Below are 122,040 nucleotides of genomic sequence, written 5' to 3'. Positions count from 1 at the left end.
TTCGAACTAATTATTGGAACTTAAATTGGCTTGGTAAGCTCAGTGACCCCTGACCTACATACACAGGTGAATCCAATTATGAGAGAGTATTTAAGGGGTCAATTGTAAGTTTCCCTCCTATTTTTTTAATTTTCTCTGAAGAGTAGCAACATGGGGGTCTCAAAACAACTCCCAAATGACCTGAAGACCAAGATTGTTCACCATCATGGTTTAGGGGAAGGATACAGAAAGCTGTCTCAGAGATTTCAGCTGTCTGTTTCCACAGTTAGAAACATATTGAGGAAATGGAAGACCACAGGCTCAGTTCAAGTTAAGGCTCGAAGTGGCAGACTAAGAAAAATCTCGGATAGACAGAAGCGACGAATGGTGAGAACAGTCAGAGTCAACCCACAGACCAGCACCTAAGACCTACAACATCATCTTGCTGCAGATGGAGTCACTGTGCATCGTTCAACCATTCGGCGCACTTTACACAAGGAGATGCTGTATGCAAGAGTGATCCAGAGGAAGCCTTTTCTCCACCCACAGGACAAAAACTGCCGCTTGAGGTGGGCTAAAGCACATTTGGATAAGCCAGCTTCATTTTGGAATAAGGTGCTGTGGACTGATGAAACTAAAATTGAGTTATTTGGCCATAACAAGGGGCGTTATGCATGGAGGAAAAAGAACACAGCATTTCAAGAAAAACACCTGCTAGCTACAGTAAAATATGGTGGTGGTTCCATCATGCTGTGGGGCTGTGTGGCCAGTGCAGGGACTGGGAATCTTGTCAAAGTTGAGGGACGCATGGATTCCACTCAGTATCAGCAGATTCTGGAGACCAATGTCCAGGAATCGTGACAAAGCTGAAGCTGCGCCGGGGCTGGATCTTTCGACAAGACAACGACCCTAAACACTGCTCAAAATCCACTAAGGCATTTATGCAGAGGAACAAGTACAACGTTCTGGAATGGCCATCTCAGTCCCCAGACCTGAATATAATTGAAAATCTGTGGTGTGACTTAAAGGGACACTGACAGGCACAATAAGCATATTTAGGTATATATATCACAGTACAGGTCTTCTAAAGTGTATTAAAATCATCTAAGTATCCCCCCTGTCCACCTTATAAATACAGTAAACCAAAGTTTTATAACCTGGGTGAAGCGTCTTCAATCTGCCCAAGGAGCAGCGTTTCATCTCCACTTGCGCCCAGCCAGCCGCCCCCAACTGCTTCAAAACGGCAGTTGGGGGCGGCTGGCTGCAAGTGGAGATGAAACGCCGCCCCTTGGGCAGATTGAAGACGCTTCACTCAGGTTATAAAACTTCGGTTTACTGTATTTATAAGGTGGACAGGGGGGATACTGATTTTAATACACTTTAGAAGACCTGTACTGTGATATATATATACCTAAATATGCTTATTGTGCCTGTCAGTGTCCCTTTAAAGAGAGCTGTCCATGCTCGGAAGCCATCAAACCTGAATGAACTAAAGATGTTTTGTAAAGAGGAATGGTCCAAAATACCTTCAACCAGAATCCAGACTCTCATTGGAACCTACAGGAAGCGTTTAGAGGCAGCAATTTCTGCAAAAGGAGGATCTACTAAATATTGATTTAATTTCTTTTTTGTGGTGCCCAAATTTATGCACCTGACAAATTTTGTTTAAACAATTATAGCACACTTTCTGTAAATCCAATAAACTTAATTTAACTTCTCAAATATCACTGTGTGTGTCTCCTATATGATATATTTAACTGACATTTTTTATCGTAACAACCAACGATTTATACAGGAAAATCATGACGATTAACAAGCTTGCCCAAACTTTCGCATCCCACTGTATTTCACAAAGCCTGGGAGAAAGGTTCTCCCAAAACTTGGAAATATATTTTTTCTATTTTACTCTTTCTTTTAAGCAGTGTGAAGCTACATCCCACAGAAAACACTGGAGAGTCAGTACAGATAGTACAGACAGGCAATGTGAGCCAGGAGGTTTATATAACTGTAGCTAATCACTGTATACACTGTATCTACTACACATCTGCACTTCCGGTATTTTATATAGAGGAGACATTAAATCTTCAATAGAATACAGGAAGTCGGCCACAGGGAGAGACGGAGTTCCTGTTTACACATTACAGCAAGCTCTGGACTGCAATATACCGTTGTGTTCAAAATAATAGCAGTCAGACATCACTAACCTGATCAGTCACTGTTTTTGGTAGAAATGATATTTCTACATGGAAAATACTCTACTACACCTGCTAGTAAATTAATAGAAATCCAACAGACCCAACAGTCATGACATGCATGCTGCTGATTTTGTGTAATTGATTCACTAATTGAAAGGGGCATGTTCAAAATAATAGCAGTGTGGAGTTTAATTAGTGAGGTCATTCATTCTTTGAAAAACAGGTGGCAATTATTGTCCTTATTTAAGGAAGGAAGGCAGCAAATATTGTACATGCTGATTACAGTGCATTTCTCTCTGAAATTCTGTGGAAAATGAGTCATTCCAGACATTGTTCAGAAGAACAGTGTACCTTGATTAAAAAGTTGATTGGAGAGGGAAAAACATATAAAGAAGTGCAGAAAATGACAGGCTGCTCAGCTAAAATGATCGCAAATGCTTTAAAATGGCAACCAAAACCTGAAAGACCGGTAAAAAAGCGAAAAACGACCAAATGGATACAAGAAAAGCCAAAATGGCAAGGACTCGCCAACAATCAGCTCCAGGAAGATCAAAGAGGGTCTAAAGTTACCTGTGAGTACTGTTACAATTAGAAGATGCCTATGTGAAGCCAAGCTATCTGCAACAAACCCCGCAAAGTCCCACTGTTAAAAAAAAAAAGACATGTGCTGAAGAGGTTGAAGAGCACATTGACTGGCCTAAAGAGACATTTTGTGGACTGATGAAATTAAGATTGTTCTTTTGGGTCTAGTGGCCGGAGACAGTTTGTCAAGACGACAAACACTGAATTCAAGCCACAGTACACTCTGAAGACAGTGAAACATGGTGGCTCAAGCATCATGATATGGGGATGCTTCTAATACTAAGGTGTTGGGCCTATTTATCTCATACCAGGGCTCATGGATCAGTTTGAATACATCAGAATACTTGAAGAGGTCCTGCTGCATTATGCTGAATAGGAATTGCCCTTGAAATGGGTGTTCCAACAAGACAACGACCCCAAACACACCAGTAAACGTGCAACATCTTGGTTCCAGACCAACAAGATTGACGTTATGGAGTGGCCAGCTCAATCCCCGGATCTTAATCCAAAAGAAAACTTGTGGGGGTGACATCAAAAATGCAGTTTGAGGCAAAACCAAGAAATAGAGAAGAATTGTGGAATGTCGTCCAATCATCCTGGGCTGGAATACCTGTTCACAGGTAGTGGTGAGCGGCATAGGAAATATTTGAATTTGCAATATTTTGCAAATTTTTGGCCGAATATTCGCCATAAATTTGAGAATTTGTGATCTCCAGTCATTATTTACTTGATTGCGAAAATCGGCAATGTAATATATTTGCGATAAAAATTCCCGATTAGAATATTTGCGATCAACACTAAGGCGTAAGCAACTTTCCTATTGGTTGCTAGGGATGTTACTAAGTGCCGATATTCGCAATAAATTCGGGATAAATTCTCGATTAGAATATTCGCAATCAACACTATTCACAGGTGCCAGAAAACGTACTTTTATAATATGCTAATTACCTGTCTACCAGCAAGTAGGGCGTCTACTTGCTGGTAGCAGCCGCAGAAAACCGCCCCCTCCTGTTTACTTACAGGGCCAGCCGCGATCTCCTCCTCCGGCTGACCCTGTCAGCATTTAAAAAAATCGCGCGCCTGTGTTGATTCGGCGCAGGCGCTCTAAGGTAAGGAGGCTCGCCCCTCAGCACTCCCTCAGTGCGCCTGCGCCGATGACTTCTTCTCTTTCGGTGACGTCATCGGCGCAGGCGCACTGAGGGAGTGCTGAGGAGGCTCGCCTCCTTATCTCAGAGCGCACGATTTTTGAAATGCTGACAGGGCCAGCCGGAGGAGGAGATTGCGGCTGGCCCTGTCAATCAACAGGAGGAGGGGGTGGTTTTTTGCAGCTGCTACCAGCAAGTAGATGCCCTACTTGCTGGTAGACAGGTAATTAGCATATCATAAAAGTATGTTTTTTTACATATCTACAGAACGAAAATGATTAATAACATAATTTATAGCTATATCGCAGGATAGGGATTATAAGTGCCCCAAAAAAAAAAAATTAGTTTAGTGGGGTGACAGAAGCCCCTTTAAGTGATTCAAAGAAAAGCAAAACATTTTTCAGTTTATATAATTAATGTTTGAGTTTGTAAAGCAGAATAGAAACACAGCTACTTTTTTTTTTTTAACAGTCTAATATTATTTTTTTTTTAGAGGAACAACACACATTTAATATATTTTTCTTCATGTTTTGATTTGGAATAGAATGTGTAGTGTTCCCAATGCATTTGTGTGTATGGAAATAAAAGCTATTAGAAGGATTTTGAGCTTTGTTCATTTTTTTTTTAACACACTGCTATTATTTTGAACACAACTGTACATGAAAAGGTTCAAAATGTATGGCCATTCACACATCCACAACTGTTTTGCGGATCTGCAAAACACGGACACTGGCCATGTGCATTCCGCATTTTGCAGACCGCACATGGCCGGCCCTGTGATGGAAATGGCTGTTCTTGTCCGTAGCTGCGGAAAAAAATAGGACATGCTCTATTTTTTTGCAGGGCCATGGAACGAAAGTGAGGATGCGGACAGCATTGAAATAAATGCGAACCCATTATGCGGACGTGTGAATGGACCTTTAGGATGTAAGAAATTTTACTGCTAAAATATTCATGGCGAGTTAGCATTATATGTAAAAAAAGAGTGCTTCTTCAAACCCCAACTGTTACATACCAGTAGTTGCGAGTCTTCAGCTAGAATTTCCTGAAGAAGACCTGCCACTTCTCCCATAAAATTATAATTCTGAAGTATCTTTTCTTATAACACCACTTAGTGAAATTACTCTGTTATTCCTCATACAAATCTATGAATAAATTGACAACTGAATGTTACAAGTTTGGGGTTGTTTCCATACACAGTCCAACCAGTGCTGAAATTCTCAAACTGTGTAGGAACAAGCCCCTTTGACAAGTAGTTTAGTGCTCTTGTTAAGAGAAACAAAATATAAGTCTTGCAGGTATGATACCAGATAATGGTTATGACGGATCAAAATGGAATGCTTCTAACGGAAAGCAATAACAAAATTCATAAGGTTGACGTGAGCCCACTCTTTTAGAAAAACGTGTGACGGCTTCATGCTAGGTCATGTAGGCCCATAGAGATGACATTTTCTGGTATGTTTCAGTGACAAGCAGTGCGACTGACAGCTATGCCAGGAAACCTCCTCAAGCTGCACATCCTATAGTTGGTGAATAAAACTTGCTGCCGAGGTCCAGGAACCATTTGTCTTATACCAATCACAGAACACAACAGGCAACATTATCTCATATAGTAGAAGAACCTTCACTTGTGCCAATTACATCATATGACAGTGGACAAAGTGCTTTACCATATATTCCCAAAAATCTTGAGGTGGCTTCACCCCAAGCGTCTTCACTCTCTCCAGCTCCATGATGATGGCTTTCCGGTGACTGGTGCTCTCTATACTGTATGGCTCTTTGGAAAACTCATCCTCAGCCAGTGTCAGTAGAAGCCTGTTCATAGAAGTAGAACTTAGCAATTCGTTAAAGCCAAAAGTACAAGCTGTATCTACCCTCAAAAAGTTATAGCAATGATAACACAAGTGCACAAACTCCATGTAGGTTTCCCTATACAGCTTTAAATGTACAGTACACCTTAAAGGGAGTCTTTCACCTAATCTGAGCGTTTTAGACCGCTCAGATCAGGTTATAGACTCTTTAACCCTCATTACGATCATACCTGTCTCTTATGCGTCCCTCGCCCAGATAATGAAAATTCTTACTGTGCGATGTGCCCAGAAAAACACACCTCCAGCCGGCGGACGTCACAAGCGGCACCAGAGGACGGCGGGCCGGGAACTGGCCCGCGCCTGCGCACTGCTCTGCCCATTATGGGCAGAGGAACATCCTTTCATATTGCGCATGCGCCGGCCGGCTGTCTTTAGTTGGCCGGCGCATGCGCAATATGAAAAGCTGTTCATCTGCCCATAATGGGCAGAGCAGTGCGCAGGTGCGGGCCAGTTCCCAGCCCGCCGTCCTCTGGTGCCGCTCGTGACGTCCGCCGGCTGGAGGTGTGTTTTTCTGGGCACATCGCACAGTAATGCCGCCCCTGGGCACCTTCAGAAGGTAATTTGCATAAGTTTAAAAAGTGTTATTTTCATTATCTGGGCGAGGGACACATAAGAGAAGGGTATGATCGTAATGAGGGTTAAAGAGTCTATAACCTGATCTGAGCGGTCTAAAACGCTCAGATTAGGTGAAAGACTCCCTTTAAGAGGCAATTTTTTAGCAAGGCAGATTTTCTTTCACGGTAATCGCTAACGAGCGTTCGTAGTAACGCTTGTTAGCAATCATCTGGCAGTCTGAGGCCTCATGCACATGGCTGTTGTGTGCCTGTGGCCATATTGCGACCCACATACTGCCTGTTCGCAATACACTGCCACCGGCCCGTGTGCACTACGCATCACGAATGCAGACCCGTTCACTTAAATGGGTCCGGAATCACAGAGATGAGGAACGGAAGCATGGATAGAAGTGCTTCCGTGGTGTTTCTGGCCGTGCCTCCGCACCGCAAAAAATAGAACTTGTTCTATTTTTTTGCGGTGCGGACAGATCATGGACCCATTCAAGTTGAATGGGTCTCGAATCGATTCGTCCCGGCCGCCGCACGGACATTGCCCGTGCATTGGGGACCGCAAATTGCGGTTCCCAATGCACGGTACAGACGCACAACGGTCGTGTGCCTGAAGCCTAATACTGCCTCCAACTGCTCGTTCATTGGGCAATTTAGATCGTTCAGCATGCTGAAGATCTGGAGTTGCTGGCAGCAGATTGTGCTGTGTAATCATGATCTGCAGCCGGCACACGGCTGTCCTGCATGGTGACGAGCGCTGGCATAGCAAACACTCCTCCCCATGCTGCAGAGGACATCTCTGCATGTAATAACAGCAGTGTCCTCTGCTAGCTATCTGGCGACTGCCAACTTGCAGCATCGGGGTGTCTAATTCTATGATAACTTTCCCTTTGTGCTGGTCATCTAATAACCCTTATCTCTAATTTACTAAAAGGTCATAAACACTTATTTAAGCCACATTCTTATCTGTAAGATAATGATTGAGCTATAGTAGTATTTATAATGTCAGAGATCAGAGAGAATCCCCTCAGATTAGCTGGGTGACAGAGCAGAGAGAAAATTAATATCCCTCTATTAGAACATCTCAGCCCTGTACAGAAAAAGGGCTCCATATTTGTAATAAAGACCAATTTAAAAAAATATTTTTAGCTCACAATCAGATCTGGCCACATAAATCGTATCAAGTGGCCACATGTGGATTAGCCACATCGAATAGACCTAAATTTGTGTGCAGATCTGCGACATATGAAACTGTAAATCTGCAGCTGATTTTTTTTAGATGTAAATATCCACTGTGTGAACAAACCCTAAGGGAATCTGTCACCAGGCCGCAAGGAAAATAATCCAACAAGTGTACTAGTACTACCAGTGAGTGGAACCACAACATTTATTTCCAGTAATCTATACCAATATTCTCACCTTCCATTTACCCTTCCAGATAAAAATCTGTCTTTGTAATGGGACGTCCATGGACCCAACTGTTCAAGCCAAAGGACTACCTCTTCAGGGGTCCACTTGATCACTGGTTTGTGGACCAAGAAGTCATGTTCAGATTCGCGGTAGCACCAGTGATACAGCAGTAACATAATCTGAGACACAATCAATGAAAAACCATTAACAGAATACAGAATAACCTTTCCTTGGCAACATTGGCTTCACACAATGTGCTCCTTCCATATAAAATGGCAGGTTGAGTTAATAGTGTTATAAATATAAGAGACAACCCCTTTGAGAAAGCGGATGACTCAGGGCCTAGTCCCAGCACCATGACAAGTGGAATACTTCTTAGTGGCCAGTCTGATAACTGGCCGTCCTTATAATCTGAGGCCCAAGTCTGCCAGAATAGGAGATTGAGATTTGTGCTCACCAGGATAACAACCAGTTTTACAGAGGAGCCATCTGTTCTGGTTCAAAGAGATGTCCATATGGCCAACGCATTTAAGAGAGATGGTTCTAGGCAAGTAACATAGCCCTCTTTACTGCTGTGTATGAGCCCCTGAGGAGCTGGTGCAGAGGATGGGAGTGGTAGTGATCACTGGAGATCGGTGCAGTGGAAATGTAGTACTGAAAAGTAAATGAATAAAAGTCTCTTTTTACGTAGTGCAAAATGTAACTCGTGTCACTTGTAGTCACTTGTGGACAAAGGTGTCCAATCTGTGATACAGGATTGAAGTTAATATGGCCTGGTGGTTATTCTAGGTGATGAGTGTCTGACCTGTTTTCCCTCACCCAGCAACAGGGACTGTGAAGCTGTTGATCATTCTGCTGCTTTTGGGAAAGCTGTATCTTGACTATGGAAATCTTCCTGGAGTAAGGGTCTCACAGGAGAACTGGTTATGGTCCCTTGGAGAAGGAGCTCTGGCATGTGCTTCCTTTCTCCTTGCTCATTATTTTAAATCCCGCTCCTGGAAGTAGGATCAGCTCACTCCTACCAAGAGCAGAGGGACAGAGTGGTTACCCCTGTATCTTCCAACTTTTGCTGACCATACGTCTTTTTGTCCTAGGAGCAGGAGTAATTAGACATGCTTCCTCACTCCTCACTGTCCTAGCTAACACGTTCCTCTACTGGTAAGAAATAGGACCGGCCCACTTCTACCAAGAAGGGGGGAATAGGGTTGTTATTCCTATTCCTGATGCCAACCATACCTCACCTGCTGGTGTACAGTTCAAACATTACATAACATTATATAACAAACCAAACTTTGCAAATACACCCAGATCTGGGGTACTGCATACGCACAATACCAGATGGGATGTATATAAAGGCATTACAAACGACTGTTATACCGGAGGGTTACTTACTGCTACTTTACCAAATATAAATAGCACTATGAAGAAGAAACCATAGTGCCTCTGGTGGTTAGCCTGCTTTTCCCTGGAACACAACTGATTCTGTTCATTCCCATACTGATTGAAGACCTGCAGGGCTCTGACAATGTCAATGTTCTGCTCAACGGCCTCATATTTTTCTTTTATGGTATCAGGAAACAGTTTTTCAATGACGTCCCTGAAAAACAAAATATCAACCAAGAGTTTGTTACAAGATTCACAAAGAAAACGTAGCATTGTGCATTACAGTAGTCATTAAATAATCTGGTCTGTATTATATTTGAATATAAGACAAATTTTAACCTCTGGGTTCCAATATTATCCATACCTAGGTTCTGTCTCACAGAGATTTGCTGGAGTCCAAGTAATATTTTGTCATTTGTACTAATTGCCCCCTTAGCATTGGACTCCAACTATGTACATGTTAAAATGTTTAAGGCGACCCTCCGTTCACAATCCTGCTGGTCCAGCCCTGCATTTGATTGGCCAGAGTGCGCATGTAAGTAGTGCTGGCAAGTCTGAGGGCAGTAGAAAGTCAGACTAACTAATGCACAGCATACACCTGGCCAATGGCCTCATCCCACGTCTGTTTTTGACTGAGAAAAGTCACAAATCCACAAGATTTTTAACTTTTCAATGCATTTGTGACTTCTCTAGTCGCAATTCGCATTTTACTGTGCTCTTGCCAAGTCTACGGTGGCGAGGGCATGCAAAGGGCAGGGCCATTAATCATTACCAAAAACTGTGTAAATAACGACTGAAAACTACAGCAACTCCGAGCTGCCATATATTTTACTCCGACACATGGAGAGCCGGAGGAGGCAGGTAATTTATTAAGATGCCTGCCATTAGTTATAAATTACCTGCCTCCTCTTCTAGCAGGCTCCGGCCTTTATAAATCGAGGCCTAAATGTATTTGGCATCGCTGTAATTGTGTAGACCCAAAGAGTAAAAGTTATTTAAAGGTTTCTGTCATCAGAAAAATCGTTATGTATCTGGCTGACATTAGCGATGTGCTAATGTCAGCAGAACATAACTGTATGATTTTTACCTCCCTGCCTGCCGCCGTTTCCTCAAAATAAAGACTTTTATAATATGCTGATGAGCCTCTAGGTGCTACTGGGGCGTTGCTGCAGCACCTAGAGGCTCCGTCTGCTCAGCCTTTGGCACGCCCATGTCCAGTTGATTGACGTCCTAGTAATGCTCAGTGCTCTGTAAACCTTGCGCCGTCCCATTTTATATTCGGCGCAGGCGCAGTGAGTGAAGCCGGCAGCAGGAGAGCGTCCTTCACTCACTGCACCGAATACTGAATGGGACGGCGTGAAATTTACAGGGCACTGAGGAGAACTAGGACGTCAATCAACTGGACATGGGCGTGAGAAAATGGAGCCTCTAGGTGCTGTAGCAACGCCCCAGTAGCACCTAGAGGCTCATAAGCATATTATAAACGTCTTTATTTTGAGGGAACGGCGGCAGGCAGGTAAAAATCATACAGTTATGTTCTGCTGACATTAGCACATCGCTAATGTCAGCCAGATGCATTAAGATTTGGACAGAAATCCTTTAATGTTACTTAAGCTGAAAAATGAACACCGCAAAACTCAGTAGCATTGTTGCTGTTTTTTCCCCTCCCTTTTATACCCACAAAAAGAGCTAATAAAAGTTTATCAGTAAGTTATATCTACAGTTTTTGGAATGTGAAAATGAAAAAATGAAAAAAGAATTGCTTGGTGCAAAACAGGCTGGTCAGTAAGGGGTTAACCAGTCACGGCTAACCTCTGGCACTCCAGCTGTGGCAAAACTAGGACTCCCAAGCAAGTGTACATCTTAAAAGTTGTAGTTTTACCACAGCTGGAGTGCCGGAGGTTAGCCATAACTGGGATATACCCTTTTCATACCAGCACCATACATGTAGGGAAAACAGGTCAGACATCCATCACCTAGAATAACAGTCAGGCCATATTAACTATAAGCTTGTATCACACAGTGGACACCTACTGTATGTCCACAAGTGCCTACAAGTGACACAAGTTGTATTTTGCACTATGTAAAGATAGACTTTTGGCCTCGTTCTTCAATACATTTCCACTGCACTGATCTCCAGTGAGCAATGTCCTGAGGGAGTACACCGTGACACTACCACTCCCATCTTCTGCACCAGCTTCTCAGGGGCTGGCTGCAATTAAACACTGGCATCTTTAGAAGAATAACTACATCATATATTACAATATGGTAGCAATTAATAGTGCTGTAACCTAAAAAACAAGACTGGTGACGCGATGACGTAATCACTAGTGTTGGGCGAGCATGCTCGGCCGAACAGCAGTTTGGCTCGAGCATCACTATGCTTGGCACATTGCAGTGTTCAGCCGAACACAGTGTGTGCTCGAGCATCACTATGCTTGGCACATTGCAGTGTTCAGCCGAACACAGTGTGTGCTCGAGCGTGATGTCAGAGTCTCCTCCCCGCACGTTTGTTGGCTGGTACGCAGCCAATAAACGTGCGGGTAAGTACTGCCATTCACTGTAATACCATAGCCAGTGATTGGCTGGCCGGAACGAGTCATTGGGTGCTATATAGCACCCGATGACACGTGTTCGGCTTAGTCTTAGTCAAGGAGAGCTGTGCTGAAGAAGGGACAGATAGTGTAGGGAGTGCAATACTAATATTTTTGTTAGAGACCCAAAAGTCCTTTTAAGGAATATAGTTGTATCTGGCAGCACAATATATTTTTAGCGCAACCTGCGGTAAATAGCTTGCAATTGTTTGTCCGCTGCAGACAGAGACATTATCTGCGCTACATCTCCTGTGTAACGTGTGCGCAGCCTAAAAATATCTGTGACATCCAGTCTACTTTTTCTATAGATGATGTCCGCTAAGTCTCCTGTATAACGTTTGCGCTAAAATATCTGAAATATCAGTGACATTCAGTCAAATTTTTTTGCTGCTGGTGGCAGCGACATTACCTGCACTACATCTCCAGTATAACGTTTGCCCATCCTAAATATCAGTGACATCAATTCAGTGTAATTTTTTTATTAGCCGCTGGTGACAGTGACATTACCTGCGCTATACCTCCTGTATAACATTTGTGCAACCTAAATATCAGTGACATTCATTCAGTGTAATTTTTTACTAGGCGGTGGTGACAGCGACATTACTTGTGCTATGCCTCCTGTATAATGTTTGCCCATCCTAAATATCAGTGACATTCAGTGCAAATTTTTTATTAGCAAAGAAATCCCAGCGGGTGCTGATTCTTCAATTCATGTATCCTTTACTTCATCTTGGTAACAATGTAACAATGGAAGCGTTTCGGCCCGTTCAGCCTTCGTCAGCTCAAATTAATACAATGGTTTACCATTATAGCAGTAGAATCAATCACCTGTGGTGACGTCAGACGCCCACAAAAGTGGGCGGCATCCGAATCAATACTATCCAGTTCTCTTATACAATAGAACTATAAACAAATAATTAAAACAATAAAACAGTGAGATAATGCTGATGTAATTCAACTTGCAGCATTATCATTAAAGATTTGATATCATTTATTTAATTTGATATAATTTATTGATACAAATATATAATAAATAATATAATGGATACAATTAAAGACCGTGAAGGTGGGATGCTAAAGTTTGGGCAACCTTGTTAATCGTCATGATTTTCCTGTATAAGTCGTTGGTTGTTAGGATAAAAAATGTCAGTTAAATACAGTACAGACCAAAAGTTTGGACACACCTTCTCATTCAAAGAGTTTTCTTCATTTTCATGACTATGAAAATTGTAGATTCACACTGAAGGCATCAAAACTATGAATTATATATATACACGTAATTATATATTTTTATATATATTTATTTATGTATATATATATATATATATGTATATATATATATATAATTATATACACGTGGAATTATATGCAAAACAAAAAAGTGTGAAACAACTGAAAATATATCATATTCTAGGTTCTTCAAAGTAGCCACCTTTTGCTTTAATTACTGCTTTGCACACTCTTGGCATTCTCTTGATGAGCTTCAGAGAGGTAGTCACCTGAAATGGTTTTCACTTCACAGGTGTGCCCTGTCAGGTTTAATAAGTGGGATTTATTGCCTTATAAATGGGGTTGGGACCATCAGTTGCGTTGTGGAGAAGTCAGGTGGATACACAGCTGATAGTCCTACTGAAATAGACTGTTAGAATTTGTATTATGGCAAGAAAAAAAAAAAAGCAAAGAAGTAAAGTAAAGAAAAATGAGTGGCCATCATTACTTTAAGAAATGAAGGTCATTCAGTCCGAAAAATTGGGAAAACTTTGAAAGTGTCCAAGTGCAGTCACAAAAACCATCAAGCGCTACAAAGAAACTGGCTCACATGCGGACCGCCCCAGGAAAGGAAGACCAAGAGTCACCTCTGCTGTGGAGGATAAGTTCATCTGAGTCACCAGCCTCAGAAATAGCAGGTTAACAGCAGTTCAGATTAGAGACCAGGTCAATGCCACACAGAGTTCTAGCAGCAGACATCTCTAGAACAACTGTTAAGAGGAGACTGTGTGAATCAAGCCTTCATGGTAGAATATCTGCTAGGAAACCACTGCTAAGGACAGGCAACAAGCAGAAGAGACTTGTTTGGGCGAAAGAACACAAGGAATGAACATTAGACCAGTGGAAATCTGTGCTTTGGTCTGAGGAGTCCAAATTTGAGATCTTTGATTCCAACCACCGTGTCTTTGGGCGATGCAGAAAAGGTGAACGGATGGTGGTTCCCACCGTGAAGCATGGAGGAGGAGGTGTGATGGTGCTTTGCTGGTGACACTGTTGGGGATTTATTCAAAATTGAAGGCATACTGAACCAGCATGGCTACCACAGCATCTTGCAGCGGCATGCTATTCCATCCAGTTTGCGTTTAGTTGGACCATCATTTATTTTTCAACAGGACAATGACCCCAAACACACCTCCAGGCTGCGTAAGAGCCACTTGAGCATGAAGGAGAGTGATAGGGTGCTGCGCCAGATGACCTGGTTCCCACCGTGAAGCATGGAGGAGGAGGTGTGATGGTGCTTTGCTGGTGACACTGTTGGGGATTTATTCAAAATTGAAGGCATACTGAACCAGCATGGCTACCACAGCATCTTGCAGCGGCATGCTATTCCATCCAGTTTGCGTTTAGTTGGACCATCATTTATTTTTCAACAGGACAATGACCCCAAACACACCTCCAGGCTGCGTAAGAGCCACTTGAGCATGAAGGAGAGTGATAGGGTGCTGCGCCAGATGACCTGGCCTCCACAGTCACCGGACCTGAACCCAATCGAGATGGTTTGGGGTGAGCTGGACCGCAGAGTGAAGACAAAAGGGTCAACAAGTGCTAAGCATCTCTGGGAACTCCTTCAAGACTGTTGGAAGACCATTTCAGGTGACTACCTCTTGAAGCTCATCAAGAGAATGCCAAGACTGTGCAAAGCAGTAATCAAAGCAAAAAGGTGGCCACTTTGAAGAACCTAGAATATGACATTTTCAGTAGTTTCACACTTTTTTGTTATGTATATAATTCCACATGTGTTAATTCATAGTTGTGATGCCTTCAGTGTGAATATACACTTTTCATAGTCATGAAAATAAAGAAAACTCTTTGAATGAGATGGTGTGTCCAAAATGTTGGTCTGTACTGTATATCATATAGGAGACACACACAGTGATATTTGAGAAGTGAAATGAAGTTTATTGGATTTACAGAAAGTGTGCAATAATTGTTGAAACAAAATTAGGCAGGTGCATACATTTGGGCACTGTTGTCATTTTATTGATTCCAAAACCTTTAAAACTAATTATTGGAACTCAAATTGGCTTGGTAAGCTCAGCGACCCCTGACCGACATACACAGGTGAATCCAATTATGAGAAAGAGTATTCAAGGGGGTCAATTGTAAGTTTCCCTACTCTTTTAATTTTCTCTGAAGAGTAGCAACATGGGGGTCTCAAAACAACTCTCAAATGACTTGAAGACTAAGATTGTTCACCATCATGGTTTAGGGGAAGGATACAGAAAGCTGTCTCAGAGATTTCAGCTGTCTGTTTCCACAGTTAGGAACATATTGGGGAAATGGAAGACCACAGGCTCAGTTCAAGTTAAGGCTCGAAGTGGCAGACCAAGAAAAATCTCTGATAGACAGAAGCGTTGAATGGTGAGAACAGTCAGAGTCAACCCACAGACCAGCACCAAAGACCTACATCATCTTGCTGCAGATGGAGTCACTGTGCATCGTTCAACCATTCGGCGCACTTTACACAAGGAAATGCTGTATGCGAGAGTGATGCAGAGGAAGCCTTTTCTCTGCCCACAGCACAAAAAGTGCCGCTTGAGGTGGGCTAAAGCACATTTGGACAAGCCAGCTTCATTTTGGAATATAGTGATGTGGACTGATAAATCTAAAATTGAGTTATTTGGCCATAACAAGGGGCGTTATGCATGGAGGAAAAAGAAACACAGCATTCCAAGAAAAACACCTACTACCTACAGTAAAATATGGTAGTGGTTCCATGCTGTGAGACTGTGTGGCCAGTGCAGGGACTGGGAATCTTGTCAAAGTTGAGAGACGCATGGATTCCACTCGGTATCAGCAGATTCTGGAGACCAATGTCCAGGAATCGGTGACAAAGCTGAAGCTGCGCCGGGGCTGGATTTTTCAACAAGACAACGACCCTGAACACTGCTCAAAATCCACTAAGGCATTTATGCAGAGGAACAAGTACAATGTTCTGGAATGGCCATCTCCGTTCCCAGACCTGAATATAATTGAAAATCTGTGATGTGACTTAAAGAGAGCTGTCCATGCTCGGAAGCCAATAAACCTGAATGAACTAAAGATGTTTTGTAAAGAGGAATGGTCCAAAATACCTTCAACCAGAATCCAGACTCATTGGAACCTACAGGAAGCGTTTAGAGGCTGTAATTTCTGCAAAAGGAGGATCTACTAAATATTGATTTCATTTCTTTCTTGTGGTGCCCAAATTCATGCACCTGCCTAATTTTGTTTAAACAATTATAGCACACTTTTTGTAAATCCAATAAACTTCATTTCACTTCTCAAATATCACTGTGTCTCCTATATGATATATTTAACTGACTTTCGCACTGTATGTTCAATTTCAAGAGTACGCAAAACTGAAGCAATCCTATATTGTAAAATCCTCCAATGGTCATGAAAAGAGATCCTTATAAACCATACAGTGTATCTGTAAGTGCAAAGGTTGTATGTCTTATACTAAAAAACATCCAAAAGTAGTCCTCAAAAGGTAAAAGTACACCAATTTTTCATATGCGGCCATACATACAGATGCAGTTCATGTTAGACCCGTATAGTTTGTTGATATAATAAAAAATGCTGGAAATAAGTCAGCGGTGTCCCACTACACTGAATATACAAGCGGTGTCCCGCTTCACAGAAACTTACTGAATGGAGCTCCTATTGCTGGTCTTATCCTCATACAGCATAAGGTATAGTCTTTGCCAGAATGTCATGCAATATCTATTATTTCGTGAGACATGTTACACCTTGATATGACTGTTACAACTCACGAATTGGCGTCCTCACCGCTTCTCTCTCCCACCTTGGCTAGCACCGCACTCTGACCTCTATCTGTGTTCCGGTGCCGGTTCATGATGCGACCGATACCGTCTTACAAACAGGTAAATCTGTGTTAAGCGGTTGGGATGGCTCTCGATATCTTTAATTTGCAGATGATTCTTTTATGCAGTAGTGATGGACCAACAGTATTTAGTAATAAGGGTCTTCTTAGTCTTTCATGAGAGGTTGTACCAGACGCGTTTCGGGACTACTAATGTTCCCTTCCTCAGTGGTTACTTTTCTCCCATTATGCCCCCTTATTTATAGTGGGTTCGGTACTCTTCAAACTTTGACATGGATTTGATTGGTAATGTAATATTGATTAGAAAACTATTAAAGCAATCTTAAAATCAATCAAAAAGACATACAATTATGTGATGAGAGATATAATGTCCAAAGGAACATAAAACGCATCAGGTGTCAAGGTGCAGTTCTGGTGCGTTTATAGCATGTTTGTAATGCGATTTTGATAAAATCTTATATATAAAGTTTCTCAAATGTGATGAGAGATATAATGTCCAAAGGAACATAAAACGCATCAGGTGTCAAGGTGCAGTTCTGGTGCGTTTATAGCGTGTTTGTAATGCGATTTTGATAAAATCTTATATATAAAGTTTCTCAAATGTTTCCATTCACTAATAAGGAGTATTCTTTTCAATAAAATGTTAACAACAAGTACAGGAGACATAAATTGCAAAAAATATATATTTTTTAGTATAAAAAAATTGTATAGAAATATATATAAAATGTCCATAAAAGTTATTGTATATAAGAGAAAAATCAAAAAGTATATGAGGTATATAAAAAATGATATAAAAATAATATAAAAATCATATAATAGGTATAAAAAAAATGGCAGAGAGAAGTTTTCTCTCTCCGCTTTCTTCTTTTTCTTTATCAATATAGGGCAATTATCAGAACTGGATTGGAGGTATCATAGGTGGGGGCCTATTGTCAAGAGAGGATCGGTCATAATAAATGTGACACGGTCCACAGTCGGCAAATGGCGCCCACCTACTATCTACAGGAAACCAAAAAGTTCAAATTCCGCTTTTAATCCGGTGGGTAAGAGTATTTAACTCAAATATTCTTTTTGTTTCTAATCTTGACATTTTCCCTATGTAGTCTCCTTCTCTCCAATCCCTATGTATTTTATCAATCGCAGCAAATTTTAATCCCAATGGGTCTTGATTAGAGTTGAGCGAACACCTGGATGTTCGGGTTCGAGAAGTTCGGCCGAACATCCCGGAAATGTTCGGGTTCGGGATCCGAACCCGATCCGAACTTCGTCCCGAACCCGAACCCCATTGAAGTCAATGGGGACCCGAACTTTTCGGCACTAAAAAGGCTGTAAAACAGCCCAGGAAAGAGCTAGAGGGCTGCAAAAGGCAGCAACATGTAGGTAAATCCCCTGCAAACAAATGTGGATAGGGAAATGAATTAAAATAAAAATTAAATAAATAAAAATTAACCAAAATCAATTGGAGAGAGGTTCCATAGCAGAGAATCTGGCTTCCCGTCACCCACCACTGGAACAGTCCATTCTCAGATATTTAGGCCCCGGCACCCAGGCAGAGGAGAGAGGTCCCGTAACAGAGAATCTGTCTTCATGTCAGCAGAGAATTAGTCTGCATGTCATAGCAGAGAATGAGGCTTCACGTCAGCCACCACTGCAACAGTCCATTGGCATATATTTAGGCCCAGCACCCAGGCAGAGGAGGGAGGTCCCGTAACAGAGAATCTGTCTTCATGTCAGCAGAGAATTAGTCTGCATGTCATAGCAGAGAATGAGGCTTCACGTCAGCCACCACTGCAACAGTCCATTGGCATATATTTAGGCCCAGCACACACACAGGCAGAGGAGAGAGGTCCCGTAACAGAGAATCTGGCTTCATGTCAGCAGAGAATCAGTCTGCATGTCATAGCAGAGAATGAGGCTTCACGTCAGCCACCACTGCAACAGTCCATTGGCATATATTTAGGCCCAGCACACACACAGGCAGAGGAGAGAGGTCCCGTAACAGAGAATCTGGCTTCATGTCAGCAGAGAATCAGTCTGCATGTCATAGCAGAGAATGAGGCTTCACGTCAGCCACCACTGCAACAGTCCATTGGCATATATTTAGGCCCAGCACCCAGGCAGAGGAGGGAGGTCCCGTAACAGAGAATCTGGCTTCATGTCAGCAGAGAATCAGTCTTCATATCATAGCAGAGAATCAGGCTTCACGTCACCCACCACTGTAAGAGTCAATTTTCATAAATTTAGGCCCAGAACCCAGGCAGAGGAGAAAGGTCCCGTAACAGACAATCTGGCTTCATGTCAGCAGAGAATCAGTCTTCATATCATAGCAGAGAATCAGGCTTCACGTCACCCACCACTGTAAGAGTCAATTTTCAAAAATTTAGGCCCAGAACCCAGGCAGAGGAGAAAGGTCCCGTAACAGACAATCTGGCTTCATGTCAGCAGAGAATCAGTCTTCATATCATAGCAGAGAATCAGGCTTCACGTCACCCACCACTGTAAGAGTCAATTTTCATAAATTTAGGCCCAGAACCCAGGCAGAGGAGAAAGGTCCCGTAACAGACAATCTGGCTTCATGTCAGCAGAGAATCAGTCTTCATATCATAGCAGAGAATCAGGCTTCACGTCACCCACCACTGCAACAGTCCATTGGCATATATTTAGGCCTAGCACACAGGCAGAGCAGAGAGGTCCCGTAACAGACAATCTGGCTTCATGACAGCAGAGAATCAGTCTGCATGTCATAGCAGAGAATGAGGCTTCACGTCAGCCACCACTGCAACAGTCCATTGGCATATATTTAGGCCCAGCACCCAGGCAGAGGAGGGAGGTCCCGTAACAGAGAATCTGTCTTCATGTCAGCAGAGAATTAGTCTGCATGTCATAGCAGAGAATGAGGCTTCACGTCAGCCACCACTGCAACAGTCCATTGGCATATATTTAGGCCCAGCACCCAGGCAGAGGAGGGAGGTCCCGTAACAGAGAATCTGTCTTCATGTCAGCAGAGAATTAGTCTGCATGTCATAGCAGAGAATCAGGCTTCACGTCACCCACCACTGTAAGAGTCAATTTTCAAAAATTTAGGCCCAGAACCCAGGCAGAGGAGAAAGGTCCCGTAACAGACAATCTGGCTTCATGTCAGCAGAGAATCAGTCTTCATATCATAGCAGAGAATCAGGCTTCACGTCACCCACCACTGTAAGAGTCAATTTTCATAAATTTAGGCCCAGAACCCAGGCAGAGGAGAAAGGTCCCGTAACAGACAATCTGGCTTCATGTCAGCAGAGAATCAGTCTTCATATCATAGCAGAGAATCAGGCTTCACGTCACCCACCACTGCAACAGTCCATTGGCATATATTTAGGCCTAGCACACAGGCAGAGCAGAGAGGTCCCGTAACAGACAATCTGGCTTCATGACAGCAGAGAATCAGTCTGCATGTCATAGCAGAGAATGAGGCTTCACGTCAGCCACCACTGCAACAGTCCATTGGCATATATTTAGGCCCAGCACCCAGGCAGAGGAGGGAGGTCCCGTAACAGAGAATCTGTCTTCATGTCAGCAGAGAATTAGTCTGCATGTCATAGCAGAGAATGAGGCTTCACGTCAGCCACCACTGCAACAGTCCATTGGCATATATTTAGGCCCAGCACCCAGGCAGAGGAGGGAGGTCCCGTAAAAGAGAATCTGTCTTCATGTCAGCAGAGAATTAGTCTGCATGTCATAGCAGAGAATGAGGCTTCACGTCAGCCACCACTGCAACAGTCCATTGGCATATATTTAGGCCCAGCACCCAGGCAGAGGAGGGAGGTCCCGTAACAGACAATCTGGCTTCATGTCAGCAGAGAATCAGTCTTCATATCATAGCAGAGAATCAGGCTTCACGTCACCCACCACTGTAAGAGTCAATTTTCATAAATTTAGGCCCAGAACCCAGGCAGAGGAGAAAGGTCCCGTAACAGACAATCTGGCTTTATGTCAGCAGAGAATCAGTCTTCATATCATAGCAGAGAATCAGGCTTCACGTCACCCACCACTGCAACAGTCCATTGGCATATATTTAGGCCTAGCACACAGGCAGAGCAGAGAGGTCCCGTAACAGACAATCTGGCTTCATGACAGCAGAGAATCAGTCTGCATGTCATAGCAGAGAATGAGGCTTCACGTCAGCCACCACTGCAACAGTCCATTGGCATATATTTAGGCCCAGCACCCAGGCAGAGGAGGGAGGTCCCGTAACAGAGAATCTGTCTTCATGTCAGCAGAGAATTAGTCTGCATGTCATAGCAGAGAATGAGGCTTCACGTCAGCCACCACTGCAACAGTCCATTGGCATATATTTAGGCCCAGCACCCAGGCAGAGGAGGGAGGTCCCGTAACAGAGAATCTGTCTTCATGTCAGCAGAGAATTAGTCTGCATGTCATAGCAGAGAATGAGGCTTCACGTCAGCCACCACTGCAACAGTCCATTGGCATATATTTAGGCCCAGCACCCAGGCAGAGGAGGGAGGTCCCGTAACAGACAATCTGGCTTCATGTCAGCAGAGAATCAGTCTTCATATCATAGCAGAGAATCAGGCTTCACGTCACCCACCACTGCAACAGTCCATTGGCATATATTTAGGCCTAGCACACAGGCAGAGCAGAGAGGTCCCGTAACAGACAATCTGGCTTCATGACAGCAGAGAATCAGTCTGCATGTCATAGCAGAGAATGAGGCTTCACGTCAGCCACCACTGCAACAGTCCATTGGCATATATTTAGGCCCAGCACCCAGGCAGAGGAGGGAGGTCCCGTAACAGAGAATCTGTCTTCATGTCAGCAGAGAATTAGTCTGCATGTCATAGCAGAGAATGAGGCTTCACGTCAGCCACCACTGCAACAGTCCATTGGCATATATTTAGGCCCAGCACCCAGGCAGAGGAGGGAGGTCCCGTAACAGAGAATCTGTCTTCATGTCAGCAGAGAATTAGTCTGCATGTCATAGCAGAGAATGAGGCTTCACGTCAGCCACCACTGCAACAGTCCATTGGCATATATTTAGGCCCAGCACCCAGGCAGAGGAGGGAGGTCCCGTAACAGACAATCTGGCTTCATGTCAGCAGAGAATCAGTCTTCATATCATAGCAGAGAATCAGGCTTCACGTCACCCACCACTGCAACAGTCCATTGGCATATATTTAGGCCTAGCACACAGGCAGAGCAGAGAGGTCCCGTAACAGACAATCTGGCTTCATGACAGCAGAGAATCAGTCTTCATATCATAGCAGAGAATCAGGCTTCACGTCACCCACCACTGTAAGAGTCAATTTTCATAAATTTAGGCCCAGAACCCAGGCAGAGGAGAAAGGTCCCGTAACAGACAATCTGGCTTCATGTCAGCAGAGAATTAGTCTGCATGTCATAGCAGAGAATCAGGCTTCATGTCAGCCACCACTGCAACAGTCCATTGGCATATATTTAGGCCTAGCACACAGGCAGAGGAGAGGTTCATTCAACTTTGGGTAGCATCGCAATATAATGGTAAAATGAAAATAAAAATAGGATTGAATGAGGAAGTGCCCTGGAGTCCAATAATATATGGTTATGGGGAGGTAGTTAATGTCTAATCTGGACAAGGGACGGACAGGTCCTGTGGGATCCATGCCTGGTTCATTTTTATGAACGTCAGCTTGTCCACATTGGCTGTAGACAGGCGGCTGCGTTTGTCTGTAATGACGCCCCCTGCCGTGCTGAATACACGTTCAGACAAAACGCTGGCTGCCGGGCAGGCCAGCACCTCCAAGGCATAAAAGGCTAGCTCTGGCCACGTGGACAATTTAGAGACCCAGAAGTTGAATGGGGCCGAACCATCAGTCAGTACGTGGAGGGGTGTGCACACGTACTGTTCCACCATGTTAGTGAAATGTTGCCTCCTGCTAACACGTTGCGTATCAGGTGGTGGTGCAGTTAGCTGTGGCGTGTTGACAAAAGTTTTCCACATCTCTGCCATGCTAACCCTGCCCTCAGAGGAGCTGGCCGTGACACAGCTGCCTTGGCGACCTCTTGCTCCTCCTCTGCCTTGGCCTTGGGCTTCCACTTGTTCCCCTGTGACATTTGGGAATGCTCTCAGTAGCGCGTCTACCAACGTGCGCTTGTACTCGCGCATCTTCCTATCACGCTCCAGTGCAGGAAGTAAGGTGGGCACATTGTCTTTGTAGCGTGGATCCAGCAGGGTGGCAACCCAGTAGTCCGCACAGGTTAAAATGTGGGCAACTCTGCTGTCGTTGCGCAGGCACTGCAGCATGTAGTCGCTCATGTGTGCCAGGCTGCCCAGGGATAAGGACAAGCTGTCCTCTGTGGGAGGCGTATCGTCATCGTCCTGCCTTTCCCCCCAGCCACGCACCAGTGATGGACCCGAGCTGCGTTGGGTGCCACCCCGCTGTGACCATGCTTCATCCTCATCCTCCTCCACCTCCTCCTCATCCTCGTCCTCCTCGTCCTCCAGTAGTGGGCCCTGGCTGGCCACATTTGTACCTGGCCTCTGCTGTTGCAAAAAACCTCCCTCTGAGTCACTTCGAAGAGACTGGCCTGAAAGTGCTAAAAATGACCCCTCTTCCTCATCCTCCTCCTCCTCCTCCTGGGCCACCTCCTGTTCCATCATCGCCCTAAGTGTTTTCTCAAGGAGACATAGAAGTGGTATTGTAACGCTGATAACGGTGTCATCGCCACTGGCCATGTTGGTGGAGTACTCGAAACAGCGCAACAGGGCACACAGGTCTCGCATGGAGGCCCAGTCATTGGTGGTGAAGTGGTGCTGTTCTGTAGTGCGACTGACCCGTGCGTGCTGCAGCTGAAACTCCACTATGGCCTGCTGCTGCTCGCACAGTCTGTCCAGCATGTGCAAGGTGGAGTTCCACCTGGTGGGCACGTCGCATATGAGGCGGTGAGCGGGAAGGCCGAAGTTACGCTGTAGCGCAGACAGGCGAGCAGCGGCAGGATGTGAACGCCGGAAGCGCGAACAGACGGCCCGCACTTTATGCAGCAGCTCTGACATGTCGGGGTAGTTGTGAATGAACTTCTGCACCACCAAATTCAGCACATGCGCCAAGCAAGGGATGTGCGTCAAACTGGCTAGTCCCAGAGCTGCAACGAGATTTCGCCCATTATCACACACCACCAGGCCGGGCTTGAGGCTCACCGGCAGCAACCACTCGTCGGTCTGTTGTTCAATACCCCGCCACAACTCCTGTGCGGTGTGGGGCCTGTCCCCCAAACATATGAGTTTCAGAATGGCCTGCTGACGTTTACCCCGGGCTGTGCTGAAGTTGGTGGTGAAGGTGTGTGGCTGACTGGATGAGCAGGTGGAAGAAGAGGAGGAGGAAGCCGAGAAGGAGGAGGTGGCAACAGGAGGCAAAGAATGTTGCCCTGCGATCCTTGGCGGCGGCAGGACGTGCGCCAAACAGCTCTCCGCCTGGGGCCCAGCTGCCACTACATTTACCCAGTGTGCAGTTAGGGAGATATAGCGTCCCTGGCCGTGCTTACTGGTCCACGTATCTGTGGTTAGGTGGACCTTGCTACAGATGGCGTTGCGCAGTGCACACTTGATTTTATCGGATACTTGGTTGTGCAGGGAAGGCACGGCTCTCTTGGAGAAGTAGTGGCGGCTGGGAACAACATACTGTGGGACAGCAAGCGACATGAGCTGTTTGAAGCTGTCTGTGTCCACCAGCCTAAATGACAGCATTTCATAGGCCAGTAGTTTAGAAATGCTGGCATTCAGGGCCAGGGATCGAGGGTGGCTAGGTGGGAATTTACGCTTTCTATCAAATGTTTGTGAGATGGAGAGCTGAACGCTGGCGTGTGACATGGTTGAGACGCTTGGTGACGGAGGTGGTGGTGGTGGTGTTGGTGGTACATCCCCTGTTTGCTGGGCGGCAGGTGCCAACGTTCCTCCAGAGGCGGAGGAAGAGGCCGAGGCGGCAGCAGCAGAATAGGCCGAGGCGGCAGCAGCAGAAGAGGTAGCAGGGGGAGCCTGAGTGACTTCCTTGGTTTTAAGGTGTTTCCTCCACTGCAGTTCATGCTTTGCATGCAGGTGCCTGGTCATGCAGGTTGTGCTCAGGTTCAGAACGTTAATGCCTCGCTTCAGGCTCTGATGGCACAGCGTGCAAACCACTCGGGTCTTGTCGTCAGCACATTGTTTGAAGAAGTGCCATGCCAGGGAACTCCTTGAAGCTGCCTTTGGGGTGCTCGGTCCCAGATGGCGGCGGTCAGTAGCAGGCGGAGTCTCTTGGCGGCGGGTGTTCTGCTTTTGCCCACTGCTCCCTCTTTTGCTACGCTGTTGGCTCGGTCTCACCACTGCCTCTTCCTCCGAACTGTGAAAGTCAGTGGCACGACCTTCATTCCATGTGGGGTCTAGGACCTCATCGTCCCCTGCATCGTCTTCCACCCAGTCTTGATCCCTGACCTCCTGTTCAGTCTGCACACTGCAGAAAGACGCAGCAGTTGGCACCTGTGTTTCGTCATCATCAGAGACATGCTGAGGTGGTATTCCCATGTCCTCATCATCAGGAAACATAAGTGGTTGTGCGTCAGTGCATTCTATGTCTTTCACCGCTGGGGAAGGGCTAGGTGGATGCCCTTGGGAAACCCTGCCAGCGGAGTCTTCAAACAGCATAAGAGACTGCTGCATAACTTGAGGCTGAGACAGTTTCCCTGGTATGCATGGGGGTGATGTGACAGACTGATGGGGTTGGTTTTCAGGCGCCATCTGTGCGCTTTCTGCAGAAGACTGGGTGGGAGATAATGTGAACGTGCTGGATCCACTGTCGGCCACCCAATTGACTAATGCCTGTACCTGCTCAGGCCTTACCATCCTTAGAACGGCATTGGGCCCCACCATATATCGCTGTAAATTCTGGCGGCTACTGGGACCTGAGGTAGTTGGTACACTAGGACGTGTGGATGTGGCAGAACGGCCACGTCCTCTCCCAGCACCAGAGGGTCCACTAACACCACCACGACCATGTCCACGTCCGCGTCCCTTACTAGATGTTTTTCTCATTGTTATGGTTCACCACAACAACAAATATATTATTTGGCCCAATGTATTGTATTCAAATTCAGCGGGATATAAATTTGAGGCCTAGTATTTAGGCGCTGGGTGACCGGTATGGATTTAGTGACAGAATTAGACTTGGAAATGCACAGAAGCGTGTGTGTGAAGTTATTCTGAATGACCCAATGTGCACCTTGAATATTATATACCCTTTTAGGGATAGATTTCAAATAGCTCTGATATAGCAGAAACCACTAAATTATGAAATTGCTAAATTGGGAATTGTACTTCAACCCAGAACAAAAAATGTGCTTTGACGGGCACTAAATAACTTTCCCAGCTACAACAGGACAACGGTAACGAGAGATTTAGAGGGATTTAAATTTGAGGCCTAGTATTTAGGCGCTGGGTGACAGGTATGGGTTTAGTGACAGAATTAGACTTGGAAATACACAGTAGCGGGTGTGTGTGAAGTTATTCTGAATGACCCTATGTGCACCTTCAATATTATATACCCTTTTAGGGATAGATTTCAAATAGCTCTGATATAGCAGGAAACCACTAAATTATGAAATTGCTAAATTGGGAATTGTACTTCAACCCAGAACAAAAAATGTGCTTTGACGGGCACTAAATAACTTTCCCAGCTACAACAGGACAACGGTAACGAGAGATTTAGAGGGATTTAAATTTGAGGCCTAGTATTTAGGCGCTGGGTGACAGGTATGGGTTTAGTGACAGAATTAGACTTGGAAATACACAGTAGCGGGTGTGTGTGAAGTTATTCTGAATGACCCTATGTGCACCTTCAATATTATATACCCTTTTATGGATAGATTTCAAATAGCTCTGATATAGCAGGAACCACTAAATTATGAAATTGCTAAATTGGGAATTGTACTTCAACCCAGAACAAAAAATGTGCTTTGACGGGCACTAAATAACTTTCCCAGCTACAACAGGACAACGGTAACGAGAGATTTAGAGGGATTTAAATTTGAGGCCTAGTATTTAGGCGCTGGGTGACAGGTATGGGTTTAGTGACAGAATTAGACTTGGAAATACACAGTAGCGGGTGTGTGTGAAGTTATTCTGAATGACCCTATGTGCACCTTCAATATTATATACCCTTTTAGGGATAGATTTCAAATAGCTCTGATATAGCAGAAACCACTAAATTATGAAATTGCTAAATTGGGAATTGTACTTCAACCCAGAACAAAAAATGTGCTTTGACGGGCACTAAATAACTTTCCCAGCTACAACAGGACAACGGTAACGAGAGATTTAGAGGGATTTAAATTTGAGGCCTAGTATTTAGGCGCTGGGTGACAGGTATGGGTTTAGTGACAGAATTAGACTTGGAAATACACAGTAGCGGGTGTGTGTGAAGTTATTCTGAATGACCCTATGTGCACCTTCAATATTATATACCCTTTTATGGATAGATTTCAAATAGCTCTGATATAGCAGAAACCACTAAATTATGAAATTGCTAAATTGGGAATTGTACTTCAACCCAGAACAAAAAATGTGCTTTGACGGGCACTAAATAACTTTCCCAGCTACAACAGGACAACGGTAACGAGAGATTTAGAGGGATTTAAATTTGAGGCCTAGTATTTAGGCGCTGGGTGACAGGTATGGGTTTAGTGACAGAATTAGACTTGGAAATACACAGTAGCGGGTGTGTGTGAAGTTATTCTGAATGACCCTATGTGCACCTTCAATATTATATACCCTTTTAGGGATAGATTTCAAATAGCTCTGATATAGCAGAAACCACTAAATTATGAAATTGCTAAATTGGGAATTGTACTTCAACCCAGAACAAAAAATGTGCTTTGACGGACACTAAATATCTTGCCCAGCAACAACAGTACAGCGGTGGGTAACGAGAGATTTAGAGGGAATTAAATTTGAGGCCTAGTATTTAGGCGCTGGGTCACCGGTATGGATTTAGTGACAGAATTAGACTTGGAAATACACAGTAGCGGGTGTGTGTGAAGTTATTCTGAATGACCCTATGTGCACCTTCAATATTATATACCCTTTTTGGGATAGATTTCAAATAGCTCTGATATAGCAGGAACCACTAAATTATGAAATTGCTAAATTGGGAATTGTACTTCAACCCAGAACAAAAAATGTGCTTTGACGGGCACTAAATAACTTTCCCAGCTACAACAGGACAACGGTAACGAGAGATTTAGAGGGATTTAAATTTGAGGCCTAGTATTTAGGCGCTGGGTGACAGGTATGGGTTTAGTGACAGAATTAGACTTGGAAATACACAGTAGCGGGTGTGTGTGAAGTTATTCTGAATGACCCTATGTGCACCTTCAATATTATATACCCTTTTAGGGATAGATTTCAAATAGCTCTGATATAGCAGAAACCACTAAATTATGAAATTGCTAAATTGGGAATTGTACTTCAACCCAGAACAAAAAATGTGCTTTGACGGGCACTAAATAACTTTCCCAGCTACAACAGGACAACGGTAACGAGAGATTTAGAGGGATTAAATTTGAGGCCTAGTATTTAGGCGCTGGGTGACAGGTATGGGTTTAGTGACAGAATTAGACTTGGAAATACACAGTAGCGGGTGTGTGTGAAGTTATTCTGAATGACCCTATGTGCACCTTCAATATTATATACCCTTTTAGGGATAGATTTCAAATAGCTCTGATATAGCAGAAACCACTAAATTATGAAATTGCTAAATTGGGAATTGTACTTCAACCCAGAACAAAAAATGTGCTTTGACGGGCACTAAATAACTTTCCCAGCTACAACAGGACAACGGTAACGAGAGATTTAGAGGGATTTAAATTTGAGGCCTAGTATTTAGGCGCTGGGTGACAGGTATGGGTTTAGTGACAGAATTAGACTTGGAAATACACAGTAGCGGGTGTGTGTGAAGTTATTCTGAATGACCCTATGTGCACCTTCAATATTATATACCCTTTTAGGGATAGATTTCAAATAGCTCTGATATAGCAGAAACCACTAAATTATGAAATTGCTAAATTGGGAATTGTACTTCAACCCAGAACAAAAAATGTGCTTTGACGGGCACTAAATAACTTTCCCAGCTACAACAGGACAACGGTAACGAGAGATTTAGAGGGATTTAAATTTGAGGCCTAGTATTTAGGCGCTGGGTGACAGGTATGGGTTTAGTGACAGAATTAGACTTGGAAATACACAGTAGCGGGTGTGTGTGAAGTTATTCTGAATGACCCTATGTGCACCTTCAATATTATATACCCTTTTAGGGATAGATTTCAAATAGCTCTGATATAGCAGAAACCACTAAATTATGAAATTGCTAAATTGGGAATTGTACTTCAACCCAGAACAAAAAATGTGCTTTGACGGACACTAAATATCTTGCCCAGCAACAACAGTACAGCGGTGGGTAACGAGAGATTTAGAGGGAATTAAATTTGAGGCCTAGTATTTAGGCGCTGGGTGACAGGTATGGGTTTAGTGACAGAATTAGACTTGGAAATACACAGTAGCGGGTGTGTGTGAAGTTATTCTGAATGACCCTATGTGCACCTTCAATATTATATACCCTTTTAGGGATAGATTTCAAATAGCTCTGATATAGCAGAAACCACTAAATTATGAAATTGCTAAATTGGGAATTGTACTTCAACCCAGAACAAAAAATGTGCTTTGACGGGCACTAAATAACTTTCCCAGCTACAACAGGACAACGGTAACGAGAGATTTAGAGGGATTTAAATTTGAGGCCTAGTATTTAGGCGCTGGGTGACAGGTATGGGTTTAGTGACAGAATTAGACTTGGAAATACACAGTAGCGGGTGTGTGTGAAGTTATTCTGAATGACCCTATGTGCACCTTCAATATTATATACCCTTTTTGGGATAGATTTCAAATAGCTCTGATATAGCAGGAACCACTAAATTATGAAATTGCTAAATTGGGAATTGTATTTCAACCCAGAACAAGAAATGTGCTTGAACGGACACTAAATAACTCGCCCAGCTACAGCACTAGGGACAGATTTAGCTGGATATAAATTTGAGGCCTAGTATTTAGGCGCTGGGTGACCGGTATGGATTTAGTGACAGAATTAGACTGGGATATGGCCAAAAAATGAACAGACTATTGCTGGTTAAATGCACTTGGTGTGACAGCTTCACCCTGATGTAGGCTTTAGCCAAAAAACAACCACACCATTGAGGGTTAAATGCACTTGGTCGCAGCTTGTGCTGGCGCACCACAAGACACAAAATGGCCGCCGATCACCCCAGAAAAATGAGACTGACAAACGGTCTGTGCAGCCTAAAAACAGTGAGCAATTGAGGATCAGCAGCTCAATGGTCCACAGCTGCAGATCGATCAGTTAATCAAGTCCTTTGGAGGAGTTAATCTGCCTAATCTCGCCCTACTGTCGCAGCCGCAACCTCTCCCTACGCTAATCAGAGCAGAGTGACGGGCGGCGCTATGTGACTCCAGCTTAAATAGAGGCTGGGTCACATGGTGCTCTGGCCAATCACAGCCATGCCAATAGTAGGCATGGCTGTGATGGCCTCTTGGGGCAAGTAGTATGACGCTTGTTGATTGGCTGCTTTGCAGCCTTTCAAAAAGCGCCAAGAAAGCGTCACAAAAGCGCGAAGAAAGCGACGAACACCGAACCCGAACCCGGACTTTTACGAAAATGTCCGGGTTCGGGTCCGTGTCACGGACACCCCAAAATTCGGTACGAACCCGAACTATACAGTTCGAGTTCGCTCATCCCTAGTCTTGATTATGTACTAATCTAAAATGGTTAGATAAAGAATGATTTTCAAAGCCCTTCTTTATATTAGACACATGTTCAGCAATACGTATTTTGAGGATCTTTTCGTCCTACTAATATACTGATGTTTGCATGGACATTCAATAACATATATAACATCAATTGAACTACAGGTGAGGAATTAATTTATAATATGTTTGTGTTTGTTTGATATTAAAAACATTTCTATGTTTTTTTTGTGGAAAGAGGTCATTTTGCAGTTTTTACATTTTCCACACCTAAAGAAGCCTGTTATTTTTGCCCAATTTTGAACAGTGACCCATCTAATTTCTTAGGTATTTCTTGGAGTTTTTTTTTTTAAAACATACTATGTGTGTATTCCTGTTTTTAATGTCTTTGCTAATCGGATTTTTTGAACTCCTTTGAATAACCCAAAACACCATACGAAAAAAAAAACTTTATTGTAGTACATATATCAAGACAATAAATATGATAAAAAGCATATATAAGACGTGCAAGAATAGGAAAAAAACATATGTTCCCAGCAACCCCGGGACTAAATGCAATAAAATACCACAACTATACAGCTTATGTGTAGGGATGAGCGAACTCGAACTGTATAGTTCGGGTTCGTACCGAATTTTGGGGTGTCCGTGACACGGACCCGAACCCGGACATTTTCGTAAAAGTCCGGGTTCGGGTTCGGTGTTCGTCGCTTTCTTCGCGCTTTTGTGACGCTTTCTTGGCGCTTTTTGAAAGGCTGCAAAGCAGCCAATCAACAAGCGTCATACTACTTGCCCCAAGAGGCCATCACAGCCATGCCTACTATTGGCATGGCTGTGATTGGCCAGAGCACCATGTGACCCAGCCTCTATTTAAGCTGGAGTCACATAGCGCCGCCCGTCACTCTGCTCTGATTAGCGTAGGGAGAGGTTGCGGCTGCGACAGTAGGGCGAGATTAGGCAGATTAACTCCTCCAAAGGACTTGATTAACTGATCGATCTGCAGCTGTGGATCATTGAGCTGCTGATCCTCAATTGCTCACTGTTTTTAGGCTGCCCAGACCGTTTGTCAGTCACATTTTTCTGGGGTGATCGGCGGCCATTTTGTGTCTTGTGGTGCGCCAGCACAAGCTGCGACCAAGTGCATTTAACCCTCAATGGTGTGGTTGTTTTTTGGCTAAAGCCTACATCAGGGTGAAGCTGTCACACCAAGTGCATTTAACCAGCAATAGTCTGTTTATTTTTTGGCCATATACTACATCAGGGGCAAGCTGCGCCTGTCACCAAGTGCATTTAACCCTCAATGGTGCGTTTGTTTTTTGGCTAAAGCCTACATCAGGGTGAAGCTGTCACACCAAGTGCATTTAACCAGCAATAGTCTGTTTATTTTTTGGCCATATACTACATCAGGGGCAAGCTGCGCCCGTCACCAAGTGCATTTAACCCTCAGTAGTGTGGTTGGTCAAGCTATCACACCAAGTGCATTTAACCAGCAATAGTCTGTTCATTTTTTGGCCATATACTAAATCAGGGGCAAGCTGCGCCCGTCACCAAGTGCATTTAACCAGCAATAGTCTGTTCATTTTTTGGCCATATACTACATCAGGGGCAAGCTGCGCCCGTCACCAAGTGCATTTAACCCTCAGTAGTGTGGTTGGTCAAGCTGTGACACCAAGTGCATTTAACCAGCAATAGTCTGTTCATTTTTTGGCCATATACTACATCAGGGGCAAGCTGCGCCCATCACCAAGTGCATTTAACCAGCAATAGTGTGGTTATTTTTTGGCCATATCCCAGTCTAATTCTGTCACTAAATCCATACCGGTCACCCAGCGCCTAAATACTAGGCCTCAAATTTATATCCCGCTAAATCTCTCGTTACCGCTGTCCTGTTGTGGCTGGGAAAGTTATTTAGTGTCCGTCAAAGCACATTTTTTGTTCTGGGTTGAAATACAATTCCCAATTTAGCAATTTAAAAATGTTGTGGTTTCTGCTGTATCAGAGCTATTTGAAATCTATCCCTAAAAGGGTATATAATATTCAAGGTGCACATAGGGTCATTCAGAATAACTTCACACACCCGCTACTGTGCATTTCCAAGTCTAATTCTGTCACTAAACCCATACCTGTCACCCAGCGCCTAAATACTAGGCCTCAAATTCATATCCAGCTAAATCTGTCGTTAGTGCTGTAGCTGGGCGAGTTATTTAGTGTCCGTTCAAGCACATTTCTTGTTCTGGGTTGAAATACAATTCCCAATTTAGCAATTTAAAAATGTAGTGGTTTCTGCTATATCAGAGCTATTTGAAATCTATCCCTAAAAGGGTATATAATATTCAAGGTGCACATTGGGTCATTCAGAATAACTTCACACACACCCGCTACTGTGTATTTCCAAGTCTAATTCTGTCACTAAACCCATACCTGTCACCCAGCGCCTAAATACTAGGCCTCAAATTTATATCCAGCTAAATCTGTCCTTAGTGCTGTAGCTGGGCGAGTTATTTAGTGTCCGTTCAAGCACATTTCTTGTTCTGGGTTGAAATACAATTCCCAATTTAGCAATTTCATAATTTAGTGGTTTCTGCTATATCAGAGCTATTTGAAATCTATCCCTAAAAGGGTAGATCATATTGAAGGTGCACATAGGGACATTCAGAATAACTTCACACACCCGCTACTGTGCATTTCCAAGTCTAATTCTGTCACTAAACCCATACCTGTCACCCAGCGCCTAAATACTAGGCCTCAAATTTATATCCAGCTAAATCTGTCCTTAGTGCTGTAGCTGGGCGAGTTATTTAGTGTCCGTTCAAGCACATTTCTTGTTCTGGGTTGAAATACAATTCCCAATTTAGCAATTTCATAATTTAGTGGTTTCTGCTATATCAGAGCTATTTGAAATCTATCCCTAAAAGGGTAGATCATATTGAAGGTGCACATAGGGACATTCAGAATAACTTCACACACCCGCTACTGTGCATTTCCAAGTCTAATTCTGTCACTAAACCCATACCTGTCACCCAGCGCCTAAATACTAGGCCTCAAATTTATATCCAGCTAAATCTGTCCTTAGTGCTGTAGCTGGGCGAGTTATTTAGTGTCCGTTCAAGCACATTTCTTGTTCTGGGTTGAAATACAATTCCCAATTTAGCAATTTCATAATTTAGTGGTTTCTGCTATATCAGAGCTATTTGAAATCTATCCCTAAAAGGGTATATAATATTCAAGGTGCACATAGGGTCATTCAGAATAACTTCACACACACCCGCTACTGTGTATTTCCAAGTCTAATTCTGTCACTAAACCCATACCTGTCACCCAGCGCCTAAATACTAGGCCTCAAATTTATATCCAGCTAAATCTGTCCTTAGTGCTGTAGCTGGGCGAGTTATTTAGTGTCCGTTCAAGCACATTTCTTGTTCTGGGTTGAAATACAATTCCCAATTTAGCAATTTAAAAATGTAGTGGTTTCTGCTGTATCAGAGCTATTTGAAATCTATCCCTAAAAGGGTAGATCATATTGAAGGTGCACATAGGGACATTCAGAATAACTTCACACACCCGCTACTGTGCATTTCCAAGTCTAATTCTGTCACTAAACCCATACCTGTCACCCAGCGCCTAAATACTAGGCCTCAAATTTATATCCAGCTAAATCTGTCCTTAGTGCTGTAGCTGGGCGAGTTATTTAGTGTCCGTTCAAGCACATTTCTTGTTCTGGGTTGAAATACAATTCCCAATTTAGCAATTTCATAATTTAGTGGTTTCTGCTATATCAGAGCTATTTGAAATCTATCCCTAAAAGGGTATATAATATTCAAGGTGCACATAGGGTCATTCAGAATAACTTCACACACACGCTTCTGTGCATTTCCAAGTCTAATTCTGTCACTAAATCCATACCGGTCACCCAGCGCCTAAATACTAGGCCTCAAATTTATATCCCGCTGAATTTGAATACAATACATTGGGCCAAATAATATATTTGTTGTTGTGGTGAACCATAACAATGAGAAAAACATCTAGTAAGGGACGCGGACGTGGACATGGTCGTGGTGGTGTTAGTGGACCCTCTGGTGCTGGGAGAGGACGTGGCCGTTCTGCCACATCCACACGTCCTAGTGTACCAACTACCTCAGGTCCCAGTAGCCGCCAGAATTTACAGCGATATATGGTGGGGCCCAATGCCGTTCTAAGGATGGTAAGGCCTGAGCAGGTACAGGCATTAGTCAATTGGGTGGCCGACAGTGGATCCAGCACGTTCACATTATCTCCCACCCAGTCTTCTGCAGAAAGCGCACAGATGGCTCCTGAAAACCAACCCCATCAGTCTGTCACATCACCCCCATGCATACCAGGGAAACTGTCTCAGCCTCAAGTTATGCAGCAGTCTCTTATGCTGTTTGAAGACTCCGCTGGCAGGGTTTCCCAAGGGCATCCACCTAGCCCTTCCCCAGCGGTGAAAGACATAGAATGCACTGACGCACAACCACTTATGTTTCCTGATGATGAGGACATGGGAATACCACCTCAGCATGTCTCTGATGATGACGAAACACAGGTGCCAACTGCTGCGTCTTTCTGCAGTGTGCAGACTGAACAGGAGGTCAGGGATCAAGACTGGGTGGAAGACGATGCAGGGGACGATGAGGTCCTAGACCCCACATGGAATGAAGGTCGTGCCACTGACTTTCACAGTTCGGAGGAAGAGGCAGTGGTGAGACCGAGCCAACAGCGTAGCAAAAGAGGGAGCAGTGGGCAAAAGCAGAACACCCGCCGCCAAGAGACTCCGCCTGCTACTGACCGCCGCCATCTGGGACCGAGCACCCCAAAGGCAGCTTCAAGGAGTTCCCTGGCATGGCACTTCTTCAAACAATGTGCTGACGACAAGACCCGAGTGGTTTGCACGCTGTGCCATCAGAGCCTGAAGCGAGGCATTAACGTTCTGAACCTGAGCACAACCTGCATGACCAGGCACCTGCATGCAAAGCATGAACTGCAGTGGAGTAAACACCTTAAAACCAAGGAAGTCACTCAGGCTCCCCCTGCTACCTCTTCTGCTGCTGCCGCCTCGGCCTATTCTGCTGCTGCCGCCTCGGCCTCTTCCTCCGCCTCTGGAGGAACGTTGGCACCTGCCGCCCAGCAAACAGGGGATGTACCACCAACACCACCACCACCACCTCCGTCACCAAGCGTCTCAACCATGTCACACGCCAGCGTTCAGCTCTCCATCTCACAAACATTTGATAGAAAGCGTAAATTCCCACCTAGCCACCCTCGATCCCTGGCCCTGAATGCCAGCATTTCTAAACTACTGGCCTATGAAATGCTGTCATTTAGGCTGGTGGACACAGACAGCTTCAAACAGCTCATGTCGCTTGCTGTCCCACAGTATGTTGTTCCCAGCCGGCACTACTTCTCCAAGAGAGCCGTGCCTTCCCTGCACAACCAAGTATCCGATAAAATCAAGTGTGCACTGCGCAACGCCATCTGTAGCAAGGTCCACCTAACCACAGATACGTGGACCAGTAAGCACGGCCAGGGACGCTATATCTCCCTAACTGCACACTGGGTAAATGTAGTGGCAGCTGGGCCCCAGGCGGAGAGCTGTTTGGCGCACGTCCTTCCGCCGCCAAGGATCGCAGGGCAACATTCTTTGCCTCCTGTTGCCACCTCCTCCTTCTCGGCTTCCTCCTCCTCTTCTTCCACCTGCTCATCCAGTCAGCCACACACCTTCACCACCAACTTCAGCACAGCCCGGGGTAAACGTCAGCAGGCCATTCTGAAACTCATATGTTTGGGGGACAGGCCCCACACCGCACAGGAGTTGTGGCGGGGTATAGAACAACAGACCGACGAGTGGTTGCTGCCGGTGAGCCTCAAGCCCGGCCTGGTGGTGTGTGATAATGGGCGAAATCTCGTTGCAGCTCTGGGACTAGCCAATTTGACGCACATCCCTTGCTTGGCGCATGTGCTGAATTTGGTGGTGCAGAAGTTCATTCACAACTACCCCGACATGTCAGAGCTGCTGCATAAAGTGCGGGCCGTCTGTTCGCGCTTCCGGCGTTCACATCCTGCTGCTGCTCGCCTGTCTGCGCTACAGCGTAACTTCGGCCTTCCCGCTCACCGCCTCATATGCGACGTGCCCACCAGGTGGAACTCCACCTTGCACATGCTGGACAGACTGTGCGAGCAGCAGCAGGCCATAGTGGAGTTTCAGCTGCAGCACGCACGGGTCAGTCGCACTACAGAACAGCACCACTTCACCACCAATGACTGGGCCTCCATGCGAGACCTGTGTGCCCTGTTGCGCTGTTTCGAGTACTCCACCAACATGGCCAGTGGCGATGACACCGTTATCAGCGTTACAATACCACTTCTATGTCTCCTTGAGAAAACACTTAGGGCGATGATGGAAGAGGAGGTGGCCCAGGAGGAGGAGGAGGAGGAGGAGGAAGAGGGGTCATTTTTAGCACTTTCAGGCCAGTCTCTTCGAAGTGACTCAGAGGGAGGTTTTTGGCAACAGCAGAGGCCAGGTACAAATGTGGCCAGCCAGGGCCCACTACTGGAGGACGAGGAGGACGAGGATGAGGAGGAGGTGGAGGAGGATGAGGATGAAGCATGGTCACAGCGGGGTGGCACCCAACGCAGCTCGGGTCCATCACTGGTGCGTGGCTGGGGGGAAAGGCAGGACGATGACGATACGCCTCCCACAGAGGACAGCTTGTCCTTACCCCTGGGCAGCCTGGCACACATGAGCGACTACATGCTGCAGTGCCTGCGCAACGACAGCAGAGTTGCCCACATTTTAACCTGTGCGGACTACTGGGTTGCCACCCTGCTGGATCCACGCTACAAAGACAATGTGCCCACCTTACTTCCTGCACTGGAGCGTGATAGGAAGATGCGCGAGTACAAGCGCACGTTGGTAGACGCGCTACTGAGAGCATTCCCAAATGTCACAGGGGAACAAGTGGAAGCCCAAGGCCAAGGCAGAGGAGGAGCAAGAGGTCGCCAAGGCAGCTGTGTCACGGCCAGCTCCTCTGAGGGCAGGGTTAGCATGGCAGAGATGTGGAAAACTTTTGTCAACACGCCACAGCTAACTGCACCACCACCTGATACGCAACGTGTTAGCAGGAGGCAACATTTCACTAACATGGTGGAACAGTACGTGTGCACACCCCTCCACGTACTGACTGATGGTTCGGCCCCATTCAACTTCTGGGTCTCTAAATTGTCCACGTGGCCAGAGCTAGCCTTTTATGCCTTGGAGGTGCTGGCCTGCCCGGCAGCCAGCGTTTTGTCTGAACGTGTATTCAGCACGGCAGGGGGCGTCATTACAGACAAACGCAGCCGCCTGTCTACAGCCAATGTGGACAAGCTGACGTTCATAAAAATGAACCAGGCATGGATCCCACAGGACCTGTCCGTCCCTTGTCCAGATTAGACATTAACTACCTCCCCATAACCATATATTATTGGACTCCAGGGCACTTCCTCATTCAATCCTATTTTTATTTTCATTTTACCATTATATTGCGAGGCTTCCCAAAGTTGAATGAACCTCTCCTCTGCCTGTGTGCTAGGCCTAAATATATGCCAATGGACTGTTGCAGTGGTGGCTGACATGAAGCCTGATTCTCTGCTATGACATGCAGACTAATTCTCTGCTGACATGAAGCCAGATTGTCTGTTACGGGACCTCTCTCCTCTGCCTGGGTGCTGGGCCTAAATTTATGACAATGGACTGTTGCAGTGGTGGCTGACGTGAAGCCTGATTCTCTGCTATGACATGCAGACTGATTCTCTGCTGACATGAAGCCAGATCCTCTGTTACGGGACCTCTCTCCTCTGCCTGTGTGTGTGCTGGGCCTAAATATATGCCAATGGACTGTTGCAGTGGTGGCTGACGTGAAGCCTCATTCTCTGCTATGACATGCAGACTGATTCTCTGCTGACATGAAGCCAGATTCTCTGTTACGGGACCTCCCTCCTCTGCCTGGGTGCTGGGCCTAAATATATGCCAATGGACTGTTGCAGTGGTGGCTGACGTGAAGCCTCATTCTCTGCTATGACATGCAGACTAATTCTCTGCTGACATGAAGACAGATTCTCTGTTACGGGACCTCTCTCCTCTGCCTGTGTGTGTGCTGGGCCTAAATATATGCCAATGGACTGTTGCAGTGGTGGCTGACGTGAAGCCTCATTCTCTGCTATGACATGCAGACTGATTCTCTGCTGACATGAAGCCAGATTCTCTGTTACGGGACCTCTCTCCTCTGCCTGTGTGTGTGCTGGGCCTAAATATATGCCAATGGACTGTTGCAGTGGTGGCTGACGTGAAGCCTCATTCTCTGCTATGACATGCAGACTGATTCTCTGCTGACATGAAGCCAGATTCTCTGTTACGGGACCTCTCTCCTCTGCCTGTGTGTGTGCTGGGCCTAAATATATGCCAATGGACTGTTGCAGTGGTGGCTGACGTGAAGCCTCATTCTCTGCTATGACATGCAGACTGATTCTCTGCTGACATGAAGCCAGATTCTCTGTTACGGGACCTCTCTCCTCTGCCTGTGTGTGTGCTGGGCCTAAATATATGCCAATGGACTGTTGCAGTGGTGGCTGACGTGAAGCCTCATTCTCTGCTATGACATGCAGACTGATTCTCTGCTGACATGAAGCCAGATTCTCTGTTACGGGACCTCTCTCCTCTGCCTGTGTGTGTGCTGGGCCTAAATATATGCCAATGGACTGTTGCAGTGGTGGCTGACGTGAAGCCTCATTCTCTGCTATGACATGCAGACTGATTCTCTGCTGACATGAAGCCAGATTCTCTGTTACGGGACCTCTCTCCTCTGCCTGTGTGTGTGCTGGGCCTAAATATATGCCAATGGACTGTTGCAGTGGTGGCTGACGTGAAGCCTCATTCTCTGCTATGACATGCAGACTGATTCTCTGCTGACATGAAGCCAGATTCTCTGTTACGGGACCTCTCTCCTCTGCCTGTGTGTGTGCTGGGCCTAAATATATGCCAATGGACTGTTGCAGTGGTGGCTGACGTGAAGCCTCATTCTCTGCTATGACATGCAGACTAATTCTCTGCTGACATGAAGACAGATTCTCTGTTACGGGACCTCCCTCCTCTGCCTGGGTGCTGGGCCTAAATATATGCCAATGGACTGTTGCAGTGGTGGCTGACGTGAAGCCTCATTCTCTGCTATGACATGCAGACTAATTCTCTGCTGACATGAAGACAGATTCTCTGTTACGGGACCTCTCTCCTCTGCCTGTGTGTGTGCTGGGCCTAAATATATGCCAATGGACTGTTGCAGTGGTGGCTGACGTGAAGCCTCATTCTCTGCTATGACATGCAGACTGATTCTCTGCTGACATGAAGCCAGATTCTCTGTTACGGGACCTCTCTCCTCTGCCTGTGTGTGTGCTGGGCCTAAATATATGCCAATGGACTGTTGCAGTGGTGGCTGACGTGAAGCCTCATTCTCTGCTATGACATGCAGACTGATTCTCTGCTGACATGAAGCCAGATTCTCTGTTACGGGACCTCTCTCCTCTGCCTGTGTGTGTGCTGGGCCTAAATATATGCCAATGGACTGTTGCAGTGGTGGCTGACGTGAAGCCTCATTCTCTGCTATGACATGCAGACTGATTCTCTGCTGACATGAAGCCAGATTCTCGGTTACGGGACCTCTCTCCTCTGCCTGTGTGTGTGCTGGGCCTAAATATATGCCAATGGACTGTTGCAGTGGTGGCTGACGTGAAGCCTCATTCTCTGCTATGACATGCAGACTGATTCTCTGCTGACATGAAGCCAGATTCTCTGTTACGGGACCTCTCTCCTCTGCCTGTGTGTGTGCTGGGCCTAAATATATGCCAATGGACTGTTGCAGTGGTGGCTGACGTGAAGCCTCATTCTCTGCTATGACATGCAGACTAATTCTCTGCTGACATGAAGACAGATTCTCTGTTACGGGACCTCTCTCCTCTGCCTGGGTGCCGGGGCCTAAATATCTGATAATGGACTGTTCCAGTGGTGGGTGACGGGAAGCCAGATTCTCTGCTATGGAACCTCTCTCCAATTGATTTTGGTTAATTTTTATTTATTTAATTTTTATTTTAATTCATTTCCCTATCCACATTTGTTTGCAGGGGATTTACCTACATGTTGCTGCCTTTTGCAGCCCTCTAGCTCTTTCCTGGGCTGTTTTACAGCCTTTTTAGTGCCGAAAAGTTCGGGTCCCCATTGACTTCAATGGGGTTCGGGACGAAGTTCGGATCGGGTTCGGATCCCGAACCCGAACATTTCCGGGATGTTCGGCCGAACTTCTCGAACCCGAACATCCAGGTGTTCGCTCAACTCTACTTATGTGGACTAATGCCACCTCCCCATAATGTTGTAATAAATCGGTAGCCATTATGTTATATGGATGCCTGCTGGTACAGATTTATTACAACATTATGGGCAGGTGGCATTAGTCCACATAAGCTGTATAGCGGTGTTATTTTATTGCATTTAGTCCTGGGGTTGCTGGGTCATATGTTTTTTTTTTTTCTCTATTCTTGCACTTCTTATATATTTATTATCTTGAGATATGTACTACAATAAAGTTTTTCATGGTAATTTTCCATACGTGACATTGTGTTTTTTTACCTTAGATTTTTTATAAAAATATTTCTTAAGGCACAGACGTCTTATAAATTTCTCGACTCCTATAAAAGTGTCAAATTTAAGTTTCACTGTCGGGGCAAATTTTAGACCTATATTATATAAGCGGCTTTGTGTATCTGTAAGTGTGATTGAACTTAAATTAATAATTGAGTCATCCTTTATCTCATATGTACTTATCTGTGAAATTCTCTTCTTCTTCCTCCCTCCTCTACGTGTCTTTCTCTTCCTTCCTCGAATTTTATTGTTCTGGTTCGGTGTTCCTGTGAATTGTGGTAATTCTGATGTGAAAATTTCCTCTCTGATTTGTGATAGTGCTGTATCCTGAATTCTTGTTGTGGAATCTGGTGTCTGTTCCTTAAATTGTACTGGTGACTTATAGGGTAATGGGTATTGTGTGTCCGTGTTTCTAATTGTGGGGACCTGGGTGTTATGCGTGCTCTGTGGTGTGAGGGTGAGGGGGTTCTGTCAAAAAAATATTCCCGTTCTTCTAGTACTTCAAATTTATTTTGCACTGGCATGTGAAAACTAGTATTATTTATATGTGTGTCAATTTTATTAGTGTCATTAGTTTGTGTATTGTTACTAGTATTTGTATTCGTCATCTTTGTCTTATGTGCATTTCCATTTTTATAGCTACATTTTTTTTTTTATCGATAATATCTTGTTCAACTTTGTCTAAGTTCTTGCACAATCTTGATTGCCACATATCGAATTCGTCATTTTTAAGTAATTTATCTATAGTGCCCTTCATCTCATTGATTCTACTTGTGATTTCCTCTAATATTTCAGACCTTCTTCTAATTAAATTAATTAGAGTAATTGAATGTTGGTGTAGCAGTTGGTTCCATTCTTCATTAAAATTTGGCTCACAAAGATCTTGGGCAGGTGTTTTCATCAGTGTTAAACCCTTTGGGATTTTATAACACTATATATCTCCTCAAGGTTTGAATTTCCCATCTCTGTCTCAATTGTAGGATTAAACAAGTTTCCAAGTCTTTGAATATATCCTTCATGAGCGGCTCACTATCAATTGGACTATTATCCAATTAATTAAAAGTGAAGTTATCAACTTTGACGTTTGGTCTCAATATGACTCCAAATATCCATGGTATCTAGACACAGTGTGCTTGCTTCGCCGGGTGAAAAGATCAATAGGTAAAAAAATATATTGTGTAAAGCTGCACCAGTGTGTCAGATAACCAAATGTGTAGTGCTCACAGTTGAATAGTTTCACCCACTCTACCTAAAACTTGCATATAAAAGTAACATCTGGGCACTCACTGACATGTGTGTCAATTGAAAGCAATTTATTGATACAAATAGATAAATAATATAATAGATACAATTAAAAACTGAAGACTAGAAAAGCTACAATTTCTGGGGAAATTGTGTGAAGTGTTCTTGCCTCCACCAGTAGCTTACAACTGGAGTGGGCAGAGTAACTGGGTGGAGTGTAGACTCCGCCCACTTTTATACATTTTGACCTTTGTCTCACACTGACCCACCCTGCCGAGTTTGGGTGTTGTGGCTTAAATACTGTGAGAATTACAGCTGTTTAAAGGTTTCTGATTGAAGTCAATAGGGAAAATCTGATTGGTTGCTTGTGGCTCCGCCCACTTTTTAGCGTCCTTAAAATGAGATATACATTGGCACAGTCCTCCAGTGACCAACTGTGCCAAGTTTCAGAACCCTGCCATTAACAGTCTAAGAGCAGCGGCAGTTAGAATTTTTCACATTTAAATAAATGGCTGAAATTTGATAGGCCGTTGTAGACCCCGCCCACTTTTTATTTATTTTTTACCCCAGTCACCCAATGACCTACGGTGCCAAGTTTGGGTATTCTGGCTTAAATATTGTGAGAATGACAGCAATTTAAAGGTTTCTCATTGAAGTCAATAGGAAAAATCTGATTTGTCGTTGTTGACTCCGCCCACTTTTTTAATTTTTGAAGCTGAAGTAATCTATGACCTGATTTCTGAGATTTGAAGCCCCTGACATAAATAATGGCAGCATTTTTCAATTTTCTGCATTTTTCAATTTTCCCATTGAAATCAATCAAAGAAATCTGATTGGTTGATTTTGGCCCCGCCCACTTTTCTGAATTTTAATCCTAATCCTAAATTGTCCAACTGTACCAAGTTTGGGGATCCTGCCATTAACAGTCTAAGAGCAGCGGCAGTTTAAAATTTTCTCATTAAAACATATAACTGAAATATGATTGGCCGTTGTAGACTCCGCCCACTTTAAAACATTTGAATTCTAGTCACCTATTAACTGAATATATTAAGTTTAACAACCCTGCCATTAACAATGTTGAAATGGCAGCAATTTGAAATTTTCTCATTGAAGTCAATAGGAAAAATCTGATTGGTTGTTTGTAGCTCCGCACACTTTTTAATGTCCCCAAAATGTGACAGAAATTTTCAGGTTGACCCCATGACTAAGTGACCCAAGTTTGGTGAGTTTCACTCCGAAGCTGTATGAGTGACAAACGTTTGCATTTTTCCAATAAAACTCTACGGGAGAAAAAAAATAGGTTTTCCGTGGCCCGCCCCCGGAGGGTGGGATCGGTTAACAAAGCACAAGCAAGATCCTCGGGTATGTGCCGACCAAGAGTGCAAAGTTCGGTATTGATACTCCTAAATCTGTGGGAGGAGTAGCAATTTGAACGTCTCATTGTAGTCAATGGGGAAAATTTGATTGGTTCTGTGTGGCCCCGCCCACATTTTCGGGTCTCCGAAATGTTCTAACAAATTGCGCGTTGACCCCATGACTAAGTGACTCAAGTTTGGTGACTTTAGTTTAAAATCTGTGCGACTGGGAGCGATTTGAAAATTTTCCCTGTCAAAGTCAATGGGAAAAACGTGGATTTTGGGGGCCCTGTCCCAGGGGCCCGGAGGGTGGGATCGGGTAACAAAGCACAAGCAAGGTACTTGGGTGGGTGCCGACCAAGTCTGCAAAGTTTGGAATTTGTACTCCTAAAAATGTGGGAGAAGTAGCAATTTGAAGGTCTCATTACAGTCAATAGGGAGATTTTGATTGGTTCTGTGTGGCCCTGCCCACTTTTTGGGGTCCCCGAAATGTGCCCAAAATTTTCGGGTTGACTCCATGACTAAGTGACCCAAGTTTGGTGACTTTAGCGTCAAAGCCTGGCGAGTGGGAGCGATTTGAAAATGTACCGTGTCAAAGTCTATGGGAAAAAAGGGGGCTTCCGGGGCACGCCACGGGGGCCCCGGGGGTGGGATCGCTCCACAAAGTAATAGCAATCCGATCGGGAACAATCTGCACGTTTTGGTAAATTTATGTCTATGTAGTGTAAAAACTGTGGGAGGAGTTAGGGTGGCAAATTTGGCTATAATAAGAATAAGAACTAGAAAAGGTACAATTTCTGGGGAAATTGTGTGATGTGTTCTTGCCTCCACCAGTAGCTTACAACTGGAGTGGGCGGAGTAACTGGGTGGAGTGTAGACTCCGCCCACTTTTATAAATTTTGACCTTTGTCTCACACTGACCCACCCTGCCGAGTTTGGGTGCTGTGAGAATGACAGCTGTTTAAAGGTTTCTTATTGAAGTCAATAGGGAAAATCTTATTGGTTGTTTTTGGCCCCGCCCACTTTTCTGAATTTTAATCCTAATCCTAAATTGTCCAACTGTACCAAGTTTGGGGATCCTGCCATTAACAGTGTAAGATCAGCGGCAGTTTTAAATTTCCCCATTGAAATAAATGGCTGAAATTTGATTGGCCGTTGTAGACTCCGCCCACTTTTTAATAAATTTTTGAATCCAGTCACCCAATGACCTACGGTGCCAAGTTTGGGTATTCTGGCTTAAATACTGTGAGAATGACAGCAATTTAAAGGTTTCTCATTAAAGTTAATAGGGAAAATCTGATTTGTTGTTGTTGGCTCCGCTCACTTTTAAATTTTTTGAATCCAAAGTAATCTATGACCTGATCTCAGCGATCTGAAGCCCCTGACATCAATCATGGCAGCATTTTTCAATTTTCTGAAATTTTTTTTTTCCATATTGAAATCAATGAAAGAAATCTGATTGGTTGTTTTTGGGCCCGCCCACTTTTCAAAATTTTAATCCTAATCCTAAATTGTCCAACTGTACCAAGTTTGGGAAACCTGCCATTAACAGTCTAAGAGCAGCGGCAGTTTGAATTTTTCCCATTTAAACAAATGGCTGAAATTTGATTGGCCGTTGTAGACTCCGCCCACTTTTTCATTATTTTTTTAATCCAGTCACCCAATGACCTACGGTGCCAAGTTTGGGTATTCTGGCTTAAATACTGTGAGAATGACAGCAATTTAAAAGTTTCTCATTGAAGTCAATAGGAAAAATCTGATTTGTTGTTGTTGGCTCCGCCCACTTTTTAAATTTTTGAATCCAAAGTAATCTATCACCTGATTTCAGCGATTTGAAGCCCCTGACATCAATCATGGCAGCATTTTTCAATTTTCTGAATTTTTTTTTTTCCATATTGAAATCAATGAAAGAAATCTGATTGGTTGTTTTTGGCCCCGCCCACTTTTCAAAATGTTAATCCTAATCCTAAATTGTCCAACTGTACCAAGTTTGGGAAACCTGCCATTAACAGTCTAAGAGCAGCGGCAGTTTGAATTTTTCCCATTTAAACAAATGGCTGAAATTTGATTGGCCGTTGTAGACTCCGCCCACTTTTTCATTATTTTTTGAATCCAGTCACCCAATGACCTACGGTGCCAAGTTTGGGTATTCTGGCTTAAATACTGTGAGAATGACAGCAATTTAAAGGTTTCTTATTGAAGTCAATAGGGAAAATCTGATTGGTTGTTTGTAGCTCCGCCCACTTTTTAATGTCCCCAAAATGTGACAGAAATTTTCAGGTTGACCCCATGACTGAGTGACCCAAGTTTGGTGAGTTTCACTCCGAAGCTGTATGAGTGACAAACATTTGCATTTTTCCAATAAAACTCTATGGGAGAAAAAAAGAGGTTTTCGGGGGCCCGCCCCAGGGGCCCGGAGGGTGGGATCGGTTAACAAAGCACAAGCAAGATACTCGGGTATGTGCCGACCAAGAGTGCAAAGTTCGGTATTTATACTCCTAAATCTGTGGGAGGAGTAGCAATTTGAACGTCTCATTGTAGTCAATGGGGAGAATTTGATTGGTTCTGTGTGGCCCCGCCCACATTTTCGGGTCTCCGAAATGTGCTAACAAATTGCGCGTTGACCCCATGACTAAGTGACCCAAGTTTGGTGACTTTAGTTTAAAATCTGTGCGACTGGGAGCGATTTGAAAATTGTCCCTGTCAAAGTCAATGGGAAAAACATGGATTTTGGGGGCCCTGTCCCAGGGGCCCGGAGGGTGGGATCGGGTAACAAAGCAAAAGCAAGGTACTCGGGTGGGTGCCGACCAAGTCTGCAAAGTCTGGAATTTGTACTCCTAAAAATGTGGGAGGAGTAGCAATTTGAAGTTCTCATTAAAGTCAATGGGGAGATTTTGATTGGTTCTGTATGGCCCCGCCCACTTTTTGGGGTCCCCGAAATGTGCCCAAAATTTTCGGGTTGACTCCATGACTAAGTGTCCCAAGTTTGGTGACTTTAGCGTCAAAGCCTGGCGAGTGGGAGCGATTTGAAAATTTACCCTGTCAAAGTCTATGGGAAAAAAGGGGGCTTCCGGGGCTCGCCACGGGGGCCCCGGGGGTGGGATCGCTCCACAAAGTAATAGCAATCCGATCGGGTACAATCTGCACGTTTTGGTAAATTTTTGTCTATGTAGTGTAAAAACTGTGGGAGGAGTTAGGGTGGCAAATTTGGCTATAATAATAATATATATGTGAGATAATAGTATGTGGTCTTGCTATGCAAGAACACATAATAATATATATGTGAGATAATAGTATGTGGTCTTGCTATGCAAGAACACATAATAACTAGAAAAGGTACAATTTCTCGGGAAATTGTGTGAAGTGTTCTTGCCTCCACCAGTAGCTTACAACTGGAGTGGGCATTTCTGAAGAAACCACAAGATGTTGGCTTGAAATCTGATTGGCTGTTGGTGGCTCCACCCACTTTTTTGAATTTTAATCCCATTCCTCCAGTGACCAACTGCACCAAGTTTGAAGACTGTGCCAATCAAAGTCTAAGAGCAGCGGCAGTTTGAATTTTTCCCATTTAAACACATGGCTGAAATTTGATTGGCCGTTGTAGACTCCGCCCACTTTTTATTTATTTTTTACCCCAGTCACCCAATGACCTACGGTGCCAAGTTTGGGTATTCTGGCTTATATATTGTGAGAATGATAGCAATTTAAAGGTTTCTCATTGAAGTCAATAGGAAAAATCTGATTTGTCGTTGTTGACTCCGCCCACTTTTTCAATTTTTGAAGCCGAAGTAATCTATGACCTGATTTCTGAGATTTGAAGCCCCTGACATCAATAATGGCAGCATTTTTCAATTTTCTGCATTTTTCAATTTTCCCATTGAAATCAATCAAAGAAATCTGATTGGTTGTTTTTGGCCCCGCCCACTTTTCTGAATTTTAATCCTAAATTGTCCAACTGTACCAAGTTTGGGGAACCTGCCATTAACAGTCTAAGAGCAGCGGCAGTTTTAAATTTTCCCATTAAAACATATAGCTGAAATTTGATTGGCCGTTGTAGACTCCGCCCACTTTAAAACATTTGAATTCTAGTCACCTATTAACCGAATATATTAAGTTTAACAACCCTGCCATTAACAATGTTAAAATGGCAGCAATTTGAAATTTTCTCATTAAAGACAATAGGGAAAATCTGATTGGTTGTTTGTAGCTCCGCCCACTTCTTATTGTCCCCAAAATGTGACAGAAATTTTCAGGTTGACCCCATGACTAAGTGACCCAAGTTTGGCGAGTTTCACTCCGAAGCTGTATGAGTGACAAACGTTTGCATTTTTCCAATAAAACTCTATGGGAGAAAAAGAGGTTTTCGAGGGCCCGCCCCAGGGGCCCGGAGGGTGGGATCGGTTAACAAAGCACAAGCAAGATCCTCGGGTATGTGCCGACCAAGAGTGCAAAGTTCGGTATTGATACTCCTAAATCTGTGGGAGGAGTAGCAATTTGAATGTCTCATTGTAGTCAATGGGGAGAATTTGATTGGTTCTGTCTGGCCCCGCCCACATTTTCAGGTCTCCGAAATGTTCTAACAAATTGCGCGTTGACCCCATGACTAAGTGACCCAAGTTTGGTGACTTTAGTTTAAAATCTGTGCTACTGGGAGCGATTTGAAAATTTTCCCTGTCAAAGTCAATGGGAAAAACGTGGATTGCTTAGCCATGGACATTTTTAGTGGCAGCAGGGATAGCTGAACGTTTTGATATAAGATTTGTGTAGGTGGCCTGAAAATGAGGGAGTGGTGGCAGTTTAGAAATCATGTCCTGATTTTTCAGCATTTGCCAGCTCCCACTCTAGCTTTGCCATTCATTCCTATGGGACAACTTTCGCCACAAGAACCACGATATTCCGTGAACCATTCGGCGAAACGTTCCACAAAGTAATAGCAATCCGATCGGGAACAATCTGCACGTTTTGGTTAATTTTTGTCTATGTAGTGTAAAAACTGTGGGAGGAGTTAGGGTGGCAAATTTGGCTATAATAAGAATAATAATATACTTGTGAGATAATAGTATGTGGTCTTGCTATGCAAGAACACTTAATAATATGTTCAATTTCAAGAGAACGCAAAACTGGAGGTAGCAGCAATCCTATATCGTAAAATCCTCCAATGGTCAGGAAAAAAGATCCTTATAAACCATACAGTGTATCTCTAAGTGCATAAGATCGTATGTCTTATACTAAAAAACTTCTCCAAAAGTAGTCCTCAAGAGGTAAAAGTACACCAATTTTTCATATGCGACCATACATACAGATGCAGTCCATGTTAGATCCGTATAATTTGGGTTTAACCCCCCATCAGGGGAGGTGACTACAGACGTAAGTTACTGAACAGAGAGGTCTTTTGGATCTTCTCCATGGGTACTTCTGTACCCATGGGTTTAAATCGAAATAAAGATCTTATTTTACATTATTGCTTCCTTGTTCTCATGTTTATTACTATACTGATATATGTATTTTATTGTCTTTTATAAATTGTTAGTGAATGTAAGGTGGGCGTATGCTATGCTAATTACATCCACCTGTTAATCAGTGGTTCTGCCTACTTAAACCAGAGTGGAAGTGCTTGCCTTTGTCATGAGGAAGGATCTATTGATCTGAAACGCGTAGACGGGAACACACCATTGTTTTTACTGCAACATCATGAATAAAGGCTATCACTAAATAGAAGCTGGAGGTCTGTATTTAACTTTTTAGCATTGGATTGAGGCGCTTAGTTCCCAGCGCAATCTACGCTTCTCGTGTGCAATAAGCTTGGTGAGCGCCACAGACTTTTTTGCTTTCTCCCGTATAATTTGGAGGTGTAGAGGCTGACGACATCTATCGTGACAAGCCAACTTTCCTTAGGAACCGTGCGCATCTGTTTAATAATGCTCAGAAAATGTGATGCGTCTAAAAGGAAAGATGCTGTCATTTTTACCAGGGGTGTTAGTTTTTTGGATACACGATAGATGTGGTCAGCCTCTACACCTCCATCAGTCATGATGGCGGAATGGAGGCGGTATCACGCTTGTTGCAATCAAGTAATTATACTAACATACAGAGAGAATTTTTTATGGAATTGTTGCGTTTGGTGCTACACGGAAATTATTTTATGTTTGGTGACGTCTGTTACCTTCAGCGGTGGGGGACCGCGATGGGCTCGAATGTGGCCCCGACCTACGCCAATGGTTTAATGTCATCATTTGAGGATAACCATGTATATAAAGATCTGAGTTATGAGAAGTATGTTCTGTTGTGGAAAAGATATATTGATGACATATTTTGCGTATGGGCGGGCCACTCGAGCCCCTCGCGTCCTTCCTAGATTGGCTGAATGGAGATTTTGTCGAGTTAAAATTCAGTCACATACAATCTGACTGAGGTTAGTTTTTTGGATACATTGATCATCAAGGATGAGGAGAGTAATTTGCATACAGATCTCTATAGGAAGGAGACACATAGGAATAGTGTGTTGCATTACACAAGTGCACATCCACTTCCTTTAAATAAAGCCATTCCGAAATCACAGCTGCAAAGGGTGAAAAGAATTGTTTCTGATCCCCAACTGCAGGGACAGAGGGTAGATGAGATGTTGCAGAGATTTAAGATGAGGGGTTACCCACCGCAGATACTTACAGAGGCTACCACCTCAGTACAAATAAAGAAAAATAAGGGAGATCTACATATTGCATTTACCCACAAATACCATCCATATAATGGAAAATTTGATGGTATTATACGTAATCATTGGCCACTGTAAGGTAATGCGTACCCACAGATTGCCAAATTTAATAATGCACCCTTGATTTACAACAAGCGAAGTGCCACTTACTGAAACCAACTGGTACGTGCAGATATTGACACTATGAAAATTACATCAATACAGGGGGACAATTTGTAGTGGCAAGAATGGCACTTACCCTTGTTTGCCCTGTGTACAGTGTTCCCATATAATTAAAGGAGATTCCTTCCACCACCCTCATACAGGAAAAACCTTTAAAATTCTTTTTTACCTGCTATTCTGCAAATGTTGTTTATTTGGTGAAATGTCCCTGCGATTTGGTATATTTAGGTGAAACCATACAAGCGGTAAAAGATCGCATTAGCAAGCATAAATCGGATATTTGCACAGGCAATTTGTTGCTCCCCCTACCTTTTCATTTTCATAAGCACCAACATAGAATCTACCAATTTAGATTCCAGGTGCTGGAGCAAGTGAGACGACACAGGAGAGGGGATGACATCAAGACACAATTATTACGGAGAGAAGCCTATTGGATCCATACTCTGGGCACATTACAACCCAGAGGAATGAATAGAGAATACGACATTATGCATATGTGAACTATGTTGCCGCTATATCAAATCTTTAATGATAATTGCTTTTCTTTACAGACAGCAAATCAGAGATGAGACGCTGCAAGTTGAATTACATCAGCATTATCTCACTGTTTTTTAGTTTTCATTATTTGTTTATAGTTCTATTGTATAAGAGAACTGGATAGTATTGATTTGGATGCCCCCCATTTTTGATGGCGTCTGACGTCACCACAGGTGATTGATTCTACTGCTATTTAAGATGGTAAACCATTGTATTAAATTGAGCTGACGAAGGCTGAACGGGACGAAACGCTTCCATTGTTACATTGTTACCAAGATGAAATAAAGGATACATGAATTGAAGAATCAGCGCCCGCTGGGATTTCTTTGCTACATTGAGGATCTTCCCTTCCTGTGCGGGTGTCTTGCGAGGTTGAAAGTGCTGACCGTTCCTTACCATAATTTTTTCTTTTAGGCGGTGGTGACAGCGACATTACTTGCGCTATACCTCCTGTATAACGTTTGCGCATCCTAAAAGTATCTGTGACATTCAGTGTACTTTTTCATAGACGCTGTGGACAGACATTTTCTGTGCTACATCTCCTGTTTAACAGGATACACTTACAAAACCTGTGCTACTGTACGTGTGACATACTTGCAAGCATATATACCATTTAACATGCGCAAGGCGAGCAGTAAGGCACAGGCAAGTGGTCATGCTAATGGTGCAAACAGAGGCCGTGGTGAAACTGTGCCTGCTGCCAGAGCACAAGAAACACACTCATCCACGATACCTAGCTTCATGTCCCAGTTTGCAGGGCGGCGCAGGACACCACTCTCAAAGTGACGCCAGTGCGACCATGTGGTCTGTTGGATTGCAGCAGTTAATGCTTCCAGTTAGTTAAGCACCACCCTGTCTTCCACAAAGTCCAGTCTCAGTAGTCAAGAGTCTGGTCAACAGAATCCTGACCCTGATACTCCTTCCACCCACCATGGAGAGTCTTGGCAAACAAGTTATCCCACACTCGGATATTCCGAGGAGCTATTTTCAGCGACATTCCTTGATTTGGCCCTCTCGTGGCCTTGTGCCCTAATCCCCAAACTCTTGCATCCACAGTCAGAAGAGGATGATGGTGGGGAATGGCAATTCATGTTTCACAAGGTTGATGATGCGGATGAGACATTTGTCAATAACTGAGGTTGTTGTTAGGTCAACAAGTCAGGAAGATGAGCAAAATGAGGAAGTGGAAGAGGAGGTTGTGGGCGATAGTCACTGACCCAACCTGGGAAGGTGGCAAGACGAGCGAGGATAGCAGTACAGATGAGAAGGGATCCGCAGCACCGGAACAGGCTGAAAGAGGCAATGGGGTGGCAAAAGCGAGAACGTGGGCCACACCAAACAGGCCCGCAACTGTTTCCCGGAGTACCCCCTTGCGGCAATCTTCCTTGCTAAGGGGTAGGTGTTCCGCAGTCTGGCGCTTTTTTTGAGGAAAGTGCGGACGATAAAATAATTGTCATTTTGGGGGGCGGAGCCAGCGCTTGATCCGGATGGACGTGTGAAGTGCTGCTCTCCCATCTGCATATCCCTCTTAGCACCGTTTAATTAGCTAACTGCCGGCTGAAATGGTGAAGATCGGGGGCCAAAAGCCCACAGACCACCCTGGAGGCAATCGCTCCCAAAGTCAAGCTGGGGAAATAGAAAAATTTATGAAGAAAGCCACCGCTGCACAAGTGAGCCGTGAGACCAAGATGGCGCCCGGCACCCCGCGCTCCGAACACAAACAGCCTGCCGCATGCAGCAGTGAGGAGGTAGGAGACGATCTCACTGAAGCGGAGAACCTGCCTATCTCTAGAGCATTTTTAAAAGAGGCTCTGGCAGAGGCTCTGGGCCCTATCAGTGTGGACATTTCCTCCATAAAAGAGGATCTGAGACACGTGGGAAGGAGAGTGGAGAGCTTAGAGGAGATGCAGGCCGCGATCCTCCAGCACCAGAGTGAAGTGTCCTCTAGCATGTCCCTAGCGCAGTGCCACATTAATGCCTTGTATACTGCTATGGAGGACCAAGAAAACAGGAGCAGGCGAAATAACCTGCGCTTTAGAGGAATACCAGAGACTATTACGGCTGTGAACATTCCAGAAACAGTTACTCAGATATGCCTCAAGATTTTAGGCTCTGACTCAGCGCACGAGGTTCTGCTTGAACGTGCACATAGAGCCCTCAGGCCCAAACCGCAGGCGAACGAGCCGCCTAGGGATGTCATATGTAAATTTTTACACTTCCCTGTGAAAGAGGCCATTTTGGCTGGGGCTAGGAACTCCAACTCCGTGGAATGGGATAACAATAGCATCGCCATATATCAAGACCTGTCGCAATCGACCCTCAAGAAGCGCAAAGCTTTGAAACCCCTTACCGACTGGCTACGGCAACAGAGAATCCTCTATAGATGGACATTTCCCTTCGGATTATCCTTCCTCCATGAGGGCCGCCGCTTCCACGTTTCTTCGTTCGCAGACCTGGAGAAAGTTTATGACCTACTTCAGCTACCTCCATTGCCTATTGCAAACTGGGACATGGTCCAAAACCTCAACTCTCTCCCTGATTTACCCAGGCCAATCCCCTGGGAGCCCCAACGCACACCAAAGCCTCAAAGAAGCGGCAGAAGGAGGGACTCCTTTTCTACCCCAAAACGCCTTGCAATGGCCGACAAGTAGCTGACTTTGCCTTCTCATCCACAGCTCTGGATGAACAAGAAAAATGTCTGATGGACAATACTGAAGCTATACCTTTGATAAGTACTTGAAATTTTTTTGACTACCAGCTATGTGCCGGGGGGGCGGCTGGGCTCGCCTTATATTCGGGCCTTGCTCCTCTCCTAGCACTAGACGTAGAGACAGTAGGGACTTCTCTCATGAGACTTCCCTTTTGTTTTAAAGCTAGTCTAGTCATGATCTGTTTAAGTGACCGTTCTGCTGTTAAGCTGATTTTTTCATATCTTTTCGTCCCCACTGCACTGACAGGGTTAGGTGTAGTATTATTACTTGCTAACAGCTCTCTGGGGCAGTGGTGTTCGCTCCCCCTGAGGGCTGATGATGGGGGTACCGTGCCCCCATCACTCTGCCCTTAACTACAATGCGATAAATGTTCATATATATATGTTATCTTATCTACCAGGAGGTTCCCCACCTTATCTTCTACCGTTAGGATTATAGCAACCACCAAGCTGCAGTACTTTTGCTCTCATAGAGGGCAGTGCTTCTGGGTGTAATACCCTTTTACCCCCCTACCTCCTAGTATCCCGGATATGCAGGGATATGACACCATGCTGTGTCAAGATGATATTCATTCATATTTTGCCTTTATTTACCTTTTCTTTTCTGTTGGTTTCTGTTCTATTTGTTCATGTTTTGACAGGTACTCAAGAGAAACTCCAACATCTGTTCCATTCTGAGATAGCGATGCCCCCTCTGGATCCACTCGTGGCCGCACTCTCCCCCTCACGATGTGTCTGGTCTGTCAAATTCCTTACTGCTGTGTCCCTTATGGCTTTTGGGCTTCTCTCTTTCTCAAAAAAATATGGCAGATTTTAAATTAGCCTCATATAATGTCAAGGGGCTGAGATCCCCTTCTAAGAGATGTCAGATCTTATCTCTCCTGCACAGAGAAAACTGTTCGGTGATCTTTCTTCAGGAGATGCACTTTAAACACAACAACTACCCCAATCTCTCCCACTCCAGATACCCCTGCTGGTACCATTGTGGGGCTGGGGGTGCGGCTTCGAGGGGAGTTAGTATAGGCTTCCGCAGAGGCTTACCTTTTCAGTATAAGTCCCATGTCCAAGATCCAGAGGGCCGATATTTGATCCTTAAGGGTCAGGTGGGACTATCCATGTACACATTTGTAAACATATATGCCCCAAATACAGACCAGCTTAGCTGGCTCATTGATATTTTTTCCTTAATTGAGCAATATAGGGAGGGTTTCCTAATTGTCGCAGGAGACTTTAATGTTGCTTTCAACCCCTTAATAGACACGTCATCTAAAAAATCCCCCTTCTCTGCTAAGACCCTCAGGCGGCTACACACTAAACTACACAACCTGGGAATTATAGACGTGTGGCGGTATCTCAACCCAGACGTAATTGACTATTCTTTTTACTCCTCTGCAAATAACTCCTATAGCAGAATTGACTACATTTTAATCCCGAAGGAGAAACTGCAATCCTGCTCCCTACCCAAAATAGGAGACATCACTCTATCAGACCACTCCCCAATTTTTTGTACTATATCCCCCGGGAACAAAAATACCAGACAACCAAATTGGAGATTCAATGAGTCTTTACTGAATAACACCAAGCATACATCCCAAATTACCTCTTACTTAGAGGAATATTTCTTAACCAATAACACCCCAGAAGTGACCCCCCCAAGTTATCTGGGATGCGCACAAAGCGTATATTCGAGGCAGGCTGATCAGTCTCTGCTCTTTCTTAAAGAAGGAGTCTGAGAAAAAACTTAACACCTTGCTCTTACAAATTCATCAAATAGAAAAAGCACATAAGCAATCTTTAATGGCACAGAAATTATCGGAACTTTCTTCTCTTAGAACTCAACTGAAGAATCTTCTAAATGAGCGCTCAGCTAAATTCTTTCTGTCCGCTCAGCAGAAGATTTATGCCCATGGAAACAAAGCTTCCAAATATGTCATGAGTCGAATCAAACAGAGAAGAAACTCCCGCTATGTTCAGTCCATTAAGTCCTCCCAGGGGGTCCTTCTGGTTAAGGCTGAAGAAATTGCTGAACAATTTAGACTATTTTACCAATCTCTGTATAATCTCCGTGCCCCTGACCTTCCCAATCCTTCTTTAGATAGAGAAAGTAATATCACTTCCTTTCTAGCGACCCTTAACCTTCCCACATTAAGCTTTGGCGCAACAAAAATCCCTGACCACACCGTTCACTACCCCGGAACTAACTGCCGCGATTAAATCCACCCCTAGAGGTAAATGTCCTGGCCCGGACGGTCTCCCCATATCTTATTATTCGGCCTTTCAAGGTACCTTACTACCCCACCTGCTCCCTATTTGCAACTTATCACTGTCCAATCACCCACTCTCTTCTGATATGACCAAAGCTGTCATTACAATAATCCCTAAAGAGGGTAAAGACCCCACTCTCTGTCCCAACTACCGCCCTATTTCTTTACTTAATGTTGACCTTAAACTCCTAGCCAAAATGCTGGCAACTAGGCTACAAAATCTTCTCCCGGAACTCATTAACCCTGATCAGGTCGGTTTTGTCAAAGGAAGGGAGGGTAAGGACAATACCACTAAAATTCTAGATGCCCTGTTCTATGCCAAACATAAATCCTCTCCAATGGTCCTCCTTGGCACGGACGCCGAGAAAGCATTTGATAGAGTGGACTGGACCTATATTAGACTAGCCCTGGCTAAATTTAAAATACCAGAACAATTTATCAACTCTATTTTCTCTATGTACACCTGCTCCTCGGCGTCCGTGTCAGTGAATGGCCTTCTTTCCTCCCTCTTTCCCATTAAAAATGGAACGAGGCAGGGATGCCCCCTCTCCCCACTCATTTTTGTCCTTGTAATGGAATCCCTTCTTCAGGCTCTCAGACAGGACAGTGAAATTAGAGGTCTGAAAGTGGGGAGCCGTGAATTTAAACTGGCGGCCTTTGCTGATGACCTTCTGATTGTCACCACTAACCCACAGAAATCCATGCCCAAGATTCTTTCTACACTCACCCTTTTCGGTTCCCTTTCCAATTTTAAAGTCAACCCCTCTAAATCCCAGGTTTTACATATAGGCCTTTCCCCAGCTACTATCGCCTCCCTCCAAATTAACTCGCCTTTCAACTGGCAGGCCCAACAATTGACTTACCTAGGGATCAAGCTTTCCCCCCACTTGCCTGATCTTTTCCAGTTGAACTATAAACCCCTTCTAATCTCCATGACAACTCAGATGGACTCCCTAGATTCTCCTTACCTTTCATGGTTCGGAAGAAAGAACATCTTCATGTCACTGATCATGCCAAAACTTACTTATATGATGCAGGTCCTCCCTATTGATATCCCCGGGTCATACTTTGCATCCTTAAACAAACACATCCGTAAGTTCATTTGGCAAGCAAAAAGCCCTCGTATTTCTTTTGACATCTTGACTAAACCTAGAGACAGAGGAGGTATTGGCCTCCCTGATCCAAAATCATATATGCTTGCTATCCAGCTTTCTAGAGCCATTGATTGGATTAGGGAACCATCACATAAATCCTGGCTACCACTGGAGAATGCTCTCCTCCCCTCCTCTCCCAGGGCCCTCTTGCTTGCTGACAGGCCACCCCGGACCCTAAGCTCCATACCTAACCCTCTTTTATACGCAATACCCTGAGGGCCTGGGGGGGTTTCTCGGCCAGCTTTGGGGCTCCGAGGCCTTTTGCCTCACTTCTGCTTGTAAAAGACATAGTTGATTTGGCCCCTAAAGAGTTGAAAGAAAGCTGCCCGCGATGTATCAGGACATTAGAGATCCCCATCACCCAATTTCTAGACTCCGACGGCTGCCTACTCCCTGATTCTGAGTTATGCACTATCCTGGGGACACAGATCCATAACCCCACCCTGCTACATTTTATTAAAACGGAGTTACTTAGTAATACGAAGAATCCTCCTCCACCAGAGAATTCAAACTGGTTTGTGGAAATGCTGAATAATAAGAGATATCCGCCCAAAACTATCTCCAAGGTATATAAGCACTTGAAGTCTCCTGCCACTTTTATTAAACCAGCAATAGTGGGCAGGTGGGAAAAAGATCTCCAGAGGTCCCTAACACCTCAAGAATCCTCCAAAATGCTGATTCTCCCGCACAAGTTATCTAGATGCATACGCATCCAAGAAAATAGCTATAAGATTCTTATGCAATGGTACAGGACCCCAGACAAAACCTACAGATACAATAAAACAGCCAGTGATCTATGTTGGAGATGTCTCGGAGTCAAGGGAACCTTTATACATGTATGGTGGGCATGCGCCCTGATTAATCCATGGTGGCACAACATAACCCAACTATGTAACCGTATTTGTCAATCATCTCTCACCTGCTCCCCTGAGTTGGTCTTACTGTCACTCGGACTAGAAGGCCTGGGTCCATATAAGAGGACTCTTTTTTCCCTTCTATTAGCAGCGGCCAGATTGCTGCTACCAACCCTCTGGTTATCAACCGATATCCCCAGTATTGAACAATGGTCCAATAAAGTGGATCAGATTTACAGGCTAGAGGAGATTTCACATTGGGAGTCACATTCTCGACCCTCTTTCATTAACACATGGCTGCCTTGGAAGCAATATAGAAACTTCCCTTAGACTCTGAGCTTGACAGCATTCTTCCATGGACGCGTCTCTCCCGTCCCACCTCGGAGGGAGGCCTATTTACCCGTTTTAACTTATCCCTTCCCCCCCCCCCCACCCTCCTCCCAAAAGCTAGCTCTCATTATAGACAACCTTTGCTCCAATTTATGAGACTGGATCTCTCTTGACACCTTAGTAAGGTTTACATGACTTATTATTCTCTTGCCAATGCCTGTCTTGTTGGGCCTCACCGCCCTTGTGTTGTAATTGTGACATTTCGGAATATGTGATTTTCGTCTATGTTTTTGTCACATGGATTGTTTGTATATTTTACTCTCTGGAAATATCTATGCAATGAAAAATTTGAAAACAATAAAAATTTTCAATTTAAAAAAAAAAAAAAAAAAATCATTTTTAACCTGTGCCATACCAAAATGAGCAGTGGCGTGAACACTAGCAACCTCAACACCATGGCATCAAAGCACCCTAATAGGTGGGCCGAATGCCTGGGTCCACAATCATTGTCTGTGGGTCACACCACTGCCTCCTCTTTCCCTGTGTTAAGTGCTGGCCAATCCCCTGTCCAGGACGCAGGCCCGGATGCCTCCCGCCGTGCACCTGGACCTTTGCAAGCACCATCAGCTAGCACATCCACTTCTGTGACCCAGGGCAGCGTAAAGATGTCTATACCCTAGGCCTTTGAATGAATGCGCAAATGTCATGGTCACGCACACACAGGGGGGGAAGTATAGTGACCACTGCGCTTCACTCTCAGCCCTGTCCCTGCCTACTTGCCACACAAGTCCTGATGACAGGGGACAACTGGACGGCAGTCCCTAGCTTAAAATACATGCTGGAAGGACAGACAAGACAAACAATGGATAGTGAACAGACTGAGTCAATACCGAGAGGGCGACAAAGTAGGAGAAAGCAGCGAATAGTCAGGGGAAGCCGAGGTAAAATACCAGGAGAGTTAATCAGTAGTCAGGTCACAAGCCGAAGGTCAAAAACGGGCACGGGTCAAAATCCAAATAGCACTGGGAACAAAGTAACAACTAGCCTTGGACAATAAATCACAGGCAACCTGTGAGCTAGCAGGTTGCCTGTTTAAATAGTGGAGCAGAGTTAATGTGATTGGGCCACATTGTATGGCCCAATAAACCTTGACCCCAACTTCCAAGCGGGTACCTTCAACTTAATGTTTCTTGTGGACAGCCACACATAATCACCCACTCTCATGTCCGGACCACTCACACGTCTCTTGCCAGCCGTTCATACTTTTTGCCCATTTTATTTAAATTGTTTTGAATCTTCTGCCAAATAGATGACAACAAAGAGGAGAATCTTTCCTCTTCAGGTATACCAGAAGTCTCAGTACCAGAAAATGTGCCATACTGTGAATGGAACCCATATGCACCAAAAAACAGCGACTTAGTGGACTTCTGTCTACGGTTATTTATGGGAAACTCAGCTAACAACAAAAATGAAGACCACTCCTCTTGATTCTCAGAGACAAAATATCTCAAATAAGTCTCCAGATTCTGGTTAGTGCGCTCAGTCTGCCCGTTCGACTGAGGATGAAAGGCCGAAGAGAGAAACAATTGGACCCCCAGACAAGTACAGAACGCCTACCAGAATCTGGAAACGCATTTAGTTCCTCTATCAGACACCACATAAGATGGAATGCCATGTAGTTTAACGATGTTATGGACAAACACTTGAGCAAGAGTTTTGAAATTAGGTAAAGCTGATAATGGTATGAAGTGCGCCATCTTGCTGAAGCGGTCAACAACCACCAGAATCACAGTTTTCCCAGAAGAATTAGGCAAATCTGCGACAAAGTCCATGGACGCGATAGGATAGACCAGGGTCGGGATAGGATAGACAAGGAAAGTAGAGATCCTGAAGGCAGAGTATGAGTCACCTTAGCACGCACACAAGTCTCACAAGCTGCCACATAGCCCTCACATTTACATAACCCTGGCAACCAGAATCTTCGAGAAATGAGATCCACAGTGGATCTGCTCCCAGGTTGTCCCATAAGAACAGTCTTGTGATGTTCCTTAAACACCTTGTGTCGTAGTTCTGAAGGGACAAACAACTTCCCTGGGAGGACAGGAATTTGGTGTCTCTCCCTGGGCTTCCAACACCTCTGCCTCAAGTTAAGGATAAAGGGCTGATACAACCACCCTATCACCTGGGAAAGCTACGCGATAAGTTATCTGCCTTGATGTTTTTAATCCCAGGACAATAAGTGACAATGACTTTAAATCTAGTAGAAAAACAAAGACCATCTGGCCTGCCTTGGGTTCGGACGTTTAGCCGACTGCAGGTAGGCCAGATTTTTGTTTTCAGTAATTACCGTAACGGGATGAATCGCTCCTTCCAACCAATGACTCCACTCTTCAAAAGCCAATTTAATGGCCAACAACTCTATTACCTACATCATAATTTATTTCGGTAGAAGAGAGTTTTTGAGAGAAAAAAGCACAAGGGCACCATTTGCTAGGAGAAGAACCCTCGACAAGACTGCTCCAACCCCTACCTCTGATGCGTCAACTTCCACAATAAATGGTTGTGACACATCCGGTTGCACCAGAATAGGAGCAGAAGCAAAACATTCCTTTATTGCTGAAAAAGCATGCAATGCTCCTTTAGACCAGACTGAGAAATCCATGCCTTTTTTAGTCATATCAGCTAATGGTTTAACAACAGTTGAGTAATTAAAGATAAATTTACGGTAGTAGTTGGTGAACCCCAAAAATCGCATGAGTGCCTTCAGGTCTTCGGGGCGATCCCAGTCCAACACAGCATGGACTTTTTTCGGATCAATACGAAAACCCGAAGATCAGAGTTGGTACCAAAGGAATTGCACTTCAGGGAACGCAAATACACACTTCTCCATTTTGGCATACAATTTAGTCTCTCCTAGGATCTGTAAGACCTGTCTCATGTGATCCTTATGCGTCTCCATATCAGGGGAATAAATTAAAATATCATCCATATAAACCACCACAAATCTGCCAACCAGATAATGAAAGAAGTCATTGATGAAGTGTTAAAAAAAAAAAAAAATGCTGGAGCATTGGACAAATCAAAAGGCATGACCAGATTCTGAAAATGACCCTCAGAAGTATTAAAGGCCATTTTCTATTCGTCCCCTTCCTTGACTTTTATCAGATTATATGCCCCCCTCAAATACAATTTAGAGAACATCTTGGCGCCGACAATCTGACTGAATAAATCTGGGATCAAAGGAAGGGGATAGAGATCACGGATAGTGATGTGATTAAGCTCACAGAAGTCTAAACATGGCCTAAGAGTTCCATTCTTTTTTTTTTAACAATTTAGAACCCTGCCGCCATTGGTGATTTGGATGGTCTAATATGACCTTTAGCCAAACTCTCGGTGATATACTCTCACATGGCTACTCTTTCGGTTTCAGAAAGAGCATACAAGCGAAACTTTGGCAATCTAGCTCTGGGAATAAGGTTGACGGGGCAATCATACTCCCAAAGAGGAGGAAACTCCTGGTCTCCACCTTTAGAGAATACATCAGAAAAATATGAAAGGAGGTAACATTTTAATAGTTACAACAGAAAGTGACATGCTAAGACAGTTGTCACGGCAGAAATCAATCCAATCAAGAATCTGTCTCGCTTGCCAAATCGATAGTAGGGTTATGTTTGGTTAACCATGGTAAACCTAACACCAGAGATGCAGGCAAACCCTCCAGCACAAAACATGAAATTGATTAAATATGAGAATCTCCCACCTTTAGGCGAATGTCCTGCACCATTTGAGACAGACACTTTTGAGAGATGGGGGCAAAATCAATCGCAAACACAGAAATATGTTTGTCTAATGCGCTTGTAGTCAAACCGAGCATACGGACAAACTGGCCATCCACTAAGTCAACCCCTTCCCCACTGTCCATAAATACTTCCATTTCCACAGTTTTGGAATCTAGCTCCACCTTGGCAGGCAGGAGAAATCGGGTACTACAGGTAAAAGACAAAAGTACATTCTCAACTTCCCCATCCACACTACCAAGAGTGAGAAGAGGACTAGACACATTAGGACTTTTTTTTCCTTTTTCACCTTGATGTTTAACATAAGGACATACGGAGCTAGGTTCAATGGCCGGCGGCATGACGTGAGGACGTAGGCATGTGCCGTGTCTCTACCCTCCCCCCCCCCCTTCTATCCTGCTCTCTGCCGGTGGATAACTCCTACTGCTCATGCGCTGGCATTTTGCTTCAGTGTGGCTCTGATAGAGGAGAGCGGGAGCACTTTCGGCTTTAACCTTGCTGGCTGTTATGTGAGTCCACCCAGCCTCTGTGGAGTCTGACGGTGGCGACGGAGATGACCTACTGAAGTTGTGCAGTATCTGATTGGAGCTGGCCATGTAGAGTCTGCTTGCGGTCTGTCCCTCCCACGGGTCTGATTTGGATCTGGATGGACGGGGGAGACGTTTCTGTGTGTATGGGAGTCTCTGCGCAGTGACAGCGTAACGTTGCAGCCGGAGTGCTTGGATACCTCGCTGGATGTTTCTTGCGGACACAGACGGTGCCTGGATAATATGGAAGATTCAGCCCGCACAACCCCTAGCAGGTGCAGATTGCTATGGCGAAATACAGATACAAACGTAAAAACACAAAATGCAATCGCACACTGCAACCAGCACTCTGCCCTGCCTTTATGCTGGATGTTGAATAAGGCATTGGTGTACATTTTGGCCAAAGCGTAATAAGCCACTCACCACGTCAAGGTCGCCTTCATGAGTGGTCCCTAACACTAGTTCCTACCTTTTATGGGCCATGACTAGTGGCGTCGCTAGAGGGGGGCGAGGGGGGGCAATTGCCCCCCCTATGTTGTCCCTTGCCCCCCCGGGTGCCCCCCCCCCGCTGATTCCCCAGAGTGAATACTAATGAGCGCTTCCATTATGGAAGCGCTCATTAGTACCGAAGGACCAGGACGTGGTGAACGCTCTGTACTCACCACTTCCTGGTCCTCGGCTGTCGGCTGTGCAGGGCTGCGCACAGCGTGAGGGCGCTCTGTGACCTCACGCTGTGCGCGCCAGTTTAGAGCACAGTCGACTGAGGAGAAAATGGCAGGCGGCGTCCGTCCAGGAACAGGAGAGGTAAGTGTTTTTATTTTTTATTTTATAAAAAATGTGGCTGCTGGGGGCATTATGGGGGCTAATAGGAGGCATATAAGGGCTAATTGGAGCCATATGGGGCATTTGGAGGCATATTTGGGGGCTAATAGGAGGCATATGGGGGCTATTTGGGGGCTAATTGGAGGCATATATGGGGGCTAATTGGAGGCATATTTGGGGCTAATTGGAGGCATATTTGGGGCTAATAGGAGGCATATGGGGCTAATAGGAGGCATATGGGGCTAATTGGAGGCATATGGGGGCTAATTGGAGGCATATGGGGGCTAATTGGAGGCATATGGGGGCCTATGGGGCTAATTGGAGGCATATGGGGGCTAATTGGAGGCATATGGGGGCTAATTGGAGGCATATGGGGGCATATGGGGCTAATTGGAGGCATATGGGGCTAATTGGAGGCATATGGGGGCTAATTGGAGGCATATGGGGGCATATGGGGGCTAATAGGAGGCATATGGGGGCTAATAGGAGGCATATGGGGGCTAATTGGAGGCATATGGGGGCTAATTGGAGGCAAATGGGGGCATATGGGGCTAATAGGAGGCATATGGGGTAATAGGAGGCATATGGGGGCTAATAGGAGGCATATGGGGGCTAATAGGAGGCATATGGGGGCTAATTGGAGGCATATGGGGGCTAATTGGAGGCATATGGGGGCTAATAGGAGGCATATGGGGGCTAATAGGCATATGGGGGCTAATAGGAGGCATATGGGGGCTAATAGGAGGCATATGGGGGCTAATAGGAGGCATATGGGGGCTAATTGGAGGCATATGGGGGCTAATAAGAGGCATAATGGGGCTAATAAGAGGCATAATGGGGGCTAATGAGGCATAAGGGCTGATATGGGGGCTAATGAGGCATAAGGGCTGATATGGGGGCTAATGAGGCATAAGGGCTGATATGGGAGCTAATGAGGCATAAGGGCTGATATGGGGGCTGATATGAGAGGCATAATGAGGGCTAATGAGAGGCATAATGTGTCATCCACAGATGCCCCCATAACAGTGTGTCTTCCACAGATCCACCATAACAGTGTGCCTGTGCACTGACGAGAGACAGAAAGAAGGGGAAAGAATACGTGGATGCAAGCAGAGGACGGCACAGCAGACGACTGAGTAGCTTCTTTTGTAAGTAAATTGCTTTATTATAACTGTATCCCTGCATATCGCAATTCACTCGTATTTTGTAATCTTATTGATATATACTTATTTTGTTTGTGCCCCCCCATTTTTGACTGTGGTATCTTTGTGCCCCCCCTATATATTGTTCCTAGAGTCGCCACTGGCCATGACAGCCACATAAAGTCCAGGGAGCGCAGGTACAGCGCAGTTGCAGTGTGTGTTTTTACGTTGGTGCCTAGATAATATCAAGCAGCACGTTAGTAGGTGGTCGGCTGAGGGGCGACCCCTATGTACCTGCTTCTCTGAAAACTGGGGTAATGAAGGTAGTGTACAACTAATCAATACATCTGGAGTAGCATGTATGAATATAATCGCTCTTCACTCCATCTACTTCGAGATTAGTGAATTCTTGCTGCTGAAAGCTCTGTGTTACAGCCTTTAGCTGGTGTGTTTCTTGGGAGACGGATAAGCGACCTGGAAATCTTTGATTTCGCTCATCGGATAACTCTAAGAAAGATCTTCAAAGAAATGGCATTGACAGATATTTGGCGAGATAGATAGATATCTATCTATCGCCAAATATCTGTGTGTGTGTGTGTGTGTGTGTGTGTGTGTGTGTGTGTGTATATGTATATATATATATATATAAAACACAAATAGTGCAGCAGCACAGTCAGAGCCAATGGACTGGGTGCAAATCCCCACAGAGGCAGGCCGTTCCTCCACGGTATATAGTAGACAAAATAACGAGGCAGCACTTCCAGCTTCTAGTGTGCGGGTGAAGACCCCAAACTTTAATCCAAGCGACGTTTCGGCCTACTCAATGAGGCCTTTATCAAGCTTGATAAAGGCCTCATTGAGTAGGCCGAAACGTCGCTTGGATTAAAGTTTGGGGTCTTCACCCGCACACTAGAAGCTGGAAGTGCTGCCTCGTTATTTTGTCTACTATATATATATATATATATATATATATGGGAAAAAATGAGTATTTTCTTGTTTTAGTCGGGCAAATACGGTTATGTCCAGAATAGATCTAGCTCTAGCAAACTGTCTTCTTGGACTGTGTTATAAAAATTAAATATGAAGTACATACAATATCTGACCATTCTCCTATTGTAGTAACGATTAAAATGGGATATATGGAGAAGAAAAATAGAAGTTTTAGATTAAATCCCCATTGGATGAAGCTGGTAAAGGATCAGGAAAATATAGGCAAGGAGATCCAGGAATTCTGGCTGTTGAACGCTCCATCTGCACCTATGCATATTGTATGGGATTCCTTTAAAGCGTTTTTGCGTGGAGTCTATATAGCCAGAGTAAGGCTACTTTCACACCTGCGTTCAGGTGTCCGCTCGTGAGCTCCGTTTGAAGGGGCTCACAAGCGGCCCTGAACGCAGCCGTCTGGCCCTAATGCATTCTCAGTGGAGGCAGATCCACTGAGAATTCATCCGTCTGCCAGCGCTCAGCCTCCGCTCCGCTCAGTGAGCAGACACCTGAACGCTGCAAGCAGCGTTCGGGTGTCCGCCTGGCCGTGCGGAGGAGAGCGGATCCGTCCAGACTTATAATGGAAGTCAATGGGGACGGATCCGGTTGAAGAGGTCACCCCATATGGCTCAATCTTCAAGCGGATCCGTCCCCCATTGACTTTCAATGTAAAGTCTGAACGGATCTGCTCAGGCTACTTTCACACTTAGAAATTTTTCTAAGTTATAATGCAGACGGATCCGTTCTGAACGGATGCAAACGTCTGCATTATAGGAGCGGATCCGTCTGATGAAACATCAGACGGACCCGCTCCGAACGCTAGTGTGAAAGTAGCCTTAATGGGAAAAAAAAAAAAGAATACGCCGCAAAAGAAATGACTTTAAAAATAAGGGTTCCGTCTGTATTGAGGGAGATAGTTAACAGCCAAAACCCTGCTACACAATTACAGCTTGAAGAAGCTAGACTGGAGTATAGAAATTACTTAATAGAAAAAGTACAACATAAGGTCTTCTTCACAGGGGCTAAATACTTCTCTCAAGCCGGGTAACCGGGAAACCTGTTGTCATCTCTGATCCAAAACCAAAAAAGTATTAATAAGATTAAAAACATTAGATTGGAAAATGGGGTGGTCACCACGTGCTCGGAGGAGATTGAGCAAGAGTTTGTTAGGTACTTTATATACAAATAATAAAAACCAATCGGGATCAAGAAGAGGAAATATTTTTGAAGGAAATTTACTATCACTAAACTATCAGAACAGTAAAGTAAAATATTAAATCGACCAATAGACTTAAAGGAATTATTTGAAGTTGTCGGGACTATTCGTGGAAACTCATCTCAGCTACCGTTTGAAATCTACCTTCAGTATGGAGAGACAATTCTGCCAAAGCTACTACAAGTATTAAATAAAACATACCAGATTGGTGAACTACCCTCAACTTTATCTGAGGCCGTGCTCACCCTTATCTTAAAAAAAGGTAAAGACAAAAGAGATATGGGCGCCTACCGCCCAATCTCTCTGCTAAACACAGATTATAAGATCTGTGCAAAAATATTCGCTAATAGACTAAAGAGTGTTATTGATAAGCTAATCCACCCAGATCAGACGGGGCTTATCCCCAAGAGATTTGTACAGTCTAGTATTCGTGGAGCTTTCCTGAATATGCAGACCAAGGTGGGGGTAGGTTCCCGCTCCATCCTGTCTCTAAACGCTGAGAAGGCGTTTGACAGGGTGGAGTGGGAATTTTTATGGCAAGTAATGTAGAAGATGAACCTGGGCCAATATTTCATTAAGTGGGTACAGATTTTATATAATCACCCCAAAGCGAGAATTAATATTAATGGAGTATGGTCTGAGCAAATAGAGCTGGGTAGAGGAACAAGACAGGGATGTCCCCTTTCCCCTCTACTGTTTGCTCTTTCTATAGAACCATTGGCTGCTAGAATTAGATTGGATGATAGGATCAGTGGTTTTGGCATGACGGGGACTTCAGATAAGAATAGTATGTATGCGGATGACATCTTAATCTTTCTGGAGAACCCAACATCCCAGTTGGTTTACCTTATGGAAGTAATAAATAAGTTTAGTGATATTTCAGGATATAAAATTAATTGGGCCAAATCAGTATTGCTACCGCTTGACCGAGCAACCCCACCAAACTCCTTGGGGATTAGGATATTAAAACCTACGGAATCTCTGGAATACTTGGGGGTAAAGCTGAGCGCAAATATACTAGACTTTACTAGATTCAATGTCTCCCCCTTGCTGGTTAGATGCAAGAACAAAATTGATGTTTGGCAGAAGTTACTGATAGGACGGGCAGATAGAATTGCATTAAGGTATAACTGTCACATTTAGACCCTAATTTCAATTTTCATATATGTAGTTACTAATAACATGATATTCCAGAATCAGTTACTATTAGACTGACTTACCCCATATTTAATAAGATTCAGCCCTTAGCAACCAGTCTGCATAAAACTGCAATTTCACTATTCAGTTAAAGAGGACCTTTCACCAGAAAAAAGTATCTAAACTACAGACGTGTAGAGCGGCGCCCAGGGATCCCCCTGCACTTACTGTTATCCCCAGGCGCCGCTCCGTTCTCCGGTTATAGCCTCCGGTATGTTCATAGTTAGGCACCACCCAGGGGAACCTGCCGGCGTCTCTTTCTCCTATGCTGTAGCGCTGGCCAATCGCAGCGCTCAGCTCATAGCCTGGCTATGAGCTGAGCGCTGCGATTGGCCAGTATTTGTACAGACGGATCCGCTCCTATAATGCAAACGATGGTATCCGTTCAGACGGAACCGTCTGCATTATATTTTACTAAAAAAGTCCAAGTACAATTTGTATTCAGACAGATCCGTCCAGACTTTCAATGTAAAGTCAATGGGGGGCGGATCTGTTTGAAAAATGCACCATATTGTGTCACCTTCGAACGGATCCACCCCCATTGACTTCCATTGTAACTCTGGATGGATCCGTTTGCCTCCGCACGGCCAGGCGGACACCCGAACGTTCAGGTGTCCGCCTGCTGAGTGGAGCGGAGGACAGACTGTGCCAGACTGATGCATTCTGAGCAGATTCTTCAAACGGAACTCACAAGCAGAGCCCCGAACGCTAGTGTGAAAGTAGCCTTAGTTTGGAGTAAAATAAAAGGAATATTAGGAATTCTGAACACTCCACATTTTTCCCCTTTGTGGTGTAATAGTAATATTAGAGAATTTCAATCAATCACAGAATATAAAATATTGGGAAACATACGGTATAATATATGTATCACAGTTAGTCAAGAACTGTCACGGACGGTGTACAGGAAATAAGGCAAAGCAACATGCATAAATGACTCGCTGGATCCAAGAGCTAAGGAACCAAAGGGAGACCCCTGCAGAAGACCTGGCACTTTCCCTGGCTGCTCAGCCTATGCAAAGATCCGAATGGTGGAAGTCTGCATATCCACGTACCTTGACTATATAACCCCTGAGCTCCCTACAGTAGTGAGGGGACACGACCACCGGCTCCCTACACAAGATACGGAGGGAGTCAGGGTCACCTGGGATCCAGCAAACAGAAAATAACAGATAAATGTTCAACACTTAGCTTTTGTAGCAGACAGGAGAACAAGAGCAGCATGCACACACACTCCAGGAAGAAGTATAAGCCGCCCAGAAAAGCATTCTGGGGAGGAATTTAAAGGGAAGCAATTAGTCCAACACATGACAGCTGAGAGAGGCTAACGAGATGAGCAACTGAATACCACAACAAAGGAAGTCAAGGAGGAGGTTCTGAAAGGCCTCTGTTAGAGCTTCTCAGCTGTCTGGTTGTGACAAGAACTGGGAAATAAGACCATTAACAGATTTATGCCCTGGAGTGAATTCAGACTTAGAGTCAATATCGATATCACCAATTGAAGCACGCATTTGCAGCTACACAAAATAGGGAATATTTTATCACGACAAGGCACGAATTTATAGATTTTTGTTATCAACACATAAAAATTAGGATGACTATTTCTCAAATCTATAGGTTAATAAGGAAGAGTTTGGGGAAAATAATAAAATTTAATAGTGAGGGAAAATGGGCTAGAGATATAGGAGTATACACAATAGATTGGGGGAACATATATAAAAATATTAAGAAGTCAACGATTTGAAACAACTTTAGGTTAATTCATTTTAATATTGTCAACAGAATATATATGACTCCTATATTGCTGAGTAAGATTTATAAAGAGCGAGAATCAAATTGCTGGAGATGTAGAGAAGAGTCCGCTGACTATATGCATATGATATTAAGCTTTCCCAGTGTGCAATCCTATTGGAGAGAAGTTTTCTGTATGTTGAGTGCAGAGTCCTTAGTATGTCTCCCATGTAACTTGGAGGTGGCCGTGCTAGGTAGTATGCCAGTATTAGAGAGAAAAGGGGAAAAAAAAGAAATGGATAAGAGGTCTTATGGTGGCAAGAGTGATTATAGCGAGAGAGTGGGGCTCAAAAAGAGCTCCCAATATCATGGAATGGAAGAACTTATTGGTAAGGTTTGAGGAATATGTAGCCGGTAGCGGATGAGTGGCGCTGTGGCCCGGGGCAGGGGGAGACTGTAGGGAGAGACAGGATTAATTGTTATGTGTACCGAGACGACCACCAAGGGGTGAGGGGGATGGGGGGTATTTACTTAATATGGATGATAAATAACCCGGGTTAAATGTGAGGTGAAATTGAATTGGGAACCTTGAAAATCTCACAAAACAAATTAGATCATTTACTATTATTGTAATGTCTCTGATTATTGTATTTCACCATATTGACTGTTTCAGCAGAATGTATATTATGTAATCCAGTTTCTTTTTTGTTGAACTGTTCTATAAAATAAAAAATATATAAAACAAAAAACAAAAAAAAACAACATAAGGACATAACAAAATGTCCTCCTTGACCACAGAAAAAGCAAAGTATTTTCTTAACCCTAAAGTTTTTATCACCTGGTCCAGGTGTGACCTGACCCAATTGCATTAACTCATCACCAGACACGAGCTTGAGTGTCTCTTTACCCAGAGTGTCAGAAGAGACCGCTTCACTGTATGATAATATATCCCTAGCGAGAGGAACTTTAGATCTCTCCCTCAGGCGTCTATCAATACACACCTCCAGAGACATGGAAGCCTCCAATGACTTTGGATTCTCTGAATGGTCTCCCTGCCGCAAGCAATGCAACTTAGATTCGGCCAGGGAAACCCGATCTGGGTCATCGTAGATAAGTCCCAGAGCTCCGAAAAATGAATCTACCGATTGGAGGGATTGTGAACCAGTCGGCAAAGAGAAAGCCCAACCAGTCGGCAAAGAGAAACCAGTCAAGCAATGAAATAATAATCCCCACACTCTGACTCTCATCCCCAGAAGAGCTAGGACGCAGTCTGAAATATAATTTGCACGATTCCCTTAACTGAACATTTCCCCCAGGACCCACCGCCTGTGGTCTCTGAAACTGTGCAACGGCTGGGCGGATGTCAGCCACCTCCAAAGACAGCCCATGCATATGATCGACCAGTGCACAAACAGTATCCATAGCTAAACTGATAAAACAAAGGATAACGGTTTAGGCGGTTGATAATGTCACAGGTTAATGGGAAGGAAAACACCAAATACACACCACAACGAATAGACAACCTCAAAAGCCTCAAAAGCAAAGGAAGAGGGATGGTGACCTTCTAGTAATACCTAGGCCTTTCTCTAACTCCTGCCAGTACGAGTAGATCCTGATGGTGGAAATGCTCATACACCGTATACCTATGCCCTGCTAAAACTGACGAGCCCTAGGATAGGTATCAGGGAATGAGACAGCTGGCTCCTTACAGAGTGAAGGAACCTGCGTCTGCATGAGGTCTAGAAACAACACACACCAGATAAGAAACAGCGAAGGCAACAAGTACTTAGCTTAGAGATGTATGGAGAAGCAAGAGATCCAAGACAAACCAGCACTAGCAACTGCAAGCAGAAACTATAAACCACATGGTCAGCAGTGTGAGGAAGATCTAAATAGAGCCTAATCACTGATAACGAGCAGCACCTGAGGAGAGGTGAGATTCTGCCAAACAACAACATAGAGGAAAATAGAGAGCCCTTTCAGATAGCCTCACGTGCAGCAACTCTATCCGATCTTCTCACCTCTCTCACAGGAGGGACCAACGCAGTTATTGGGAAGGTCCACTTAACAACTGACACATGGACAAGTGCTTTTGGCCAGGTAAGCTACATTTCCCTGATGACACACTGGGTGAACAATGTGGATGCCCGGAGGGAGTCGTAACCTAGGATGGCAACAGGTGCTACCGACACCAAGGATTGCGGGCCCTAATTCCATCAGGGTTTCCGCCACCACCTACGTTAGTGACTGCAACCCCCCTTCTCCTCCTCTGCCTCCTCGTCCATTTCCACCTTTGAATTATCATCTTGCAGCACCAGTCAGACATCAGTCAGTAGCTGGAAGCAGTGTAGCACGGCAGTGGGGAAGCGGCAATAGGCCGTGCTTAAACCGATCTGCTTAGGTGACAAACAGCATACCGCCGCAGAGCTGTGGTGGGGGATAAGGGACGAGATTGAGCTGTGGCTCTCGCCACTTAACCTACAACCAGGCATGGTTGTGTCTGATAATGGCTGTAAATTGGTGTCGGCTTTGGAGCTCGGCAAGCTCGCACACATACCATGCCTAGCCCACGTGTTAAACCTAGTGGTTCAGTGGTTTCTCAAAACCTTCCCAATTTGCCTGAGCTACTGTTGAAGGTACACCACGTGTTTGCCCATTTCCGCAAGTCAGTCATCGACAGCTTCCGCCGGTCTGGCAACGCTGCAGCAGCGCTTGCAATTGCCAGCTCACCGACTGTTGTGCGACGTGAGCACGCGCTGGAACTCCACATTCCACATGTTGGCCAAGCTTTGTGAGCTGCAGGGGGCAGGAGTGTAATACCAGCTGAAACATGGTCATCGCCTTTCCAGTCAACTTCCGCGCTTCACAAGCGACGAGGGAGCATTGATATCTGACCTTTGTGAGGTTTTAAGAAACTTTGAGGAATCAACACAGATAGTGAGCGGCGATAACGCTATTATCAGTGTAACCATCCCACTTCTGTCAACTCAAACGCTCACTGCTCACAATTAAGGCAGACGCTTTGCATGTGGAAGAGGTGGAAATGGGGGAAGACAGTACACAGGGTGGTAGCCAGACCACCCTCAGTTCGTCTTCTCAGTGCGAATTGGATGATGATAAGGAGGAGGAGCAGGAGATGGTTGCCTCCGCTACAGAGGGTAGTACCCATGGAAGTTTTATTCCATCTGTTGAGCGTGGATGGGTAAAAGAGGAGGAAGAGGATGAGGAGATTGAGAGTCATCCTTCTGATGAGGACAGCAAAGTCATGTCTGTTGGGACTCTGCTTGGGGCATAATAACTGATAAGCGCATCCGCGCTTATCCTCGTCAACTAAAAATGCTGACCAGGATTGGCCTGGATTGCCCCCGACTTCTCTACTCCATCAGAGGAAAGCGGCTGAACATAAAGGCACTCTAAATGTGGCTTTTATGGTGTGTTGAATACACTGCATTCCCATGCACCCCTTCCACCACTATAAAGGGTATATGGTTTAATCTCCCTTTTTTCGTCCTACTCCTCCATCATATCAACATGCTTATTAGGCTGCCCTCGCTCCTAATGTTTTAAAGGGTCAGCTCAGCAGCAGGCCCTCACCCATAATGTTTGAGGGTCACCAGCAGGCCCTCGCCCATAATATTTTGGGGGTCACCAGCAGGCCCTCGCTCCTAATGTTTTAGAGGGTCAGCTCAGCAGCAGGCACTTTCCCCTAATGTTTTAGAAGGTCAGCTCAGCAGCAGACCTTCACCCCAAATTTTTTAGATGGTCACATCAGCAACAGGCCCTTGCCCCTAATGTTTTAGATGGTCAGATCAGCAGCACACACTTTCCCCTAATGTTTTAGAGGGTCAGTTCAGCAGCAGACCATCACCCTTAATGTTTTAGATGGTCACATCAGCAATAGACACCTTCCCCTTGCACTTTATATATAAGTAAATATACAGGAAAGAATGTTTCCTAACAATTTTTCCTCTAAAATCGATTTTATCTTCTATTTCTGACCTTTTCCTGTGAACCAGACACCCTCCCCTCTTCAGAGAAGGGGGTGCCTGGTTTAATGCTTGGGTTCTCCCATTGACTTCCATTGTGCTTGGGTGCGCGGTATGCTCAACCAACACTAGTAGTCACGCTACGTTGCACCTCCCTCCTCCAGCTCCACCTGCTAGGCTGTGTAATCGTGTAACACCCTGAATGACCCGAGGGCCTCACCTCTGTTGAATGCTTGTGCATGTTCACTACTTTTGGATTTTCCCCGCCTCCGTGCAGTGCCTACCCGCTTCCATCCGGCGTTCCATGGATGGCTCCTGTCCCCGGTCTCTGCCTGTTCGCCTTTGCCCCTCCGATCCCTGTTCCTCCGACTCCCGCTGGTTCCAGCATTGGGCTTTGAAAAGATGCTGTTCTGTGTCCTCCCTGGCTTGTTTGTTTGATCCATCCTCCCTCTTGTTTTCTTTTGTGTGTTCCCTGTCCCTGCAGTGCTTGCTTTATCACAACAAAGGTTTGTTTCATTCGGTACTTCTTTGAATGTCCTATTGGACTGGAACTGGTCCTACTATGGATGAAAGAGTGAAAATAAAAAGGTAATAGAGGAAAATGGAAAACAAAAAGAAGGAAAGGGAGAGGAAAAGAAAAGGAGGAAAAGGGGGGGGGCTAAGCAAAATAGGCTTTCTGCTGAGTATACATCTGCCAAAACAGGCCAGAATTGGCTAAAATTGAACAATTCTTGAAGTCCCCAAAAGGTTGTAACTACAAGAATTGGACAAAAAGGGTTGCATGATTTGGATGTAGAAAAAAAGAGACGGACCCAGAATGTAAGAAGTATTGGATCATTACATCCAGGAGGTGGGGGCAGAGAGATATGATGTAAAATGTCTTCTCTAAAGATGAATCCCCACCACTAAATGAGATTTTGGGTGCGGTTAAATAAAAAATTAGAGTTAATAAAAGATATCTCAATTCAACTTGGGGCAATTCAGACCGATGTGGTTCTGATAAGAGATGACGTCTTCAAAATACTGGACAGAGTAACTACCATAGAAAAAACTGTGGAGGTCCTGGAGAAGGAAGGCAAAGTGTTGAAAATTCGTATCTTGAGATCTGAGTGTAAGGTCCCTTTCACACGAGCGTGATTTCCGCGCGGGTGCAATGCGTGACGTGAACGCATTGCACCCGCACTGAATCCTGACCCATTCATTTCAATGGGTCTGTGTACATGAGCGTTGTTCTTCACGCATCAGTTCTGCGTTGCGTGAAAATCGCAGCATGTTCTATATTCAGCGTTTTTCACGCAGCCCTGGCTCCATAGAAGTGAATGGGGCTGCGTGAAAAACGCATTGCATCCGCAAGCAAGTGCGGGTGCGATGCGTTTTTCACTGATGGTTGCTAAGAGATGATGTTTGTAAACATTCAGTTTTTTATCACGCGCGTGAAAAACGCATCAAAACGCATTGCACCCGCGCGGAAAAAACTGAACAACTGAACGCAATCGCAGACAAAACTGACTGAACTTGCTTGCAAAATAGTGCGAGTTTCACTGAACGTACCCTGAACGCATCCTGAGCCAATCCGTCACGCTCGTGTGAAACCAGCCTAACATCTTAAAAAAAAAAAAGATGGTCAATATGGAAGACAGGTCTTGGCGATGTAACGTCAAAATTGTCTGCCTGCCGGAGGGTATGGAAGGGGACAGTCCTGCTGATATAATACAGAATTTAATTCTGGAAAGGTTTGGAAGGGAGCACTTTTCTTCATTATTTTGTGTGGAAAGGGCCCATCGGGATCCAGGGGGTAAGCCAACTCCTGGAAGGTACCCATGGATACTTTTGGTGAAGATTCTGGTTTCACATAACAGGGACATGATTTTGACAAGGGCAAAGGAGTGTTCCCCTATTCTATATAATGGAAATAGACTGCCTATTTTTCCAGATTTTTTTAAGGACATTTAAGAAAAGAGGCGTAGCTATACCGAGGTTAAAAGATGACTTTATGAGAAAAACATCAAATATTCATTTGTCTATCCAGCTAAATTGTGGATAATTGTAATAGTGGTACTTATTTCTTGCCAAACTGCCCCCCTTTAATACCCGTTTTCCAATTCCGCAGTATACTGGGGGAGGTCTTCACTTGTATCTCTCTCAGACAGACGACCTTCATATTTTTACTTATTTCTTTGATACTCCTGACCTTGTGGTAGATTTGCTTGATCAGAATAATATCTGATCCTTTTTTTCGTCTCTTTTTTTTTCATTGTGGTGGGTGGAAGATGAGGAGAGATGGTCTCAGTTGACAGATCTGTCCTAAGATAGTGGTGGATCAAAACTTTGGGGGTTTGGGGGTGGGGTGGGTTGTGATGCTTTTCCCAGGTTGTGGGGGGAAGAAGTGGCAATTATTATTTATTTATTTTTTTGCTGATTGATGTCGGTTAGAATTCTAACCTGGAATGTTCGGGTCTTGGCGATAAACTGAAAAGAAAGGCAGTTTTGTGATCGGGTTCGGAGACATCTTCCAGCGATTGTTAGTTTAGTAGAGACCCATTTTACTGAGGGGGAGATTCCTCAACACGGTGGGGGGTGGGCCATGCAGACCTACCATTCCATTTTTACTAGCTATTCAAGAGGAGTAACAGTATTCATTCATAAAGGAATTTATTTTTTCTGCCGGGCCTTCTCCACCGACAAGTAGGGGAGATTTGTATTTCTTTATGGAAACCTATTTGGGAAATTATGCATTTTGGCTTTTATTTATATCCCCCCTTTTCTCTTTATGTACTTAATTGTTTACTAACTTTTATGGATCAGTGGCCTAAATGCCCTATCATTGGTACAGGGGATTTTAATTGTGTTATTGATCCAGAAAAGGATAGGATTTCTATGGAGAGAGATGTACATCCCGCTCCAAGGATCTCCCTTGTCCCATTTTTGCCAGTAGTCTGGCTTTGTGGATATATGGGGATATCTAGGAAAGGGGAAATGAGCATATTCCTGTGTTAGCAAATCTGGGAGGTCAATGTTTAGGATAGATTTAGCCCTAATATATAAAATGTATGAAATATGAGGCTAGGTCTCTATCCGATCATTTACCTCTCACCATTGAGGTATGTATGCTGGATGATAAATACAGTGTTAGGCTCCATTCTAACGTCCGCAAGTGTTTTCCGCACTCATTCCGCAATTGTGCAGAAAGGGTGTGGACCCATTCATTTTCTATGGGGCAGGAAGAGTTGCGGAGAGCACATTATGTGCTCTCCGTATCCGCATTTCCGGAGCGCGCTCCCGATCTTCCGGTCCGCAGCCCTGCAAGAAAATAGAGCATGTCCTATTCTTGTCCACAATTGCAGACAAGAATGGGCATTTCTATGGGGGTGCCAGCCGGGTGTATTGCAGATCCACAATGCACTACGGAAGCACTTATCAGAGGGTCGGGGTCACCCACTTCAGCAAGTCACCATCTCCACATGACTACCCTCCAGACTATAAGAACAGCCTGGCTGCAAGGTGAACCCTAACTTCAGCACTCACTCCGCTCCCACTCAGCTCCGCTTCAGCTCCCACTCATTGCAGTCAGAGGGGTGCACGCCACGCCCTTACCTGCTGGGGACACACCTGCTCCGGGCTCCCTTTCACTTCACAACTAGAAAGTTTGCGGGGCGCCCATGCTGCCGGCCCTGTCTGTAGCGTCACTCACCCCAGGGGCTGAAGGCGGAGACTGGATACTGCCCGTGACTCCCGCTAGCTTAGCTCCTCCCGGTCTGTGTAAAGATGGCGGACGAGGACGGGATCCACTCGCGTCGCGGTGTAGCAGTGGATGGAGGGGTGACTTCGTCATGGCACCCCCCTTGTGAGTGGCACCCGGGGCGGGCCGCCCCCCCCCCCCTTGGTACGTCACTGTACGGAAGTGTGAATTGACCCTTAGACCTCCATTTAGACTAAATCCCCATTGGATCCTTATAATGGATAACTATGAATTGATTAAACAGGAGATACCAACTATAACTCAGCAAGGACTCATTTGGTATGGGATGCATTTAAGGCCTTTATGAGGGGGGTGTTTATTAGTAACATCTCGAACTTAAGAAAAAGCTAGGCTAAGAAAGAGAAAGGCCACCAGACTAAAAGTACTACCTGTCATACTTTTATTCTGGTGGCCTCTCAGCGTGCGCTGCCGTCCTGCCGCCGGAACTCCGCCCCGCCCGCATTATAGTCAATGGGGCTGGAGCAGTAGTCCAGGGGCACACTCCAGAACAGCCTGCCGGAGGTCCATGCCGCTAGTGTGAAAGTACCCTTAGCACAAAGACAAAATACATCTATTTTTTCTTGGTTTCGGTATTTTCAGTTACATTCTGCACTTTCCAGTATAAAAGAAAAATCCCTTTTTAATTTAGATACTTCCACATTTTTGCATGATTTCATAGTAAAGCCAGCACAGAGGGTTAAGATTTCTCAATGTTATAAACATCTACTTAAAGCACGATTTACTAATCTACAGTCTCCTGGGCAAAAGGCCTGGAGAAGGGATTGCCCAATTAGTGTTGATCACGAATATTCGAATTGCGAATTTTAATCGCGAATATCGGCACTTCGATAATTCGCAAATATTTCGAAATTCGCAAAATATATTCGTAATTGCGAATATTCGATTTTTGTGAAAATACCAGTTCATAATTTATATGCGAATTTTATGCGAATTTTCGCTATCAAGAAAATAATGCCTGGAGATCATGAATTCGCGAATTCTCGAATATATGGCGAATATTCGCCCAAATATTCGCGAAATATCGCGAATTCGAATATTGCCCCTGCCGCTCATCACTATTGCCCATCATATATTAGTTCAATTTAATATTTTACACAGAATTTAGGTTACACCTTTATGGCTTAATAAATGGGGTATGAGAAACACTTCTAACTGTCCACTGTGTGATTCAGAGACCGATCATTTACATATGCTTTGGCCCTGTACAGAACTAAAAGAATATTGGGGGGCAATATATATTTATATTACCCAAAAATTGAAAGTGGTGATCCCATTTACGGTAGAGTCTTGGATTCTGAGTAATCTTTCCAAGGTAGGGGGCCATAAGTGCAAACGATTTGGTTAAAAACATTTTTGGCAAGGTTTTTGACAGCACTGGCTTGATCCTCATCTAATACTCCAAGTATGAATACATGGTTAAATCTCGTTAATAAGATTAAAAGGTATGAAAACATCTTATAACAACAAATTCTGAGGATAAATGGTTTAGGCCTCTTTCACACGGGCGTCGCGAGTGAGGGCCGGATAGGATGCGGGTGCGTCGTGGGAAAATCGAGCGATTTTGCCTGCAAGTGGGGTGAGTTTTGTATACGATTGCGTTGCGTTGTTTAGTTTTTTCCGCGCGAGTGCAATGCATTTTGCACGGCGTGAGAAAAAAACTGAATGTGGCACCCAGACCCGAACCTGGACTTCTTCAATGAAGTTCGGGTTAGGTATTCTGTAGATTTTAATATTTTTCCTTATAACATGGTTATAAGGTAAAATAATAGCATTCTGACTACAGAATGTTTACTAAAATGTAGATTAAGGTGTTCAAATTAACTTACCTTATCCACTTGATCGCACAGCCGGCATCCTCTTCTTCTTTCAGGACCTGCAAAAGGACCTTGGGTGACAAAATCTTCTATCTTCATTCAACAAGACCTGCGTTGACCTCACCGCGCTCATTACGTGTTGAGTGCGATTACGCCACCAAAGGTCATTTTGCAGGTCCTGAAAGAAGAAGCAAGAAGACGATGCCGGCTGTGCGATCAATTTGAACAGGCAAGTACATTTTTTTTACAACTCTACATTTTACTAAGCATTCTGTATTAAGAATGCTATAATTGTCCCTTAAACTATGTTATAAGGTAAAATAATACAGGGAATACACTTTAACGGGGTCCAGGGTTGCTTTCATCCCTATCATCTCCTAGCAACCATGCGTGAAAATCGCACCGCATCCACACTTGCTTGTGGATGCTTGTGATTTTTACACATACCCATTCATTTCTATGGGGCCTGCGTTGCATGAAAAACGCTGAATATAGAACCTGCTGCGAGTTTCACACAACGCACAAATGATGGTGAAAAATCACTGCTCATGTGCACAGCCCCATTGAAGTGAATGGGTCCGGATTCAGTGCGGGTGCAATGAGTTCACCTCATGCATTGCACCCGCACAGATTTCTCACCCTTGTGACTATCTGCTGTGCCACCATTGACTTTTTCCTCCCATTTTTTTTTTTTTTTTTTTTTGAGAATTGGACTCTTGGTATTCATGGACATCAGGAAAGTGGTTTAACCCACTTTCTGGAATTGTTCTTTTTCTTCCTCGCCTCTCTCCCTTCCCTATACTATACTAATTGTATTAACTATTTTTGTTTGTAACAAAGGTATGCTTGTTCCAACCAACTGTTTGTTATAATATTTTCAGTAGGATTATAGATTTGCAGGTTAGCATATTATTGGATTGGAGTTTTTTTTTCGTACGACATATAACAAGTGTATTTGTGTAACGTGGAGGGGGGAAGGTAAGGGGGGGGGGAATAGAGGAAAGAGAGGACAAAACTTAAAATGCCATAAAAAAAAAAGTGAGGAACAGCGCGGCCCTACGGGGAGTACCGCCAGGCGATCAGTAACAGGATTAGAGAGTGGGTCTAAACAACAGGGTTTAAATAAGTTCTTGGTTCCGAACTCGCCTGGGTCTAGATCTCCACAAAAAGAAAAAAACCATAGCTGTCGGGTCTCAAGGCTCGATGCAGGAGATTGGGTCTGCAGGGGGAGAGGGAGAGAGGGGAATCGTGGTGACATTTACAGAAACAGACGCAAGAAGGATGCAGGACATTTTTTGCACTGTCCCTAGGATGGAAAATTTAATGGGTAATATAGTGACGCAGCTTGGGGCAGTGCAAATAGATGTTACTGTTATACGGGACGAGATGGAGAAAGTAAGGCAGCACCTGTATGAGATGGAGAAAAGGATTCCTGTTTTGGAACACTGTTAAGAATCTAGAGAAGGAGGTGGCATTTCTAAAACAGATAAATGTTAAGATGGAACAAAAATTAACTAATCAAGAAGATCCAATATAAGATGTGTAGGGATCCCAGAGCGTGCAGAGGGGTATAATTGTACTGAATTTATGGAGAAATGGATAGGTGAGAATTGTAAAGAGGGTACTCTTTCCTCCCTATTCGCTATTGAAAGAGCACATAGGGTCCCTACAAAAAAATAGGGTCCCAGGGGAATATCATAGACCGATATTGGTGAAATGCCTATTAGCTAAGGATCGTGATACTATAATTGCTGATGCTAGAAATTCTGAAAAATATCGGCTACAGGGTGAAAAGATAAGACTTTTTCCGGATTACTCGGCAAATACTAATGCCCGTAGAAGAGATTTTATAACAAAAAAAAAAAAAGATTAAGGGAGGCAGGTCTAAAGTACAGCTTACTTTTTCGGGCAAAATTAAGGGTGGAATATAAAGGAAAGAGTGTGTTTTTTTTCTGACCCCGGAAGAGGTTCCCTCTCTGCTAGATGGTTAGGATTCTTTTATTGAATGTGAGAAGTCTGCAAGAGAGTGTTAAGAGATTTGCTATCCTTGAGTGGATGAAGAGGTTCTTGCCAGCCATCATTTGCCTTCAAGAGACACACCTGGACAAGGAATCATTGAGGTGGTTGGAGAGGAGATGGATTGTGGAAGGGTTTCACTCTGTATATACTACTTATTCTAGAGGGGTGTCAATTTTGATACACAATAAGATCAAATTTGAGTGTGTCGCATGTGAGGCCGATGACTATGGCAGGTACCTCTTTCTACACTGCAATATTGAAGGGATTAAAACTGTAATTGCTAATATATATATATATATTCCACCACCATATAAGCCAGATGTGCTGTGTCAATTATACAGATTTATGTTGAATAGCCAGGAGTGTGTAATGATTGCGATAGGAGATTATAATACGGTAATGGATCCACTCAAGGATAGAACGTCTAGCAGAGGGGGAAGAGCACAAAATGTAGATTTTTTAAAACTAGCCCAGGAATTTAATTGGGTTGATGTTTGGAGTTTCCAGAACCCGGGCGAAGCCATGTACTCTTGTTATTCTAAAACACATCAAACTTGGTCAAGAATAGATATGGTCCTGGGAAATAAAAACTTAATGTCCCAAAATAGGATCAGGATAAAGTATGTACCTATGTCCCTATCAGATCATACCGCAGTGGTAATTGAATTAGACCTGAATAAAAAATGTTTAAGTTCAACCCTCATTGGTTACCTCTGATCCCAGATAAAGAGTATAGCTGAAGAACGTAAAAAAATGTTTAAGGAAAATAAGGACTCCGCTAGTAGGTTAATTGTCTGGGACACTGCCAAGGCATACTTGAGAGGCTTGTTGTTTAAAAAGGTAAATCAGTGGGGGAAAAAAAGTACTAGAGAAAGCGGCAATGTACTGGAAAAAAAATTACAAGAAGCAAGAATAGCATGTATAAGGCACCCCACTGATTGTAATAAGAGAGTTTGGGAGGAAGAACAGGAAAAGTTAAAAATATATCATTTAGAAAGAAGTAGGAAAGAACTACTCTTTCAAGGGATCCGGTTAGCCTCAGAGGGTGAAAAGGTCGGTAAAATCTTAGCAAGTATAGTAAGAAATCAAAGAGGGAAATCGTGGATTGGTGCGATCAGAGATAAAATGGGTGAAATAATTAGTACATCGGAAGGCATAAAAAAAAAAGTGTTCTTGGAATATTTCCTGGAACTATATAAGTCCCGGGTACAATACTCAAAACAAGATTTAGATTTATATCTAGATCAGATTGCTTTTGGAGAGATATCTCAGGACCAAAAAGAATATTTAGAAAAATAAATATCGGTGGCGGAAATAAATCAGGTTCTGGAGAAGGTAAAACCAGAAAAGGCACCAGGTGGGGATGGGCTCCCCTTTGAAATATATAAAAATTTCTCTCAGGTGTTAGTACCAGAGTTAAAAACAACACTGAATGAGGCCCAAAGATTAGGTAATCTAACGGACTCCATGAAAGAGGCATTATCACATTAATTTAAAAAAATGGGAAAGAACAATTAGATCCCGGGTCATACAGGCAAATATCTCTCCTAAACACGGATGTTAAAATTCTGGCTATGGTTTTGGCTGATAGGCTGTCAAAGGTTATTAAAGTAGTAATAAATGAAGATCAGACCGGTTTTAAACCCGGTAGAACGATATATTCAAATATAAGAAAGATAGGGAGATTAAAGGGTTTCAATACGTAGGTGGAGAAGAAAAATCATTAATGTACGCGGATGATATTTTATTGTTTTTGCACAATACTGGGGATCAGTTTAACAGAGTAATAGAAATAATTGATACGTTTTTTTTTCTGGTTTAAATATTAACTGGGGGGAAAAAAAAAATCACATATGCGGTTACTAGGAGAGGGACAATCACAGGGAGATTCAAGGGTTCATGTCCTTGAAAAACACGAGAATTTCAAATATTTAGGTATACAAATCTCCGGAAACATAGAAGATTATGAAAAATTAAATGTACTCCCCCTAATAAAAGAACTTGGAACCAAAATACATATTTGGAAAAGACTACCAATGTCAATATATGGACGGGTAAACCTAATAAAAATGGTTTTCCTCCCAAAAATAATTTATGTTTTACAAAATGCCCCATTGAGATTACTGCAGAATATTTTTAAGCTATTGGATAGCCTAATGGGGGACTTTATTTGGAAAGGTGCCATTCCTCGGATAAAGAAAGAAGTGCTTCAGCTTCCAGTGCGAGAGGGAGGACTAGCGGTTCCGAATTAGTTTTTCTATTACTTAATAACACAATATGGTCACATAAATGGTAGTCTAAATGCTTTAGTGGGTAAGCAGGAAGTAAATAGATTGGGGTGGAAAGAGGAATGGAATCACTTAGAGGTGTTGGAATCAGGTATATTGGGGAAAAATAATACAGGTAATAAAAAATAATACAGGTAATAGAATATTAAACTCACTGGAGTATACATGGGTGGAAATAAAAAAAAAAGCTTAGATATTAAAGGGTTTTTGCACTATACACCTATCTGGAAAAACTTCAATTTAAAAGAACTCCAAACAATTAGGATTTATATAGATTGGGGAAAAAAAGGGGATGAAATATCTAGACCAGATATTTGAGGAGGATAAGTTATAAGATTTCAATACACTGGTGAGGGAGTTTGGGATCCCCCAAAAGGATATGTATAAATATTTTCAGCTCAGGAATGCGCTGCGGACAGTGGAGCAGCTGGATAAGTACAGAAGGGAAAAAAATCTGATAAGTTATACAAATTTACCAATGGAGGGGAAAGAGGAGGAATAACTGCAAGGAGATATAAGATTTTGATGGAGGCAAAGAGTAAACGGAACATAATGCTGGCCAGGAAAAAATGGGAGAGAATTAGAATCTTTTACGGAAGAGAAATGGAAAGATGCCCTTAGAAGTTATGCTAGGGTCTCGGATAGGGGCTCACACAAGATCTCACAGTTTTTTTTTATAGTTCATAGATTACATAGATCTCCGTGGATGTTGAACAGAATGGGTGTGAGTACTTCAGATAAGTGTCTAAAATGTAGTGGAGATAGAGCAGACTTAGGCTACTTTCACACTAGCGTTCGGGTTTCCGTTCGTGAGCTCCGTTTGAAGGAGCTCACGAGCGGACCCGAACGCAGCCGTCCAGCCCTGATGCAGTCTGAATGGAGGCGGATCCGCTCAGACTGCATCAGTCTGGCGGCGTTCAGCCTCCGCTCCGCTCGCCTCCGCACGGACAGGCGGACAGCTGAACGCTGCTTGCAGCGTTCGGGTGTCCGCCTGGCCGTTCGGAGGCGTGCGGATCCGTGCGGATCCGTCCAGACTTTCAATGTAAGTCAATGGGGACGGATCCGTTTGAAGATGCCACAATGTGGCTCAATCTTCAAGCGGATCCGTCCCCCATTGACTTTACATTGAAAGTCTGAACGGATCCGCGCAGGCTACTTTCGCACTTGCGCACTTGCGAATTTTTTTAAAGTTATTAATGCAGACGGATCCGTACTGAACGGAGCCTCCGTCTGCATTAATATGAGCGGATCCGTTCAGAACGGATCCGCCCGAACGCTAGTGTGAAAGTAGCCTAAATTCACTGTTTCAGGAGATGCCCCAGACTGTTCAGATATTGGACAGAAATTGCAGAGACCGTATTTTCAATTTTGAAGGTTCAAATATCAGAAGATTAGGGGCAATCGAACATTTGAAGTTAAATAAAAAGATAAGACTGGTCCTTAGTAAAGTATTATTTCAAGCCAGACTCCTCATACTTAGGAAATGGCTAAAAGAAGACCCCCCGACAGCGGGTCAGTGGAGAAAAGCAAGTGATAATTTGATCAAGGAAGAGCGGGTGATGGAGGGCCACAGTAAAAAAAAATTAAAAAAAAATCACAAAATCTTTCCGAATTATGGAAAAATTGGTTATTGTAGGGCTGGGCACGTGTTAGAGAAAATTATTTTTTTCTTCGTCCCCCCACTCTCTCCCCTTAGGGTGGTTGGAGGGTATTCAATAAAGGGGAGTGGTAAGGGAGAAAAATTTGTTTTGTAATTTTGCAATTTTAATGGTCAATCTGGATTTTTTCTATTGTTAAAATTGATGTGTCTCGTATATAAATGTATATGTTTCTATGAAATTGAAATAAAAAGATTATATTATATTTTTTTAAAAAGAAAGAAAAAAAGATTTAAGTAATTTTGTATGCCAAAAACAAGAGTAGGAAATAATAAAATTAGATGGGCCGGTCGTCCTGCCCCCTTCCCCGTTTTCCAGCACCTCAGAAAAGGGACGCGAGTAAGGAAAAGTTGCAAAAGTAAAATGATTTGTTATAATGCCACTTTATCTTCCTCTTTTTCTTCCCATTTTTCGTTTTTTGTATTTTCTTTATTAGATGGAAGTAGAAAAAGGTAGATGGATATATTCTCCAATCAAAATTTGTCTTTAGTTTTTTGAGATAAGTGAAATACACCTGACCTATTCCCTGCAAAAGTAAATATTACTGAGTGAGGGTTACTAACTTTTTGTTATGAGTAGATGAGGGGGTTAAAAAATTAACTGGAATATTTTGAGATTTTTCATTGACCAAACCTCAGAAATATTTCCTGTAGGGATATGCGTGTTCTGCATTGCGAGTCTTTTATAAAAATGGTCATGAATCATTGCATAGCTGTTTGTAGTTAGGTGTTACTATGTTGCAACCTGACATTAAAACAAAATTGCCTCCGATACTTTCTGTGTGCTGTTCAGGGTAATCACTCACTTTTTCAATGTATGTGTATCTCTCACCCACTCCAGCCATTGCAGAAGTTTGTTCCTCCTTTCTGTCCTGCGTCATACTGCACGAGCTAAGGGCATCAGCACCTGACTTTTCTGTTGTGCTCCTCCGTCGGCTTCATGTCTCCCTGGAGAAGTTGTGAGTAGTTTCTTAGACTACTTTCGCATCAGCGTTTTCCTTTCTGGTTTTGAGATTCATCATAGGATCTCAAAACCGGAGAAAAACGCTTTAGTTTTGTCCCCATTCATTGTCAATGGGGACAAAAAACTGAACAGAACAGAATACACCAGAATGCATTCCTTTACGTTTCAATGCGTTCCCATGATGCCCACAACAGTGCTGCAAGCAGCATTTTTGAGTGCATCATAGGATGGGGAGCAAGAAGGATCTGGCATGAAACACAATGTAAGTCAATAGTGCCAGATCTGTTTTTTCGGACACAAAAGAAAATGGATAAGGTGACAATTGACAATGGTTTTAGTGACAAATCCGTCTTGGTCATTTTAGAGATAATACAACCGGATCCGTTCATAACAGATGCAGCTGGTTGTGTTATTATGACATTAGCGTTTTTACTGATTCATGACGGATCCAGCAAAATTGCAGATGTAAAAGTAGCCTTATCCTTGTAGCTATGTGGGGTGGCTCTCTTCCTTGGTGGCTCCTCCTCGTTTTAATACATCATGTACACGCATGGCGCTAGTGCCTGGCATCGCAATGTCTTCTTCATCTCTATGGCTGCTGATGTCACTGATAATTACAGGAAGGGACGTCTCTACGGAGACCACTGTTCCCCTCTGGCTATTTCAGCTTTGTAGATCAGTTGTTTGAGCAATTCCTCCATTAGTGTCTGCATACATCTGCTTTTTTCTTCTGTATCTCTATAAATGTGAAGTGACCGTTGCTCTCCCTCTTTTATAGCTGCTCCAGATCCAACTGTTGGTCACCTACTGTTTCCACAAGCTTTTCATCCATGTGCAGACCCATGATACAAGAGTTAAACAGTGCTTCAATGGAAAGTATGAATTTATTTAATAATTATATTTTAATATATGGTCAACTACTGCCCCCATGTGGCCCCTTTATGTAATTATTATACAAAAGAGGCCTGTGTTTTTTACGGCCCACGAAAAAAACATGTGAAAAAATAGACATGTCCCATTTGTCCGTTTTCACTGCCCGACAACCCCCATACAAATGAAGGGGACCATTTTTAGTACTTTTTTAAAAAAGGTATCCGTGAAAAAAAATGGCCGTTTTTCATGGGTGTTTATTTTACCACTGCCATGTGAATGCCTTAGGCGATGATAAATGTATTGTGCTTATAGGTTACATATCCTTTTCCCCCCCTGGGTTTTAATGAGGCGCTGAAGAGCATTTATGATTGCTTTTCAATGGCTTTTGTCTCAATAATGCAATGAGTTAAGAAATTTGAGTTAAGAGATGGAGTGCTAACCCTGCTACATCTGTATGTTAAAAATGGACCGTTTCACAGTTTTTTTCTCACTGTCATGTGATTGTACCCTTAGGAGACAGGTACTGTATGAAGTAGACTTATAGGTTAAACACCCTTCACCCCTGGGTCTTAATGAGGTGCTCGAAAGCATTTATGATGGCTACATGCACTATATTTCTATATTTCAGTGGCAGCTTTTTAGCAATTTCAGTCCCACAGAAATAATCGTAGTTAAAAAACAAACAAACAAAAAAAAACACACACCATATTTTCAATGCTGTAGCCACAATTGTTGAGTTTTTTCACATACAGCATTCTGTAAAAATGTAAAGTATTATAGTGGCTCACTTTACTTAAATACTATTGGTAGGGGTGCTTGGTTTATAAGTGGCTCACCCAGTCACTTGAAAGCTTAAAACTAGTAATCAAATATTTGTTAAACCAGCACTCACCATCTAAAACCAAGTGATTAAATAACAAAAATGTATTTGATTAAATGTTAAAATATTGATGGATAATCTAAAAGGTCGGTAGACATACAAATTCTTGAAACCACATATACATATAATATTACAATGTAAAAAATGAAATAAATACAAAATATAAACAAATCTAATGCATGCAAGTTAATATTGGTCAATAAATCTCTGTAGAAATAATTGATGCAATATGGAATCCTGATTAAATCGATGAATGGAAGATAAATAGAGCCATCAAAATATTCAATGATCAAAAACTGTTCCAAGTACCGAATATTCGAGCAATATAGTATTCACAATTAGTCTTGTAAAATGTTTGAATAGCAAACGACAGTCCTTTATCAGTAAACTTCAATCTTTTTGATTGTGAGACACTCGATTTACTTGCAAATGTTTGTAAAGTGATACTTACTGTTTAGTTGCTTTGGCGTCTTTTACCAGAGGTGTCCCTCGTGGTATATAAAGACTTATCCTCCTTGTTGTTTCGATATATTCGGTATGTCTTGAATCTTTATGTAGCAGCTAGGAAGTTTTGATTTTAGCGGAAAAAGCTGGCGTCTCACGTGGTGCTCTGTCCAAAATCTTGAATGGCGGAGCTTACGTTGTATGTCACGTGGTGTATAGAGGAGGTAGCAATCTAGACTTGAGCTTTCGAATCTCGAATTTACTTATCATTTCTCGTAGATATTGCAGTCGATACAGGGTATTGGTGGGTAGTTATGATTCTCTGGTTCCACTAGACGCGTTTCGAGGACTTCTATCCTCTTCCTCAGTGGCCATACTGAGAGTCTCATCTACCCTCCTTTTATACCCTTAAGTTAAAGGGACCCTCCTAAACCCTGATATGGACTTCTTAAAAGGGACAGGCTGTCCATTTATCATTAAATATAGTTCTAAAATTTTGTTCAATTTATCAATATATTCCCTCGATCCATATGATAAAATAGGTACAATTTTCAAAGACTGTCTACAAAAACAGCAAAAACGCACATGCGTTAATGGTGCGGTACTAATGCGTTTTTTCTTTTTTGTGCGTTTTTGCTGTTATTATATTACACCATCTTTACATTGTTATATACACTCTCTAAATCCCACGCTTATATAATAAAACTTTAAAACATAATATAAAATTTACTTAATATTTTTTTTTTGTTCCAATTAAAAATATGTAGGTTGACGAATTTAACAAAGTCTTTGGCAGAAATACTCCATATATTAATAACTTAAATGGTGCCTTTATATGGATGGCTGCTGGATACACACATATATTCTTCTGTAATCGGTAACCTTACTTTAAAATGCCCATAAAAAACTAAAAACGCAGATGCGTTAATAGTGCAGTTCTGGTGCATTTTTTTTATTTTTTGTGTTATTTAACAGCAGCCGGCCCTACTATAACAGAAATGAAGCATAAAGAACCGATGTTACAAAAAATGGCACAACATTAAGGGTTTTTATAGATATGGTCAATGCGGCAATTGTAAAATAATACAATTCTAGGGAAAAACAAATGTAAAAATCACATCATCAAATAACAATTTCTCTTAAGACATTAAATATTTTTTAACATGTAACTCCAAAAGTGTAATATATATATATATATATATATATATATATATAAAATGGAATGTCCGTGTAAGAAACAATATATTGGAAGGACAAAAAGAACATTAAAAAAGCGAATTTCTGAGCATATAGCAAATATTAGAAAAGGGTACGATAAACATTCTTTATCCCTACATTTTAAACAAAAACATCATAAAGACCCTACGGGAATCAAATTTGCAGCTCTGGAACAAGTCAAAATCCACTGGAGAGGGGGTAACCATATCCTCAAAATGTAGAGACAAGAGTCAAGAGACGTATTTATGATTTTGATACCCTACAACCAGGAGGCCTCAATTCAGATTTTGAATTATATGGATTCTTATAGTTATGGAGGTGGTCTAGCTCTAATGGACATCGTGTGTCAGGCTGTTGTTACCAGCACGACACTCTTCCCTCGGGGTGAGACCAACCATCCATTCCTACATAACTCCATACTTCTTTACAACTATCAAGATATTACATGATGTAGTCCTTCATTTCAATGCCTCATCACTTCAAATATTCACTGGAGATGTATTTTAACATTTAAAAAAGGTAGACATTATCATAACCAGGGCCGGCTGCCGTTAAATAACACAAAAAAAATAATAATCAAAAAACGCACCAAAACCACACTATTAACGCATTTGCTTTTTTGGGCTTTTATGGGCATTTTAAAATAAGGTTACGAATTGCAGAAGAATATATGTGTGTATCCAGCAGCCATCCATATAAAGGCACCATTTAAGTTATTAATATATGGAGTATTTCTGCCAAAGATTTTGTTAAATTCGGCAACCTACATATTTTTAATTAGAACAAAGAAAAAAAATAATATATCTATATATATAAAATCAATTTTATATTATGTTTTAAAGTTTTATTATATAAGTGTGGGATTTAGAGAGTGTACAGCCAGGTCCATAAATATTGGGACAGCGACACAATTGTAACATTTTGGGCTCTATACACCACCACAATGGATTTGAAATGAAACAAACAAGATGTGCTTTAACTGCAAACTGTCAGCCGTAAATTGGAGTTATTTACATCCAAATCAGGGGAACGGTGTAGAAATTACAACAGTTTGCATAAGTGCCTCCCACTTGTTAAGGAACCAAAAGTAATGGGACAATTGGCTTCTCAGCTGTTCAATGGCCAGGTGTGTGTTATTCCCTCATTATCCCAATTAGAATGAGCAGATAAAAGGTCCAGAGTTCATTTCAAGTGTGCTATTTGCATTTGGAATCTGTTGCTGTCCAAAGAGCTGTCACTATCAGTGAAGCAAGCCATCATTAGGCTGAAAAAACAAAACAAACCCATCAGAGAGATAGCAAAAACATTTAGCGTAGCCAAAACAACTGTTTGGAACATTCTTAAAAAGAAGGAACGCATCGGTGACCTCAGCAACACCAAAAGACCCGGAAGACCACCACAAGGAAAGACCGCGAAAAACAACTGTGGTGGATGACCAAACAATTTTTTCCCTGGTGAAGAAAACACCCTTCACAACAGTTGGTTAGATCAAGAACACTCTCCAGGAGGTAGGTGTATGTGTGTCAAAGTCAACTATCAAGAGAAGCCTTCACCAAAGTGAATACAGAGGGTTCACTACAAAATGTAAACCATTGGGGAGCCTCAAAATCTGGAAGGCCAGATTAGCATTTGCCAAATTACATCTAAAAAAGCCTTCACAGTTCTGGAACAACATCCTATGGACAGATGAGACCAAGATCAACTTGTGCCAGAGTGATGGGAAGAGAAAAATATAGAGAAGGAAAGGAACTGCTCATGATCCTAAGCATACCACCTCATCAGTGAAGCATGGTGGTGGTAGTGTCATGGCGTGGGATGTATGTGCAGTAAGCTGGATTGATGACCAAGTGCACTGGCGCAATATTAATAGTTTTTAGTTTGTGCAATTGCAGCTTACGCAGGTTCTGTAGCAGGGCCCTTTAAGATGTTACAACTCACGTACCAGATGAGGAATGCTAGAGGGGGGGGGTAATGTCTCTGTATAGCAGATATGGTAGTGTCAACGGTGTCTCCTACCTTGGTACGGCTGGAATCCTGAATCTTGGCTCACTTGCAATAAATTGAGTGTTGTTAATAGGAGTAATGGTGGAATGATTGAGATCCAGACAGGAGATATAATCCAACTTGTCTTTACTTAATAGCAACAGCTATCCATACAAGTTACATCAATAGTCTTTAGGTTCCAGCAGGTATTGGCAATATAGGCAGGAATCTATATGTATTCTGCTTCTTGTCATATGCAGGTATCTATCTTCTGCTCTGTCTGTCTGTCTTCTGCTTGTAATGGGCCTGACTAGCTGAGGAGGCATTTGGCTTCTCCTGGTCTCTGGATTAGTACTCACAGGACTGCTCGCAGTGAATGGCTTCCTGGAGATCTGTAGTTCTGGAGGTTGTTGCTTGCCTGTCACCAGCTGAGGTAGATGACTCAGGCTGGGAAGATGAATCCTTGGCCTCAGCCGAGGCTGGATCCTAGGTTGGGTTCCCTGTAGCTGGGAGCTCCTAGTAACACAACCTCCCCCAGCAGGGGTGGCTGGTACACTAACTTTCTTCTCCTCCTCATGAGACAGGACATGGGAACAGCCCACTTCTGCTCATACAGGGGAGACTAGGCTGGAATGGACTATTCCAGGCCTAGATATACTAAACTGGCTATATACCTGATCACACATTGCCGCCACCTACTGGTGTACAGGGAAATTACAGCATAATATATGAAACAGGCAAATGCAAAGTTAGATTACACAAGATGGCAATAGATGTACACTTGACATGTTGTAGCAGGGAGATAGAGTTTAGTGACATACTCTGGGATGTTACATATGGCTGCCAATGGAACTGGTTCTCTTGTATTTATTGATGTGACTGCTGACAAAAGCAGCAGGATGAATTCTGAAGAGTTTTAGGCAATATTATCTGCTCATATTCAGCCAAATGCTTCAGAACTCATTGGACGGCGCTTCACAGTGCAGATGGACAATGAACAGTGCAGATGAGAACTTCATGGCTGCTACATAAAGATACGAGACATACCGAATATATTGAAACAACAAGGAGGGTAAATCTTTATATACCACAAGGGATGCTTCTGGTAAAAAACGTTTACAAGTAAATTGTCTCACAATCGAAAAGATTGAAATTTACTGATAAAGGACTGTCGTTTGCCATTCAAACATTTAACAAGACTAATTGTGAATACTATATTGCTTGAATATTCGGTACTTGGAACAGTATTTGAACATTGAATATTTCGACGGCTCTATTTATCTTCCATTCATCGATTTAATTAGGATTCCATATTGCATGAATTATTTTTACAGAGATTTATTGACCAATATTAACGTGCACGCATTAGATTTTTTATATTTTGTATTTTATATTTTATTTTTTACATTGTAATATTATATGTATATGTGTATACCGACCTTTTAGATTATCCATCGATATTTTAACATTTATTCGAATAAATTTTAGTTATTTAATCATTTGGTTTTAGATGTGTTTTATAAGGTGAGTGCTGGTTTAAAAAATATTTGATTACATACAGCATTCTGTTCACTCTTCATTGCCATCTATGATAGCATTACTATGTTTGAAGGGATTTTGTTTGTGTCCTAGGAGACCACATCAAATAATTACATCACATGACAGAAGCATTTTCTAGGAGTCAAGGAAGCTTGCTTGCCTCTTAGGAGACCACGTCACATGGTTACATGATCACATCACCATAGCATTCTCCAAGACTGGGGAGTTGGTTTGTCTCTTAGGAGACCCCATGACTTGCAGTGTACAAATATTTCAGAGACACTTCATTTTCAATAAATTCATATTCAATAAATTATATAGTATGTCAAACACACCTAGTTTTTTTAAATACTGTATATTTGATTTCATCAGACTTCACTGAATATCCTGAAGAACATGGGAGTTTATTCTATTGTCCCTCCTCCTTATGTTATTTGTTTCGTAGTCCAAATGGGTGTTTATAGCATTGTTGTACCTTTATAAAACCTGTGCATTTATTTAAGGACATTTAATTGCCATCTTGAATATACAGTGCCTTGCAAAAAGTATTCACCCCCTTGACTTTTTTCATGACATTACATTACAGCCTTAAGTTCAATGTTTTGTTATGTGATGGATTAGAACACAATAGTCTAAGTTGGTGAAGTGAAATGAGAAAAATATATAAATAAAACTATTGTTTAGAAATAGAAAACAGAAAATTGTCATGTGTGTATTTATTCACCCCCTTTGTTAGAAAGCCCATAAAAAGCTCTGGTGCAACCAATTGCCTTCAGAAGCCACATAATTAGTGAAATGATGTCCACCTGTGTGCAATATAGGTGTCACATGATCTGTCATTACATATACACACCTTTTTTTGAAAGGCCCCAAAGGGTGCAACACCTAAGCAAGAGGCATCACTAACCAAACACTGCCATGAAGACCAAGGAACTCTCCAAACAAGTAAGGGACAATGTTTTTGAGAAGTACAAGTCAGGGTTCGGTTATAAAAAAAATATCCAAATCTTTGATGAGCCCCTGGAGCACCATGGAAGGAACATGGCACAACAGCAAACCTGCCAAGAGACGGCCGCCCACCAAAACTCACGGACCGGGCAAGGAGGGAATTAATCAGAGAGGCAGCACAGAGACCTAAGGTAATCCTGGATGAGCTGAAGAGTTCCACAGCAGAGACTGGAGTATCTGTACATAGGATGACAATAAGCTGTACGCTCCATAGAGTTTGGCTTTATGGCAGAGTGGCCAGAAGAAACCCATTACTTTCAGCTAAAAACAAAAAATCACGTTGCGAGTTTGCGAAAAGGCATGTGGGAGACTCCCAAAATGTATGGAGGATAGTGTTCTCGTCTGATGAGACTAAAATGGAATCTTTCGGCCAAAGAAAACACTATGTCTGGCGCAAACCCAACACATCACATCAAGAAAACCATCCCCACATTGAAACATGGTGGTGGCAGCATCATGATGTGGGGATGTTTTTCAGCAGCCGTGATTAGGAAACGGGTCAGTTGGAGGAGTTGAGGTAAAGATGGATGGTGCCAAATACAGGGATATTCTTAAGCAAAACCTGTACCACTCTGTGCGTGATTTGAGGCTAGGACAATCATTGTAAGTAAAAAACGGATCCGGCACCAGTGAACATGTTTTTTGATGCCAGATCCAGCATGTTCAGTTTCCCATGCCGCACACAATAAGGCTGCTTGCAGCGGTTTTGTGTCTGGCATGGAAATGCAACAAAACTGAACAGAATGTATTCTGATGCACTCCATTCCAGTTTGTTCAGTTTTGTCCCCATTGACCATGAATGGGGACAAAAATGAAGCGTTTTCTTCTGGTTTTGAGATCCTCTGCCGGATCTCAGAACCAGAAATGAAAACGCAGATGTGAAAGTAGCCTCAGTGATCAAAGTGAAAACTGCAAGAATTCAAAGTTTATATCTACACAGAGAATGACAAGGAATATTACGAAGGCAAAACAAAATTATTAAAATGTGACTTAAACAATAGGTAATTTACAGCTGGCACATTGTCTTTAAAGTGTTGCATGTTCTGAAAAGCTGTCTGTATCCCCTGTATAAAAGGTGATGTATTTGAGTGCTGCATGATGTTTCTATCATCTTTTAACTCTCTGTAACACTTACATTTACATCAGATGTGGGTTTTCTTTCAAAGTGCCTTCATATTAATATACAATCATTTTTATCCTACAAAACCCTTTGACACAATCTTATGGCCCACTAACAGCTCCGTATGAAAGGTGTCTCGAAAATAAGAACTTACCGCCTATCCACAGCTAGGCCACCACCAATCACAAGAACAGGGTCCTAGAGTCCTGCAGCGCATGTACAAGATAGTCACTCCATTCACTCTGTGACCTTGTTTTGTGAACAACGGGGTACCAGGGTGCATACTCCAACCAATAAAATAGTTACCATGTATCAACTGAATAGGTGATAAAGTTCTTTTAGATGGACAAAGAGCAGAAATTACCATTGCAGTTTGCTGATGAGCCACTTAGCTTGTAGGACACAAGCAGAATAGATTATTTGCCTCAAACAAATACATTTTACCATGAAAATACATTAAGCCCCCTCCTCTACTTACCTAAGAAGTATGTTCACTTTGGGACACCCTTCCCACTTGTCAGAACATTTAGGACACTCAGTCTTTTTAGAAGACACCCACCACAGGGCGAGGCAATGTCTGCAGAAGCTGTGACCACATTTCAGGGTGGTGGGGTTCACCAATATATCATAGCAACAACTGCAGGAAAATTCACTAACAGATATGTTCCGTTCTAACTTCACTCCCGAGCTCCTCTCACAGTTGTCACTTTCTAACTGGACGTCCTCCTCCATGGCTGCCGTGCACAGGAATATGGAATGCGGGTCTTCAAAATGATCAATGAAATCCTCTAGTTATTTATAGCCCTGCAAAACAGAAGACATCAATTTTCTTAACTATGATTGGGAACATTTAATCAAAAATCTATGTGTGCAAGCACTCACAGCAATATATATTCAGGATAAGAAGAAAAAGGTACAATCTTTGGCTGGCCCAGAGCTGCATTTAGTAAATAAAGAGAAATATTATACTTCGGGTATGTTCACATTTGCATTGGAGGCTCCTTCAAGGGTCTCTGTTTCAGATTCTGCCAAAAAGAGTTGACATCAAAGTCTGGCATACAGCCATTTTTTCTACACTAAAACAGCAGGCACCTGAACGGACCCCATTACAGTCAATGGGGTCTGTTCAGCTCTGTTTGTGTAAGCTATGTGCCAGATCTGGCACTTCCTTTATTTTCATTGTTTTGCTCCTCTAACAGAGAGGAAGAACAGACTAGCACTGATGTGGGTTGCCCTTGATGTTAGATTTTTGTAAGGGTGCAAGGCAGGAGAGCAGGTGACATTGGCGGCGAATGATGGAGTCAGTAACCAGGTCAGTTGGCGTCAATAAATATTTAGTACGTGGGAACAGTAGTACAAAGCATATAACAGTGCAATCCTTTCTCCATAGCAACATATGGAAAGCAGCAATGATGGAGGCTATAGTATTTCTTCTCTTGGTTTCTCTCTAAAGTCTCTGAGCAGAACCATAGACATGCAATACAATTCTTGGTAGATGGTTCTGTAATTCCTGGGCTGAGGGGTACAGGTCTAAGACATGGTTGGCCCAACTATCTCAAACTGTGAAAGGGTGCACTAGCAATGTTCCCTCTCACAGCAGTAAGGTCTCTCTGTCATAAATGTACTCAATATCTTGCTGCCTGACTTCAATCTAGACCTTGTAATCTTCCTATTCTCGGGAGCACTTTGATGGTAAAGTTGATTCCTTGGCTGTAGAAGATGAATTTTCTCTGAACTTGGGGCTAGCTCTGAGGAGCTTACATATTCATGTCGTCTTTGTACCACAGCTAGAATTAGGCACACTCACAAATCGGGGATGGTCCCAGGTCCATCAACCTAATACTGTGAGACAAGATGTTAATTCTTATACAATGTTGTTGGGTATACAAACATGATAAATCATAACATTAAACTCAGCAATATGACATTACAGCAATTAAACCTTTGCAGTAACCCTGTTTTGGGGTACTACAAATCATGTCAAATACTGTAAATATTTCACCTGTAAAGACTCTGCAGCCAATTCCTACATCATAAAACCACATACATTAATAAAGAATGTCATAGTGCTCTCATTAACACTCAGTGCTCCCAATGATACCTGTCACTCCGACCTTCTGCCTTGTTAGTACACTTATACACTTAAATAAAGGGGATGTCAGACATATTACCAAATCTGTCCAGTACCCCTAAATGTGCTAAAATAATAAGATAAGATACTCACCACTTAAGCCCCTACTGTTTTCAGTGCTGCTGCTCCAGTTTGTATTGTTTATAGGCTGCAGGGTTGACATAGCAATATACAACGTTTGTTGGAAACAAAACCAACTTCACAAGAAATGTAACAGAACTGGTTTGCTCTGCTCATGTATTTACCTGGCAGATTTCTAACAGGTGAGGGCAGATTTACAGTGCATTCGGACAGTCTTCAGAACCTTCCACTTTTTGGGGGGAAGGAGAACCTTCAGCCTTGTTGGGGGTCCAGCCAGGGCACTCTGGATCAAGTTTCTTATTAAGAGTATCTATTTACTATGTTCCATTCAGATTTCGCTGAACCCTGACCAGTGTCCCTGTCCCAGTCGCTGAAAAAGACCCCACAGCATGATGCTGCCAACACCATGCTTCAATGTAGGGATGGTATTGGGCAGGTGATGAACAGCGACTGGTTTACTCCAGACATGGTGCTTAGAATTAAAGGCTAAAAAGTTCAATCATGGTTTCACCAGTCCAGAGAATCTTGTTTCTCACAGCCTGAGAGTTTCCTAGGTGCTTTTGTACACTTCTCCAGATCTGTGCCTCCACACAATCCTTCTCTGGGTCAGTCTGAAGAAGTCGATGGAGCGTCGGTGAAACGTGTAGCTAAACTAAGACCCGATCACTTTGTTTATCTCTAGCTTTATACTAAAATAAAGTGTGGTTAAATCTTAGCGTCCCGGCAGTACTGCCATTTTTTTCCTTAAACTTACCTCTGATCATTGGGATCTATTCTGGATGCCTGCGGCAGAAGGGAGCTGCCTTTGTGGCACCCGGGAAGGGAGAAGGTCAGGCACACTACTGGGGTGTTCTTTAAAGTACATATTTTGTCGTGACACCAGTTGCAGTGAAGCAACAGGGGCACAGGGCACTCTTTTAGCGATGTGGTGGCACCTAGGTGTAGGAATGCCAGAGTGGTGTAGGGTGTCCTAATGTCCCTTAATTGTGTTGCACTTGTCACGGTACTCCTACCTGGATACACTGGAACCCCAAGTGTGTCCTTCCCAGAACAACCGAAAAGGGGGTTGTTCAATTGTGGGATGAAGAATAAATTGAGTCCAGAACTTGTGATGAACTTGATAACGGCTTTACTTGAATAAACTTTTCTCCAAACGACTTACAGGCCTTTTCTTGGTTTCCAGCAGGCTTTGGCATTAACTGTGGCAGGGAAACAAACTCAACACTGCTACATCAGTCGCTCTCTGGCACTGCTGTGCTAACAGGATAACTGTAGGACTTGGCTGTAGCTGTAGGCTGTACATTCCGCTGTAATCTGGTCTGTAACTTTCTCTATCCAGGGAACTTTCTCCTCCTGGCTTCTGAGGCTTCAGGCTTCAGGCTTTGGCCTCTGTGTCCAGCAGAGCTGGAGGTGTTCTAACTGGCTTAGACGAGCTCCTGCTGCATAACCTCCCTTGGTAGGGGGGTACTCTCGACTTACTTCACTAACTAAACTAAACTCCTCCCTCTCGGAGAGCTAGAATGGAAAGAGGGATTCCATCCTAGGTAAAATAGCTCTACCAATCATGCCGCCATCTGCTGGTGAACGAGGCACATTACACTTAAACACAACAGTTGCATAGAAATAGATATACACATTATGCACAATCTGGAAATTAATACACAAGATGATATTCGGTTATACATAGGAGACAGTAGCAAGGCGCAAAAGTGGTAATCCCACTCTGGGGCGCTACACTTTGATACCGCACAAGTTATTCTATATAGGCTTCCCAGTGTTGTGTCTGGCGTTCACAACCTTATCTGGCGAGTTGCGATCCCCGACAATAAAGGGCACTCTGAAAAACTGTTTACACACAGGGGACGCAGTCCTTCTCTATTCTTTTCCACACAATCCTGTCTAAGCTCTACAGGCAGTTCTTTCCTCCTCATGGCTTGGTTTTGCTCTAAAATGTATTGTCAGCTGTGAGACCTTATATGGATAGGGTTGTGCCTTTCCAAATCATGTCCGGTCAACTGAATTTACCACAGGGGGGACAAAAAACAAACAAAAAAAAACAAAAACAAAAAAAACCTGTAGAAACATCTTAAAGATGATCAAGAGAAATGGAGGGCCAGCAGAGCTAAATTTAAGGTGTCATAGCAAATGGTCTGAATATTTATGTCCATGGGAAAATGTATTTTTTTTCTTTTTGATACATTTTCAGAAATATATTAACCCTTTCTACCCTGGGCCAGTTTTCACCTTCCTGCCCAGGCCATTCTTTGAAAATCCAACATGTGTCACTTTATGTGGTAATAACTTTGAAACACTTTTACTTATCCAGGCCATTCTGAGATTTTCACATATTGTACTTCACGACAGGGGTAAAATTGAGTCAAATTTTACATTTTTATAAAAAAATACTAAATTTACCAAAAATTGGGAAACATTTGCACATTTCCATATTTCAATTTCTCTACTTTTATAATAGATAGTAAATAGTAATAACTCCAAAAATAGTTATTACCTTACACTGACATATGGGGAATGTAAAGTATGTCAAAAATAGGCACCCCATAAAAACTAAACCAATACACATTACATGTCCAGCCTAAAAATACAGAAGGATAGCTGTGGTAATAGGAAAGTTAAACTCATGGCAATTCTACTAAACCGCCAGTAGATGGCAGCATAGTGTTTAAAGCCTAAATGACATAGTACTGCAAATAGCAGGGGGGGACTTAAAACACAGACCTTTTGTTTCATGGAGGACAGAAAATCTTGTTACTATCCTGTCTCTCAGACTGAAGGTCATGTGTTTGTCATTGCAGGTAAGAGAACACACATTAAGGGCAATAAATAGGGTAAAATGATTGAATGCACATCCCTGTAATCAGCTAAGGCTGCTGGTGATGCAGTGCGAGTAGATAACGCTGCACAAATGTTAGTGAAGTAAACTGATGTGTCACCTGGCGCTAGTGTATAGGGAATACGACTACTATATGAGTTGATGTTAATATATATGAGTATACTGCACTATTTTCTTACCGTGACGCAGGTTCAGTGATAACAGAGCTGCACATGATAATGGGTTATCTCTTCTAAGAATGTTATAGTTGAATATGTGCATGTCAGTATTGAATAGATAGAAGTGTATTAATCTATAGGGACAGAATCTTGTTACTAGCCTGCTCCCTTCGCACATTGGAATTATTGACCATACTTTTATGATATGTGCAACAAAATTGGTGGCTCATACAGGGAGCGGGTGAAGACAATGCAGTCCCGGAAGTAAAAAAGAGCGGTTACGTAAATTTTAGAGGAGACTGGGATATTAACCCTGACAGCACGGCAAGCAAGCACAGATGGATCTAGAGAGGCTGCAGGACACAATCAGTGGACACCTGATCCACTTGTCAATGGGTGATCTCATCAAGGTTTGCCAATTCATTAAGGCCTCTGACTCCAGCATGGCGAAGGGGAAAACCCAGAGCCATTATATGCGGATCGTTAACGGATGAACTGGTTGAAACTGAAAGTGAGGAGACTGTGACACCATTCCTGCAAGCAATAAAAATAATAATTAGCGAGCTAGAGAAGAAGAGGGACAATGCGGAAGTCCCAAGCTTCAGTGAGAAAGACCCCCAACCAGAACAGCAATTAGCCGACTTGAAACAACAGTATCACACTATGCAGGAGAAGTTCCAGGAAATGTCCAGAATAATTGAGGAACAGATTAAAGAGCTGAGTGCCAAAAGTAAAGACTCAAAATGACAGTCAGCCAAAACCAGAGCCAGCTCCGCTTACGCAGAGACTACACCATAGTCATAGGCGTCGCTACAGGGGGGCAATTGCCCCAGTTAGGTAACTCATTGCCCCCCCCGCACTGATTCCCCTTTCGCTTTAAATTTAAAACGTTCTGTAACACTGGACCCGTGGCCCAGCTGATGCCAACTGCGATCTGAATCATAACAGACAGTCACTGCGCAGAGCACACTGACGTGACGTCACATGCGCTGCCTGCAGATTTGCGCCGCCAGTCAATTCTGGTTTGCAGGCGCAGGAAGTGGAAGGACTAGGAGGAACAGAGCCTGGAGCGCAGCGTGGCAGCTGCCCTGCGGAGGTAATCAACTTCTTGAGCAAACTCACTCAGTGGCTTTCAAGCGAACATGAAAACACACACTTCACTGAGATGTGTGTCAGCTTTCATCAGAGCTCAATACAAGCGGCTTGACTCTTGTGCACATAAGGTTTAAAGCACTTTCCAGAGAGCCTCTATATCCAGTAAAAATGAAGACACATTATGGCTGTTATTAAATGTGCCGGAGTAATATGCTGATAATCCGCAGTCAATGAACAAGGCTGCTCACTCTGAACCCATTGCTGCTCTGGGATGGGAAACACAAGACACAGGCAGTTTAATTTCCTGCATCCTAAGGGGAAGGGGAAAAACTGACCAGTAAGCACTGCAGTGACTGCACTGTGTCCTCATACAGATGGGGTACTGTGCAGAGCTGACCCCTAACACTGCTCCCCCACTCATGGCCTTGGAAGAAAGATCTCCTTCAATGATCACCAAATGTGCTCTTGGATTGACACAGAGGAGGGGGCTTTGTATCTCATCCCTTTGATTGACACATCCAGACACAAGGGTCTTCTTAATATCTGAGGCAGGATGAGTGAAGGAGAGGTGGTCTATGCTGGCTGAGAAATCCCCTCCAGAGAAAAAGTTGAGGAGATATGTGAGTAACAGCCCTGATTGCAGGATGCCTGGTGCTGAGTAGAGTGCATTATCGTTGTGAAGAGGAGGGGGGTGGGGGGGGTGTTAATAATTGCATTGTGTCTGGCAGAAGTGTGTGGGGGGGGGGGGGAATACAGTAAGGAGGTTACTTTGCACCTGTCACAGGTGCTTGCCTAGTAAACATAAGGCCATCCATCACTTAATAACCCCTCCCTAGCCAGCCCACCCATCCCCATTGCTGTGTGTTATTTTTTTAATTTTTTTTAGTCCATGAAGGGGTTAATTAAGTGTTGGAGGGTGTGTGTGTGTGTGTGTGTGTGTGGGGGGGGGGTTATTGTGCATATTGTGTTTGGGAGCCATTTAACAAGTTTGATCAGTTGGGTTTGAGTGTGGTTGTGGTTGAGTGTTATCCACAGATCCGCCATAACAGTGTGTCATCCACAGATCCCCCATAACAGTGTGTCATCCACAGATCCCCATGAGTAGAAACAGAAAGGAGGGGAAAGAATCCGCAGAAGCAAGCAGAGGACAGAGCAGCAGACGACTGAATAGCTTCTTTTGTAAGTCAATTGTTTTATTATAAATGTAGTTTAATGTCTGTTTTTGGGGACAGTAAAAGACGTTTATTTTAGTTATGTATGATGCTTTTTGATAATAAATAAATGGAAATGTAGTGGGGCTATAATGCGGACCCCAGGCCTCTCTGATGTCCTGCAGTCCTGATGTCACCTTTTCGGAAAAGATTGTTTCTGAATACTCAAGTGTACCAAGGAAGAAAGGCAAACTGTTGAAAGCTTGTCTTTTAAGTATTAGATTAGTACAATAAAAAGGCATCCCTGCATACCGCCATACTCTCGTATTTTGCAATCTTACTTATATATACTCATTTCATTTTGTGGCGAAAATTATTAGTGCCGCCCCATTTTTGACTGTGGTATCTTATGTGCCCCCCCCCCCCCCATATATGTCACGACCCTTGGTCATGGTCGTGACTCCTTGGGAGCCGCATGCAGTTGCCCGCGGTTTGGTGTTGTGTCAACCGCAGCTGGGGGCACTTAGTTGTTTACCTCAAGTGTGGTTGCTGCGGACAACAGGTATGCGTGTGGTTGCCCTTGGCAACGTGTGTTTGTGTGCACTTCCCTTGTCTGGTGTGCACGGGGGTTATTGTGTGCACTTCCCCTTTAAGTTGATGTTTTCCCTTCCCTGGTGTTGGAAGGGTTAACTTCCTTCCTAGTGTGTGTGTGCACTGGGTGAGTTTGACTGTTGGGTGTGGCTTCTTGGCCCTATAAAGCCTCAGTGGAAGGCAGTAGTCAGAGAGGGTGCTTCAGCCATGCTTGCTGGAGACATCCTCCTGGTTATTTACCAACTGCCAGTGGGGGCCACCCTTCTGGCCATAAATTGTTACCTTGTCTGATGTGATGTTTATGTGTATGCGGTTGCTTGTTTATTGCACCTTATGGTTTCCTGGTTTCCCGTGTGATGTATGGTGTGTGCTGTTGTCATTTGTGTTGGTTGTGGATAGCAGCACTTGCACATGGGTTCCAGGCTGTGTGTCTGTGGCAGGTAGGTGAGGTTGTAGTTTCCACGTACCTGCCACTGCCATAAGTTGTATTAGTTTCCCCTTATTTACAGCTTGGCCATTCTAGGCTCCTGTTCCTCTATGTCCAGGAGGAACAGGTAGTCTACCCAGCTTCTAGCTTAGGGACCTGTGGAGGGTTAGTAGGGACCTGAGGTTCCAGAGCATGAGTCCTCCTACCTTTAAGGTCGGCTCATGCCGCTAGGAGTTGGGGTCAGATTATGGAGGCTTTAGGAGGTGACCTGCTCCCTGATCCTGTGGTCCTGGCCAAGCAGCAACCAAACATTTACGGGTACCGCACGGCTGAGGGTTTCCCCCATCCCCAGCCGTGACAGTATGACCAGAAGGGTGCCCCCCACTGGCAGTTGGTAAATAACCAGGAGGATGTCTCCAGCAAGCATGGCTGAAGCACCCTCTCTGACTACTGCCTTCCACTGAGGCTTTATAGGGCCAAGAAGCCACACCCAACAGTCAGACACACCCAGTGCACACACACACTAGGAAGGAAGTTAACCCTTCCAACACCAGGGAAGGGAAAACATCAACTTAAAGGGGAAGTGCACACAATAACCCCCGTGCACACCAGACAAGGGAAGTGCACACAAACACACATTGCCAAGGGCAACCGCATGCATACCTGTTGTTCGCGGCAACCGCACTTAAGGCAAACAACTAAGTGCCCCCAGCTGCGGTTGACAACACCAAACCGCGGGCAACTGCATGCGGCTCCCAAGGAGTCACGACCATGACCAAGGGTCGTGACAATATATTGTTCCTAGAGTCGCCACTGACCATGGTAACTTTCCAGGGGTAGCAATCAGAAAAGACTTCAAGATCAGAGGCCAGATTGGAGAAAAAGAGCAGAAGGATAAGCTGTCCTACACGAATCTGATCCACCAAATCGACCTGGGACTACAGAAAGGGTATCCTGAGACTGAGATCATCGAAGCAGCGGTCAAAGCTATTAGCCCTGGTCAAAGCCTCAGAGGTATGCTGGAGATGAAAAATGGACTGACTCTAGTGCAACTTAGACAAATCTTTAAAAGTCACTACAAGGAGGAGAACGCCTCCGAATTGTACCAGCAAATCCTTAACATTTCCCAGAAGAGCAATGAAACTCCACAGAGCTATTAAATTGAAATATCTGTCGCTATTGGTCTCCCAAGGGGACGGCTCGGATGAACATTTCGGGACTGAGCTGATACAGAAGAAATTTCTAAGATCAGTGGGTACTGGATTAAGAAATTACCACATCAAATTTCAACCAGTATTTTGATGACCCTTCTATTCCAGATGAGGTGCTCATAGAGAAAAACGAATGAAGCCGCTAACATGGAGATGCAAAGGGAACAGAAGCAAAAGAAATCTCAGTACAGCAGTTCAACCAAAAAGAAAGAATGTCAGTCTAACGCCTTACAGTGTCCTCAGGAACCAAGTGTCCTGACGACAACTGCCGACACAACACCTTGGTCTCCATCACAGGCAAGTAGCCCAATGATTCAACAGCTGTCCAAGAGGAACTCTGAACTGGAAAATCTGATGCTACAGATGCAAAAAGAGATGAAGACACTTATCCAAGATTCGAGAACCCTACGAGACAGTGAATTCCGAGGGCCTCAGGTAACAGTGGGTACAAGCAAAGCATGCTGTCAACCCTGTAAGAGTACCAGTCAGAGGTGCCTGCGATCATTGCTTCAACTTTGGACAATCTGGACATAGAGCAAGGGATTGCCAAACACCCAGACCAAACCAGTTAAACAGGAGAGGGTTGCTGTCAAGGGACCAACAGTAACCTGTCCTAGAATCAACTCTGTGTCCCAAAGTGCAACTCTTGTCAGTAGCAAACCAGCAGACTCCAAAACCTCCATCAGTGCTATGGCTGGTAGGGGAAATCCAAACTCCTTTCAAAGGAGTGCTCAACTGCTATAACCAAAGATTCCTCCAGATGGCTAAGCAAGTACCAGCTCACGTGGACGGCGTTACCATGAGACAAAACAGCAAGTTACTTAGTCTTGTTGGGAAAAAAGTGCCTTGGGAACTGTGAAATAGACAATACTCCATGCCCAATGGGACACCAGCTCCCAGGTGAGCATCATCAATGAGAGCTGGAGTCAGCGGGTTCTGCCACATACAGTGCTCCGATCTTTTGAAGAATTGCTGGGGCCAGGAGTCCTCCTTGGAAAGGCAGCCAACGATACTGAAATCCTTTCTCCAGGTGGATTGAGGTAGTTTTCCAACTAACAGCGGGAAGTAACAACACAAAACAGCTAGTAGTGCCATTTGTGGTATCAGCAGATGAGAAAGTCACAGAGACGCCAATCATCGGGTACAATGTCATAGAAGAACATTATAAGGAGACAGCTGTCAAGGGAAGGAGAACCATTACAGGGTTTGTGGACCTACTAGGAACCTCCTTGGAATTGCCAACCCCCAAAGCAGAAGTCCTGGTGAGTCAACTACAAGCCAGCCTATAATAAACTGGTGGTACTGCACTAAAGACTGGTACCAAGAGCCAAATAATTCTGGGAAACACTGTGACGTATCTCAGATGCAGGGCTCACACCAAACCAGCCTTGCAAGATCAGATGGTCTTGTTTACACCTGATGAGGCTCATGATATGCCAGAAGGACTGTAAATCAGGGAGACGTTAGTGTCACTTAAACAGGGACAATTATCCAAACTGTCCATTCTGGTTTGGAACACCACCAAGCGAGACGTTATCTTACCAAGTCAGGCTAGGATTGAGTGCCTCGAGCCCATCAAGACAACATACCCAGCTCAGGTGAAACCAAAAGATTCAGTGAGTATGTCCACTCACTCAGTGACTAATAGTCAACAGTCATACAGATCAGGGCCGGAAGGTCGAGTGGATAATTTAAACACGAGTCAGTCACCGGAAAGCTATGCTCATCGAGAACACTGGGATCCAGCAGTACCTATTGAACACCTACCGGAGGAAGATCAACAGATAGTCAAGACAATGCTAAGAGAGGAGTGCCACGCCTTCGCTAAAGATAATTCTGACGTTGGAGGCATCCCTTCCCTATGATTACAGTTGCGCCTCAAAGACAATACACCGGTTAGAAAAACTTACATGTCCGTGCCTAAGCCACTACACCGGGAGGTGAAAGAATGTCTGCAGGATCTTCTGAACCGCTGATGGATTTCAGAGTCAAAATCATCATACTCTTCACCCATTGTGTGTGTGTGAGAAAAAAGGACTGTAGTTTAAGACTGTGTTGCGACTACCGGGAGTTAAACCAGAAGTGCATCCCAGACCGCCATCCAATCCCTAGGATTCAAGACATGCTGGAAAGCCTAGGAGGAAGTTCATGGTCTTCAGTGCTGGACCAAGGGAAAGCCTACCATCAAGGATTTGTAGAAGAATCCAGTCAACCACTGACTGCCTTCATCACACCGTGGGGTCTGTATGAGTGCATCAGAATCCCCTTTGGCCTTAGCCCTGCGCCAGCTGAATTTCAGCGCAGCATGGAAACTTGTCTAATGGGACTGAGGGATGAGGTCTGTCTCCCATACCTAGATGACAACCTAGATGACGAGGTCCATATGGTTTTAAATTTGTTTTTATTTTTTTTAAATATGTGGAACATGTCTGGTTGGTACTGCAATGGTATCAGAAACATGAAGTCAACAGCGAGGAAATGTGAACTCTTCCGAAACAAAGTCAGATTCTTGGGCAAGATCGTGTCCAAAGATGGCCATTCCATGGATCCAGCAGACATTGCGCATTTGCTGACCTTGAAGAACAACCAGCCAAGGACTGTTGGAGAACTCAGGAAGTTATTAGGATTAAGTTCCTACTATCGTCCTTGTGTCCAAAACTTTTCCAGGATCCCTGTATGAATTACTATCAGCGGATACAACACCTACCAGAACGTCAGTACCGGCTCACCAACCCAAGAAGAAGAAGCCATCACCAAAACTAAAAGGTAGACTACCTTCTTATCAGTCTATAGTCTGGACTGACCACCACCAGGTAGTACTGGACCGGCTTATTGAGGCCTTAACTCATCCTCCAGTTATGGGTTACCCGGATTACAGCAATTCCTTTGTTCTGCACTGTGATGCCTCGCAAGAAGGATTAGGACGCTGTGTTGTACCAAGAGCAAAAGTTAAAAGTAATTGCTTACGGGTCTAGGACACTCACACCTGCTGAGAAGAACTATCACATGCATTCAGGAAAACTAGAATTCCTAGCGATGAAGTGGGCCATATGTGAAAGGTTCCGAGACTATCTATATTACTGTCCATCCTTCGTAGTCTATACTGACAGCAATGCACTAACTTATGTCCTAACAAGCCACCGATGGGTTGCAGAACTAGCTGACTTTAATTTCACTATCAAGTATCATCCATGAAAGAGAAGTGCGGATGCCACTAAGTCCTGACCAATACGTGCAACAGTGTTCGCAAAAAGTCGACCCCAAAGTCATCAGTTTCATACGCCAAGCACTTCAAGTATGACAGAAAGAAGAAACGCCTTGGCTATGTCCAATAACTATAACGAATACAACGTGAACAATAGATGGTATCCAAAAGAAGGTAGCTCAAATACCTAAAGAGACCATCAGGACAACACAAAAAGAAGACTTAGTATCGGTCCAGTGTGGAAGTACAAAAAACAAAACAAAGCAGGAACGACAAGGTGGTTATCAGTACATAATAGTAGTAATAGACCACTTCACCAGGTTTGCTCAGGCCTACGCGACCAAAAACAAGTCAGTAAAAAGACTGTTGCCAGTAAGATACTTAGTGACTTTGTCTTGAAGTTTGGATTTCCTACCAAAATCCACCATGACTAGAGTTCAGTGGACACCTGGATGTTCGGGGTTCGACCGAACTTCAGAAAAAAGGTTGAGTTTGGGACCCGAACTTGACCCCGAACCTAATTGAAGTTAATGGGGACCCAAACTTTTGAGCACTAAAATAGCAGTAAAAATCTAATGGAAAGTGCTAGAGGACTGCAAATGGCATCAAAATGTGGTTAAGAGCATGGCAAGTGCTCTGCAAATATATGTGGATAGGGAAATGACTTAAAATAACATAAAATACATAAAAATAAAAAATTATCTTATTCTAGGAGGACGAGGTCCATATGGTTTTAAATTTGTTTTTATTTTTTTAAATTAGGGTACACCCCAAAACATTGGGAAATATAACCTGTGATAAACCCCTCCAGTCGTGCTAAACACACGTTCAGACAACACACTGGCTGCAGGGCAGGCCAGCACCTCCAAGGGCTAAAGGGCAAGCTCAGGCCATTTGCCCAATTTGGAGACCCAGAAGTTGCAGGGGCTGACCTCTGTCAGTCAGTTGTGTGTAGGCGTGTGCAAACTTACTGCCATACAATGTCGCATATCCCCGTGATGTTCACGATCCAATTTAATATCTGCTCTATCAACTTTCAATGTTAAGGGAGATAAATTTAAGGGAGATAAATTTATAAAAAAATAAATAAATTGTGATTGAGCGGAAATGTGGTAAAAGCTGTTAAATTGCAAATGTGGGACCAATTGCAGAAGCCCAAATGTGGGCCAGAAGAGTAAAGCGGAAATGTGTAAAAAGCTGTTAAAGTGCAAATGTGGTACAAATTACAGAAGTTCAAATGTTGGCCAAAAGAGTAAAGCAGAAATGTGGGGCAAATTATTGAAGCACAGCTTGTTAAAATTTAAGCATTGAATCAAAAGGAGGTGGCGCGCATCAATTAAAGAAGAATTTCTTAAATTTTATTCCCTGTCACCTACGCAGAGCAGGGTTTATTCACGTCTAAAATTGTATAATGTTAACCCAAGAATGTAACGGAAAAATTTGTGAAATGTATTAACCTGTCTACTTGGTAGAGCAGGGGTCTATGACAGAAAAAAAATTGTTTGTCACCCGAAAATGTTAAAGAAAAATTATTGAAATTTATTAAGCTGTCAAATAGGTAGAGGTGGGGTGAAGTTCACCCACAAATATAACAGACACATTTTTATTTTTTTACCTGTCTACTTGGTATAGCAGTGGTACATCACACCTAAAAATTGGTGAATTTTACCCGAAAAGGTAACTGACAAAGTAGTGAAATGACATAAAATAAAATGCGTACAAATAAAAAAAGAAAAATTGATTTATGAGGTGGAGTTCCATATGGAGTAGGAGTTTGAGGAGGTGGTGGTCGTAGCAGTGTAGGTGGAAGCTGTGGTGGAGGAGGACGATGTAGCCAACACAGGTTTTTGGTTTTAATTTTTTTTTTTTATTAAATTAGGGTACATTCCAAAAGAGTGTGAAATATCCAAAATACAAGAATGAGCATTTGCGCTGCAGTATAACAATGGCTGGTTAGTACTGGAATACATGTCTATTCTGCACAAGGTACGGAAAAGTCCTGAGGGATCCATGCCTGGTTCATTTTAATGAACGTGAGCTTGTCCACATTGGCTGTGGACAGGCGGCTGCGCTTGTCTGCGATGATGCCCCCTGCCATGTCAAACACACGTTCAGATAATACACTGGCTGCAGGGCAGGCCAGCACCTCCAAGACGTAAAAGGGCAAGCTCAGGCCATGTGCCAAATTTGGAGACCCAGAAGTTGCAGGGGGCAGACCCGTCCTTCAGTACGTGTAGGCTTGTGCGTTCCATATCAGCTGGTGCTGCTGGTTGTTGTGGAGTGCTGACAAAGCTTTTCCACATTTTGGCCATGTTAACCCTGCCTTCTGAGGTGCTGGTGGTGCCCCAGCTGGGTTGGCGACCTCTTCATCGTCCTTCGCCTTGTGCTTCCACTGTGCCCCCGCTGTCAGGTGGGACTGCCACCAGCAGTGCGTCTACCAGCGTGCGCTTGTACTTGCGCATCTTACGATCACGCTCCAGTGACGGAATTAAGGACAGTACATTGTCCTTGTAAACAGGAATCCAGTAGCGTGGCCACCCAGTAATCAGCACAAGTTAGAATGTGGGCAACTCGGGGATCATTGCGGAGACACTGCAGCATGTAATCGCTCATGTGTGCCAGGCTGCCCAGAGGCAATGAAAAGCTGTCCTCTGTGGGAAGTGTATCGTCTGTGTCCTCTATATCCCCCCAGCCCCGCACCAGTGATGGCCATGAGCTGGTCTGGGTGCCACCCTGCTGTGAACATGGTTCCTTCTCCTCCTCCTTATCCTTCACCTAGTCATCCTCCAGAACTGCGCCCTGGCTGGACAATTGTGTACCTGGCGTTTGTGGGTGCAAGAACCCACCCTCAGAGCAACTTGTGAATGACTGGCCGGAAACCCTACGAAATGATCCCTCTTCCTCCTACTCCTGTGCCACATCCTCTTCCATCATCGCCAGGAGCGTTTTTTTCAAAGAGGCATAGAAGTGGGATAGTTACACTGAGAGTGGCGTTATCGGCACTGGCCATGTTGGTGGAGTACTCGAAACAGCGCAACAAGGAACACAGGTCTCGCATGGAGGCCCAGTCATTGGTGGTGAAGTGGTGCTGTTCTGCTGAGCGACTCACCCGTGCGTGCTGCAGCTGAAACTCCACTATCACCTGCTGCTGCTCGCACAGTCTGGCCAGAATGTGCAAGGTGGAGTTCGACCTTTTGGGCACGTCGCATATGAGGCGGTGAGCGGGAAGGCCAAAGTTATGCTGCAGCGCTGACAGGCGAGCAGCAGCAGGGTGAGAACGCTGAAAGCGCGCACAGACGGCCCTCACTTTATGCAGCAGCTCTGACATATCGGGGTAATTTTTCAGGAATCTCTGCACCACCAAATTCAGCACATGCGCCAGGCAAGGGATATGCGTCAAACCAGATAGTCCATGAGCTGCTAAGAGATTTCACCCATTATCGCACATTAACAGGCCGGGCTTGAGGCTCACTGGCACCAACCACTCATCGGTCTGTTGTTCAAAACCTGTCCACAGCACCTGCACCGCTGCATTTACCCAGTGTGCTGTTATGGAGATATAACGGCCCTGACCGTGCTTACTGGTCCACATATCCATAGTCTGGTGCACCTTGCCACAGATGGCGTTGCGCAGTGCACACCTGATTTTGTCCCCTACTTGGTTGTGCAGGGAAGGGATGGCTCGCCTGGAAAAGTAGTGGCGGCTGGGCACAACGTACTGTGGGACAGCCACCGCCATAAAACTATCCGTCTCCACCAGATGGAATGACCGCATTTCAAAGGCCAGTAATTTAGAAATGCTGGCATTCAGGGCTCGTGATCGTGGGTGAGTAGAGGGGTACTTCCTCTTCAGCGTTTGGGAGATGTAGAGCTGATCGCTTCCGTGGGACATTGTGGAGATGCGTGGTGAACCAGGTGGTGGTGTTGCTGGCAGATCCTTTGTTTGCGGGGTGGCAGGGTCACTCCAGAGGTGGATGAAGAGGCCGAGACTGCAGTAGAAGAGGAAGCAGGAGAAGCCAGAGACCTTTCTTGGTTTTTGAGGTGTCTACTCCACTGCAGCTCGTGCTTTGCACTTAAATGCCTGGTCATTCAGGTTGTGCTCAGGTTGAGAACGTTTATGCCTCGCTTCAGGCGCCGATTGCACAGCGTGCAAACCACTCGTGTCTTGTCGTCAGCACATTGTCTGAAGAACTGCCACGCTAGGGAACTCCTTGGAGCTGACTTTGGGGTGCTCGGTCCCTTGCTGCGGTTGGCAGTAGCAGGCGCACTGTCTAGAGGACGGCCGCTCCGCTTTTGCACCCTGCTCCCTCTTCTGCTGTGCTGGTGGCTTTGTGCGACCACCGCCTCTTCCTCCAAACTACATAGGTCACTCGCATGACCTTGATTCCATGTGGGGGTCAAGGACATCATCATCCTCCACATCATCTTCCACCCAGTCTTCACCCCTGCCCTCCTTGTCGGTCTGCACACTTTCGAAAGACCCAGCAGTTGGCACCTGTATTTCGTTATCATCCGAGATGTGCTGCGATGGTCCTCCCATGTACTCATCTTGAAAGATAAGTGGTTGGGCATCAGTGCACTCAATCTCTTCGACTTCTGGGGCAGGGCTAGGTGGCTGGCCCTGGGAAACCCCGCTAACAGAGTCATCAAAAAGCAGAAGAGTCTGCTGCATGACTTGGGGCTCAGACTGCTTGGCTGATTTGCAAGGGGGTGAGGTGAAAGACTGATTGACATCGGCTGCAGGTGCCAACTCTGATCTTTCAGCAGGAGATTGGGTGGGAGACAGTGTTAAGGAACTGAAGCCACTGTCAGCAACCCAATCTACTATCTCCTTTACTTGTTCAGGCCTCACCATTCGTAGAGCCGCATAAGGACCGACCAAATACCGCTGCAGGTTCTGGACGCCTACTCGCACCCGAAGAAGGGGTTTCATTTGTGCGTGTAGCTGGCACAGATCGACCACCTCCTCTCCCTGCAGGAGCTCCACCTGCAGCACCACGACCTGGGCCTCGTCCCCAATTTGATGCTCTCCTCATATTTCTCAAATTTAGGATCTTGCCCTAAATCTGTGTTTTATTAATAGTAGAATAGAACGACAGCATGTACAGGGTGTACCCTGAACCAGACTAGGCCTAAATTAAATTTGTTTGCCAAAAATGGCTGTATTTAAATATCTGAATAGAGCACCTGTATTTAAAAGGGAATTTCAAACGTCTTGATGATGTAAGGGCGCAACATTTGTGTATTTTGCCCCAAAAAGGGTATTTTAATAATAGAAGAATATAAGCCCTGTATATACAGGGTGTATCTCACACTGCCTGACCCACACTAGGCCTCAATTAAAGATTTGTGCACCAAATGGCGGTATTTCAAATCCCTGAATAGAACCACACAATGTAAAGGCTGCATCTCACAATGACATCTGCAGCAAAGGCTGCCAACAATTTTTTTTTTGCCCAAATGGGTGTTAGTTTAATAATTGAATATGACAGCAGTATATAACCCTGGAATTTCACACATGCTGATGCTGCAAGGCCAGAAAAATAGTGGAATGCTGGCAAAAAAGTGTTTTTAAAAATCATAGAAACTAATGGCTGTATTTCTAGCTTAAATTGAACACTGACTAATCCAGGTGATGTATATTGCCAAAAGTGTTTTTTTTTTGTAACAGAATATGAAAGCTGTTTATATTAAACTTGAATTTAACACTTGTAGATCTGGAAAATAGTTTTTTGGGGCTAAAAAAGTGTGTTTTTCAAAATCCAGAAAATAATGGCTGTATTTCTAGCTTAAATTGCACACTGACTAAGCCTGCAAATGCACCAGATGTTCTAAATTGCCCCAAAAAAATCTTTTTTTTTTTACAAACAGATTATTTGTGCCGTTTTTAAAGCTTGGATTTCAATTTCCCAAAAGCTCAGATGCAGTGCTGGTGCACTGAGCTTGCATAAAATGGCCGCCGCCACACACCTAACTTATAAAAGTAATTTTTTTTTCTCTCCTATTCTCTCCCTGAAATCACCAGCAGCATCCTCTCCCTACACTAAGCACAGCTTAGTGACGTGCAGCGCTACGTGACTTCAGCTTATATAGAGGCTGGGCCACATGCTACACTGGCCAATCACAGCCATGCCATTAGTAGGCATGGCTGTGATGGCTTCTAAGGGCACACAGTTACGCCTACCATGGTGATCATGGATAATGGGGAATCAGGGTTCCATGTCAGAGGGAGCACGAGAAATGGCTTCCACATCCAAGGGAGGTCAATGGCTAAAACGTAGGACAAGTTATTGAAGCAGAAGCATCCAAGTAATGGAGGGGGCGCGCGGCAGTTACCCACTCCCGACTAGGGGAAGTAGTGACGACAAATAACAATACAGGACTCTTAATATGCCCCGTTATTGGAATGAGTGATAAAAATTTAAAGGGAATGTCACTGCAATAGTTTGGATTAGGAAACGTTATACAGGAGAGGGGTGCGCGTCAATTAAAGACGAATTTTAGAAATTTAAGTCCCTGTCACCTATGCAGAGCAGGGGTTTATTCATGGCAAAACTGGGTTCATGTCACCCACCAATTGAACAAATGATTTTACAAAAATTAAGTCTGTGTCATCTATGCAGAGCAGGGGTTTGTATATGGCAAAAATGGTAAAATGTCACCTGAGAATGTAACAGACGATTTTGAGAAATTTAAGTCCCTGTCACCTATGTAGAGCAGGGGTTTATTCACGGCAAAAATGGTAAAATGTCACCCTTTTGCCATATACACACTTTTGCACCCCGCTTCCTCTTTTGCTGTGCTGGTGCCTCTGTGCGACCACCGCCTGTTCCTCCAAACTGCACATGTCACTCGCATGACCTTGATTCCATGTGGGGGTCTAGTACCTAATCATCCTCCACCCAATCTTTACCCCTGCCCTCCTTGTCGGTCTGCAAACTGCAGAAAGCCGCAGCAGTTGGCACCTATGTTTTGTCATCAGAGACGTGCTGCGGTGGTCTTCCCATATCCTCATCCTGAAACATAGTTGTTTGGGCATCAGTGCACTCAATCTCTTCCACTTCTGGGGCAGGGCTATGTGGGTGGGCCACAGAAACCCTGCCAGCAGAGTCATCAAAAGGCAGAAGAGACTGCTGCGTGACTTGGGGCTCAGACTGCTTGCCTGATTTGCAAGAGGGTAAGTTGAAAGGCAGATGGCCATGGGCTGTAGGTGCCAACTCTGATCTTTCTGCAAGGGGCTGGGTGGGAGACAAAGTGAAGGAACTGGAGGCACTGTCAGCCACCCAATCTACTATTGCCTGTACTTGTTCTGGCCTCACCATTCGTACTGTCCTAAATGCAGTGGAGGCCGCAAATGTACTTTCTAACACAAAAGATGAGAATTTGTCACCCAACAATGTAACAGATGCATTTGTGAAATTTATTTCCCTGTCTGCAATGTAGAGCAGGGGTATATCACAGCCAAAAATTGGTGAATGTCATACAACAATGTAACAGACAAATTAGTGAAAAGTTTTTCCCTGTCCACTAGGTAGAGCAGGGGTATATCACAGCCAAAAAGCTGGGAATGTCACCCAACAATGTAACAGACAAATTAGTGAAATGTATTTCCGTGTCCACTATGTAGAGCAGGGGTATATCACAGCCAAAGATTTGGGAATGTCGCCCAAAAATGTATTAAACGAATTCGTGAAATAATTTAAAACATAAAATACGTAAAAAAAAAAATTTTTATCTTGTTCTTTGAGGTGGAGGTCCATATGGAGTAGGAGGTTGAGGAGGCGGGGGAAGTGGCGGTGTAGGTGAAAGTGGCGGTGGAGGGGGTAGCCAGCCCTGGTATTTTTTATATTTTTTTGTTGTTTAAATTAGGGTACACCCCAAAACATTGGGAAATATAAAAAAATAAAACAAAGAGAAAGTGCGCTGGAGTACAACAATGGCTGGGTGAGGCTGGTATACATGTCTATTCTGAACAAGGTACGGACAAGTCCTGTGGGATCCATGCTTGGTTAGTTTTAATGAACGTGAGCTTGCCCACATTGGCTGTGGACAGGCGGCTGCGCTTCTATGTGATAACGCCCCCCTGCCGTGCAAAACACAAGTTCTGACAATACACTGACTGCAGGGCAGGCCAGCATCTCCAAGGCGTAAAGGGCAAGCTCAGGTCATGTGCCCAATTTGGAGAGCCAGAAGTTGAAGGGGGCAGACCCATCAGTCAGTACGAATAGGCGTGTGCACACATACTGCTCCACCATGTTGTTGAAATGCTGCCTCCAGATAAGACATTCCATATCAGCTAGTGGTGCTGGTTGTTGTGGCGTACTGAAAAAGCTTTTCCACATTTGGAAGGTGGAGCCCGGCTGCGTTGGAGACCTCTTCCTCCTCCTCTGCCTTCGCCTTGTGCTTCCACTGTGCCCCCAGCGTGCGTTTGTACCCGCGCATCTTACGATCACGGTCCATTGACGGAATTAAGGACGGTATGTTGTCCTTGTAATGGGGATCCAGCAGTGTGGCCACCTAGTAATCAGCACAAGTTAGAATGTGGCTAACTCGGCTGTCATTGCGGACACACTGCAGCATGTAAACGCTCATGTGTGCCAGGCTGCCCAAAGGCAACAACAAGCTGTCCTCTGTGGGAGGAGTTCCGTCCCAAATAGCAGAGACAGTCAATCATTGCCGCGTCGTGGATCTGCGTACGTGAGTCCGCTGGTTTGGCTTCGGTCCACTGAAGAAGGGGATACTTCAACCCCGAAACGCGTCTGGTCAAACCCCCCATCTCTTCAAAAGGTAGTGCACTACGTAAAGGATCAAGACCGTTGCCGAACATTTGTTAAAGGTCCGCGTGGAAGGTATTATAAAATCGGGTCCGAAGCCAAACCGGCGGACTCACGTGCGCAGATCCACGACGCAGCAAACGAAATCCTGTTGAAGTGAAAGGAAAATTCCATTGAACACCACAGGACGGCTGGGGTTGCACCTAGCGGGTAAGACCGTTCCGACTTTGAGGTCGGTGTGACTAAGTCTACTACACAGTAACTGTTAGCGGGACGCCGCTGAGATATATATGCAGCGGGACGCCGCTGTATGTTAGTTTGTTTCTGCATCCAACAGCATCACTGTGTGCGCTATTAAGGTGGTACAAAGCTGCTTATTAGCGATACAAATTCACAACTATCTTGCTAATCAGCGATACGAACTTACAGCTACCTTGCCATTTGTTGCCTTTTGTTCCGATGCTGTGCTGCTATTTCTAAAGGACATTGTTTCCATTATAAGTGATTGACTGTCTCTGCTATTTGGGACGGAACTACCCAAGTTATTTGCGCTGCTGCGCACATACATTCAGCAATTTTAAAAACATATTTGCTGCTAATCAGGACCACTAGTGCTTTTAGTGTATTTAAAACGATTGCACCGTCACCGTATTTTATTACGTATTTTACAGATACTGTTTTATGATTGTTACCCCAATGGTATTATTTTGAACTGTCTTAATTAATAAATGTTAGTGGCTTAATATCTTCAGGTGTGCCCAGTCTTTTATATACTGCTTTTACATTTTTTTGAGTAGTGGGGTGATACTACTCGACTGTGGGCACCCCTGTTGGTGGTCACACAAACCTGTGCGTCTGACTACCTTTGATCGTACAATTACAAACTATACTTTCCATTTAGGTCTATAATTACCTGTAGAGGACCAAGATCCTTTTTTGAATATGGGCACCACATTTGCCTTGTGCCAATCACTTGGCACTGTACCAGTACCTAGAGAATCTTTTAAAATTATGGACAGGGGCACAGCAATGACTGAACGGAGCCCTTTAAGCACTCTTGGGTGTATTCCATCTGGACCCGGAGCCTTGTTCACATTTACCTTATTTAACTTATATTGGACCATATCTACAGTTAGCCAATTGAGTATATTACTGGATGTAGTAACAGCCCCAGCACCACAGATATCAGCTCCTTTCTCTTCTTTTGTATACAGTATATAGAGCTAAAAAACCTATTTAGTAACTCTGCCTTTTCCTTATTTTTAGTGACTAACCCCCCTTTACCATTATTTAGGGACATACCTGCTTGGACCTTGTTTTTTTTTAGCATTTATATATTTAAAAATTTTTTAGGATTTATTTTGCTCTCTTTTGTCACCTGCTGTTCGTTTAGTATTTTTGCTAATTTTATCTCCTTTTTACAGATTTTATTAGCCCCTTGTAATCTTCAAACGCTACAGCTCACCCCTCAGATTTGTATTTTTTAAATGCCCTTTTTTGTCTTTTATTGCCCTTTTTACAGTAGCTGTAAGCCATGGGGGGGGGGGGGGGGGGGGGTAATTTTAGTCATTTATACTTCTTACATAAAGATATCATTTTTTTTGTACAGTTACTAAATGTGGATTTAAAGCTCTCCTATTTATCCTCAGTATTATTATGTGACAGTAGCTGCTCACAGTCTATGACCTGAATTGCTGCCCGCATCCCAGGGAAATTAGGTTTTTTTTTAAATTCAGTGTCTTTGCTCTGCTTGACAGAGTTTGCTTCTCATAGTTTAGGGGGAATATAATTATATTTTGGTGACTATTACGTAGTGTTTCTCGAACAGCAACATTTCCAACAAGCTCTGCATCATTAGAAATTACCATATCCAACAGAGCATTGCCCCTAGTGGGAGCTTCTACAAAATGGCCCATATAGTGCTCCTGCAGCAAGTTGAGGAATTTGTGGTTGAGGCAGAATCATGACCCCAGTCAATGTCTGGGAAGTTGAAATCTATTATAACCACTCTACCAGCCTGTGCCGCCGACTGTATTTGGTTATACAGTTGCGTTTCTATCTCCTCTGTGATATTAGGGGGTCTATATATTATAGCAATTGTTTTTTTTTCAGTGTTTATATCCCTTTGAACTTCCACCCATAAGGTTTTCACATCCTCACCACCCTTACCGACAATTGCCTCTTTCACACTTGTCTTCAGATCACTCCTCACATACAGGCACACGACACCTCCTTTTCTATTGACCCTATCTTTCCTAAATAGTGTAAAACCCTTAATATTTACAGCCCAGTCATGCAAAGAATCAAACCATGTTTCAGCCACACTAACTATATCTATGTGTTCTAGTACCATAGCCTCCAGCTCCCCCATTTTGCTAGCTAGACTTCTGGCATGTGTGAAAATACATTTTAAATTACTATCACCTATAAAGTGAATATCTGGGATTTTTGGGTTACCTTGGTTGATGTTTGTATGTAACATGTTCTTGTTACCAGCAGTTCTATTTTTCATCAGTGTATAGTTCTGCCCAGTCTTCTCCGTACTTTCCTCACTAACCTCAGCCTCTACTAAATCCTCACTGTCCCTCCTATATCCTATTCTCTATCTACACTATCTACCCCCTTATTAGTATGACCCCCCCCCACCCTCTTCCCACATCCTACTTTAAAAAATCCTCCAGCCATCTAAACATTTTCAACTGTAGAGCCTGTAACAGACAGAGAAGTCGGCCCTGTTCTCCATGAAACCAAACCCTTCCTTCCAGCACCAGCTTATGAGCCACTTATTTACCTCCCTAAGCTCCCGTTGTCTCTCTGTTGACACTTGTGGCACTGGTAGTATTTCTGAAAACACTACCTTGGAGGTCCTGGACTTGAGATTCTCTCCTAGTTCCCTAAAATAATTTTTAAGGACTATCCATCTCGCCCTGACTTTGTCACTGGTGCCCCACCCAGCAATCTGTCAAACCAATCTGCAATATGCCGAACCCGAGCACCCGGAAGACAACACACTGTTCTGCATTCTCGGCAACATATGACCCGGTTGTCGTCCTAATAATAGAGTCCCCTACTACCAGCATCTGTCTGACTTTTGCTGCACTACTTTTCCCATCCTTCCTGCAGCAGTCACCCTCCTAGTTGCTAGGAGAAACTCCCTACTGCAGTGTTGCTGGCCCTGGGCTTTTATCCCTAATATCAGCCAAACAGGCATATTTACTAGGAAGTTCCAGCTGAGGACTAGCTTCCCTGGCACTTTTCCCTCTACCCAGTCTTCCTACATTAACCCAAATGCTGACCTGATAGTCCTAATCTTGCCCTCCTCCTCCCACCTCCATTTCACTGACCCCAGTCAGTGCCTGCAGAGTGAGGTCTAAGTCTCTCTCCAGTTTTGCAATGCCCCTAAGTATTTCAAACTGCTTATTTAGATCCAAGATCTGGGCTTCCAAATATACATGATTGCATCTAGTGCGAATGTATTCACCCTCAAAAGGCTCTTCAAGGCACGCATACATTACACAGGACACACACTTAGTAACATTATCCATGGAGAACATGTTTAAATGGGGATGAAGAGTAAAGTAGGAAAACAGGAAATATGAGTTAGAATTAGCCCCTGTCTGCTGTAGTTGGAGGACTTGCTAGAATCAATGCAACACACAAGGAAAATCGATCAAACCTTAGTTTCTTTCTCCTAGTCTTAAACTCTGCTTCTTTAAACTCCACTTAGTCACAAGCCCACTTAGTACAGCGAGCCCAGTAGAGAGAGGATGAGTTCAGTGGTGCAATTAATAGCACCTGGAAGCACAAACCACTCCACAGGTAAACAGCAGAGGGAAAAAAAATAAACCTTCTGCATAATAAAACCACATTAATGTCTTAGTGCTCACATAACATTGGCCTCTGCCTTGTTTGTATACTCAAATCTGCCCAGTACCCTTACATGTGCTAAAATAATAAAAGATCAGATACTCACCACTTCAGCCCCTACCATTTCCAGCACTGCTGCTCCGGTCTGTATTTATAAGCTGCAGGGGTGACATAGCAGTATACAGCATGTGACCGCTGTAGCCAATCACTGGTCTCACAGCGGTCATGCCAAAGATCGACATGTAGTTCCAGCTCAACAAGAAGGCTTTTTGTATGATTGCTAGAGGCAAATACAATAAAAACTTGCCACAAATGTCACAGAACTAGTTTGCTCTGTTTACTCAAAAATAGCACATATGAAGGTTTCCTTAATACACAACTTAAACACCAAAATCCTGACATAATCTGACTTTTTCAATCTGTGATCCTTCTAAAGCACAAACACAGCGCATGCGCTCAAGGTCAGCAATATCCTCTGCGTTCACCCAGAGATGCAGGACAGTCCAACAACCTCTTAACTTCTGTCATTTTATTCAGGTCAGGGTTTTCCCAGGAATTTGATCACTGTAGTAACTTCCATATGCAGTATCCTAGTACAGGAGGTATCTGCAAATGGTTTGTAATGTAATGTAATGTACAATCATTTAATCATGACCTGCTATGTGGTTTTCGCAGACTCAAAGTTGAGGAAAGCGCGGATGCAGGAGATGTTTTTGAGTTGGAGGCGGCAGGTGGTGGAAAGAACTTAAATGTGCGGTCGGAAAGAGAGGGCAGAATCCAAGGTCACTCCAAGGCAGCGGACCTGGTTGACCGGGGAGAGTGTGTAGCCATTGATCGTGATAGATAGGTCTGTTGGGGGGTTAAGCAAGATGGTAGAAAGATTATGAATTCTGTT

At 43.9% G+C, this 122,040-nt stretch overlaps 1 protein-coding gene across 1 annotated transcript; it reads right to left on the bottom strand.

The window, feature by feature from the left end:
- Positions 1–5,538: 5,538 nt before the first annotated feature.
- Positions 5,539–97,849, bottom strand: LOC122945453 (bifunctional apoptosis regulator-like). The gene is made up of 5 exons (XM_044304521.1): positions 97,828–97,849; positions 96,082–96,407; positions 9,138–9,342; positions 7,755–7,924; positions 5,539–5,716 (listed from the first exon to the last, which is right to left on the bottom strand). Exons 2-5 carry the CDS (start codon positions 96,333–96,335, stop codon positions 5,539–5,541), a joined length of 807 nt encoding a protein of 268 aa, XP_044160456.1. The 5' UTR covers positions 96,336–96,407; positions 97,828–97,849.
- Between the last annotated feature and the right edge of the window lie 24,191 nt (positions 97,850–122,040).

This window comes from Bufo gargarizans, chromosome 8 (assembly GCF_014858855.1).
Source record: "Bufo gargarizans isolate SCDJY-AF-19 chromosome 8, ASM1485885v1, whole genome shotgun sequence".
Taxonomy (NCBI): Eukaryota; Metazoa; Chordata; class Amphibia; order Anura; family Bufonidae; genus Bufo; species Bufo gargarizans.
This window is presented reverse-complemented; position numbering and strand designations above follow the sequence as displayed.

Coding starts and splice junctions, on each gene's coding strand:
- LOC122945453 (XM_044304521.1), bottom strand. CDS start 96,335: ATGGAGGAGGACGTCCAGTTAGAAAGTGACAACTGTGAGAGGAGCTCG. Junction 7,925..9,137: donor TTATATTTGGTAAAGTAGCA/GTAAGTAACCCT, acceptor ATTGTGTCTCAG/ATTATGTTACTGCTGTATCA. Junction 5,717..7,754: donor TCTGGAAGGGTAAATGGAAG/GTGAGAATATTG, acceptor TTCTATGAACAG/GCTTCTACTGACACTGGCTG.